The sequence below is a fragment of the Ascaphus truei genome, chromosome 1, assembly GCF_040206685.1.
Source record: "Ascaphus truei isolate aAscTru1 chromosome 1, aAscTru1.hap1, whole genome shotgun sequence".
NCBI classification, from domain to species: domain Eukaryota; kingdom Metazoa; phylum Chordata; class Amphibia; order Anura; family Ascaphidae; genus Ascaphus; species Ascaphus truei.
Genome location: NC_134483.1, coordinates 118786170 through 118930348, shown reverse-complemented (window position 1 = coordinate 118930348; position 144179 = coordinate 118786170). Strand labels below are relative to the sequence as shown.

The 144179-nt window shown below is 44.6% G+C and overlaps 1 protein-coding gene across 1 annotated transcript; it reads left to right on the top strand.

Annotated features, from left to right (window-relative positions):
• The first annotated feature begins 69564 nt into the window (after nucleotides 1-69564).
• UGCG (UDP-glucose ceramide glucosyltransferase) lies at nucleotides 69565-130393 on the top strand. The gene is made up of 9 exons (XM_075594044.1): nucleotides 69565-70237; nucleotides 85963-86104; nucleotides 108845-108947; nucleotides 113020-113121; nucleotides 118329-118441; nucleotides 122069-122247; nucleotides 123473-123559; nucleotides 124940-125129; nucleotides 126779-130393. The coding sequence occupies exons 1-9, from the start codon at nucleotides 70140-70142 to the stop codon at nucleotides 126947-126949; spliced, it is 1185 nt and encodes a 394-aa protein (XP_075450159.1). The 5' UTR covers nucleotides 69565-70139; the 3' UTR covers nucleotides 126950-130393.
• The last annotated feature ends 13786 nt before the right edge of the window (nucleotides 130394-144179 follow it).

Genomic DNA, 144179 nt, shown 5'->3' with positions numbered 1-144179 from the left:
TGTTTTACGGCTTAGTAGCACTTAGATGGATTAAGTGAACACTAAGGGACATATTTACTGTTGCCATGGTTTCACTTCCTAGTAATATTTGTTCCTAGTCATAATAGTGTATCCCCTTAATCAACGAAGCTAAATGATTTAAGAAATATTTAAATTGTTAGTTATGTAAGGATGTGTATACATATATATGAGGGTTCCGCGCTGTCACTAATAAAGGAAGCGCCATACTGTTCTTTTGCAGTAAGGTCACTGTGTGAATAGTCAGGCTGCACATGCGTGAGGGAAGCGCGCAAAAGGCAACCAATCTGGAGGGACTTTGGGGGTTGCACTCTGAACTCTGAACTGTGGGAGAGTCAGCTGAGGCTGAGGACCAATAGGGTGCGAGACTCTGGATAGAGAGAGAGAGGATGCGTGTGGGCGGGGGGAGACACGAGTGAGAGGTGAAAGAGGAAGGTGGCGGAACCTCGTGTGCGCGAGCGGAGGGTCAGTGACCCTTCCGCTTAGGTCAGATACATTCCCCAGCCCCCAGGAGTATTACCCCTGTCATCGTAGGGTGCCGCTTTTGTAGGGACGGCCGTAGCAGTTAGGGACGTATTCCATTAGTGCGGGTTCAGCTGCCGGAGTCGCGGACGCCATCTTGGTCTGGAGAACAGACCACACAGCATAGCGGAGTGTCGGCGCAAGGCTGGAGCAACACTACGGACCCTTTGTGAAGTGGTGTGGTCACCGTAGTGACCGGGAGGTATCGTTAGTCAACAAGTGCACCTACACCGGTCACCAGGCGCTGATCCCGCCTCCCACTAACTAATTGGGGGCACTAGTGTGCCATCAAACTATTCCACACAGATAATAGTTGCAGGACATACTCCTTGGGAGAGTGGCAGAGCCACCTGTGTACAGAACATTATCCCTATCAAGGTGTGGCCGAGCCACAGTGTGTTATGTTGTGATTGTAGAGTATAAGGGTCTTATGCATGTTATGTGTACTCTGCATGATTCCATTAGTTAGTATCAATAGTAAAAGGTTGCCTGTTGCACAATACGATTGTTATGTTTTCTTGCTCAGGGTAGATCCTCTACTATGGGGATCCTGGGTAAGTGGAGGCGCTGCACCATGATAAGTGAGGGTATGACCCCAGGCTCCCCAACAGCGGAGGCTTAGAGCTCCTGAAGCCGCAGGTAACACACAACACCAGTAGTTCCTTAGTGCAGGGGTTCACAAAAAGGGCTACATTTGGAGGCGCTGCTGAGATTCTTAGACCTGGGGTGCCCACACATTTTTCTCTATTGTGCAACCAACCCACATCATGTCGGTGCCCTCGGCGCTCGAGGTGCGCAAGTGGGCCCAGCGGCGCGGGATTCCCTTGAATCGTGCTTTCGCGCTGGGCCATGTCCCCGCCACGATCTCGTTAGGTACAGTGACCGAGCAGGTCCGCAAGCTCCCGCTCCTGGACAATGCCCAAGTACAAGACCATTTCTATGACCGCGACCAGGCCTGGTGCCGGGTCTTGTATGCCACTGAACAAGATATATGCCCCGAGGCCTTGCCCCGTATACTGCTGCTGCCCGAGGCCCCGGGGGTGCGCTGCCCCATAGTCCAGGTGGACACCCCTGCGCCCCTGGCCACTTCCACCCCACAGAGAGAGTATACACCCACAGTAGGTGCCGCGACTGGGGGCCCAGACCACTCCCCTGACCGTGGCCTGCAACCTCGCTGGCCGGCAGCCCTGAACCTAGGCTCCTCGTCCACCCCGCCAGGCCTGCGGTCTGGCCTCAACCGACTTAGCCTATCAAGACTGGACACTTACCCCGCAGTCGGGGATAGCTTACCGGGAGACACCTCTATTCCCGCGATAGCAGCCGCTCTCCACAACACAACCCAGTCGCTCCAGTATAGGAAGTTAAAGGCCTTCTCCGGTGAGAAACCCACGCCCCAAGGGGAAGTAGGGATAGAGGACTGGTTGGATCATACAGAACAGGTGCTGCTTGAATGGACCTGCACGGACGCGGTCCGAAGACAACGCATCGTTGAGTGCTTACGGCCCCCCGCGTCCCACATGGTGCACTACTACCGAGATGACAACCCGGAGGCTGATGCAGCAGATCTCATCTACTGCCTGACAAAGGCGTATGGGGCTCCGGTGGACACTTATGCGTTGATGGCCAAATTCCACGCGTTAGCCCAGAAGGAAGGGGAAATGGTATCCGACTTCCTCAGGCGACTACACCTGGACTTATGGAATCTGGTGAGGAAGGGCGTGTTGCCAAGGATAGAAGCCAATGGACTGCGCACCACTCAGCTGTTGAGGGGGTTCCTACCCCTACACCCCGTGTCGGTGCGGGTCAGTAGCTGCCTAACGCCCGGGCAAGCCTTATCGTTTCATGACCTAATGGATCGGGTCCAAGCGCACGAGACGGTGTTGTTAGGACGTGACCTGGCCCCTGGGAAAAAGCCCCCGCCCGGAAGTAAGGAAGTCAAGAAAGTGGAACCCAAGGCCGACGTGCCCGAACCTGGGGACCCCGACCCCGAGGATGCCAGCGCCCCCGTGACGCCCCGGCCTCGTCTCCCGACCGGGCGAAGTTCACCAACCGGGAGAAGCGAGAACTACCTCAGCCAAATTCAGTGCTACGCGTGTGGAAAGATGGGACATCTGCGTGCCCGTTGCCCCACCTTACGGAAAACGGCGTCCCGGCCCGCGCAGTCGATGCCGTGCAAGACCCTGGAGGAGGGAGAGGCGTCGCCGCCATCCCCAAGCAGCCGAATCGGCCCCGCCGCCATTATTCGGGTAGTTATCAAGGGCATCTACGCCGCCGCATTGCTGGACACGGGATCTCAGGTGACCATCCTATACCGGCCCTTCTACGACTAACACCTACATCGATTACCGTTGCTCTCTGCGGATGCCTTGCGACTGAGGGGATTGAGTCATGAGGATTACCCCATAGACGGCGTAGTAAAGGTGCAGTTAGACATTCCCCAACTGAACACTGGTAAACATCATCCCATGGAAGTGGAGGCCTTAGTGTGCCCTGAACCTCAGGATCACCCCAGCGCTCCGATCATCTTAGGTACTAACGCTGACATTGTGCGCGCGGTGTTCCGCATGTATTTGCAAGAGGCGGGAGAAGCCCCGCTGCTGGCCCTAGCCGCCTGCCCCGCCCTCCAAGAGGTCTGCGGCAAAATCGCGACTGAAGAGGAGCATGGGATGCTCTATAGCCAAGAGTGGGGACTGACTCAAATTCCCCCGGGGGAAGGAAGAATGATGGTCGCCGCATGTCACTACCCGGACCGACGCCCGGAGGATCAGCTCTTCTCCCTAGAAAGTGTGGCCCAGGATGAGCACCGGCTGGGCTACGAGGTGTTGGCCTCCGTCAAAAAGTGGCCTGGAAAAATCCCTGAGCGCACCTGGGTATACGTGCGGAACATCTCCCCATATCCCATGAGCATTGATCGGCGCCAGCCGCTGGGCAGAATATACCCCGTGACCCCCGAAGAGAAGGGCGTAACGTGGCGTCCCCGTAACTATGGTCCTACCTCCGGAACCCGGCTAGAATTCGACTTTGGAGATTCTCCGCTCCCAGAGGAATGGAGGGAAAGGCTGCGGATCGAGTTACAAAAGCGCCGACATGTGTTCTCCACCAGTGACATGGATGTGGGGTGCAGCCGCAGTGCCCGCCACACCATCCGAATGAGCGATGCTACTCCCTTCCGGGAACGTTCCCGACGGCTCGCACCACGGGACGTAGACGAAGTGAGGAGGTTACTCGCCGAAATGGAGAGGGCTGGGATCGTGCAGGGATCCCGAAGTCCTTACGCATCACCCATCGTGGTAGTCCGCAAAAAGAACGGGACCGTATGTCTATGCGTGGACTACAGAACCCTAAATACCCGCACCATTCCTGATCAATACACGCTGCCCCGAATCGAAGATCTACTGAACGCTCTGACGGGAAGTACATGGTTCAGCGTACTCGATCTCAGGTCAGGGTATTACCAGGTACCCATGGGCCAGGAGGACCAAGAAAAGACGGCCTTCATCTGCCCATTAGGGTTTTATCAGTTCACCCGCATGCCGCAAGGGATCTGTGGGGCACCCGCCACGTTCCAGCGATTAATGGAAAAGACTCTCGGAGACCTGAACCCGCAAGAATGCTTAGTGTACCTGGATGACATTATAGTGTTCGGGCGAACTCTAGAAGAACACTCCGAGAGACTAATGAAGGTACTGGATAGACTTCAGGAGGAGGGTCTCAAACTGTCTCTGGACAAATGTAAATTCTGTCGGTCCTCCGTGACGTATGTGGGCCACATCGTATCGGCCGAAGGGGTGTCCACCGATCCCGGAAAGATAGAAGCGGTGGTGAACTGGCCTAGGCCTCATAATATCCAAGAGTTGCGGTCGTTCTTGGGATTTTGTGGCTATTACCGGCGGTTCGTGGAAGGCTACTCCAGCAAAGCCAAGCTGTTGAACGATCTTCTAAAGGTATATCCAGTAGAAACCGAGAGAAAGGGGGTCACGGCGCAGACACCCTTTGGGGAGAAATGGACCCCAGAATGTGAACAGGCATTCCTGAACTTAAAGACTAGCCTCACTCAGGCCCCGGTCTTGGCCTATGCGGATCCAGAACGGGAATATGTCCTACATGTAGATGCTAGCCTTAGTGGGCTGGGAGCTGTATTGCATCAGAAGTATGAGACGGGGCTACGTCCAGTGGCCTATGCGAGCCGAAGCTTGACACTTAGTGAGCAGAACTATCCGGTCCATAAACTGGAATTCTTGGCACTAAAATGGGCAGTGGTGGACAAGCTGCACGACTACCTGTATGGGGTACAGTTCGAAGTACGCACGGACAACAACCCCATGACATATATAAATACGTCCGCCAAATTGGACGCCACGGGACACCGTTGGTTAGCTGCCCTGGCCAACTACAGATTCAACCTTAAATACAAACCCGGACCCACCAACATAGGTGCCGACGCCCTGTCTCGTCGACCTGGCCTTCAATCTACCCCTGATGAGGAAGTATGGGAAGAAATACTGGGTCCCGGGATCCGTGCTCTCTGCTCCGTGGCTGCGGTAGTCGACAATCAGGTAGCATTCTCGGAATTACGGGTTGCTGACTCTTTGGGATGCCACTCGCGAGCCATTCCTCGGGCCTATCAAGGTCGAGAAGGGATGAATATCACGGAAGATAATATCATCTCGTGGAGGGATCTAGTGCATTACCAAACTCAAGACCCCATAGTGGAGCTAGCCCGTCAAGCGGTACAACAAGATAATCCTTCTATACTTAAGCAAGCCCCCAAAAACTTGGTGAAACTCCTGTTGAATGAGTTTGGGAAGTTCGAAATGGACAATTGTTTGTTATATCGGGTGATACCATATCATAACCATCCCGATCGGCGTCAGCTGTTTCTACCGGAACGCTTGAGGACTATGGTCCTTCGGGCCCTTCACGATGACCATGGCCATCTGGGCATTGATAAGACATTTGGGCTACTACAGGATAGGTTCTACTGGCCTAGGATGAGAGAGTCCGTGGAGCAGCATTGTCGAAGGTGTAATCGCTGCTTACAAAGGAAAACACTGCCCACCAGGGCGGCTCCCATGGCACACTTGAAAATTTCGGGCCCCATGGATCTGGTGTGTATGGATTTTCTCTGTATTGAGCCCGACAGCCGGGGCATTAGCAATGTTCTCGTGATCACTGACCACTACACCAGGTACGCCCAAGCATTCCCTACGAAAGATCAGAAGGCCGTAACGGTGGCCCGAGTCCTGTGGGAAAAGTATTTCATTCATTATGGATTACCAAATCGTCTTCACTCTGATCAGGGCAGGGACTTTGAGAGTACACTGATAAAGGAATTGCTTACACTACTGAACATTGCCAAGTCACGTACCACCCCGTACCACCCCAAAGGGGATGCTTTACCCGAACGGTTCAATCGCACTTTGTTAGATATGTTAGGAACTCTGACAAGCCCACAAAAGACGGAGTGGAGTAAGCACGTGGAGACATTGGTACATGCTTATAATTGTACCCGGCATGAGTCCACCGGGTACACCCCGTACTTTTTGATGTTCGGAAGAGAAGCACGATTACCGGTGGATGTGCGACTGCGGATATCTACCGATGGGGTATCCAACAGAACGCATTTCCGATACGTACAGCGGCTAAGGGACAGTCTGCAGCAGGCCTATAAATTGGCTGAACGAACGGCAGCGCAATTGAATGCGGGAAATAAAAGACGCTACGATCACAAAGTACGTCACAAGGAAATTCACCCCGGGGACGCGGTCCTCTTACGCAACTTAGGTGTTCCTGGGAAACATAAATTGGCGGACCGGTGGTGGGAAGGTGTGTACGAGGTGGAGTCACAGATGCCTGGCCTTCCCGTGTATCGGATCAAGGACTCCGAAGGCCGCGTAAAAGTGTGGCATAGGAATCACCTGCTTCCCATACCTTAAGTAGGGAACGACGAGTTGGAATTACCCGCTACGCCAATAGATGGAGAAGTTGAAAATCCAGAGGATGGCCTAGAGACTGTAAAATTTGCCACCTCTGAGGATCCGATGGAAGGAACCTCTCAAAGGGGCCTTCCGGCCGCGGGGGCATCTCCCGAAGGAGCCACGGGTAAAGAGCCTCTTGGCCCGAACATCGACAATCTGACTCCAGTGAGTCAGTCCCTAGATCCACAAAGCCCATGTTTCACACCCCAGAGAGACTTTACTAATGCTGAAAACCCCTCAAGGGTAGAGATGGAAACACCAGTTGAGACTGGATACTCTGCAGAGGAAGCAGAGGAGAATCAACCTCGGCGAAGTCAAAGAACCAGTCAGCCTCCCATGCGAATGGCATACGATCAATTTGGGGCACCCCATTATGAGGCTCAGCAGTGGGCTCGGCATAGAATGCAATCTATGGTGGTACTGTTCAACGAAATGTGTAACCTAATCTAGGGAAGAGAGGGCTGTGTAAATAAGTTCATATATATGTTGTTTAGGTAGTCCAGCGGGGACGTTGGATTCTGGAGAGGGGAGAATGTAAGGATGTGTATACATATATATGAGGGTTCCGCGCTGTCACTAATAAAGGAAGCGCCATACTGTTCTTTTGCAGTAAGGTCACTGTGTGAATAGTCAGGCTGCGCATGCGCGAGGGAAGCGCGCGAAAGGCAACCAATCTGGAGGGACTTTGGGGGTTGCCCTCTGAACTCTGAACTGTGGGAGAGTCAGCTGAGGCTGAGGACCAATAGGGTGCGAGACTCTGGATAGAGAGAGAGAGGATGCGTGTGGGCGGGGGGAGACACGAGTGAGAGGTGAAAGAGGAAGGTGGCGGAACCTCGTGTGCGCGAGCGGAGGGTCAGTGACCCTTCCGCTTAGGTCAGATACATTCCCCAGCCCCCAGGAGTATTACCCCTGTCATCGTAGGGTGCCGCTTTTGTAGGGACGGCCGTAGCAGTTAGGGACGTATTCCATTAGTGCGGGTTCAGCTGCCGGAGTCGCGGACGCCATCTTGGTCTGGAGAACAGACCACACAGCATAGCGGAGTGTCGGCGCAAGGCTGGAGCAACACTACGGACCCTTTGTGAAGTGGTGTGGTCACCGTAGTGACCGGGAGGTATCGTTAGTCAACAAGTGCACCTACACCGGTCACCAGGCGCTGATCCCGCCTCCCACTAACTAATTGGGGGCACTAGTGTGCCATCAAACTATTCCACACAGATAATAGTTGCAGGACATACTCCTTGGGAGAGTGGCAGAGCCACCTGTGTACAGAACATTGTCCCTATCAAGGTGTGGCCGAGCCACAGTGTGTTATGTTGTGATTGTAGAGTATAAGGGTCTTATGCATGTTATGTGTACTCTGCATGATTCCATTAGTTAGTATCAATAGTAAAAGGTTGCCTGTTGCACAATACGATTGTTATGTTTTCTTGCTCAGGGTAGATCCTCTACTATGGGGATCCTGGGTAAGTGGAGGCGCTGCACCATGATAAGTGAGGGTATGACCCCAGGCTCCCCAACAGCGGAGGCTTAGAGCTCCTGAAGCCGCAGGTAACACACAACACAAGTATTTCCTTAGTGCAGGGGTTCACAAAAAGGGCTACAGTTATCATTTGGTTTTTTTTCATTACAATTGTGCTTCTTTTTTTTTATCATAGTGTTTTATTCGGCATTTTAGCCCTAAAGGATTTGAAAATCAAAACATCAGTTTAAAAAAATCTGTGGGGAATTTGGGCTTTTAATCTGCATCCGGGCATTTTTATTGCTTAATCTTCTGCCTGCCCTTAATTTTCACTCGCCCCCCTACTAGGTACACAAATAAATTGTGGTGAGTAAAAAAGTGACACACCCTCCACAACACACCGTGCAGCAATGATAAAGAACACTTGTGAGCACTAGAAAACAAGCATAAAACTTGTAAACAAATGACCAGTTTGGCTTCTTTTATTATTTTTTTCTAAGTCTGAAACCTTAATCATTGTGTTACCCTCACATTCATTCAATGTTGAAAACAGTTTTCCTTATAAGTGGAACTTCTTACCGGGGAAATAGCTAGGTTCTAACATTACTCCGCCCCTGAATGGCCTCTTCCTGGAGAACTTCCAATGTCTTGTCAAATGAATTAAAAAAAAAAAAAGAAGGGTGAAGGAACACAGTAAAGATGCATATTTTGCTCAGATTATTATATCTTTTCCAAACAATCCCTATAAATTGAAACTCCCAGTTTAAAAAATAAATAAAGTTTTATTGACAGTCACACGGCAGAATAAAAGCTTCCGTTTTAACCGAACAGAAACAAATGGGTGGTTTTCTAGTCCCTGACTTAAAACATTATTCTTTGGCAGCTCAGGTTATCAGTTAATTTGATCTGCATTCTAATGGAGAAATAAGTTTATGGGTCTGTTGGAGATGTGCGCAGAAGGTAAAAACACCGGACACGGTTTAAGAAAAATAAACGCAGGCTTTATCAGCCAGCAGCTTTAAAAAGAAAAAACAGCTTCATATCAGCAAAGTTAGAGCAGAGCAGAAAATAACCATGCCTAACCTCATTTAGGGGGCTGACTAAGGCCGAGTCCATAGAAGGACAGGCCGTGCTGAGGCGTGCGGACGCTCCGCACTGAGCCCCTGCATCCTCAATGAGGATGCCTTGAGAGGGGGCTCACGCGAGCGTCCGCAGGCGTGCTGAGGAGATGGAGGTTTCAGCCGAGCGCCAAGCTGTTTTTCAGCGCGCTGTCGGCTGAAAACCTCCAATCCCAGCACAGTAGTGTCGACGTCACGGCGCTGTGACGTCGGCGCCGTGACGTTGACGTCAGAGCGTCGCGGGCGATTGGTCCAGCGACGTCACTGCCCCGCCTCCAACCACCTCCCCCCGGCTCCGATCGCGCCCGCTGGCTCGCCTGTATGGGCATGAAATCGCCCAGATTTCAGCAGGCGAGCCTCAGCGTCAGCGCGGTTCGGATCGCCTCACCCCTCTGTGGCCCGGGCCTAACACTTCAGCAGTCCCTATCTGAGGGCTGGAAGGCTTGGCCTCTTACCAACCTTTGACACAAGTCCAAAGAGAGGTACTTGTAGGCAGGGTGCTGTCCAGGGTGTGTGCTGGTGTCTGTGGGGTGATCCCTCTGGCGGATTCCAGGGACCTATGCTGCCTAGAACAGAGTCTCCCTTCCCCTGGGATCTCTCTATCAGCACAGACTTTCTCTGTGCTAGAGATCCCCTGTAGCTAGGTGGAGACTGGTCAATTGACTCCTGCTGAAATTAACCCGCTCCCTGCTTGACTCATCAGCAAAAGGCAGGCTTTATTTTTTAAACCTTTTAGACAGGGGAAAGGCCCTGCTACAGGGTTCAAATAGAAAAAAATATTTTGAGAATTCCTAGACCTACTTTAATTAAACAATGTTATTTGTGGGACAAACTTGCATCCTACAAGAAACTTACCAAGTTGCCCCCTCACACCAATTTTAGGTCATTTACATATGGACTATCGCCAAAATAAGTTAAGATTGACCAACATTAAGAAAATTACAGGATTTAGGCCCCTATTCAATAAACTCTGATACTGTCGATCCGATAGTTCTTCTGTGAGATGGTATACCTGGGTACCACCAGAGGACTTTTCGGATGGTGCATTGCCTGAATGCAGCTAGGGGCATTGTTTTGGAAGCAGGCTAGGATTCCTTCAGGTGAGGATTAGGTGTCCAAGATATAGTGTATACCTTCTCAATGTAAGAGATCACCCATATTATACAGTAGACAAATCTTCTTATAATAAACACATTTTGATTTGTTCCAAAACTGAAGACTAAATTCTGTAGCTCTTCAGAAGGGAATGCATGAAGCACATGTTCTTTGAATATGCTGTACCCCAATCCCTCCCCTAGTTATAATGATTATTATTGTAATAAATAAAGAATTTGCAAAAAAAGAAGCCTGCTAATTATTAAGATAACGATCGTTATTTATTTTTAAATAGAGCATTGCATGAAAAAAATATGGTCAATTTAAAATATAGGGAATTACATGTAAATTAAAAACATGGGTAAGCGCACACAAGTAAACTTCAAGGAAAAGAATAAGAGCCGGCGGATGGAATGATGAGAAACATACAGAAACATTAGGGATAAACATAAGTGGATTAGACATCTCATTGTAAAAGTATAGCATGTAGAGGTAGAGGGGGGGAAAAAATCCTATTGGTAGGTGCATGCCTTTACATACAGTAATACATCACCCGAGGGCCCGGTATTACCTGGGGAGAATCATTAGCGTACCTGCAGGATGCCTTCTCCCTCTTGTATCCGGCTTTGCACCACCGCAGCTCTATCTGTGTTTCTCAACAAACCACATTCTCTAGCACTGTTTGTTTTTGACCTGAACGGGTTGGGGAGTGACATGGAGCTAAGTTGGGCTAGATTAACCCTCTCATCTCCTTTTGACAAAATATAATTTACAACGTACCCAGCAGGTAATATCCATACACCACATGTCATTCTGTGACATCCTGCCTATCTGAGGGAGTAGTTAATTCTAATTTCTAAACATCCAGTTCAGTGATTTATATACAGGTGTAACCCATCCTCCCCCCCACCCCCCCGGTCGCAGATCGGACCCCTAGATCGGACCCCTAGGGTGTAAGGAGGGCTGGCTACATGTCTGTGGGTGGTGCATACCTGCTGGTAACAGGAGGGGCCGAGTCTCGCACGATGGTATGGGGGACAACAGGGACAGGCTTCTGGGGTTAGTGCCTTCATCTTCTAGCAACGGTGCAGCGCCTCCATCTCTGGCGAGCCCTATAGGGGTAGGGTGAAATCCTCCCAGAGAAGCCCCAGCAATAGGGCGAGAGATTTCAGTCTCAGTCTCTTTGTAAAAAAGTATCTAGTCTCTTTATTGTACAACAGCTCTCAGCAGCAGCAGCAGATCATAAACAATGGTCTCTTCCTCCTTCTCCCTCTCCTCCAGACTGTTCCCCTTCAGGATGGGCTGTCTGGGGCTCTCACTCTCCCCGCCACCACCCCAAGGTGCAGACCCTCAGGGTGGGTGCTAGCTCTCCCTCACCCTATAGGCAGGGTGAGGGGCATTGGTCCACCATTGTTCTATCAACTCTACTCAGGCTGGCCTGAGCTCCTCCACATGTAGGGCCTGTCTCTCCTGGAACTCATTCCTCCTGATCCCAGGGCAGAACTCGCTCTTCTTACTCCCAAGACAGAACTCACTCTAACACCTACTGCCACTGACAGGATCAGGCAACTAACTTTAGACAGCCCCACCCCTCATGATCTCAGCAGGCCCTCCCCTGTGTCTCTTGCCTTCCACACAGAGTCAGGGGGCCTACCTCCACCAATCAAGGCAGGGCTTGAAGCGGGGGAAACCCATAATAACTACTGGCGGCCTGCCCTTTGCAGGGCTTACACCAGTAGGAGGATAGATATATAGCCCTATCTCGTACCAGGGCTACACAGGTATACTTACCTAAAGCAGGTTTTCTAAAGTTACAATTTAGTAACCCCAAACAGTCAATAAACAGGCAGGTTTATGGTTATTCAACATTCACTATATACTCAGAGGCAATGCATACGGCTATCACTGCAGTAGTAGGAGGGTTCCTATATGCTAATTGGCACCCCTCAATCTCTGACATACAGCAACAAGCCGGCAAGAGGTGTTTCCTAACACCCCGTGCCCCTACAATACACATCAAGCAGCCTAGTGTAACTACTAATTGATCAGACACCTGTAGAAGTGAACACAAAAAACAAAACTGTGCGCTACTACCTAACTACCTATAAAGTTTAAATGTATAAATATATACAGTGCACTGACTATACCATCAATTTAGTGATAATTTTTTTTTTTTTTTTTTTTTTTTTTTTAAACCACAACTCCCACAGTGAGATAATTAAACATTAAATAATAAGTGCCACATAACCGTGTTGGGGATAATGGCGTCTGCAGCTGTAAACGCAGGGGTGGCTCAGCCACACACACTAAGAGAATGGAAACAAAAGAAAACAGCGCACAACGCCAAATAGTGAAGCAAATTCAACAATATATTATAGAATTAAAAAGGGGGTAATATATCTGCGTACATGAAAAAAGTTGGTAAAAGGCATGTAGTGTGTATCACACTGTTTACCACTCGGCAGCTGTTAGCTGTAGATTCAGGTGCTTGCTTCCCTCTGCTGCTGCAGCTCAGTTGATCCTGGGGCAGGACGTCAGTCTTTTCACTCCCAAGGGGATTTCCCTTCATGCAGCCAGGTTCAGCAGCTGGTACTGGGGTTCGGTGAAATCGCTCCTGCTTCCTGGCCGATATGAAGCTGCTCCTGTACCTCGGCAGGTGTATCCTCTGCACAGAGGTTAAAACGCAGCTTGCTGGGGTGCCCTCAGCGTGCCACGATGCAGCAGTGGTGGAGAAGTGGACTTCTACAACATTCCACTATCTACATCCTAGGTGTAAAACCATACCTCTGTCCCTCATTTTACTGGTTTATAGTGTATTTTATTTTTTGAACATATCTATTAATAAACTACTTTTTAAAAATTACGAATGTCCTCATTTTTTCTAATACTATATAACTACCAAGGTATCATTTTATGTCTGGTATAGTTAATGTCGATGTGTCACTACAGAAGCCTGATGTGCCAATCTCAGCTTCCTTTACCGAGCTGTGTAAATAATTAATATGACATAAACCTTTCTTTATAGGAGTGCACCTACCAATAAGATTTTCCCCCCTCTGCCTCTACATGCTATAATTATTTGGCTTCCTTGGAAGCTCAAAGCCTAGGTAACAACACCCTTTCCTCCTACCTAAGTTGCAGCGAGTCTGTTCTGTTATGTGTTCATTGTGTCATTGTATAACAAAGATTGTGGTGCAGTTACCGATGGGTCCATGCTGAATAAAAACCTCCTTATAATAGCTAGTGGAGGTCAACCGATTAAATATATTTGGCCCCCATTGTCTACACGTTACAGTCACCTGTTATGACTACATCGCTGAGTTTTTGCGGCATCCCAAATAAGAATTGCAGATTTATCCAAGCAATGGTTTGGTGGGTTTGGGTTCTGAGCTTACAGGGGCGGTGTGTGTTTGTAAATTTCTATTGGAAAACAATTTGGAGGGTTGTGACCCTTGGTTTCAAGCTCGCCCATCCCACATTTTAAATGGCAAGTCTCGTATACAACCTATGAATGACCAATCTATTAAGACAGTTCTCCCTTCATGAGAGAGGTTAGGAGAGCTTTTTGCGGGTGCAGCAGTGTTAGGACTTGCAAAAGAGTGGATACCCTAGCGTGGCTTGCAAACGAAAAATGCTTTGGCCAAAGAATTGAACTAAATGACCCTCACTTCTGAAAATAAAAACTGAGAAGTATTTAACTATATAATTTGTCATATTTGATGTAGCACTGAGGCCTTGTGTCTTTTATCCAAGCAATACTGTGTCTTAAAAACACAAACATATTTTTAACAGCAACATTATGCTTAATCTATAGTAAAATTGCATCTCTTCTGAAATTCCCATTCTTACGTTGTGGTCTGCATCGAAGAATCCATTTAACAGTATGTTCAATCAATATTTGAATGTTTTATCAGCACAGCAAGTTTGCAGCAGGGAACAAAAGTGGCTGATTAAAATCTGCCCTCAGGCCTTGGAAGGATTCATAATTAAAGGACATGAGGAGTCTTCTTCTGAAAGAAGGGATACAAAAAGAAGCATACAAAATGTGTTGGTTATACAGAATACAATGCACTAATACAAGGACAACGTTTAGAAACAGTTGTCAGCATGCCGTGTGTGCCTGACATGTAATATCATGAGAGCTCTGGCTACACTAAAAAGGATAATAAACACACAGATACCCAACAAGCTCTGAGAAACATATATATATATATATATATATATATATTATATATCCCTGGTAGGTTTGGGCTATTATTCTGTCCTCCTTCTGTGCAATAATACCTGGTAAAGGCAAGTTTGCCAGGAGTTAAGGTGGGTTCTCCCCACTCACTGCAGATCAGTGAGGCAGGGAAAGCAGTGCAGTCAGGCCTGTGTCCAATAAGGGACGGGGGCGGGCTCTTGTTGTATCTGTCTTAATGATCTGCATTTCCTGTATTGAGTCAGTTGCTCCTACCCTGAGAGGAGCTGAGTCTTACCTAACCGAGCTGTCAGGGACCTGGCAGACTTGAGGCCCTCCCCCTGGGAGAGGCTGGTAGACTGTTCCCACTACTCTGATAGGGGGTAGTGGAAGAGCTAGGCCTGCTTCCAGGGCCCTGACTGGGAGTGAAAGGCCAGGGTCATTCTGAGAAGTACTGCTGTGTTACTGTGTTCCTGTACTGCTGTGTATGCTGTTCCAGTGAATGCTGTTGGTGCAATAAAGTGTTCCTGATTTATAAAGAAGCGGTTGTGAGACTGGAATCTCTCATCCCTGAGTGGGACGTTCTATTCCAGGGATTCCACCCCATATCCTGGGGCCTGCAATAGATGGAGGCACTGTCACCGTGAGTACGTACTGGGTATGTCCCCAGAAGCCTGTCCTGACCTTCCCCATAATACCATCAAGCGGGAGACTCAGGAGTCCTGTAAGCCAGCAGGTGTGCCACACTATTATGCCTTGTAACCAGAGCAGCATTTCCCCTAGGAGACCCTATTTGCGATTGGGTGGGGGAATACCCGTTACAATTGGAGGCACTGCTGAGATAATCAGGACAGGCTTTCAGCGACGCAAAACAGAAAGATTGAAAGTATGCTTCCAGAACAAGTGCTGCTGAAAGGGGGAAGTCTAGGGGTAGTCAGGAGAACGACAAACCTCGCAAAGAACGCCCTAGACTGCCCTAAAGGGTGAATAGGTCTGGAGACAAGGCTATTGCTGTTCTAGTCAAACCTGAGGCGGGTAGTCAGGATGCCTAGGGGGTGGCCTGGTTAACGCAGTTAAGAGGGACCCCTGGATAGGATCCACGATACTGGCAGCCAAGAGGGGGAGACACGAGTACTGCACAGGGAAGAGCCCAGAGTACTACTAGCCAGTAGCCAGACTATGAACCGCAGAGCACGTGTATGGACTGTCATCGTGTGCAGTATACAAAGAAAGAGTTTTGCCTAGCCTGGGGTATGCTGAGTTTACCACTTGCCAGAAGCTACATGTATTGCAGTATTCACAAGAGAGCGAGTTCCCTGCCAAGCAGTGAGGGTTGCACTACAGTGAAAATTGTGGGTTCACCTAAGATGGCGGCTGCTATATGCGATAGTGCACCGCGCGGTGCGAAGAAGCTAAAATGGCGGTTCCCGCCGAGTCTGGATGGCGCACGTGCTGCGTGCAAAAAGACTGTGAGCAGAGTAATTGCAGAGATTTGGCCGGGTCTGGCGCGAAAGCTAGAGCCCCGCCTATGTGCAGGAAGTGGCACGAAAGCAGGAGCCGCGGCCCCCTGCCCAGTGACTGGCTCAGCGAAGAGTCTACATCATGAGGTAACACCCAGTGACCCTCCTCTAATCTCCACCAGAGGGAGGGGTCACAGTGAAAGCCAGAGTCACGCCTTGCTACCGAGTGCCCCTCCTCTAATCTCCACCAGAGGGAGGGGGCACAATGAGAGACAATCCCAGAGCTTTACCCAAACTGAAGGAGGAGCTGGATGCGAGCTTCCGCAACCTCAGACTGATGGAACATGGCGGACCAGAGGAGTGAGTTACCCCTTTCTTTTGTGCCCGTGTATACATAAAGTAAGAGCAGGCGATATGGACTTTGCCTATTACTCGCTGCCAGAAGGTTTCCTGGATGTACTCACTGATGGGATCACAAGCTTGCGGTGTTTGGGCCCTGACTGTGTATGCCTGGGAGAAGACCTTGTTTGGGGGCTATTTTCTTTGTGAATGGGCAAGCCATCTTGTGTCTAGCCCGCTAATGTCTACCATTGGGGTGTACCAAGCCCCGATGGCTGAGACAAGGCCCGAGCCAGTTCCAGAGACCGCAACCCAAATGCTACCAGGTGAGGTGATCGAACCTGACGAGGCCAGAGACGGTCCTCTGGTGTCAGCAAAGCCTGATGACCCAGCGGTTATGCTATGCAATGTGGGCCATGTCGATGCTACCCATGTGGAGGGCCCGTGCGCCCCAACAAACGTTCCAGGGGGTCCGTGCACCCCGGTTCCAGAGGCGGAACTCACGATGGTGGAACCCACGGAAGAGACAGTGACTGCCCAGGGAGGATGGGGACCACTATCGCTGGTGGTGCAGAAGCGGGACCGCTTCGTGCCGATTGCCGCTAGTGACGGCGAGGGGCCCCAATGTTATTCCCCTGCGGAAATGTCCCTACCTGCCTCGTTGGCCGACGAGTGTGATAGCAGTTCAGCGGGGGTGATGCGCCTACCGGCGGACCCCTACAGCGGTGCTGCAAGAAGAGAGCCACTTATCTGTGATGTGGAGCAGGCTCCGATGGAGGAGGCCTTAGAAGAGGCCCCGACCAAGGCTGCGTTGGAGGAGTCCGGAGACGAGGCCCATCCTAGTGCCTACTTCCGCATGAAGGACATCGTTGACCTCCCGGTACCCCGTCCTGCGGATGGCGTACTTCCTGTGCGGGACCTGACACAAGATGAGGCGACCTCGCGAGAGGATGTTGTCACTTACAAGGCGACCTCCGGAGCGGGCTGGGACTGTGCTGCGACCGCTCCGGTGAGTAGCGCCCTCTCCAGGCGAGAAATGGACCACTACATTTACAGGGTGGTAGACCGAGGGAAACGCTGGCCTGTCGTGGCTGCGTCCAAGCAGCCAACGTCCCCTGCGGTAGGCGTGGCCTAGCTGAAGCCAAGGACTTTGCCCCGGACACTGTTGCTTCCTATGCCCCAGTCTCTGGCCCCATTACCCCTGCCATTGCCCCTGTCGCTGTCCCATCTGGTTCGGATACCAGATACAGTTACCACGGGTCACTGGGTGAACAGGGGGTCCCCAAGCCATTCACTGATTACAAGGACTGGGTGGGTTTGGTTCAGGACTCTGGGGATTTGGGTAATGATGTTGTTCATATTGTGCCTGTTGCTCGGGTAAAACCCAATGTACCTCCAGTGTCTGACAGAGTTGTCAGAAATCACCAAAAGTCATTATTTTATTTTCACCACTCAGTAGAGGGGGGGATTGAGTTTGAAATGGGTTCCACTGATGAGGACAGGGGATATAGTTCTGATGATGAGGAAAGATCAGACGAGGAAAATTGGGATACTAATAGCTCCCAATAGAATTGGTATAATGAAGAAAGGGTATAGCTAGTACAAGTAAATATATATCCTGAGGGTAGGGTAGTAAAGGAACCTGATCCCAGGCATTACTGTTAGTAGCGGATTCTCCACGTTGAGAGTAATCCTAGTTATTTTGTGTCACCACCAGAGGAGGGTGTATAACCTGCAAATGTAATAACACTGTATTTTGGTGAATAATATGTCATGTTATTTTGTTTTGTATAGGTTGTTAACCTGCAGGATGGACACGCAAATTTAGGTCCAAGTGGGGACCATTGGATTCCACCAGAGGGAGAGTATAGCCCTGGTAGGTTTGGGCTATTATTCTGTCCTCCTTCTGTGCAATAATACCTGGTAAGGGCAGGTTTGCCAGGAGTTAAGGTGGGTTCTCCCCACTCACTGCAGATCAGTGAGGCAGAGAAAGCAGTGCAGTCAGGCCTGTGTCCAATAAGGGACGGGGGCGGGCTCTTGTTGTATCTGTCTTAATGATCTGCATTTCCTGTATTGAGTCAGTTGCTCCTACCCTGAGAGGAGCTGAGTCTTACCTAACCGAGCTGTCAGGGACCTGGCAGACTTGAGGCCCTCCCCCTGGGAGAGGCTGGTAGACTGTTCCCACTACTCTGATAGGGGGTAGTGGAAGAGCTAGGCCTGCTTCCAGGGCCCTGACTGGGAGTGAAAGGCCAGGGTCATTCTGAGAAGTACTGCTGTGTTACTGTGTTCCTGTACTGCTGTGTATGCTGTTCCAGTGAATGCTGTTGGTGCAATAAAGTGTTCCTGATTTATAAAGAAGCGGTTGTGAGACTGGAATCTCTCATCCCTGAGTGGGACGTTCTATTCCAGGGATTCCACCCCATATCCTGGGGCCTGCAATAGATGGAGGCACTGTCACCGTGAGTACGTACTGGGTATGTCCCCAGAAGCCTGTCCTGACCTTCCCCATAATACCATGAAGCGGGAGACTCAGGAGTCCTGTAAGCCAGCAGGTGCGCCACACTATTATGCCTTGTAACCAGAGCAGCATTTCCCCTAGGAGACCCTATTTGCGATTGGGTGGGGGAATACCCGTTACATATATATAAATGTTTGTATATGAAACACAAGAAACAACCTGCAACAGACCAAAAGTAAGAAGTGCTATAATCAGTAAGGTAAAGTTTAAGATATAAACACTACTGGCGGTGCTAGGGATGATGAATATATGTGAACATGATAAAGAAAAAAGAATCCCAGATTAGCACTCTAGCATACAAAAGATATCAAAATGTATTAAACACATATAACAAAATATATAATAAAAAGGATCCACAGTGTACCAAGGACTGATTGCTACTGAACACTAATGAATTGAAAATACATGAAGTTACAGACATAAGTATGAACACATTCAACAGATCACAAATAAGCTGGTATAAAAGCTGTAAGCTAAGGTGTGAAAAACCAGAAGTAGTGAAGAGGTTAATGTGTCAGAAGTAACTATGTATAGGCTGCCATATGCACACACAGAGACCCAAACCCTTAAGTGTGGAGGCAACTAAGTTGCCTCCTAGCACTTGGACCAGCCGGTCAGAATCACCAATAATAAAAGCTCAAAATAGATGCATATACTGATGTGTGCACAGACAGTTGGTAATATATAGCAAACATGTATGAGTATTGCACATTGAATTGGCACACACAGATAAGCAGCAGAGCTAAAGACAGATGTCACCAATAAGTATAATGGAGTACTTAGCACTTGTCCAAGTGAGGGTTAATAGTGGCTGGGTATTTGCAACTGGAGCGCTGGTAGAGAGTCCAGATAGGTGAAATCGCCACAATGCGCATGCTCAAATGAGCAGTGAGAGCGCCAAATTGAAAATTACAGCAGGGGAGAGATGAATCAGCCTGGGTCACTGCTGGATCCTGAACAAACAAAAGAGACCCGACGCACACGTTTCGCCACCTGCTTCGTCCGGGGGCTTGATGTGCTGACTGAGTAGAGCCATATTTATAGTTACAGTTAATGTGATGTAGATGATATCAGGTAAGTGAGAAAGCTGGGGATTGCAACACTGATGAGATGACATCATAACTCCTCCCATGTGGGCAAGGCATATCATGGTTTATATACCTAGACACAGAAAATATAAGTGTAACGGTGTTTCCCAGGGCCCTTCTGATCCTGACTCCTATGTGAGAAAACTGCCCCCCGTTACATGTCATGGTATGTGGTGCACCTGCTGGCTCACAGGACTCCTGAGTCTCCCGCTCGATGGTATTGGGGATGTCACCAGGACTGGCTCGTGAGGTAGTGCTGAGTTCTACTCACAGTTGGTACAGCGCCTCCATCTCTTCCAGGTCCCCACAACAGCAGGGAGCAGTCTCTGGAAGAGAACCCCTGGGTGCAGCTTCTCCCTGATTAACTCCAGTCTCGGGCAAGAAGGTTCTTTGAATCATGGGCATCGTTATTGACATCATCCACGGCAGACTGCCCATCATAGCGGCCGGTACTTAGCCGCACATCAGCATAGTTGCACACCTCAAGGAAGTTCCCTCCTGACTCTGTAATAGAGACAGGGATATCTCTGCCACCTCTCCCCTAAGGGAGGGCCACCATCTGTGCCAGAGCCCTGACACAGTGTGGGGTCAGGTTGTTACTCTGTAACTACTGACACTTGAGCTGCACAGACTCACAGCTCTTGCACCAGACACTTGACCCAGACATAACACACTAACTTTAGGAAGTGATGCGTATTATATAGCTCTAGAAGACCCACCCCCCATGTCACTGTTAGTGGACACAGGGCAGACTGTCACTTCCTTTGCTACATATTACACCTCACAAGGGGGTGAGGCCAATCCTCATGATAACTTCTGGCAAACCTGCCCTCTTAGGCCTGGGACATGGTCAATGCTTATGTGCTGACCCGTGCTGCTGCTCGGCACTGAGCCCCTGCAGCCGCAATGAGAGCGGCTTTAGCAGGGGCTCGCGCACGCATCAGCACGCTTGGGGAAGCGTGTGTCTGACGGCGTTTTGACATTTCCCCGCTTGCCGGAGCGCAGGGCCGGTCACGTGAGTGGTTCGCCCAATGAGGGCGAACCAGCTCCGTGACGTCACTGGCCCACCCCCTGATGGCGCGCTGTGTAAGGCCAGGGAAAGCACCGCTTTCCCTGAGCCTCAGCACGTTTGAGAGGCACTGTGTCCCAGGCCTTAACAGGAATTACTGCACGAAAGGAGAGAGGCATGTAACCCCAAAATTACACAGGGCTACATAAGGATAAAAAAATATATAAATAAATAATAAAAATGCACACGGGTTAAAAGGAAGAGAAGAGTGGACCACATTATATGCAGATGTAAAACCAAACACACAGCCTGGACGTTATGACAAAAAAGATCAGCATAAATGCTGTAATAGACTCTCACAAACATGCTGATACTGTTCAGGTGCACACTATTAAGTCAGTGAAAATTGATATACATCTTTGTATATAATTGAACACTATAGCTATGCAATAAGAAGAGTATAAATTGCAAGATATCTTAATAGGAAAGCGATAAATAAATAAATATAAAAGAGGTAAATCAAACTGAAAGTGTGGCTCAAACTCAATCACCTGATATCATATACTGTATGGTGCATATGGCAGCCTATACATAGTTACTTCTGACACATTAACCTCTTCACTACTTCTAGTTTTTCACACATTAGCTTACAGCTTTTATACCAGCTTATTTGTGATCTGTTGAATGTGTTCATACTTATGTCTGTAACTTCATGTATTTTCCCTCCCACCCCCCCCCCTGCAGCAGCCCCTTTTTCCCTCCACCCCCCCACTGCAGCAGCCCCTTTTTCCCTCCCACCCCCCCCCCTGCAGCAGCCCCTTTTTCCCTCCCACCCCCCCCTGCAGCAGCCCCTTTTTCCCTCCCACCCCCCCCCCTGCAGCAGCCCCTTTTTCCCTCCCACCCCCCCCCCTGCAGCAGCCCCTTATTCCCTCCCACCCCCCCCTGCAGCAGCCCCTTTTTCCCTCCCACCCCCCCTGCAGCAGCCCCTTTTTCCCTCCCACCCCCCCCCCTGCAGCAGCCCCTTTTTCCCTCCCACCCCCCCCCCCTGCAGCAGCCCCTTTTTCCCTCCCACCCCCCCCCCTGCAGCAGCCCCTTTTTCCCTCCCACCCCCCCCCTGCAGCAGCCCGTTTTTCCCTCCCACCCCCCCCTGCAGCAGCCCGTTTTTCCCTCCCACCCCCCCCCTGCAGCAGCCTGTTTTTCCCTCCCACCCCCCCCCCTGCAGCAGCCCGTTTTTCCCTCCCACCCCCCCCTGCAGCAGACCGTTTTTCCCTCCCACCCCCCCTGCAGCAGCCCGTTTTTCCCTCCCACCCCCCCTGCAGCAGCCCGTTTTTCCCTCCCACCCCCCCCTGCAGCAGCCCGTTTTTCCCTCCCACCCCCCCCTGCAGCAGCCCGTTTTTCCCCTCCCACCCCCCCCCCTGCAGCAGCCCGTTTTTCCCCTCCCACCCCCCCCTGCAGCAGCCCGTTTTTCCCCTCCCACCCCCCCCTGCAGCAGCCCGTTTTTCCCCTCCCACCCCCCCCTGCAGCAGCCCGTTTTTCCCCTCCCACCCCCCCTGCAGCAGCCCGTTTTTCCCTCCCACCCCCCGTGCAGCAGCCCGTTTTCCCCTCCCACCCCCCCTGCAGCAGCCCGTTTTCCCCTCCCACCCCCCCTGCAGCAGCCCGTTTTCCCCTCCCACCCCCCCTGCAGCAGCCCGTTTTCCCCTCCCACCCCCCTGCAGCAGCCTGTTTTCCCTCCCACCCCCCCCTGCCGCAGCCCGTTTTTCCCTCCCACCCCCCCCCCCCTGCAGCAGCCCGTTTTTCCCTCCCACCTCCCCTGCAGCAGCCCGTTTTTCCCTCCCACCCCCCCCTGCAGCAGCCTGTTTTTCCCTCCCACCCCCCCCCCCTGCAGCAGCCCGTTTTTCCCTCCCACCCCCCCCCTGCAGCAGCCCGTTTTTCCCTCCCACCCCCCCCTGCAGCCCGTTTTTCCCTCCCACCCCCCCCTGCAGCAGCCCGTTTATCCCTCCCACCCCCCCCCCCTGCAGCAGCCCGTTTTTCCCTCCCACCCCCCCCCCCTGCAGCAGCCCGTTTTTCCCTCCCACCCCCCCCCTGCAGCAGCCCGTTTTTCCCTCCCACCTCCCCTGCAGCAGCCCGTTTTTCCCTCCCAACCCCCCCTGCAGCAGCCCCTTTTCCCTCCCACCCCCCCTGCAGCAGCCCCTTTTCCCTCCCACCCCCCCCTGCAGCAGCCCCTTTTTCCCTCCCACCCCCCCCCCTGCAGCAGCCCATTTTTCCCTCCCACCCCCCCCTGCAGCAGCCCCTTTTTCCCTCCCACCCCCCCCCTGCAGCAGCCCCTTTTTCCCTCCCACCCCCCCCTGCAGCAGCCCCTTTTTCCCTCCCACCCCCCCCCCTGCAGCAGCCCCTTTTTCCCTCCCCCCCCTGCAGCAGCCCCTTCCCCCCCCCCCTGCAGCAGCCCCTTTTTCCCTCCCACCCCCCCCCCTGCAGCAGCCCCTTTTTCCCTCCCACCCCCCCCTGCAGCAGCCCCTTTTCCCTCCCACCCCCCCCCCCCTGCAGCAGCCCCTTTTTCCCTCCCACCCCCCCCTGCAGCAGCCCCTTTTTCCCTTCCCCCCCCCTGCAGCAGCCCCTTTTTCCCTCCCACCCCCCCCTGCAGCAGCCCCTTTTCCCCCCCCCCCCTGCAGCAGCCCGTTTTTCCCTCCCACCCCCCCCTGCAGCAGCCCGTTTTTCCCTCCCACCCCCCCCTGCAGCAGCCCGTTTTTCCCTCCCACCCCCCCCTGCAGCAGCCCGTTTTTCCCTCCCACCCCCCCCTGCAGCAGCCCCTTTTTCCCTTCCCCCCCCCTGCAGCAGCCCCTTTTTCCCTCCCACCCCCCCCTGCAGCAGCCCCTTTTCCCCCCCCCCCCTGCAGCAGCCCGTTTTTCCCTCCCACCCCCCCCTGCAGCAGCCCGTTTTTCCCTCCCACCCCCCCCTGCAGCAGCCCGTTTTTCCCTCCCACCCCCCCCTGCAGCAGCCCGTTTTTCCCTCCCACCCCCCCTGCAGCAGCCCGTTTTTCCCTCCCACCCCCCCCTGCAGCAGCCCGTTTTTCCCCTCCCACCCCCCCTGCAGCAGCCCGTTTTTCCCCTCCCACCCCCCCCTGCAGCAGCCCGTTTTTCCCCTCCCACCCCCCCCTGCAGCAGCCCGTTTTTCCCCTCCCACCCCCCCCTGCAGCAGCCCGTTTTTCCCCTCCCACCCCCCCCTGCAGCAGCCCGTTTTTCCCCTCCCACCCCCCCCCTGCAGCAGCCCGTTTTTCCCTCCCACCCCCCGTGCAGCAGCCCATTTCCCCCTCCCACCCCCCCTGCAGCAGCCCGTTTTCCCCTCCCACCCCCCCTGCAGCAGCCCGTTTTCCCCTCCCACCCCCCCTGCAGCAGCCTGTTTTCCCCTCTCACCCCCCTGCAGCAGCCCGTTTTCCCTCCCACCCCCCCCAGCAGCAGCCCGTTTTCCCTCCCACCCCCCCCAGCAGCAGCCCGTTTTTCCCTCCCACCCCCCCCCCAGCAGCAGCCCGTTTTTCCCTCCCACCCCCCACCCTGCAGCAGCCCGTTTTTCCCTCCCACCCCCTCCTGCAGCAGCCCGTTGTTCCCTCCCACCCCCCCCTGCAGCAGCCCGTTTTTCCCTCCCACCCCCCCCCCTGCAGCAGCCCGTATTTCCCTCCCACCCCCCCCCCTGCAGCAGCCCGTATTTCACTCCCACCCCCCGCTGCAGCAGCCCGTATTTCACTCCCACCCCCCCCCTGCAGCAGCCCGTTTTTCACTCCCACCCCCCCTGCAGCAGCCCGTTTTTCACTCCCACCCCCCCCCTGCAGCAGCCCGTTTTTCACTCCCACCCCCCCTGCAGCAGCTCGTTTTTCACTCCCCCCCTGCAGCAGCTCGTTTTTCACTCCCACCCATGGGCGTCCGCAGAAATGTTTTCAGGGGGGGGGGGCATAATGTTAACTAGACAGAGAGAGAGAGTGGTTGTGGGGGGGGGGGGGGGTGACGGGGTGGGTGACTGACACTTTGACTGACTGACTCGTGTGTGACTGACACTTGGGTGACTGACTGACACTTGGGTGGGTGACTGACTGACTGTGGGTTGGTGTCTGTATTCATTCACAGACAGACAGACACAAACACACACCCTCCCTCTCTCAGACTCTCCCCCTCTCAGACTCTCCCCCTCTCAGACTCTCCCCCTCTCAGACTCTCCCTCTCAGACTCTCCCCCTCTCCCTCTCAGACTCTCCCTCTCCCTCTCAGACTCTCCCTCTCAGACTCTCCCTCTCAGACTCTCCCTCTCCCTCTCAGACTCTCCCTCTCCCTCTTAGACTCTCCCTCTCAGACTCTCCCTCTCAGACTCTCCCTCTCAGACTGTCCCTCTCCCTCTCAGACTGTCCCTCTCTCTCTCAGACTCTCACTCTCCCTCTCAGACTCTCACTCTCCCTCTCAGACTCTCACTCTCCCTCTCAGACTCTCACTCTCCCTCTCAGACTCTCACTCTCCCTCTCAGACTCTCCCTCTCCCTCTCAGACTCTCACTCTCCCTCTCAGACTCTCACTCTCCCTCTCAGACTCTCACTCTCCCTCTCAGACTCTCACTCTCCCTCTCAGACTCTCACTCTCCCTCTCAGACTCTCACTCTCCCTCTCAGACTCTCCCTCTCAGACTCTCCCTCTCCCTCTCAGACTCTCACTCTCCCTCTCAGACTCTCCCTCTCCCTCTCAGATTCTCACTCTCCCCCTCAGACTCTCTCTCTCCCCCTCAGACTCTCTCTCTTCCCCTCAGACTCTCTCCCCCTCAGACTCTCTCAGACTCCCCCCTCAGACTCCCTCCCATTCAGAATCCCTCGCTCACTCAGACTCTCTCTCACTCAGACTCTCTCTCTCTCACTCAGACTCAGACACACACACACCCCACACACCCCACACACCACACACCACACACACCACTCTAATGCAGATAGTCCCAAGGTGTAGCCCCATCTCTTTCTTACCCCCTCTCTTCTTCATTCACTCTCTCCCCTCACCCCTCACTTCCTCTATGACACCCCCTGTCTCCTCACTCTCTGCCCTCCATCAATTATGCCCCTCTGACTCAAACCCACTCCCTGAATCCGTCCTCCTCACATTCATTCCCTCCCCCCCTGATCTCACACACACACAGACACACACTCAGACACAAACTCAGACACTCGCAACAAGGGGGAATCGGAGCAGGGGGGGGGACCCGGAGCAGGGGGGGGAATCGGAACGGGAAGGGGGGACCCGGAGCAGGGGGGGAATCGGAACGGGAAGGGGGGACCGGAGCGGGGGGGGGTAAGGGAATCAGAGCAGGAGGACAAGGGGGAAGCGAGAGTGGCATGGAGCAGTAGTCACCTGACTTGCTCCATGCAGGAAAGGGCGGGCCTCGCTATGCAAGGTCAGATAGACTCGCAGGGGTGAGCAAACTTTTTATGTCGAGCCCCCCTTTTCATCCATTTAATTTCTCGGGCCCCCCCTGCCTGACGTAATCAAAATCACATGAACCCCCCCCCTTTATTAAACGATATACAATGTAAATACAAATATGTTTCAACAGCTCGCGCTTGCAAAATTAGGCTGCGTCCACGCTGCCGCCGAGAGTGGTGACATCACCAACTCTCCAAGCATGAGCACAGGGTGTCCTGCATAATTTTGCAAGCACGAGTGGGGGGTATGGATCAGGGCTATTTCTGTGTTTGTGTGTGGGTGTGGGGTTGTGCGCATTGACTGCTGCTGAGCATGCTTCAATGTCAATTTTGTTTGTCTCGCCAAGCACACAATCAATCACAACACAAACAACACCCCCCACACCACACACAATCACAGCACACATTCAATCACAAAACACACACATCACTATATATATATATATATATATATATATATATATATATATATATACACATACACACACACACACACACATCACTATACATATATATACACACACACACACACACACATCACTATACATATACACACACACACATCACTATACATATATATACACACACACACACACACATCATTATACATATATATACACACACACACACATCACTATACATATATATATATATACACACACACACACACATACACACACATCATTATACATATATATATACACACACACACATCACTATACACACACACATCACTATACACACACACACATCACTATACACACACACACACATCACTATACACACACACACATCACTATACACACACACACATCACTATACACACACACACATTACTATACACACACATCACTATACACACACACACACACACACACACACACACACACACACCGGCTCCCCACTCAAGTAAAGCCAGGAAGAGGAGGGCTTGTGTCTGTGTGCAGAGGGACGCCCCGCCCCCTCTGCAAGCACAGGGAAACACAGCACGGATCTTCTGCCTGGCATTGCTCTGCTCTGCACTGCCCCTGCTCTGCTCTGCCCCCAGGTTTCGCCGCACAGGCTGCCCCCCCCCTAAATAATTTGGCGCCCCCCAGTGCACCCCCCAGTTTTGCGCACCGCTGAGATAGGGCTTGCGAGGGACAAAAAAAAAAAATCCTGGCAGCGTGCCAACACGCGCCAGCCAATCAAGAGACAAGGGAGGTTTTTTTTTTTGCAGAAGAGCGCGCTAAATCCTGTCACACCAGTGCCCTCTGTTCCCGCTGTTGGCGGCCCAGGATCCAGGGGGGGGCAAGCGCCCCCCCTTGCCCCCCCCTGCGGACGCCCATGCTCCCACCCCCCCCTGCAGCAGCCCATTTTTCACTCCCACCCCCACCCCTGCAGCAGCCCGTTTTTCACTTCCACCCCCCCTGCAGCAGCCCATTTTTCACTCCCACCCCCCCTTGCAGCAGCCCATTTTTCACTCTCACCCCCCACCCCCCTGCAGCAGCACGTTTTTCACTCCCACCCCCCCCTGCAGCAGCCCGTTTTTCACTCCCACCCCCCGCTCCCCCGCAGCAGCCCGTTTTTCACTCCCCCCCTGCAGCAGCCCGTTTTTCACTCCCACCCCCCCCTGCAGCAGCCTGTTTTTCACTCCCACCCCCCCCCCTGCAGCAGCCCGTTTTTCACTCTCACCCCCCACCCCCCTGCAGCAGCACGTTTTTCACTCCCACCCCCCCCCCCCCTGCAGCAAGGAGATAGGTAAATTGTTGGCGGTCACAGCGTAGAAAGGAACTCAGCCACGTTGGAAAAATAAAAACAGCTTTATTCAGACATGGTGCTTGACATCACAGAGATTCCTGTCCTCTGACGCGTTTCGTTCCGTTAGGAACTTTATCAAAGAGTAAATGAAATCTCTTCACACAAATCTTATATAGGCAGGTTCCCCTCCACTATTGGCCAGAAATTTTGTTGACACAGCGGAAAGAAATTGATCAATCACTGATTGAAATTGAAGCCACATGTGGAGAAGAGCCTTAACTAAATACAAGATATACTGAGAATATACAAAACAAGTGATAACATAACACTACATATAAGAAAATCTATAAAAATATTAAAAACAACATCGTGTGATGTGCAGCAACCTAATTATAAAAATAATTATAATATAAACAAGTCATGAGAGCAGCAAGTGGAGAAACCTAGTATGTTTAAACTTTATAAGAGTTTGATATATGTTCAATACCATCTTCCATTTCTAATAACAAAATAATGAATGATGAATAGGTTCTTTTGAATACCTGGACAACAATGAATAAAAAAGTCCTAATGAAATTACATCAAGACAGAGGGCGGGCCGTATGTTGTGCAGGCCTGGTTTAACCCATTTGATTTATGTGCAGCTGGTCTCAGCTGTTTTTGGGAGGTTAGTGGCTCCCCCCCCCAAGGTTTAAGCTCGCCCCTCCCCACTTTCCAAGTTGGCTGGCCTGTTTCATTTTGCCAGGTTACAACAGATCCAATGCAGATCATTATTCCTGTAATTATACAGGTAAATAAGATTTTTTTTTTTTTTTTAGAACTTTCATTTTATTAGGTGAGACAATACAGACATGTTAACACAATCCATTGGCTTACAATGCGTCACCTTGTTTCCGTACTTCTCCTCCAATCAACATACAAAACGTGACATGACATACCGGACGGACAAAGGAACCAGGGATAGGAAAAAGGGGGGGGAGGAAGGGAGTGGGGGGGTGGTGAGCGACACTGGCGGTTTTTGGTCTATGCCAGTTTAGGCTTCCCTAATTAGGTCCGGGACCGCAGCTCTTTATGTGGCTGTATGCCTACTTTCCTCTACTAGTTTGGGATACCCTTTAGCTAAATCTTCCTTTTTACGTCGCTTACCCCAGGGCCTAATGTCTAGGATCCATTTCGCTACCGGAGAACGCCTTTGCTAAATATCATTGCAATATGTTGGTAAGATCAACCCCCGGGATGTCTGTCTGTGTCAGCCAAGGTGACCAAACTTTTAGAAAATTTGTGCCGGTGTCGTTGACCAGACTTGTCAACTGTTCCATCCGGCAGACGAACCAAATTCGATTTCTGATTTTGGGTATAATTGGAATCTGTGGTTGCTTCCACAATGCTGCGATCTCGCATCTGGTGGCAGTGGCAAAGTGCGCAACTAGTCTGTGTGTTGCGTTCGAGAACCCCTGAACCCGCCGGCCTAACAGGAACAGCCACGGGTCCAAGGGGACCTCGATCTCCAATAGCCGCTGTACCCACTCCTGTACTTCCTCCCAAATCGGGGCCACTTTTGCGCACGACCACAGCATGTGGAGCATGTCTGCTCTCTCCCCGCACTGTTTGGGGCAGAGCGGGGAGTAGCCTCTGACAAATTTCGAGAGTTTTGTTGGGGTATAGTACCAACGCATGAGGACCTTATAGGCGTTCTCCTTTAGCGTGGTACAGATAGAGCTCTTCGCTGCTGCCTGTAGGATCCTATCCCAGTCGTCGTCTTCTAGTGTGTCCCCTAAGTCAGCTTCCCATTGCCTCATATAATTAAGTCTAGGTGCGTCGGCTGTCTCCGGACAAATCACTTCCCTGTACATTCGAGAGGTTAGTCCCTGTGTGTCCGTTTGTCTGGCACACAACTGCTCAAAATTTGTTCTCCATGGCCGAATTGGGGTCTTGGTATAGAAGGCCCTGATCTGTAAGTATCTAAATAATTCAGTATTCGGAATGTTTTTTTCCTCTTTTACATGAGCGAAGGATTTAATTACACCCTTGCTGCCTAGATCGTAGAATCGGAGATAGCCTGCTAGGATCCACTTTGTGAACTGAGCGCTGTCTAGGCCTGGAGCGAAATCTGGGTTGCCCCATATGGGGGTCATCAATGACTGCTGTGTTGTAAGAGAACATCTAAATTTAGTGGCCCCCCATAATTTCAGGGAATTTCTCATGGCCTGCAGTGGTGTTGACATCCGTATATGGCTACTCTTGGGTAGCCATATCAGGTTCTTCAGATCCACCGGGGCGCAGCACTCCCTCTCCAGTGCCACCCATCTCCTAAGGGTCGGGTCTGTGTGCCACTGCAGAATCTGCGTTAATTGAGCTGCTTCGTAGTAAGCAAACAAGCATGGCACGCCCAGCCCCCCTCTTGAGGTCGGCCTCCTCAAGATATCTTGTTTAATTCTGGGCCTTTTTTTGTTCCAAATGAATTTTGTTATCGCGGACTGTAAAGAGAGGATCTCTTCTCTTGGCAGGGGAATCAGGAGGGTCTGAAAGAGATATAGCACTCGTGGGAGAAGATTCATTTTTACAGTTTGTATCCTGCCTATCCACGAGATGCTATATTCTGCCCATCGCCGTAGGTCCTCCTTTAGTGTCTTAAACAACTGTGGGTAATTTGCCTTATATAAGGTTTTATAATCTTTGGTGAGGTTAACCCCTAAATATTTAATCGTAGAGGGCTGCCATTTAAAATTGAAATTGAGTCCAATTAGTTTTTCGGTTGATTTAGGCAGATTGAGATTGAGAGCTTCTGATTTGGCCTGATTAATTTTGAAACCCGAAATTTGATGGAATCTCCCCAGGATTGAGAACACATTGGGCAGAGAGGTAAGAGGCTGCGATAATATCAGGATCACATCATCTGCGTACAGGGCAACCTTATGTGATTGCTCTTTAAAAGTTATGCCCTTGACATCCGGGCTGTTCCTAATATGTGCCGCCAAGGGTTCTATACATAGGGCGAACAGCAAGGGGGACAACGGGCATCCCTGTCTCGTGCCACTATGAATCTGAAAAAGCTCTGAAGGGAATCCCTGGTGCCTCACCCTAGCTGCTGGCCCCTCGTACAGTGCCAAGATGGCCTCCAATAAGCTTCCTCCGAAGCCAAACGCCCCCAGCGTCTCTTTCAGGTAAGGCCAATCAATCCGATCAAACGCTTTTTCGGCGTCCAGACTGAGCACCATCGAAGGAATATTTTGCTTTTGGGCCAGATCGATAACGTCAATTATTCATCTGGTGTTGTCTGCCGCCTGTCTGCCACTAATGAACCCCACCTGATCTGGATGTATCAGCTTGGGAAGGACGATACCCACTCTATTAGCTATGAGTTTTGAGAAAATTTTAATGTCTGTATTGTTTAAAGAGATGGGCCGGTAGCTCTTACAGTCTGCCGGGTCCTTTCCAGCTTTATAGATCAGTGAAATGGACGCTTAGAGCATCTGCGCTGGGAAGGAAGCTCCCTGCAGTACCAAATTAAAGAGTTTCAATAGGTATGGGGCTAGAAGTTTTATGTATTTTTTGTAATAGAGGTTGGAGTAACCATCTGGACCTGGCGCCTTGGCTGGCTTAAGAGACTTTACGACATCCGTCAACTCTTCCAAAGAGAAGTCTTCCTGTAGTGCCTCTCTTTCCGCTCTACCCAATTTGGGCAAATTTGCCTCTTTTAGGAATTCTCGGAGATTTTTATTTGTTTTTTGATTGTGGATAACCTTACCCCCATCGTACAGCGACTCGTAGTAGTGCTTAAATTCTTCCACGATTCGCTTAGGGTTGGAGGTAAGTTCCCCTCCCTGCGTGCGTATTGATTGTATTTGGTAATATGGTTGTTTATTTCGAAGCTTAGTCGCTAGAAGCGTGTCTGGCCTGTTCGCTTTCTCGAAGAATCAGCGTTTCGTCCAGCTCATTTCTTTTTCAGCTTGAGATATCAGTTTTAGATTTAGTTGCTTTTTGGTATCTTGGATCTGAGTCAAGATTGCCTCGTTTTTTGAGGTTTTATGTATTGCTGACAGGGAAGCCAATTTCCCCTTCAGCTCCTTGATCTGACTCTCTTGTTCTCTCTTGCGTCTAGCAGCTAGGCACATGAGAGATCCGCGGAGGGTAGCCTTATGGGCCTCCCACAGAGTGGCAGGTGAGGATACACTTCCCTCGTTCTCTTCAAAGTATTCTCTGATTTTGTCTGCAATTTCGAAGTCAAATTTAGGGATTTTTAGCAGTAGTTCATTTATTCTCCAGTTCGCTCCCGGTCTATCTCGCAACTGTAGCTCGCACCGCAGCTCTATAGGTGCATGGTCTGACTACGAAATGTCGTGTATGCCCGTGTGGGAGACCATTGGGACCAGTCTGTTGGATACAAGGAAGTAATCTATCCGGCTATATCGGTCATGGGGTGGGAGTAAAAAGTATAGTCCTTGGTCTGTGGATGTTGCTCCCTCCAGATGTCTACTAGCTGACAGTCCCGAAGTCCGTGGGAGATTGTTAGTATGTCTCGTTTATTGGACTGGTTAGGGGCCGTACATCTATCTAGCTTTGGGTTTAACGCCCTGTTCAGGTCTCCTGCTAATATGATTTGGCCCTTTGCTTCCCGCTGTAGGCGCCTGAAAAAAAGAGCAAAAAACTCTGTTGCTTGTTCGCATGGGGCGTACAGCGAGACTAATGTGATAGCTTGACCTTGGATGGAACATATTAAGATAATGTATCTGCCCTCAGAATCTATAACTTTCTTTTCTAACTCGAACAGTAGGTTCTTGTGGAATACAATGGCCACCCCTCTCTTTTTCATTGAGGCGGAGGCTAGATATATTGTGGGAAACTCTTTGTCTATATATTTGGGGTAGCTTTTTTTGGAGAAGTGGGTTTCTTGAAGGAAGAGGATGTCAGCTCTGTATCTCTTATAATCTTTAAAGGCTAACTTACGTTTAGCTGGGTTATTCAGTCCCTTTACATTATGGGAAAGGCAACATATCTCTCTACCCATATCCAAGGATCCAAAATGGCCACCAAATATCACCAAACAGAGGAAGAGACACCCGCGCCATCTTGGAGGTGGCAGAGCTGCCCGGAACGACCACAAGCCGCGAAAGCCCCCGCAGGCAGGAGAGGACACCTAAAGGACACAGACACGTATACCATACGAGAGACAGAGTTCAGACAGGTCCCGAGCTGGGACACCGAACACGGCGCGGAGACAGGGGGTCACGGGCAAATAACAAAGGCAATAACACCATACAAACACTTACACAGATAATGATACAGGAGGGAGCGGAAGGAGAGGGCTCCCATTAGGTAGCAGATAGTCACTTCAGAGATGCCGCCCACAAAAGGCCCCGCAACACTGCTAATAAGAGGGATATAGAGAGAAGGGAGCAAAGGGAGGGACAAAGAAACAGCTATGAGAAAAGTAAAAAGAACACTAAGGGGTTGCAAATTAAGCTGGAGGAGAGAAAAAGGCACAACACGAGTTACAGTTATAGGTTAAGCTCCAGAAATACATAAGACCCTATACATTAATACTGGTCTAAGAGCAGGTGAATGTTACAGTTACTTAAAGTTACACAAGAGTTAAAGTTATTGTCTAGATAGACCTTCAGAAGGTAGTTAGCAAAAGAGTGCGGGCCGGAGGGTATGAGGGAGCTCTATACCCCGAGGTAGGCATGTGCCTTGGACGAGATCTGGGATGGAGGGTCTCCCAGAATCCTGTCAAAGTCCTTTGGGGAGGGAATGAGGGTAAGGGCCCTAAGGGATTGGGGCCACACTCCCCGAAGGCGCTGGACTCTATATCAGGACTGGGGAGTCTTGATGGGGAGCCCATGCTGTTTAAATATGTTCATTTAAACGGTGTTTTTTTTGTTATGTCACGTCTGTACCTACCCTCTCGTGTCTTACCCCCCTCCCCCTCCCACCTCCCCTCCCAGCGACTGCGGTCACCAACGAAGCGGAAGACAAAGCCCTACCAGCCCGAAAAAGGAGAAGGACTACGCAGCAGCAGCCCAGCCAGATGTTAACAGCCACCGCAAAGCAGCCACCAGACGCTGATCCAAATGGGTAAATAAGAATTTTAACTCAGAGAGTGTTAGGACCTGCTAACGGTCATGCCTTGAAGTGGCAGCAGGCTTAAGGCTGCGTCCATAGAAGGTGGAGCAGCGCTGAGCCGCGCGGACGCTGATGCTCACCTGATCAAGCATGAGTGATTTCATGCACATGCAGCCGAGCCAGCGTCCACGATCGGGAGGTGGGGGGAGGCGGGGCAGTGATGTCGCTGGGCCAATAGCCTGCAATGCACCGACGTGAACGTCATGGCGCCGATGTCACAACGCCGTGACGTTGACGCTGCTTCGCGCTGATTGGATGTTTTCAGCCGACAGCGCGCTGAAAAACAGCTTTGGCTGTCGGCTGAAAAATCCAACTCCTGATCACGCCTTTGGACGCTCGCGTGAGCCCCCTCTCAAGACATCCTCATTGAGGATGCCAGGGCTCAGCGCGGAGCGTCCGCGCAGCTCAGCGCTGCTTGTCCTTCTATGGACGCAGCCTAAGACGCTTTGGCCAAAGGGTTAAACTAAATGACCCTTTTTCAAGAAAATATATATTTTTGTCACATTGGAAGAAGGTTTGGGCATATTTGTCTGTTTTTTGTTGTATGCACTAAAAAGGAGAAAGGAGGATAGTTATTTATTTTTTTCCACTCAAACTGTCAATCACACTGTCTCTTCCCAAACCCGCCTCTTCTTCAACAGAGCATTCTGGGATCTTCCTGTTCCGCTCATCACGCATGCTCATTTTCCATTCGATAACCTTATGTCTTGAAGCCTAATCCAGGGCTACATTGGAGAGTCATCACTGAAGATTCCAACATATAACGCCATAATTGCCAAAGTGCAGGCTCAAGCATAGCATATGGTCCAGAAGCTTATGTAGGTTTGTTTGGGAGATTTGGCAGTTCTGATGATAATAATAATAATAATAATATTAATAATAATATTAATACATTCACTGTCCGTGGACACTCTGTGCTTGGCCAAGTCAGGTGCAGTAGCACAATAAAGGTCTGCCTTGGTAATTCCTATCTCTAATTTACTCTCTCTGTCAGGTGGACCTCCTATTCATGATAAAAGAAATCAATAGCACATCTAAAATAAAATACATATATTTAACAAATGACCAGGTTGCCAGCAGAGGTTGATAGTTCAGACAGGGGATTCATAATCATAATCATGATGCTGCCTGGAAACTTGCCTGTGATTTTTTATTGTTTTTATTCCTAGATAACAGTGTCCTAGTTTTTTTTGTACATGACATGTAGTATTAGCCACCTGTTTTTGGTGGCTATTTATTTCACTTTGATATGTAGGAGTGATACTGTATCTACACTTCTCTAAAACATTGCAACATGATCATCATGTACAAATCAATGGAGACTTTCAGGCAGAGCGCCTAGTCAAAAAGACTCATTGTATACTTGGTACAGAACAAAAATATAAAAGTATATTTAGTCTGTAATAAATATGTATAGCATCATATTAATTTATTATTTTTTTAATAAGTGTATTGCCTGGAACCCTTTGGCTCTATACCAAAATTCCAGCTACACAGTTAAACAAGTCTGGTGATAAGAAAATGTGAATACAGTATGGTGATAATTCTTATGCACTGATACTGGAGAAATTGCCAGTAAGGTTGGTCACTATCTGCAAATGCTTTTAATCTAATGCTTGGTGCCTTAGGCACAGGGAGATAAAGTGACTTGACACACAAGCACCTATTCAGTAAGCTCAGAAATACGTCTTCCTTTTGCTAAGAAGGTTTTCAGTCACATTTAAATGAAGAGTTAACATTAGAGCTTCTCTCTTGACCTTGTGATTTGCCCCCCCAAAAAGTTCTGGTTTTGCTAAAGTCCCTTGCTTTTGATTTTATATTACCATGGAATATAAAATAAATATAAATATTACATAAAGTAATCAATCAACAAAAACTAAATAGTAAACACTATTATTAAAATACATTCTAAGAGAGCTCAAGTGTATATGTTTAATCAATGAAAAGTAACTAAAGGGTAATCTTAGGCCTCGTCCATGGTAAGCGCTTGCTCGCTGAAGCGTACTGACGCTCGCTCATGCTTGGCACTGAGCCCCTACAGCCGCAATTACAGTAGAGCGGCTTTAGTAGTTGCTCGCCTACGCTTCCGCAAGCGCGCGGAAGCATAGGTCTTAGCAGATTTTTAAATTCACGCGCTTGCTGGAGCGCAGGGCCGGTCACGTGAGAGGTTCACCCAATGAGGGCGAACCAGCTCCGTGACGTCACTGGCCCGCCCCCATCCCGCCCCCATCCCGCCCCCGTCCCACCCCCTGACGGCGCACAGGGCAAGCAACCGCAAGGCCAGGGAAAGCACCCGCTTTCCCTGAGCCTCAGCGCGCCTCAGCACGCCAGCGGGGAGCCTGGCCGAGGCCTTATCCAGTAAACGCTGGACAGATGAAAACAGAGTTGCAAAAAAGTATATTATATCATAGTCGAATTGTGACAGGGTAAATAAAAGCCACCAGTTATATGCCTGGAAAACCTATGTCTAGTCTGCAGTGCAGCACTGACTAGGTTAACTTCAGCTGGGAACCTCAGGACAATTAATTGGATCCCAGCTGCCTAATCAAGGTGTGTTAAAACCCAGGCTGTAGACACATGGAGCCTGGCTGTTGAGGAGAGAGGAGTAAGCTGCTAAAGAGATTACTGAAACAAGGTCTGAGTAGCAAAGTAGTTGAATTGTGAACTGTCTGTCCCCTGCATAGAAAAAGGGTAGCTACCTTATATATAAACTGTCTGCTAAAGAGAAACTGTTTTGTTTGGTTTGCTGAAGAAAAAGCCATTTTCTTTTGTTGCTGATGAAAAGCTATTTTTGTTTTGCGTGCTGTATATCTTTTAAGGCTAAATTAATAAGCCTTGTCAAGGAACCCACGTGTGTAGTTGCATGTACCCTGCAACATATGGTGTCAAGAATTGGGAAGGATTTTTTCAAAAGGCTCCTGCAGTTAAAGGGCCACACACACACACAAGAATGGAAGAACTTTTGAAAGACTTTCTGTGCGAGCAGACCAGACAGCAGGGACAGTTAATGCAGGAGCAGACCAAACAGCAGGGACTGTTAATGCAGGAGCAGGCCCGGCTGCAAGCGGAGAGAGATGAAAGACTACAAGCAGCACAGGATGAGCGGATTGCCAAACTGCTGACCCAAATTCAAATGGTCTGCCAGTGCAGAACTGGAAAGCAGGCCCCCGATACTCCTGAGGAAAATGGCTCCGAACGAGGATCCAGAGGCTTTTTAACTGACATTTGAAAGAGTTGCCGAAGCTCAGGGCTGGGCTACAGATCGCTGGGCAACTGCTTTGGCACCGCTCCTCATAGCAGAAGCCCAGGCCTCATATCAGGGTCTCCCAGAAGATCAGGCAATGGACTACCGCCAATAAAAAGCCGCCATACTGGATCGCTTAGGTCTGACCCCAGAACCTACCAGCAGCAGTTCCGGAACATGAAGTACACCGCTAAGATGAGACCCCGGGTCCTCGCTCAGCAATTATTGGACTTGTGTACACACTGGATACAAACCGAGGAGTGCACTAAGGAGGCAATTCTTGAGCAGGTGGTTTTGGAACAATTTCTACAAATAATACCCCCTTCCGCACGCTTGTGGGTAAAACGCCACGCTGCTGAAACCCTAGCTTTGGCGCTCCGACTCGTGGAGAACTTCCTTGGGGCTGAGCAGCAGGCGAGTGTCCTGGACCCGACTCCACCGGCACTTGCGGACGCCCAAAGAGGGAGGTCGGATCAATGGGGAACCTACGGCCCGTCCATACGCAACCGCCAAGTCCAACGGAAGGAGCAGTCGTTCCAGCAAGGACGGAGTCCAAATGCTGGTCCCCGCTGAGACCCTCATCTCCTTCCGGATGTCGGCTCATCGCAAAATGAGAGGAACTTCAGAGGACGTCGCCCACAGGACCCACCAGATGCCTGGTCTCCAGTAACCGGTCCAGCGGAGCGCTATCCACAGCCCCCTCCTGCGAGGGAACCCCATGTTCCGCCTGCGGAGAACAAGGCCACCGGTATGTGGACTGTCCACAGATGGATTGCTCATTCAGCAGAACCGTCGCCTCGGCTTTTACTGGGGAAAATTACAAGCCCTGGATACTTCCAGCCCTGATTGGGGGAAAAAACGTCCAGGCCCTTGTAGATTCGGGATCTGGGAAAACTCTGGTCCTCCAGGAACTGTTACCGCCCAACGTGTGTTCTTTTGACTCCCCATGGAGCATAGAATGTATACACGGCGATGTAAAACGCTATCCGACGGCCAAAATCCGGCTACAGGTAAAAGGTCAGGAGGCTTACCTCGAAGTAGGAGTCGCTCCTTGGCTCCCTGCCCCCGTTGTGCTAGGTCGGGACTGGCCTTTCTTTTTGGACCTAATTGCCCCAGTCTTTCACGAGGAGCCTCCTTCTAGGGCTCAGGAGAACCCTGGCAAACTGTTCCCCTTCTCGGCAGACCTTTTTCCCAGTTGACACCGGGTTCAAAAGACTCGGAAGCAAAGACGCTTGGACAAACAGGACTGGTTGCAGAAATCTGGGTCTCAAGGTGACCATTCTAGTAATCAGAGGTCACAAGTGATGGCTGGGGATGGCCAAAGGGAGGGGGATATGGGCCCTGGAGATTTACCAGACCTGTACCTCCCTAACTTTCGCCAGAAGCAAAGGGAAGACCCAGTCCTTGCTAGACAGTATGACAAGGTGGTGAAAATTGATGAACAGATTTTAGATGCACAGGGGGTGATAGTGTTCCCCCATTTTGAGCTATCAAAGTATATCCTATATAGGGTGAATAGGCAGACACAAACAGGGGAGGTCACCAGACAGATATTGGTTCCCAAGGCGTTTGTTAAATCTGTGTTCACTCTAGCCCATACTGTCCCTTGGGGTGGTCACCTGGGCAGGGATAAAACATTGGACCGTATTTCATCCCGATTCTATTGGCCAGGGATGCATAGTGATATTGCTAAGCTATGTGCAGCATGTCCGGAGTGCCAGCTAACTAGTCCAAAAGGACAAAAAACAGCCTCTTTGGTTCCTCTACCCTTGGTGTCAGTTCCCTATGAGAGGATTGGGGTAGACTTGGAAGGACCTCTAGAACCTTCTGCGAAAGGACACAGGTTTATCCTTGTAATAGTTGATTATGCGACAAGATATCCTGAGGCGTTCCCCCTGAGAACAGCAACGGCGAAGCAAGTAGCCAACAAGTTGTTGGAACTATTCTCACGGGTTGGACTTCCCCAGGTTATGTTGACAGACCAAGGTACAAATTTCATGGCTAAACTGATGCAGGATGTCTTAAAGTTACTAGAGGTCAAGTCTGTTCGGACATCGGTCTACCATCCACAGAGTGACGGATTGGCGGAAAGATTTAACCGAACTCTAAAAGGGATGCTGAGGAAATTTGTAGATTCGGAGAAGAGAGCCTGGGATGAACTTCTCCCTTTTCTGCTGTTTGCAGTGCGGGAAGTTCCCCAGGCCTCCACGGGATTCTCTCCATTTGAATTGCTCTATGGCCGCCAACCCCGGGGTATCCTAGACCTCCTAAAGGAGTCCTGGGAGGAACAGCAGTCCCCTTCTAAGAATACCCTGCAATATGTACTAGACCTTAGGAAGCGCCTAGATGTAGTCGGCCATTTTGCCAGGGAGAATCTTAGATCAGCCCAAGACAGTCAGGAGAGACATTACAATCAGAATGCTTGCATGAGAGTGTTTCACCCAGGAGACCAGGTGATGTTATTGTTACCAAGTTGCGAGAGTAAACTCCTGGCCAAATGGCAGGGCCCATTCGAAGTACTCCGCCGTACGGGTGATGTGGATTACGAGATCGCTCAACCAGGGTCTATGAAGGGTAAACAAATGTACCATGTGAACTTGCTGAAACCCTGGAAGATGCAGCGGTCTCTATTCATCCACCCGGTGGAGGAGGAAACGGACTTGGGTCCTCAGCCTCCACGGGAGAACATCGTGAGTGACGATAAAATCCCAATGAGTAAACAGTTGTCCTCTGAACAAAAAGGGGACTTGTTAGCAATGATTACACAATTCCAGGATGTTTTTTCTGACTTACCAGGACAAACTAACTTAATTTCCCATGCAATCGAGACAGCACCTGGGGTAAAAGTACGTTCCCATCCTTATAGGTTGCCTGAAAGTCGTAGGGCTCTGGTAGAGAAGGAGGTACAAGAAATGTTACACTTAGGAGTGATTGAGGAATCATGCAGTGAGTGGTGTAGTCCACTAATTATGGTCCCTAAACCCGATGGGAAGGTAAGATTTTGTGTGGACCTCCAAAAGATCAATGCGGTATCCAAGTTTGACGCATATCCGATGCCAAGGGTGGACGAATTAATTGACGCCCTTGGTAACGCAGAATATATATCCACGTTGGACTTGACAAAAGGATACTGGCAAATACCCTTAGAGGAAAAGTCCAAATGCAAAACAGCCTTTGCCACTCCCATGGGTTTATACCAGTTTGTGACAATGCCATTTGGACTGCATGGAGCCCCAGCCACATTTCAGAGACTCATGGATAAGGTACTGAGGCCCCATAGGAATTATGCCGCAGCCTACCTAGATGACATTGTCATTTATAGTAAACACTGGCGGGCCCATCTAAATAGGCTGAAAGCGGTCCTCAAATCTCTAAGAGAGGCAGGGCTCACAGCCAACCCTAAGAAATGTGCCCTGGGTAAGGCGGAAACGAAATACTTAGGGTATGCAGTGGGAGGTGGAAAAGTAAGGCCACTAGCCGACAAGGTTGTTGCCCTGAAAGAAGTTCCGACCCCCCAAAACAAAAACACAGGTACGCTCTCTGCTGGGTTTAGCAGGGTACTACCGGCGGTTCATCCCCAACTATTCGGAAGTGGCAGCCCCTTTAACGGCCCTCACAAAAAAGTGTGCCCCTACACAAGTGGCGTGGTCAAGGGATTGTCAGAGAGCCTTTGAGGACATAAAAAGGTGTCTATCAGAGGGTCCCATCCTTAGAAGCCCAGACTTCAACAGCCCTTTTATAGTGCAAACAGATGCATCAGAGATAGGGCTAGGGGCAGTGTTGTCACAACAGTTTGAGGGAGTTGAACATCTTATCCTTTTCCTGAGTAGGAAATTGTTCCCAAGGGAAAAAAACTACTCAGTGATTGAGAAAGAGTGCCTCGCAGTAAAGTGGGCAATCGAGGCTTTGAGGCATTACCTGGCAGGAGTCCATTTTACTTTGGTGATGGATCATGCTCCACTGAAGTGGTTAAATAGCATGAAGGATTCCAATGCTAGATTGACTAGGTGGTATATGGCCCTCCAACCCTTCTCATTTGAGATTCAGCATAGGCCGGGAAAAGAGAACGCAAATGCTGACTTCTTTTCTAGAGAAGGGGTGGATGGTCGGGCTTTAGCCGTGTGTAGCCCCAGCCACACACTAACAGGGGAGGAATGTGACAGGGTAAATAAAAGCCACCGGTTATATGCCTGGAAAACCTATGTCTAGTCTGCAGTGCAGCACTGACTAGGTTAACTTCAGCTGGGAACCTCAGGACAATTAATTGGATCCCAGCTGCCTAATCAAGGTGTGTTAAAACCCAGGCTGTAGACACATGGAGCCTGGCTGTTGAGGAGAGAGGAGTAAGCTGCTAAAGAGATTAATGAAAGTAGTTGAATTGTGGACTGTCTGTCCCCTGCATAGAAAAAGGGTAGCTACCTTATATATAAACTGTCTGCTAAAGAGAAACTGTTTTGTTTGGTTTGCTGAAGAAAAAGCCATTTTCTTTTGTTGCTGATGAAAAGCTATTTTTGTTTTGTGTGCTGTATATCTTTTAAGGCTAAATAAATAAGCCTTGTCAAGAAACCCACGTGTGTAGTTGCATGTACCCTGCAACACGAATACATGGGGAACTATTCCTAGGGAACCGAAACATCGGATCTGTTGCCCCATTTAATCCACTGACTATCACATACAGTAATATACTTTATTTTGCAACTCTCTGTGTGCTGTTTTCATCTGTTCAGTGCATAACACATCAAGTTCTGTACAATTGTATTTAATTATTATTTTTAAAGACTTTGCAGAAGACTTTCCCGCAGTTTTTAAGTCGGGAGACTGACAAATAATCCATTATGTAGCCTTGATCATAATGAATATTTTCTATTTCAATTAGCATACGTAGAAAAATATATATCTACCATAAGATATATACATATATAAGCACCAACTCCTGCTTTGATCACTGTGGGATAAAAGTGGTGGATCTCCAGATTGACACCGTTAAGTAGTGCCCAGAAAGAGACATGCTGTGCCCATATCTGGAATATTTTGCTGACCTAATCAGCCTGAATTGGGAAATTAATTTTGGGAAGTCTTTTTAAATTCAGCATAGTTGGTAAACCATGTTTGAAATGCATTAGGCCGGTTCTATACTGCGTGTGCGCACTACGCCGTGCATGCACTACGCCGTGCACGCGCGTGGCAGTTTTAGTTGGCTGAGGTTAGTCAGCCTTTCTATAATGGTGCCACACGTTTGCACGGCAGTGAGCGTGGAACTGTCCGACAGGGGAGAGGATGACGAAAAAAAAGAATTTGCGCCGCTACCGCCGCTGAAATATGTGTGTGTGTGTGTGTACAATGTTATTAAAAAATGTATTCAAGAATTTATTTCAAAACTTATTTAAACACATACATATACACACACACACACACACACACACGCACACATACAGTACCTCACTCGCTCACAGCATACACACAAAAAGCGTGCGTCACGTGCACGGGCGTTTACACAGGCGCGTGCACATGGCCGCACACACTATAGGCTAGGTAACATAGCCCCATGCACTCCAGGTTTAAGTGGGGGCATGTCTAAATCTGTTTCTTATGACTAGGTCATGTGATCCATGTGATGTTGCAGAAAGCTGGATAGATAGATAAAAGCTGACAAAAAAATCCAAGCTAGGGGGTGAAATTTGATTCCAGTGTAATATACTGATGTTTGCCAATTTTTGGCTAAGTTTGCCGTAGTCCTTAACTTTTCGACCTTTGCTAATGTCCAGAAGTTCCCAATTTTGCACAAATATTTTGCTCCTCTATATGGAAATGCAAAAGGGAACAGCACGATCACATGCTTGTAAATATCCTTCTCTTCCATTTCATTCTACATAAAGGTTTTCACTATCATTGTCACTTCTTACGTCTGAATCCTATTTAAAGCAGCAATACTTTCCAACTTTCCCCCGAAGCACGTGACAAATGTATAATTCTACATTCTTACCTATGGCTTGTCCTATAGTAGGTGCGGGTGCACGTGCGCGCATGCTTTTTGTGTGTATGCTGTGAGCGAAGGGTGTGTGTGTGTGTGTGTGTGTGTGTGTGTGTGTGTGTGTGTGTGTGTGTGTGTGTGTGTGTGTGTGTGTGTGTGTGTGTGTGTGTGTGTGTGTGTGTGTGTGTGTGTTAATAATGTATTAAATAATATTTTTAAAATAAAAAAAAACATTGCACAATAAAAATAATTTTTATTTATTCAACTTTGACACATACACACATACACGCACATACATTTCAGCGGTGCAAAATCTTTCTTTTCCGTCTTCCCCCTGTCGGCCGGTTCCACGCTCACTGCCATGTGTGCACGCGGCACCATTATAGAAAGGCTGACTAACCACAGCCAATTATAAGTGCCGCGCGCGCATGGCGGAGCGTGAGCGGCCATTATATAATAGCCCTAAGCTGGCAATCGTTTGCCGCTCCTGTTATAAATCTGTCAAAGTCCTGATTGTGTGCCTAACACAATGGCTCCTTCACTAAGTGTAACTTAGCAGTATGTATCCTTATACAGTATTACTAAGGTAACATTATGTATTGTTACAGTTTACAGCTCAAACTACTGGGAACATTGGCAACAAATTATCACAAACAGGAAAGTGTTGCAAAGATCTTGCACTGCTGGGGAGGTGGGTTAAAACTTGCAATAGAAATCAAAGGATGCTCTAAAACCCATTAAAAAATGTAATTAAGAGTTAAATAAAAAAATAAAAAAAATAAAATAAAGTCACTATTATCTAATACTACAGAACTGATTTATTTAAATCTTTATATAAGGGATATGTTTCAGTCACAGATAACATTCCAGGATGTACTGTTTTTAATTTAAACCTCTCTTGCTTTATCCATTGTAACACCGTCAGAAGAAGAGATCAGTGTATCTCGAAAGCTCGCACAAATAGAAGCATTTCGTTAGCCACAGAACGGTATCGTCTATTCGTTTATGATTATTATATATATAATTTCACATGTTTTGCTACTTTCACTGTTGCATAAAGCTAGCCATTTTTTCTAAAGTCTTCCTGCTGCAAAACGAGGGCAGATTTCTCAAACAAATGCATCCCATTTCAATGAGATGCCTTTTCTTTGATAAATATAGTGCTGGTTTTTTTTTGGGGGGGGGGGGGCTGCACTTGTTTGGCCCAGTTTTGCAGTTGGGCAACTTTAGTAGATAGACCTTAAAATATCAATAACATTTTCAGATGTTCTACTTAAGAAAGAACAAGGTTTAAGCCACTGTTTGACTGCTCTTGGCTATGCTTATGATGATGTCACAACTCAATTACTCACACTGCTTTCCACATCACATGTTCAGGTCTTACCCCTCTACACATTGTGGCAGTGTGTGGGAAAGTGAATGGCTGAGCTTACGTCACCGCTCTGCTGACTAATAAACCCAAGACTTTTTCACAGTTATATTAAGGCAAGGCATTCTGTGACTGTGGTATCACTTAAGAGCAGGTAATACAGACTCTTCCTACTGTATTCCTTCATCTGTCAAATATTTTACTAGGGAAGTTACATATCAGTTTTGTGCTTAAGGCCAGGTCCCCAGTAGCCGCTGCAGTGCGTGCGCGTCACACACAACAGCACAGACCTCTATGGGGCAGGCCCCAGTGGCTATGTGTGTGTGGGCACAAAAAGTGCTGTGATGCGTATGCTGGCCGGGAAGACCAGAATGTTGTCTTCCCGTGCCGCGACGTGATCACGTGGTCGGCGCGCACAAATGGAATGGCAGATATGCCCAGTCATGGCCCCGTCCCCCCCACACTCCCCACAGACTGCGGCTTTAAACTGTGCACGTGCCACCAGACACATGTGTAGCGGTGAGGATTGGGGCCGTAGCCTATGGCTGTCCTGGGATACAAAACAGAAACTGACTAAAACATACCAGTTTTTTTTAATTGTTTTCGTATTTATTTCTTCACCTCAGTGTTAGTAAATGCAATATTAGCCTCTTCAGTGGAGAGAGGGTCGTGGCTTCTCGGTGCCACTGCCCTTCCGGCAATTCGTGACTGTGTGACACTTGGTAGCGATCCTGTGGTCGTCAAGTCACTGTGATGAAAAGGAGGGTCCGCCTCTCCTGCTCAGATTGCGTTCACCGCTCCTACGGCTTATTTCTTAAAGGTGCCACTTACCATCACTACTGTACGTTTACCTTCAGTCCTAAGAGGAACTGTGTCTTTAGTTTATCCTAGAAACGTTTGCAAACCTTACAAGCGGATGTTGAGGGTCAGTTTTCTTTTGCCTTATGTTTTCTTTTAACCTGTCCCCTGTATTTCATTGGTGTGCCGCTGTGCTAAAGGCTAGATAAACAATGTTTTCACCTATGGAGTCGTGAACACGACCATCCCCTGAAAAAGAAGCAAAGAACAGATGACATTCAGCGGCATACCTGCCCTCGTGAATGAACATCATAAGGCCACTCGAGAGGTTCAAATCTCCATCATTTTATTCCCAAGTCTCCTTTATAGGAGCAGTGTGGTGCACAATAGTGTTGAAAGTTCATGTGCCTACTTCCTAGACTCATTAGATCTGTTAAAAAGTTGAGTATTAATATTTCCAATTTACATTAATTTAAAATACAGTACATCCGTACTATACTCATATTATGCAAACAAAAGACAGGGGTGCCCAATGCTACATCCAATTGACAAAACAAATAAAATAATAAGTATAAAGTTTAAATACTTCAATACTACATTAAAATACATCCTTACTATACTCATATTATACATAACACTGGCAAGTATTGACGTGTGAGACTTTCTTTAAAACACATATTCCAACCCTTCCGAAGGTTGTGTGTATAAAGGCAAGAAATTAAAATATATATATATTAGCTCCAAGCAATATTAAAACTATAATGGGAAAAAATACTAGCCTTAATTGTATTCCTACCAAACCCACAGGTTATTATAAATGGGGTAAAAAGATCTGCAAAATGTGTCCCCAGAAACTACACAATTCAAAATAAGTTATATATAACACCAATGGCACTAAACGGATTCATCAATTGTAATACCAATTTTGTAATATACAGTACATGCTTAGTCCTCGTTCCTACTGCTCGCGGCTGCGCACACTACGGTGCGTGGCGCGAACAAGATACGGCCCTCGATGGGGCTGGCTTCAGTCACTGCCTGCGCGCGTCTGCAGAAAGAAATTTGTCTTTTGGCGCGGCGGCCGAGCACAGTCTACGTCACGGCTGTGGTTCAGCCAATGAGGGCGAACCAGCCACCTGACATCATGGCCGTGCCCCCACCAAAAAATCTTGTCTTTGCTCCCCCTGCTCTTCTCTAGACGCGCGTCCCATTGCTACCCTAGGACCACAGATCACTGCTTAAACTGGTGCACACGCCGCCAGGCGCAATGATGCACGCGTGCATGCAGTGACTGGGGCTGTAGCCTAGTTGTCCATGTGGACTACAATACATAGATAGAACAACTAGACCATTAAGAACTCGATACAGTATATGGAGCACAAGAGAACAATATCAATGGTCTAACAACACATGGTGTGTCTAGACACTTTCTCACTTCCATAATAAAGATTCAACAAAAATTAAGATAGTGGCTTTGGAACTTGCCTCCTCTGACATCCTAGGTGGGAAAAAGATTTTCTACACTATGTAGCCAAGAATAAAGATGGATCTTCAATATGGGAACATTATACTCAGATGGTTTACATGAAGGTCTAGATGTTAGCACTTTTTTTTATAAATATAATATTAGATATAAACCATCAAAATAGATACTTGTTTTAACATCAGCTGATGCTGTATACCCCCAGATTCCTCCAAGATATATGTCTTTTTATGTGCAACTTATACACACTCCTAATAAATTGTGCTCTATTAACAATGAATATATAATCTGTAGAATATTGGTCCACATCTCGATATATTAATGTATGAATATGCTAGGAGATAATGGGGGAAAAGCAGGGTTGGAGACCTGTCTGAGACGTGAATGTGCTCACAAGTGATATTTTTATTCGTCATTAATAGCAAAATTGTACTGCCAAAAAGTTCTAGTGTCTCTTTTAAAAGGGTTTAAAAAGTTATAGCTTCATAAAAAAAATAAAAAAAACCTGCAGTGCTATTAACAAATATATATAGTACTTTGATAAAGGATATAGTCTTTTTTTCATCGTGGATTCCACCCACTTCCAAAACTTGAGACTCCTGTGTCTACAGACCTTTCAAGTGCCTCAGATTGTCTATGAAATCACACGGACTTGGGGACTTGGGACTGATATTTAGCAACGATTTCATAGACTTCAGTAGGATCTCACTTGTTGGCATCATTACTCTTCCATTAAAATGTCCAGTGCCACAGATGTCAGTGATGTACAGTAGGTAAATCTCTGAATACATGACCTTTACAGTTGTACTGTGCCATTTGTAGATTGTGCCCTCTTTCCATTTTGAAACCTGTGCACAGGTCTTGCTAGAGCTCTGGGTTAAAGCCATTGCAGAAAGAGGGTCGTCTATAACAGGGGTGCACAAAGTTTTTTCCATGCGCCCCCTGTCTGCTCTCCTCCTCTGCTTGCCCCCCCCCCCCCGCCTCTCGGCTCCTGCATCAAATGAGGACACGGGTCATATGACGTCACATTGCCATGGCAACATGATCACACGTGACCCAGGTGACGCGTCGCCGAAGACCAGGTTGGAGAAGTTACGGAGGCCTTGCGCGGTCCCCCGGCATTTAATTTAAATGAAGGAGAAACAGGTGCGCAAACCACATCAGGACATGGAAAGAAAGTGAAAACACAAAATAGTGCAATATTGTCAACCCCAACAGATGATTTCAGTGTTGAAAGTTCTATAAAATTTGCACTCACGTGTTTAACGTGAAATGAAAGCGTTGTGGTTATTAGAAGTTACCAACTTATGTCTCCAGATAGGTACTCCAGATCCATATAGAGGGGGGGGAATCCATATACAAAAAAGGGAAAGCAAAAATAGTATAGTAGTGTTTTTAATGTTAAAAACACAAAGTATTCCACTTACATAAGTGCCTTTGTTTGTGAGCATTCAGACCACCCTGGGTCATAGGGTCAGACAAGGTATTCACAGCAACAGCATCTGCTCCACGGCCGTCACAGCAGGTACTGGGCTGATTAAAGTTGTCCTCCACTCTGGATGTCACCAACAAGGGCTTCTTAGTAATCACTGATTCACCCAACGCGCGTTTCCACTGCAAAGTCTTCCTCAGGGGCTTATCAGGGATTACTAAGAAGGGGATGAGCCCCAGAGGAACACTGAAATCATCTGTTGGGGTTGACAATATTGCACTATTTTGTGTTTTCACTTTCTTTCCATGTCCTGATGTGATTTGCGCACCTGTTTCTCCTTCGTTTGCTGATTGAATCTGGTTTGAATTCTCCGTCGGGAGCTGTACTCATTAAGGATAGTATACCATTTGTGTTATTTGATTTATTAGTAATATTATTTGCGCTTGTTTTTCTTTTCACTATTATTTAATTTAAATGCCTTGGGGGAGAGCGCAGGACCTCTGTAACCGCCACATGCCCCCTTGAAAAACGCACCCCCCCCCCAGTTTGCACACCCCTGGTCTACAAGACCCTTTTTGCTTGTGTCACTGGAAGTGAAACAATCTGTGAGTTGCGAGACCCTGGTTTATTCAGATATCCCTGAACCAGGAGCACCGGTATCAGCAAGTATTTTGATTGTTTTTTATGGTGTGCAGCTTTTCTTGTGATATTATTGTGAAAAGGCCAGGACATTGCATTGCCACCAACCCAACCTCTTGCTTGCACATTCAGAGGGCATTTAATCTTCAACCACCACGGTACTTGGTACTGTACCTTAGCTTGACATAATGATAACAAATAGATGAATAGAAATGAGCGATTAAGACAAGGGCATTGACTATATATAAAGGTTTCTCTTTTGCTAATCAACGTGCAGAACAACTGGTGCACCCTCTTCTGTGTATGGTACAGTAAGTGCTGCATGCAAATGTAACTATGTTCTAAATATACTGTAGAATGATAATATATGGGTGGACATGTAGAACACACCCTAGTAGGGGTACTAAAAACATCCAGTCGGTTGCGGGAATACAATTTTAGTTACACATGCGATACACACCCATGTTTACCTATAACCATGTGTTGTGGAGGGAAAAAAAATGAATTAGAGCATTATTTTTAGAACTTCTTAAAGCAGAAGTGCATGTTTGCTCGAACATGTTGGTGATGCCTCCAACATTGAGAAGTAAATGCCTTACCATTAACATACCTGTAGGAGACATGTGCAAAGGCATAACCCAGGAGACATATTTGGGGGAAATTAACCGTAGCTTTAAACAATACAGTTTAAGTAAGCAACCCAATAAACAGCCTATGCCTTTGTAAGGGCTTACTCACTCTCCCAGTCCCTATGTGCATAGCTGGGATGATAGGGGTCTTGCCAACCTATGACCCCAAAGTCCAATGAGGTACCTGTGAGCAGGTTGCTCTTTATCTCAGTCTCTGGGTTGTGTCCGTTGGGGGGAGGGGGGCACCCTCTGGCGGTTTCCAGGGTACGCCCTGGATGTAGAGGGTCTTGTTTCTGGGAATCTTGCTGGCAGCACAGTCCTTGTATGCTCAAGACAACTGTTTCTTTGAGTTTTTCTGGCAACACAGTCCCTCTGTGCTCAAGAGATCCCCTGCAGTTCAAGCAGGAGGCTTTTCTACTTGTCTGATGAGCCAGGTGGAGACTGGTTAATACTCTATAGCTGCAATTGACAAGCTCCCTGCTGGATTCCTCAGACCAATACAGGCTTTCTATTGAAGCCTTTTTAGACAGGGGTTAAGGCCCTGTCACAATACCATTACAATGCATCGATATACACTTCTAGTTTCACAGATTGCTTTGTCTTTGTGAAATTAGATTTGAAAGTAGCAAGAGTAAATAGAGATTTGACACACCAGCAATGTGCTGTTTTCTTGCAATATACTTGTTATTGATTGTCAAAAGGTCATTTCTACAGTACCTTCCATTTTTTCGATTTAGCTACATTAGGTACTTCTGGGACTTAAAAAACTGCATGTCAATTATGAAACCATACGTGTTTAAAAACGAGTACTTAATTATTTAAAAAGCATTAAAGAATTAAATTAACACAACAGATAAATGAAGAGAAATAAGAGAAAATAAACGGCTATAAGGAGCGTACAGACTATTTTGCATGTTGTCAAGAGCAATACCCCCATATTTCAACTTTTCTGTCTCATATCACCTGGTGGGGGGGTGGGGGGGCACACAGCAGTTGCACAATCCCCCGACCTCTTGTGACTCCGCTGGGCTCGGGATATACAGTATATACCCTCTGTTTTCTGTGTCTGGTAAAAAAAAAAGAAATAAAGAAAAAAGCAATATGTGCAACTTCACCAATGTAAAGTCATTGAAGGTTGAGGTTGCAGCTTTCTATTGGCTGCCAGAGAAAGGCTGACCGCAGCAACACTATAGATTTGCCCTGGACAATTATTCATGTCCAGGGCATATACTGACATATCCCATGAATAAGGGGATCTCTGGAGGTCAGAGTACTGCAGCTCAACTCGTCTCACTTAATGTAAAAAGATACATTTTCCAGCAGTGCTGTTGGCTGCTTGAATGGCTTATCATGAGCGTTATATAGTTATTGTTCATATAGTTCAAAACCTCGCACGTTCTTTTCCTCCCAGTTCTGCAGTGAGTACAAAATAAAGTTGGAAAATCGAGGCTACTATACACCATGTAATTAGATTCATGGCCACAAAAAACATTAATCAATTTAAGAAAGGCTAAACTTGATACACATATGTCTTTTTTCAACTTAATCTATTATGTTATCATGTAATATTTTTCAACATATGAATAAAATGCTTGAAACCTTTTATTTGGGAATAAATGTCTTTTTTCACATATTTGTGTTCTGGACATGTAAGGTATTTGAATAATACAATAGGAAACAAATTATTTAAAAGAGGAAACTTATGAGGTCTTTAAATTGCATGTACAGTATAAACCACATCTATGAAGAGTTATCACGTTGGTCCATTAAAATGTATTTTACATGCAATATAATATTGTTTTTTTCCAGTACCAAAGCAACTACAGCAACTCTACCCTGGGGAATATACAGAAATAGAAAGAAAGGGTTTGCTAATTAGTTTTTCATCTAGAACTGGGGCTTCAAAAGCACAATCCCCGTTTGTTAATGATCTTATTCCATAAAACCTTGCATTGTCTGTACAGCGGGCCTTGCCTGATATATATTGTTTAAGATGCTGGACCCCACAAATGTGTTTGTAATTTATTTGGGTCTGCTGCTATTCCATTCTTAGGAAAGAATGATTTTGCTATTTAATGAGCCCGACAAGAAGATAGCTTCACAGAATATAGAATAAGGACCTTTTTATCAAGGCAATTTGGCTAATGAATAAGCATTACCAGAGACAATTTCACTCTGTGTCTTTTAGGCCTCGTCCAGGATAGAAGCGAGCACGCTGGCGCTCCAGCACCGTGACGTGAGGCACGCATGCTGATCGGGCCATTCCTGGACAGCTACCTGCGCGCGTAGGGGGCGTGCACGTGATGTCACGTGAGCGTTCGCCCTCATTGGCTGAATCGCGCATGTGACCAGGGCAAGCGAGACAAATACAAAAATATTTGTCTAGCCAAGTATCGCGCCTCTGCACGCTCACCTGCACATGCACGCGTGCGCGCAGCTTGGGCACAACAATTTACTTTAATTGTTTTGAGCGCGCGAGCAAGCTCTCAGCTTGGACGCGGCCTTAGGAGGTTTATTAAATTGTGAGTGTTGATCGGGAACTATCGCAAAGAATCTCCCATTTATTTCTGTAATCCTCCTTGCCCGGCTCTAAAGGAGTTTACATTGAGTTGAGCTGTATACATGGCATTGCTCAGTCTCTCATACCTGTTCAGGGTGCAGGGTCGGTGCAGGCTGGGCGTGGATCTGCAGATAGAATAATGATGGGTGCCAGGAACTTTTACACTACAACAAGAGGTTTTTATAATATGCATTTATAAGGCTCGCCATACAAAAGACAGACTTCACTTCGAAAATGGTGGCAAACAATATGGTTACTCTGTGCTTTTTCCCGTTCCTGCTCTCACTCGTACCTGGGGAGGTACTTATCTTGTTTCCCTTAGTATTGGTTAGATTTGCCATCTCCTGCATAGCCTTAATAATGCCCTATATCAGGCGGGCCCATGTTAAGGATACACACTGCTCTCTCTGTATTGTATTGTATGTCTTTATTTATATAGCGCCATTAATGTACATAGCGCTTCACAGTAGTAATACATGTGGTAATCGAATAAATAACAGACAATATATAAACAACAAGTCATGGGAATAAGTGCTTCAGACATAAAAGTAATATTAAGGAAGAGGAGTCCCTGCTCCGAGGAGCTTGCAGTCTAATTGGTAGGTAGGGAGAACGTACAGAGACAGTAGCAGGGAGTTCTGGTAAGTTCGTCTGCAGGGGGCCAAGCTTTATGTATAATGTGTTCAGAATATCCACAGTGCTATTCATATGCTTCTTTAAGCAAGTGTGTCTTAAGGTGGGTCTTAAAGGTGGATAGAGAGGGTGCTAGTCGGGTACTGAGGGGAAGGGCATTCCAGAGGTGTGGGGCAGTCAGTGAAAAAGGTTTAAGGCGGGAGAGGGCTTTAGATACAAAGGGGGTAGAAAGAAGACATCCTTGAGAAGAACGCAAGAGTCTGGATGGTGCATAACGAGAAATTAGGGTTGAGATGTAAGGAGGGGAAGAAGATTGTAAAGCTTTAAAAGTGAGGAGAAGAATGGAGTGTGAGATGCGGGATTTGATTGGAAGCCAGGAGAGGGATTTCATGAGGGGAGATGCTGAGACAGATCTAGGAAAGAGTAGAGTGATTCTGGCAACAGCGTTTAGGATACATTGTAGGGGAGACAGGTGAGAGGCAGGAAGGCCGGACAGCAGGAGGTTACAGTAATCAAGACCGGAGAGAATGAGTTCCTGAGTCAGAGTTTTAGCAGTCGAGCAAAGGAGGAAAGGGCGTATCTTTGTTATATTGCGGAGGAAAAAGCGACAGGTTTTAGAAATGTTTTGAATGTGAGGGGCGAATGTGAGAGAGGAGTCTAGTGTGACCCCTATGCAGCGTGCTTGGGCTACTGGGTGAATGATCGTAGTTCCAACAGTAATGGATCAGTATCCCCTTACTGTGTACGGCATACCTAGGAGAGAAGGGAAGCAGGCACACAGTCTTATGCAAACAAATTTATTGTGCCAGAAGATCCAACGTCACGGCAGTATACGGCTGCCTTTTTCAAGGAGAGGGCTACAGGACATGAACACTGATACAGATATTTCTACCTTTTGAGTACTCACCCCACCACGCTTGAGGCAGCCATTCTCCTAGACACCGACGCCCACGTGATGACTTCAGTGCAACCGTGTGACGTGACGACGTCGGACGTTGCAGAGGACGTCTGGGACATCTGGACCTTCCTGGACCCAGCGCACCGGCAGATAAGTACCCCCCTCAGCACCATATTATTGAGTGTGTGTACTCCTCTCCATTACCACGGCATACCTAGTCCATATATCTTGGATCAGAGTTTACTAAGGACCGGTGGTGCCAATCCGATTATGCTCTGGAGCACATGCTCAATCCTCTTGCCGCATGAGCACAAGCCATTACTTCAGCCATTACTATGGGCGCTAACTATGTAGGGTGCATTTCTTAACTGAAAAAAATAAATGGTGACAGGACATCCTTAATACACATAACTATACACTTAAACCTAAATACATGACTCATGGTGAGGCCCTCTACCTGAACTCCGAGGAACCTGCTTCTAGAGCATTGGGTGGAGCTATATATACCCTTCAATCTCCATATGGTCACACCACTGGTAACAAGACATCCTACATCACATGGTGGGGAGGAACAATACCAGAGTGATCCCACCGCGTAAACTCAGGGACAGATTACCCATTAGGCACAGTAGGCATGTGCATAGGGGCCCCCAAGATTAGGGGGAGCACCCACAGGGCCCCTAACCTTGGGGCCCTAAAAGAGTGTAGGGGAGAGAGCAGGCTGACATGTTGCTCTCACTTCCTGGCAACTCCTTATCTGGGAGGCAGCATAGAGTGGTGAGAGAGTGGGAGCAGAAATGCAGTATATCCTGTAACAATCCCTCCTCTCTAAATCTTAAACCCTTCACTCGCCCTCCCCGTGGGACGTAACCCCTCCCTGCCTGCCACTGTTAACTCCCTCTCTGCCTGTCACTGTTAACCCCCCTCTCTGTCTGCTACTTTTAAACCCACCCAGCCTGCCAATGTTAACCCCGTCTGCCACTGTTAACCCCCTGCCTGACTGTTACACCCCGCCCCCCAAGTTCCTCTCCTTTCTCCATAACTCCTCTGGCCCTACCTCAACCCCTTTCTCCTTCTACCTTTTATTAACCCTATCACTACCAAAAAGGCAGCAGGGCATTGCAGGGAGATGCAAACTCCTCCTGTACCAAAAGGATTAATCCCTTCATTCCCAAACCCTTTCCATTTCTGCACTTCTCCTTTTCTCACCTTCACTGCTTCAACCCCCATCATCCATATACCCTTTATCCCATCACTCACCCTTAGATATTTCCTTCCATTTAAAAACACATTTAATTTATAACATGTTAAAAATTCATAACACATTTGATATATTTTTAACATTTTATAAATGAAATGTGTTTTTAATTGGAGGGAGTATCTCAGGGCGAGAGTGATGGGATTAGGAGTGTATGGGTGAGGGGAAGGGGCGAGGGGAAGTCCCCAAACGGAAAGGTTTTGGGAATGAAGGGCCCTTAACTCTAGTAAATCTAAAGAAAATGTATTACCTCCGAATCATTTACAAAATTCACTTTTAAGGCTATACATTCTTCTTACTGGTTATCCACTCAAGATACAGGACTTTACCCACTCCATACTGCTGGAGAAATATTCCAGAGTTTGAATTATTACAATTATTGATTCAAGACTGTAGATATACCAATTTCATTGGAGCACTCACTTTGCTATGTATATATATATATATATATATATATATATATAATATATAATATATATATATTTATATATATATATATATATATACACATTCTTCTGCCCCTCCTTACATCTCAGTCAGATTATCTCGCTATACACCTGCCCAACTCTTGCGTTCTGCTCAAGGATATCTTCTCTCTACCCCTTTTGTATCTAAAGCCCTCTCCCACATAAAATCTTTCTCACTCACTGCCCCGCACCTCTGGAATGTCCTTTCCTCAATATCCAACTAGCACCCGCTCTCTGCACCTTTAAGGCCTATGCAAAAACACACCTCTTTAACAAAGCACATGGGTTGCTCCGCTAGCTGATATTATACATGTCGGATGCACTGACCTTGACACCTTGTAGGCGCACTTACCATAACACCCTCCTACTGTCTCTGTAAGTTCTCCCTAATTACCACTTAGATTGTAAGCTCTTTGGGGCAGGGATTTCCTTTCCTATTGTTACTGTCATGTCTGACGCGCTTATTCCCATTATGTGGTATATTATTTTGTCATGTGTATTACTGCTGTGAAGCACGATGTACTTGTAACGGTGTCCCCCCCCCCCAATCTCACATTGGCCCCTTACGTGAGGAAACTGCCCTATGTTACATATACTGTAGTGTGGTGCACCTGCTGGCTTACAGAACTCCTGAGTCTTCCGCAGTGATATAGGGAAATACATCAGGACTGGCTCATGAGGTAATGCTGAGAACTACTCACTTCTGGTACAGCGCCTCCATCTGTCCCAGGTCCCCACGACAGCAGGGAGGAGTCTCTGGAAGAGAACCTCTGGATGCAGCTTCTCCCTGAATGACTCCACTCTCAGGCAAGAAGGTTCTTTCATGTTGGACATTCTTTATTGTCATCTTTAGTGGCAGACTCTAGCCGCACATCATAAAGGTTGCCCACCTCAAGGAAGTCCCTGGACACCACTCCTAGTCAGGGCCTAGAAGCTGTCCTTGCTCTTCCCTTACTCTCTAATAGAGTAAGAGGAATAATCTGCCCACCTCTCCCCTAAGGGAGGGCCACAATCCTTGCCAGAGCCCTGGCACTGTGTTGGGTCAGACAGTCTCATTCAAGTGGGATGAGACACTCACACACCCTAAACTCAGGCAGTGTTGCATACTATATAGCTCCAGTAGGCACCACCCCTGTGTCACTGTAATTGGACACAGAGCATGATGTCACTTCCTTCACTACACAATACACATCACAGGGGATGAGGGCAACCCTCATGATTACTCCTGGCAAACCTGCCCTTTTAACAGGGATTATTGCACAGGAGGAGAGAGGCATGTAACCCCAAAATTACACAGGGCTACAATCTCCCTCTGGTGGATCCAATGGTCCCCACTTGGTCCTAAATTTGTGGGGCCTTCCTTCAAACAGGCAACTGCAAAACATACAGGAAACAACAATATCATCAATACAAAAATACATTGGCACACACCATACATAATTCAACATAATGCCTAATCACCATAACCGCATTACTATATTCAGAACCATCACTACTATAAAGGGGATGAGACCGCTCGTCCAATAATACAATCAAATTCTAAATAAAGTGAGCAGGTGCTCAGAAGGGATAAAGTAGTCAATGTGTAACAGTGTTTATCCAAGAGGGATCAAAAAAGTATCCCCATAGCACCCGGCACTCAATGCTGGATAATTTATTCTGGACGACAATATTCCAATAGGGAAGATTACCTATGTTTAACAAATGTATAGGGAATTAATGACCCTTGTACCAATAAGTCCCAAGAAAATAATAAAGTTTTATTAGTCTAAATACTTGTTAAAAGCACACATATATATCATTCAAAACTGTTAAAAAAAAACCCATTCAGAGGTGGCTGTTGAAATAAATAGCACTACAGTGAGCTATCTATCATAGATAGGAGATCAAAATGATTCTCATACATGTTTAGCAGTGAATCATGCCATTGGGTGTATCATAGAGAGTTAGTTAGTAACACCTTATATATATATAGCATAAATGCATCAAAAATCTTGTCCCTCTATGCGCTGATCCTATAGGTGTGTTGGATCTGCTCTGTGAGCATATCATATACACTCGGTGTTAGAGGTCTAGCAGTGTTATCACCTATTAATACAGCATAAATGGCTTGAATAAATTCAGGGAGCGCATGTGGGTGGTGTAACAATTAGTTGGTAGTGACACCTTATATCAATTGATTTAGGCTTGTAAACCTGACATATACAGCACAAATGCATCCGAAGTCTTGTCCCTCTACACGCTGACCCTATATGTGTGCTGGGTCTGCTCTGTGAGCATATGGTATACACTCGGTGTTTGAGGTCTAGCAGTGTTTTGACTACTAATGCAGCATATATGGTTTAAATACATTCGGGAAGCGCATGTTGGTGTCCAGATGCTAAATTCAACCCCACAAAAGCTCCGTCACCACGGCGGGTCACACACTGAGTCTGTATCAGGACTCGTTGCGGTATACAAGCCTGTCTTATAAGGGTTGAATTTAGCATCTGGACACCAACATGCGCTTCCCGAATGTATTTAAACCATATATGCTGCATTAGTAGTCATAACACTGCTAGACCTCTAACACCGAGTGTATACCATATGCTCACAGAGCAGACCCAGCACACATATAGGGTCAGCGTGTAGAGGGACAAGACTTCGGATGCATTTGTGCTGTATATGTCAGGTTTACAAGCCTAAATCAATTGATATAAGGTGTCACTACCAACTAATTGTTACACCACCCACATGCGCTCCCTGAATTTATTCAAGCCATTTATGCTGTATTAATAGGTGATAACACTGCTAGACCTCTAACACCGAGTGTATATGATATGCTCACAGAGCAGATCCAACACACCTATAGGATCAGCGCATAGAGGGACAAGATTTTGGATGCATTTATGCTATATATGTTATATTTACTAGCCTAAATCAATTGATATAAGGTGTTACTAACTAACTCTCTATGATACACCCAATGGCATGATTCACTGCTAAACATGTATGAGAATCATTTTGATCTCCTATCTATGATAGATAGCTCACTGTAGTGCTATTTATTTCAACAGCCACCTCTGAATGTTTTTTTTTAACAGTTTTGAATGATGTATATATGTGTGCTTTTAACAAGTATTTAGACTAATAAAACTTTATTCTTTTCTTGGGACTTATTGGTACAAGGGTCATTAATTCCCTATACATTTGTTAAACATAGGTAATCTTCCCTATTGGAATATTGTCGTCCAGAATAAATTATCCAGCATTGAGTGCCGGGTGCTATGGGGATACTTTTTTGATCCCCCTTGGATAAACACTGTTACATATATTCAGAACCATCATATTACTACTAAGATTACTCCCTAGGAGAATCCAAACTTCAATAGTAATGTCTGGGGTCAGGCTTCTTTACCTCTCGCCCGTTGTGATCAATAATTGTAATACTGTATGATCTAGACGGCCCATTTTCTGGTCTATACTCCATTTTATGCATGTAAATGTTGTGCCCAACACTCCAAACCCTCATCAGATAACATATCCTAGCATCTGTTCGGTGTTCAGAGTAACTAGACTTTGACTTGAGGTAGTCCTCCACTGCTTCCCTTAGCCGGGTACCCCAATTGTCCTCTATCTCCTGCATTAGAGGCTCGGGAACATAAGAATACTCCAATCCATGAGATTGCTTATATCTCGCTACTATGGCCCTCTCAGACCTGCTTATCCTCACTAGCTTCTTATTCCCCGCTTTGCCTGGCAGGACCCAAGACAGTGGTTCTTCAGGGGCAATGAGATCATATAGTATAGAGGACCCCTTTGGGATGACTATTCCTTCTGTATTTCATCCCACCTCCTCACTAACTCCTCATGGCTTTCCTCAGCCGAGTATTCACCCACATCCCACCAGTGATCAACTACATCTCCTCGCATTAAGATGAACCTGGTGCGGTCCAACCACTCAGAATACCCCTCATACAACGGAGCCCACCACTTGGTGCTATGCTCCGAAGACTGCTTCTTTACTGCTAACGCAGTCTCAGACTCCTCAGTCTCTCCACCAGAAGAGACACCAGATGTAGTATTTGAACGGGTGGCAGTCCCATAACGTTTTGGCCGTCCCCTTACAATATGGGTATAATTAGTGGGATTCATTTTCGGGGGTGTCACAGCAGGTATTACTTCCCTCCCCGACCCCTCATCAGATGTAAAACAGTCCCCCCAGTCCATGGCCGACCAGGCCGTTCCTCCGACGTGTCCTGTGACGCCCCAGACCACCCTTGGCTCGATCGGGAGCCCGAGGGAGATGTGACAGGGGCTGGGATAGGGGCAGTGGCCTTGGGCAAAGGGGAAGTGTTCTTACATTGCGGTATCATAATTAACAGCTTGGCTATGCTGCGACCCGTTGTGACGTTGGGCAGAGCAGGCTCACCATTCTTCTTTTTGCCTGATTCTTCACCGCTTGCCGATACCTGTCCATTTCTTCCTGGGACAGACTGGTACTGATCAGCTGCGATGACGGATGCTTCCGGTCGGCTCCGCTGTGGCTACCGGAAGTGACGTCATCATTCTCTCATGAGTGCGCGCCATCTTGGGTGGGGTCCCCCACCTGAACTTCCTCTTCCATCTCGACGTCCAGTGCCGGATATTCGATGTCGCCCCTCAGCTCCACTTGGGCCTTGTTCGGGCCTTTCTCTTCGGCCGCCTCCATCGGAGCCTGTGGGAGGTAAGAGGGTATCTCACCACTCCGCTGGCTTGCGATGGGATCCTCTTCTTCCAACACGCTGGGAGTCGCCACGGCCGTGGGACTCTTCCGCTGCTCCGGTCGCACCAGCGCGTGCTGTCGGGGAATTTCTATACTCAACTCCTCGAGATCACTGGTAAGTATCTTTTCCTTCTTTTCAGCACCGCTGTAGTGGCCCGCCGGTAGGCGCATCACCACCGATGCACGGCTTCCGTTCTCATCGTCCGACGAGGCGGATGCCGAGGATGGTAAGAGTACCTTTGCAGGGGACCGACAGCGAGGTTCCAGGCTCTCGCTGCGGTTGCAGGCCTCAGCGCCATCCTTCTTGGGCACCATCATTAATAGCGATCCCCATTCTCCGGGATCAACTTCCTCTTTCTTGAATTTTGGCAAGGCCCCAGCCGTCAGCATGGCTGTAACTCCTCCCGCCTCCGCATGCCCAGGCACGAACGGCTCCACGGCCCACAAGTAATGGATGCCGCATTGAGGGCATTTCGCCATGGTGCTGGCTTCTCCGCCCGGTAGCCTACACTGCATACATAGGCACCGCAGAATGTCTCTATCATCCGTCTTCACTACCAGTAAGACTCCTGGAAGTTGGTAAGGGTGTATGTCAAAGTCCGCCATGGCACAATTAGTAGTTGCACTGGTTAAGGGAGACACACGGCACAGCAGTCTCTCTTGCTTACCAGCTCTTCGCAACTGAGGGACAGGAAGAGCACATCCGGCTCCTCCCTCAGTCAGTTCAGTCTTCCATTGGCAGATGCAGGGACCCCTCCCTCTGGTGGAGATTAGAGGAGGGTCCCACAGCTTCACGTCATGACCCAGAATCGGCTCTGAGCCTGTCCCATCCCAGGAGGGCGCGGCCACGGCTTTCACGCCACTTCCCCTATCAGGGTGGGGTTCTCTTTTTCGCACCACTCCCAGCCAGGTTCCTGCAAAATCATTTTCTGCACACAGCCCACGCGGTCTCCCAGGGAAGCGGGAGCCGTCATTTTGGATCGCTCTGCAATCCCGACTAACAGCAGTTGTGACTTGAGTAGTAATCACCGCCTGGCAATCAGATACTCCATCAGCCTTCTCACACATAATTGCAATGTCCTCACAGCTATCCTCCTGGGTTGCACCCCGGGAATTCAGGCAGGACAATAAAGGTGCGGCCACAGCTTTCGCACAGCTCCACAGCCTACTTATAGGCGTCTCTGCACACGGTTCCTCCGCTTTCCAAACAGCACGTGCGCTTCCCATCTCTGGCGCGAACCTCCATTTCGGACTCTCCGCACCACACGGGACCTCATCACTTATAGTCGCCATCTTTGTAAGGATGTAAGGTACACACACACCATTGAGTCTAGATTGTTGTCAGAGTTTAATTTAATAGTGTGTGTGTACCTTACATCCTTTACATATTTCTTATATCTAGCTATTACTATACAATAACTGTTTTTTGTATTGATGTGATTTTTTTGATTTCTGTTTCAGATGTATATAGATGTATATATGTATAAGCAGTCATAGAACCATATGAACTTATGAACACCCCGTGTTAATTGCCATGTTAGGCTGCACTCATGGTGGCGGTACGTGCGCACTCCCCCAGCCCCAGCGATGTGTGCACTAGGCTGCAGGAGTTTGGGGAGGCAATCGGGGGCATGGTGAACACGTCACCTATGTGTCACGAAGCTGTTTTGCCCTCATTGGCGGGACCAACTCACGTGACGCTAACGTCACCGGACTGAAGCCTGGAATCACAAATGTAATTCTCTGGCCAAAATGTAGCAGCGTCGACGCGCTACAGCGCCGCGGTCACTTGAGAAACTACAATGGGAAATCAGGTAGGAGTCCCAGAAGTGCACACTCACGTAGTGATGCCACCATCATGAGCGCGGCCTAAGAGTGAACACCTGTAGGCAGGGCCGCCAACAGAAATCGTGGGGCCCAGGACAAACATTTTAAGCAGGAATCCCCCCCCCCCACACCCCGTGTCGCGGTACTGCGAGCCGCCCCCCCATTTCACAACTCACGAGCCCCCTCTCTTTCCCCCACCCCTCTACCCATGTATTTCTCTCCCTTCCGTCTCACCCTCTCTCACTCTCCTGCCTTGCATGTATTTCTACCCCCTATGTCTCACTCTTACTCCGGCTTTTCCTCACTCACCCCCTCTCTCCTCTCCCCTCTGTCAATTACCCGACGCTCACTCATTCCCTCCCCCTCACACAATTCCCCCCACAAGATATATACCAAAAAACTTCCCACCCCCCAAATACATACAAAAAAATCCAGACCCCCCCAAATATACACAACCTCCCCCACACACCCAAATGCATAAAAAAACACCTACCCAATACATATAATAACCCCCCCATACATACATATACATATACAGTCATGTGAAAAAGAAAGTACACCCGCTTTCAATTCCATGGTTTTACATATCAGGACATAATAACAATCATCTGTTCCTTAGCAGGTCTTAAAATTAGGTAAATACAACCTCAGATGAACAACAACACATTACATATTACACTGTGTCATGATTTATTTAACACAAACAAAGCCAAAATAGAGAAGCTATGTGTGAAAAACTAAGTACACCCTTACTGCTTCCATAGGAATTAAGATGCTAAGTAGCAGACAGGTGCTGCTAATCAAATGCCCTTGATTAATTGATCATCAGCAAGTGTGACCACCTCTATAAAAGCCACAGTTTTAGCAGTTTGCTGGTCTGGAGCATTCAGGTGTGTGTTAACACAATGCCAAGGAGGAAAGACATCAGCAATGATCTTAGAGAAGCAATTGTTGCTGCCCATCAATCTGGGAAGGGTTATAAGGCCATTTCCAAACAATTTAAAGTCCATCTGTAACAGGGGAGTAATCCCTGTTCAAGTAATGTGCCTTTAATCTAGCAGTGTGGTGGTTAACTGCTGGTAGTCAATTAATAAACACCACCTGCCTGATCTAGTTTGCTTACAAAAGCCTGTCTGTTGAGACAGGAAGTGACTCCTTAGCTCTGACTGAGAGCTGACCTTTGGAGAGACAGAGGAGTGTTCTTGAGACTCCCAGGAGAGACTGACCAAGAGAACACACATCTCTGGAGCTGAACGGTCTTGAGCTCTGCCCAGCATAGCTGATTGCAAGACACCAAATACACTGGCGACACACTTTATTCGAGCTCGGCTAGTCCCACGAATTCGGGTATACCCGGGTGTATTGAGGTTTGTGACTGTTTTCTGCCCGAGTGCATTGAGGTATTTTCCAGGCAGGGATTGAAGCATTTTATTCCCACTGGCTGCAATACTGCACAGTATATATATATATACTGCATTACAATTCATGAATTTATGCCATCTGGTAGACACGCGAAGCATTGCAGCCTATTAAATCCTAATCATTATCATTTAACAGATCAGCCGCCCGTCAGCCAGGCATGAACCCAGGCTGGGAAGGCAAACGCAACGGGGCTTGTCAGAGGTGAGGAGCGGCGCATTCCAGGTATCTGCCAGGCACATACTGGGTATTTGCTCGAATAAAGTGTGTCGGTGCAGTAAGACTTCTAAACCTGGATGCTGATATTTTCTGTGCACGCACGGGTGCGGTTCCAGGAGAGCAGAGAAGCTTACTCTACAGCAAGAAACAGATAATACTTTCATTATTAAGAGACTGCTTATATCTGCTTATTTCATGCTATATTTTTGGGGCTGCGAGACATGCTTGACTTAGGGAGTTGTGAATTAATTGCATGGTATTTTCACTAGAGATACTCCCAAGTGAATAGAAGCTTTGTTTCCCTCCCCCCCCCCTGTGTTTGGATGATTTCCTGATGAAAAAGAAAAGGCACAATAAAGCCTATGATAATTTCACCTTCTAAAAGCCTCCAATTGTGTACCTCTGTGAACGTCCGTCTACACCATCATTCTACAGTGAGAAAGATTATTTAAAAGTGGAAAACATTCAAGACAGTTGCCAATCTTCCCAGGAGTGGACATCCCAGCAAATTCACCCCAAGGTCAGACCGTGCAATGCTCAGAGAAATTGCAAAATACCCAAGAGTTACATCTCAGACTCTACAAGCCTCAGTTAGCATGTTAAATGTTAAAGTTCATGACAGTACAATAGAAAAAGACTGAACAAGTATGGTTTGTTTGGAAGGGTTGCCAGGAGAACGCCTCTTCTCTCTAAAACGAACATGGCAGCACGGCTTAGGTTTGAAAAGTTGCATCTGAACAAACCACAAGACTTCTGGAATAATGTCCTTTGGACAGACGAGCCCAAAGTGGAGATGTTTGGCCATAATGCACAGCGCCACGTTTGGCGAAAACCAAACACAGCATATCAGCACAAACACCTCATACCTACTGTCAAGCACGGTGGTGGAGGGGTGATGATTTGGGCTTGTTTTGCAGCCACAGGACCTGGGAACCTTGTAGTCATTGAGTCGACCATGAACACCTCTGTATACCAAAGTATTCTAGCGTCAAATGTGAGGCCATCTGTCCGACAGCTAAAGCTTGGCTGAAATTGGGTCATGCAACAGGACAATGATCCCAAGCACACCAGCAAATCTACAACAGAATGGCTGAAAAAGAAAAGAATCAAGGTGTTGCAATAGCCCAGTCAAAGTCCAGACCTCAACCCAACTGAAATGCTGTGGCTGGACCTTAAGAGAGCTGTGCATAAACAAATGCCAGCAAACCTCAATGAACTGAAGCCATGTTGTAAAGAAGAGTGGGCCAAAATTCCTCCACAACGATGTGAGAGACTGATAAAGTCATACAGAAAACGATTACTCCAAGTTATTGCTGCTAAAGGTGTTTCTACAAGCTATTGAATTATAAGGTATTCTTAGTTTTTCAAACATGGCTTCTCCATTTTGGCTTATTTTTATATGTTGTGTTGTTGTTCACCTGAGGTTGTATTTACCTAATTGTAAGACCTGCTAAGGAACAGATGATTGTTATTATGTCCTGATTTGTAAAACCATAGAATTCAAAGAGGGTGTACTTTTTTTTCACACCACTGTACACACACACACACACATACACACACACACAGACACACACACACACAGACACACACACACACACACACACACACACACACACACACACACACACACACACACACACACACACACACACACTACATATAAAAATACCCCAATACATATACAAACTCCCCCAAGCCCTCCAATACATATAAAAATACCCCCAAGCCCCCCAATACATATAAAAATTCACCCAAGCCCCCCAATAAATATAAAAATACCCCCAAGCCCCTCCAACCCCAAATGCATATAAAAAAGGCTGCCCCATACATATTAAAAAGACCCCAGCCCCCCCAATACATATTTAAAGAACCCCACCTCTCCAATACATCGTTTAAAAAACCCCACACCCCAATGCATATTAAAAAAACCAAAAAAAACCCACAATACATATATAAAAAAAAACGTACCTTGTGTCTGATCAAGCCGGATTCAGTGGATGTTGGGGCCAGCACTGCAAGTTGGGCTCAACCTCTGGCCAGGCCACCGGCGATCTCGCGGCCGGACACGACTCTCCCGTCAGCAGCAGCCTGCATGCCTCTATCCCTCTGTCCCATGCCGAGCTTCCGATAAGCCTCCCTCTCATGCCTTCGCGTGCCGGAAGCAGAGATCGCTGACGTCAGCGCACTTCTGGTGCGCTGACGTCAGAGAGGCCCGTCGGCGTGGGACAGAGGGATAGAGTCATGCAGGCTGCTGCTAAGGGAGAGCCGGGGCCTGGCCGCGAGAGGACTGGCAGACAGCCTGGCCAGAGGTTAGGCCCAACTTGCAGTGCCGGCCAGGCCCCCCCAACTCACCAGGCCCGGGATGACAACCCCGGAAGACCCCCCCTGTAGGTACATAAAACATGGGGAATACAGCATAGGGAATACCCCTGAGGAAGCCTATTGTCAAAACGCATTGGGATTGAACCTGCGAAGCCACCGTACTTTTTTTCTCTGAGTAGAGAGAGACTGAGAGGACCAGTAATGCGCGCTGTGAGCACATAGTAGAGGAACACCTTAGACGCTCCAGCCAACAGCTGATAGCTGAAGGAAGCCAGAGAAGACGCTGTAACTCTCCTTTCTGCACTCGACGAGAGATGCGACCAGGCAGTGCAAGAGCCAACAAAGCCCTGGTGTGCCCATCTTGGATAACGGAGACCGATTAAAGGAAGCTGACTGCCCACTACCTGATGAACGGACTCGCTGGAAGTGCAGAGGGACTCTATCCACAGATCAGCAACCTGCATATACATGCATAAAACTCAAGGGGAATATTTGAGTGTAAAATGTGTTGCTTTTAAATGTATTTATTAAAACAGTATTACTGTTAGCCTTTTATATTTTTGATAAAGTTTATTGATATCTTCTTAATCACACATATCAAGTGAGGTGAACGCTATAATACAAGAGAAAGATCATTCAACTATATCTCTCAAAGTGCCAAAAGGAAGAAACAAAATGTATGTATGTATGTCTCTATTTATATAGCACCAATAGTGTACTCAGCGCTTCACAAAAACAATACAGTACAGGGAATTATGACAATACAATAAGGGCAGCAAAGTTAGACAATAGAAAAGGAAATCCCTGCCACGGAGAGCTTACAATCTAAGTGGTATGTTTGGAGACTTGCAGAGACAGCAGGTAAGAGAATAAGTGCAGGAGATGGCAATGCTTGACCACCATGGTTGGTAGAAGTGACTGTGGGTGTGGGACATTAGCCATGAGTCCAGGCTATTGTGATGCTTCTTTTGCAATGTGAGTTTTCAGTATTAAATTAGTTGGGTTAATACCATTAGCAGGAAAAGAGGTGGCATGGAGGCGTGGGTGAGAGCAGTTGTGTATATGGCTGGGTCAAGGAGTAGGAGAGATATCCCCAGCATCAAGAAGGAGGAGTAGGAAGAGAGAAAGAAGGTGAATAGAGGATTTGTGGGGGTGTTTTTTATTTGGGGTGTAGAAGTTGTTTGGAAAGAGGTGTGTAAATAGTGGTGCAGTGTATGGGCACATGCATAGGTGGAGGGGAGGAGCAATGAACAAATGTGGACAGGAGGGGAGTGGGGAAGTTGGTGAGAAGAGGAAAATTCACGAAGACGTCAGAAAATAGATAATAGGGAAGGGGGACATAATGAGATGCAGAGAGAGAGGTAGGAGGAGTGAGTTCCCAGGTATTGGAGGATAATAGTACTTGCTGAAAGGGAAGGTGTATAAATCAGGCCTGGCAGGGCAGTGTAGCACTGAAGATTAAGCAGCAGATTATAAACAGTCTATAGGTGTATAAATTGTCAGAGCATTTAGAAAGTCAACTTTTCACAGTTGCAGGGTTGTTGTTATTGAAGTGCAGAGTCCAGTTCTTCATGTATTGTTCACCTCCAATTCTAACTCCAATATTAACACAACAGACACTTCATATGTGACACTTAAGATGTTACTAAGGCTGCATCCATAGTTTAGCAGTCAGCACTCCTCCACGCTCACGCCGAGGCTTGTCTGCGCAATCAGGTACGATTGTATGAACTAGCAGACGAGCCAGCGTGCACGATCGGGAGGCGGGGGGAGGCGGGGCACTGACGTCACTGGGGCAATAGTCCACAAAGCGCAGACGTCACGGCGTCGTGACATTGACGCTGCTTCGCTCTGATATGCGGTTTTCAGCCGACAGTGCTCTCAGAAACAGGTTCTGCTGTCGGCTGAAAATCCCTTTGCCTCAGCACGCCTGCGGACGCTCACGGGAGCCCCCTCTCAAGGGTTGTATGATACCCCTGAGGAAGTGAGTTGTCTTATGAAACGCGTAGGGTGGTGGTTAGTGACGTTTTTTGGAGTCCCATCAGCGTGCCATTAGCAGAAATACATTGGGGGTAATTGCTTTCCTACCGGTCGCAATTGGACTGTGAATTTCGGAGCACAGCAGTGAGAGAGCTGCACTCCTGTGTATGCGTGCGCACCCCTCTGGGCGTTTTGCAGTCGGTACACGGAGCGGCCCCACGCGGCTACAGGTCGCAGTAAGGGAATCCAGCGCAGGCAGTGTTGTCTTTACGGATTACTATAGGATTGGAGGTACATGCAGCAGCAGGACCTGCCACCATTTGGATTAACGTCTGATTTCCTGAGCTGGACCCTGAATCTGTGGAAGAAATATCCCCAATGCCCTTTGCTTTTGGGTTCTTGTAAGTAGGGTTTCAATTTTTTCCCCCACCTGGAGCCGAGCACCCAAGTCACTAATCCAGTGTATGTCATATAATTTTATCACAAAGTGTATTTTATTACATCAGTTTGTTTTTTTGATTTATCATCAGGTGTTGTGGTGTTTGAGTTAGTATAAGTATTTTGTCTCGTGCTTGTGGTTTGTCTGTTATTGTCTGACATTTCAGCAGTTTTTTTCTTTTGTATATATATATATATATATATATACACCACTATATATATTTATTTTTTATTCACGAATGTCTTACACTATGATTGGTCTCTGATTTTCTTTCCACATGTATGAGACAACGATCAAGACTCTCTAAAGAACGTCTAGTTTCAACAGGACTGGACTTTTCCACTTTGGTCAGGTCTTTTTTTCACTGAACTGTTTGTTATAAAGTACCGTTTTTTTTCTTCCTGTTAACAGTTATGTGATTTGTAATTAATTCACTTGGTTCAGGCAGCCTTTCCTATATTTTAGGCACCGTTTTGTTATTAGTGTATAGAATACTATTATTTTTTAAGCATTAGCGCTGTAACATATAATCTTCTTTCTTACGTCTTACGTATATTGTGATATAATGATTGTAATTTCCAGGTAATAGTAATGGAGCTCCCCTCAGTGTGAATTATCCAGTATGAGTGGCGTTCATAGCAACAGTCTTTACAACGCGCTACTACCTGCACAGAGCCCTACAGCAGGATCACGTGCACTGAAAAGGGATGACAGCACCACGGGAAGCACGCACTTTTATACCTGACACCACGGCACCGCCCCGCTACCATGACGTCAACTCACTTGACTGACAGTGTCCAAGAGAACGCTGGGCGTGGCCTCAGTGGAAAAGGGCGATGTTGTCACTAAGGAAAAGGGGCGGAGTCACACTCGGGAAGAACAGAGAAAAGGAGGGGGGGGCGTGTCTTTCGGTGACGTCGACGAGCCGCGTGCTAAGCTTGCGCGCGCTGTTGACTTTACAGTATACTCTCCCGAAAATCGGCTCCGCCCAGTCGAGCGCGCAGTGGTTGTGTGTAGAGTGGGCGTGTGCCTATTGAAATAGAACATGGGGGCGTGACCACAGGTTAGACACGGAAGGGGAGGGGGGGAGGATTAGCTGTCACTGTGCGCGGGTGGGTGTGCGTGCTTGGCGGGCGTGGCCTCGGAGGTGGGCGTGTCCCCCCTGAGTTTCGCGGAGTATAGGGATCGGTGAAGCTCGAGCGTTGAGCTCGCGCCGGTGTCAGTTTAGCCGCTCGGTTTCACGGAGGGTTCTGTGTGGTGGATATCAGCAGCGCGCGCGGGGGAGAGCGGTCATTGCCTGCTGCACGAGCAGCAGGTCAGCAGCACAGGGAGGAGCGCGCCGGCCGCCGAAGGCAGACCCGCTGTGTGGAAATTACATTAGGAGACGAGAAGCGTCGGAGGAAGATAACACCCCGCACATCACCCGGGACTACAGAGCCGGGCTCGTGACGGGATCCGCAGCAGACGCCGCCGCCACACTTCCCCCTGACACAGCTGCTGGGATTCGCCCCGTGTCTCCATGTTGTGCACCTCCTATATATAACTCCGCGGGGAGAGGAGTGAGCGGTCACTGGTATTTCATTCATCGGTGCAGAGCCTCTCCCGGCCGGACACAGTTACTCTTCATCTCGCTGCGGTGTGTGTGCGCCCCTCTCCTGGTCTCCCCCACGGTTGGAGGATTTAGTCGGTGTCCCTCACCCCCCTTACTCTCCCCCCAAGGAATGGCAGTGCTGGATCTGGCCCTGCAGGGTCTCGCCATCTTCGGCGTCGTCCTCTTCTTCGTCCTGTGGTTCATGCATTTCTTGTCCATCGTGTACACGTAAGTGACATGGGAAGGGGGATGGGAGGGGGGGACATCACACCTTCACCCCCTGTGTAATATCACAGCCGGCTTTCAGGACCTATCACCCCCCCATATCAGAGAGGTACATCATCCCCCACATACTTTATTAAAGAGGGGCACCTCATCTTCCCCCCCCCCCCAGTTATGAGGGGCACATAGTCTCCTCCCCCCCAGTGTTATAAAAGAGGGGCACATCATCTCCTTCCCCCCTTGTTAGAAAAGAGGGGCACCTCATTTTCTTCCCCCCCCCCAGTGTTATAAAAGAGGGGCACATCATCTCCTTCCCCCCTTGTTAGAAAAGAGGGGCACCTCATTTTCTTCCCCCCCCAGTGTTATAAAAGAGGGGCACATCTCTCCACCCCCAGTGTTAGAAAAGAGGGGCACATCATCTTCTCTCCCCCCCCAGTTATAAAAGAGGGGCACATCTCTCCACCCCCAGTGTTAGAAAAGAGGGGCACATCATCTTCTCTCCCCCCCCCAGTTATAAAAGAGGGGCACATCATCTCCTTCCCCCGTGTTATAAAAGAGGGGCACCTCATCTTCCCCCTCCCCCCCAGTTATGAGGGGCACATAATCTCCTCCCCCCCCCCCAGTGTTATAAAAGAGGGGCACATCATCTCCTTCCCCCCCTGTTATAAAAGAGGGGATCATCATCTCGCCGTGTTAGAAAAGAGGGACACCTCATCTTCTCCCCACCCCCCCAGTGTTATAAAAGAGGGGCACATCTCTCCACCCCCAGTGTTAGAAAAGGGGGGCACATCATCTCCTCCCCCCCCCCACACTTATAAAAGAGGGGCACATCATCTCCTTCCCCTCCCCATGTTATAAAAGAGGGGCACCTCATCTCCCTCCTGTTATAAAATATGGGGGCATGTTTGCCCTTTCACTGGGACGGATGGAGGTGTGTATATGTATCACACACTAACACCCCGTGCCCTTTCCCTGATATGATTTGTCACTACACAGATGCTGCTCTCCATACAATACTATTGAGTCTGGGGGGGAACCCTGATCCTTCCTACACGTGGTGATCTGAAAGTGTGATTGATTAAAAATGTATCGTTTATTTGTAAAGCGCCATACAGAGTAACATCAATTACATAAACAGAATGACATAAATAAAGATGTGTATCTATATCTCTCTCTAGATATATATCCAATTAATTTTGTACACAGATGCACACTAGATGAGGCATATAGATATGCACACCTCATCTAGTGTACATCTGTGTATACAATTAATTGGATACAGATATACACACAAACTGCAGAGCAGGAGGCTTCCCATCTTCTCTATCCTCCCTTCATGTTACAAATCATCATGTGTATTGCATAGCAGTCTGCCTGTTTTCATGCAGACACAGCAGAGAAGGTTGCTCACTTTCTCTCCAGCCTCTTCTCTATATCACAGACAGGATCTGGGGGCTTTTAAGTGAAGCGGGGGAGGTGGGATATCAAATCCAGCAAAGACTCGCTCTGACAGATGCGGGCACCATTGACACCAATGAATCTATCTCTATATATCTGTATGGCGCAGAGATATATAGAATCTGTTTGGTACCTGAGGCACAGGGAGAACAATGTGACAGGCCCAAGGTCACAATGTGCTGACACAGGGATTTCCACACAATATGATAACACACATGCAGTTCTCAGCTCCATGATCTGCAGTTAATCTGTGTGTTACTCTGCATGGATTTGTGGACTGGAGAATGGCAGAGAGGAAGAAGATGCTAATGGGGAGGGGAAGGGTATATTTTGTTGCTGTTGTGCTGGTGGTATTGACATTGGAAGTGTCCGCTGAAGCGGTCTAGAAGCAGGAAGGAGGCCTGTATCTGTATGTTTTTTTTTTTTCCGTTTTATTTTGTTCACAACCTACTTTAGCGCTTGAAGCAACAGAAAATAAATATTACAAAGATATAATTATATATACAAACATGTGTATATATCTATCACTCTTACATATTTGTTTTTATAGAATAAAAAAGTGCAGCTGATGAATGTCTGGTGACATACTGTAACCATAAAATAAAAGGTGAAGTGAGATCTGCATACTGTACAAGATGAAACGCTGTTCACTGTATTTTGTACCTTTTTTTTTAGTTTCTGCTTTGTTATAAGCGGTCAGTCAGAAAAGTATAGTAACCCATAAGAGTTTTTAGTAATAAGCATAGAAGCAAAATATAACGTATTTTGTGGAAAACACATTTTATTTCCGAGCCAAGCTTGTTCTGCATCTTTAAACACATTATTTCCACAACTGGCCTTCAGACCTGTGGGGGTTGTTATCCTGACAAGCCGGGGATGACATGGGATGTGGATTATTACAAAGCCTCTCGATTCACAAAATCTCACATTCTATTTGACCTACAGAAATGTGTCACCGCTTTTGTCGCAGTTTTATTATGTCTGATCAACACGCGCTTCATGGCTTTTACTATTCTCGTGTGTACCACCCCCTTCTTTGCTGCATGTCTGCAGCATGCCGCAGAGCGATTTTTGTAATTTAGTATATACATGAATAGAAACGCATGGGTCTTGGGAGCAGTATCCGCATCGAGATGGTGTGTGTGTGTATGTGTGTGTGAGTTTCACCAGCCATAAGTGTTTCTGTGGCGGTTGTCCGGCTCCCTTCCTTCTGTGCGTGCCTGCGTTTGGCTGCTCTTCTGATTATCTTGACACAGTTGAGCACTAATGTAAACGAGACACCCAGGGATAACGTTGGTGCAGTGTAAGGCTGCGCTTCTAGTGCCGGCGATGGCGACGGCTGGCTGCGGTCGCTGGAATTCCAGCGATTGCGACCGATCCGTCGCGTTTATTATAAACGCATGCGACGGCGGCAATGCATTTGTTTTGCCGGCACTTTAAGCGCAGCCTAAGCGGGAAAGCTCTAGATTTGCAACCCTTAATGTTTCGGTTGTTTTTGTTTTAAATCTGCTGACTATCCCAGTTCTTGCTTTCATTACTGTCGTTTCCCTGGGTAGCACCCCATTAACTTTCAGCCTTTTACACATTTGAATATGTAATTACGTACTAAGTAAATGAGCGTTGCAGTGCATAGCTGGTTCCTATGGTACTTAGGAAGTTAATATGGTGATGTTAAGCTGTATTTTAATGGTTTATGTTGTTGCAAACACTCCTTGTGATAGGATTGTATTAATGGTATAGCCAGTAACTGATGCACGCTCGCTGCAAGTGCCCCCCACCATGTGACTTAATAACAGGTTAATATAGACTGCAACCAAATGATATGAAGGGGTAGAGGTGTCAGTCCCCTCTTAATTTCAGTTCTTGTCCATGTAGTTCCACTCCCGGGCTGTTTGAACAAGGAAGAAAACCTTGAATTCCATTGTAATACAAATGCCCTTTACAAAGTGCACAGCTATGTATTTATTTGTAATCTAGATTGGGCTGTGGGATTCAAAGCTCAGACGGCACCTTTTCAATGCAGACAAACTCTGCAAGTGCTCTAGTGGTTTGTGAACACTGGGTGGCGGAGAACAACATAGAGAACGAACAGCTTTTGCAGCATTGTGATAGCCTTTGAAGTAGGAGTGCCCAACATCAGTTCCCTGGGATCTGACAAATCTCCCACTTAAAAATCAGATTTGAAGTTCTGCGGGCAGGCTTTCGTTGGGAATACGCGGCCTGTACAATGTCACAAGCTGGTGGGTGTGGGCAAAAGCCGATCTTCATGTTGGTTCCAAAGATGTCTGTTTTACGATTGTTGCTGCCATGCTGAACTCTGACCATTCATTTTATAGTTTGTGTCCAAGTTCAGAAACCAGGTCATATGCACCCCAAAATACCTTGTATTTTACATTTGTTTATATTTAAACACCCTTTGAGTTTCTACACTTCTGTGGTGCTGTTTATTTTTATTTTTTTACTTTAACCGTGAAATAAACTTAAAAAAAATAAATAATAATAATGGCATTAATGGAATAAGGGTGTAACTTGTGTTTTTAAAAGTAAACAACGACTGTCATCCTAAAAAAGGTGGAGAATTGCAGCAAGTACTATGTGCATTACTGGTTATGTACAGTATAGGAGGATCAACAGTGAAATGAATGTTGCTTGTATTGTTCTATCCTTCAATTCACCCTTTTGAGTCACCCAAACTCACATAAGTTTGGTATTTTAAGGTTTCCTAATCATGATCTCATGACAGCTGACCCCTCCTCAGCCCCGTGTTTGCAATTTACTCATTATTTTCACGCCAACACGCACTATTTCCTTAAGTTGTCACAGCATTGCAACATACGATCTGTGCCTCCCCATGTCCTTTTTCAAGCCTGTGTACAGCATCAGGCAGCACATCACAATATTTTACTCGCTCCTGGAAACTCAAGACACAAGCCCAAGCAATCTCCTTGGTGCCAGTTGTCTGATTAATCAGCAACTTGCACACAGTAGTAGACGTGAGATTATGAGTGTGCAAAAACTGAGTGCGTTCACTACTGCAACAGTATATGCCCAACAGAAAAGTTACATAGTTACAGAAGATGAGGTTAAAGAAAATAGACACAAGTCCATCGAGTTCAACCTATGTTAATAATAATACTGTAATAACTTTGTATAGCGCTTTTCTCACAGTGGGACTCAATGCACGTCACAAAAAGTTTCTAAAAGAGACCAAACACTTGGTTGAACACGATAGCAATGTCTCTTGCACATTTACAGTAGGTGGAAAAACAGTTTTTTAAAAAATTTTTTTTAAACCTGTTACATGGAACTAACAAATCTACGTAAGTACCAGCACTCGCTGTCTAATGGCTAAATGATGAAAACAATTGTAATGCAGAAAATATATTTAATTATAAAACAAACCAGAAATAAATCAAATGTGTTTGCAGAAACCAGTGTCACAATGGGCATGTCACAAAGTGAGGGGTAGGGGGGAAAGGAAAAGGGGGAAAAAAACATGAAACACAAGGGAATTACACAAAAAACGGAGAACGGAAAGTATGCTAGGGGGGCCAAGTTTCGAGGGACTACCTCTTCATCTGGCCCATTCCCCTTGGTCCCAAAGGGTCCCAGAAGTACTTCCCTAAGCCTTCCTTCCCCTATCACTGGTCAAATCAGACACTCCTGAAAATAGATAGCCATCATGCAGTGTAGGATAAATACAGCTTATAGCAGGGCAGCAAGAATCCACTATAGTCAATGCCAGTAGTTCAAGTACCACAGGACACTGCTGGCAATAGCACAGTAAAGGCTGAACACAGCTTGCAAAATAGCACCAGGAGTCCACAACAGTCAATGTGCTGGGGGACCCCAGCACTCCACAGAGCACGAGGAGCAGAGACACAGAGGGTTTGATTACGGTTTTCATTTACTATTCCCATTAACTATTTACATTGACTGTTGTGGACTCCTGGTGCTATTTTGCAAGCTGTGTTCAGCCTTTACTGTATTATTACCAGCAGTGTTCTGTGGTACTTGAACTACTGGCATTGACTACAGTGGATTCTTGCTGCCCTGCTATAAGCTGTATTTAGCCTACACTGCATGATGGCCATCTATTTTCAGGGGTGTCTGATTTGACCAGTGATAGGGGAAGGGAGGCTTAGGGAAGTACCTTTGGGACCAGGTGGAATGGGCCAGATGAAGAGGTAGTCCCTCGAAACGTCGCCCCCCTAGCATACTTTCCGTTTTTTGTGTAATTCCCTTGTTTCATGTTCCCCCACCCCTCACTTTGTTACATGCCCATTGTGACACTGGTTTCTGCAAACACATTTGATTTATTTCTGGTTTGTTTTATTATTAAATATATTTTCTGCATTACAATTGTTTTCATCATTTAGCCATTAGACAGCGAGTGCTGGTACTTACGTAGATTTGTTAGTACTTTACAGGGGAATAAGGGTCCCCTTTTGTTCCATGCACCCTGCAATTGCATAAATTTATCACTATCAGTGTGCTGTCTATCGCCCCCCTTTCCCCTTGTTACATGGAACTGTTTATAACACAAAATTATTCATTATATTAATATCAAACATTTCTAAAAAAAAAAAAAAAAAGTGTACATTTATATAGACTGTCTGATAGGGATAAAGCAGTAGCTGAGTTGTAATGTCCCTGCTTTGAAGGGGGTGGAATTCAGTTTAATATGCTCTTTTTGACCTGCAAAGTTCACTGTAAATCGCTATATAATCCATAATATATTGTGGACACAGTTTATTCCAAATGAAACTAAACCCCACTACAGAAACCGGCTTAGTTGCATAAAAGAAGCTTGGGGGGCTCCATATAATTAGTGGACATTTTGAAAATGTTCGCCGGTTCCAAGAAGGGTTAAAACTATTAATGTAAAATTCAGGAAATCAGAAGTTCCAGTTGTAATGTGACTCGGGTTGTGTTTCTTGGAGTGCTTTCTCGGGACATCCTTGTGCTTTTTATTTCAGAATGAGATGAGAATAACATGGCTTTGTTAAATCGGTACGATAGTCTACAGCAGGTGTTTACATCTGGCTATTCTCTGTAGACCGTATCTTTGCTAACGAAAATGTAATAGAAAAAGGACTGATCAGTTGGTTACATGTCATATCAATATTCATGGACTGTATGCTTTTTGTTTAACTTTTGCTTAAGCTTCTGTAAAGCAAGTTGATAAGATAATGTTAATGGGTTTATTGGAATAGCATGTCATGAGAACTAGTGTTTCAATGGAATTGGTTGATTCTCTCATTACAGGAACTTATGGAAAATATTTATTCCCCCGAAAAGGCAGACTGCACTATGGGAGACCAAAGTTTTTCGTTTAACTTTTTCTTTGAACGTTATTACCCTTTTCAATGAATGAATAAGGCAGTTAACCTTTCAACTTGGAGAGAGATTAGGTGTAGGATATATTTGCAAAACCTCCCTTTTAATTGAAGTGTATTTCTGTGCCTGCAATTAATGAAGGTAATACCTGTTCCATATTCTAAATCATGGGTGTAGCATTGGTGTGTCTTTAATTGGACACGTTCAAACAGATGCCCCCGTGCGCACAGACATGGAACGCTCTGGCTGGGACAGTTGTCATTAATAAACTAAGACTGTCAACCAGCTCACCTGTCAAAACATCTACTTAGAATGCACCATTCAGCAGCAGCACATGGTGAACAGCACATTCTTCAATTACAAATGTAGGGCCATATTTACTAACCTGTGTTACGCCATAAAATACCTTCTGTCACCAGAAGATATCCATTCAAGTGAATAGACTGTAAAAGTGTCCTCCCTGGCACGGAAACCTATATCGGAAAAATACGAAATCTAAAACGTGGTTATGCTGACAGACATCTGTTCGTATTTCTTTTTGGTTCTTTGCATTAGACATGCATATAACATACATATACTTTCTGATTTCTTAGACTCTGATTTGTAATTGGCAAATGGTGAAAAAACTATCATGTAGCATGAGTGGAACATGACACAAACTATCAGGATTCCTGGAAGTCGTGGAACCTTAAATACTCCCTCACTCTTAGGAATTCCACGTATGAGACAATCTCTTATCACAAGAAGCATGAGTCGCCAACCCTATAATTATCTCAACCTTCGCTACATGTCCCCTATACTGTACTTGGACAGTTGCATCCAGGTCTAGATAAAATCTCAAGTCGCTGGATTGATTTCTTTTTCAAACTGTTGAGGTTTTTTTAGGCTTGCAGAAACGGAGGAAAAACCGAATACCTCGATTTTATGTTTTGGATATGTGTATACATACATAAATTCCATATAAACAGGCACTCGTCGCTTGTGAAGGATTTCTTGTAGGATGAATGTATTGCCCACATTGGTGCTGTCATGTCCTGCAAACGCTTTTTATTTAAAAAAGTCCAGATCGACCTTTTCGGTCCCTACGTGATACTTTAACAAGATATGTATGTATATAGAATACTTTTGGGAAGGGAGACTTAGACAACCCGTAACTGCTTTCTTTCCAATATCAAGACAATGGATTTGATTCCCGGCTGCCTGCATTTTGCCAAGTTCTCACCCAGGTCGAATTGCAGTAAGCAGCCCTGAAATTCCCACATGCTCGCTGAGTAACTTTGGTTTCTTGGAAATGCGTCTGCCTATTTCTTGTGACTCGGGCTGAAAGCATTTGCAGATCAGTTTTGCTGGGCCGTATGTATGTGGTGGGTAGTGATGGTGTTAAATATTTAAAGTGCTAGTGACTGACTGCTTTTCCTTCCTTTCTTTCTCCTGGTGAAGGTTTTCTGTCAATAAAAACGTCAGGCATAAGCTTATAGGGAACAAAAAATGTGAAGTGCGCTAATATAGCAATAATAAATATAAATGTGTATGTATAGAACTTTAATATAAATAAAGTGAATATAAGTATAACTATTGCATAAATACATTTACTGTAATATGCAAAGATTATATAAAAGATGTGCAATGGCAAAGTGAACAAATGAAACATGTGAATATATTAAGTGTTAAATCACATGTGAGAATGGATTCGTTTGTATGCTGCTCTTAAAGACAGGCAGACCAGTCTGTAAATTGGAACAGAGAAAAGCAAAAAAAAAGCGCCCAGAATCCAATTGTTAAAATGCAATCAATTTACTGATGTCAGATATAATGAAACAAATAAAAAACATAATAAAACGCCAGATTAAAGCACAATGCACAACAGTACATCTGTTTTAACCATTTAGTTACCAATAGGTATTGGATTGAAACTATTGTGCAGTGTCCCCTAAAATGAAAACGCTCTTTTTTTTTTTTTTGTTACAATTTTTAAGCTGAATTGGACCTTAGGAAATTCAGCTTTTAAAGTGTTCATGTTAAAATGGATGAGAAGTAGTGACACTGTGTGCTCCTTTGTAAGTCATTACCCAGAATCCCTAGCTGCAGGGGAAGCACTGTTTGCTAAGCGATAACGGGGAAAGACCAGGTTGCAGACCTGTCTGAGACATGCAAATGCACCACAAATGGTACTTTTTATTTATTGTACACTGTCCATAAATGAGACATACACTTTTTTAAGTATATTTAATAGATTAATATATTTTCCCTAAATTTTTTTCTAAATGATTATTTTTAAAGTTAAAGATTTGGTTAAAGATTTGGCTGCACGTGGATTAGAACCCATAATGTACGTAGTCACTTGTGAGCTATAGCAGCACATTGCTCAGTATTCTGTTCTTGGGCTCTGCACGGACGCTCTGCAGGACAGCCGCCCTAGGCTTTCTCTGCTTACTGTACCTGGCTCATGGCCTTCAATTTTCCACATGTTTTAGTCTGATCATTGGTTCTCTTTCTTAGGCTGCGTTTATAGTTAGGGCGACTGTGTGATGTCAGTCGTCGCCGTTGTAATAGCGATTCCTGCTTATAGTTCGGGAGACGAGAGGGCGACCGAGGCGTGGCCGTGAGCGGTTCGCCCTCATTGGCTGAACCGCTCACATGCTGCTGACGTCACACGGCGATCGCTAAAGAAGTAAAAATCCTTTGACTACCAGCGACGTATGGGCACCCGCGATGGACTGCATGTACTTGCTACGGCGCTGCGCAATGTTGCAGTCGCTGTAGCCAGTACTATAAGCGCAGCGTTAGATGTCCGGTTTTTTTTGTGTTCTTGTATTATGTTTTTATAATTTTTCTTTAGCAGGTTGTTATTCCTGTGTGTGCGTGCGTGTGCGTGTGTGTGTGTGTGTGTGTGTGTGTGTGTGTTAAAGCCCTTGATGACAAAAATTCCAATTGAGACCGAAACGTCATTCGCCACATTAGATATTTTTTGTATGAATATCATAAGAGTGCTGGATCCATTTTTGAATTTGTGTGTGTATCTATAAGGATCACAACTTTGATTCAAAATACCAGCACGCCATAGTAGTAGAACAAAATTAAGTATTAAGTTGTGTGTGTTTAGAAACCTCTCTGGCCAGTGTACCTCCCCATTTTCTCCTGCAGCAAGAGGGGTAGACAAAGACTGCAGCACAATACCCATTGTGACATTTCCTATTCGGTTATTTTAATTGTGTTGTCTGAATTGGTGTAGATAAGACGAATGTTACATGGATGGATTTTAAGAGCATCAAACTCCTTTTCTCTGCTCTCATGAGTGCCGGGGCTCCTGATTGCAGACATACAGAGACCCTGCGTTCACTGCAGCTGTCTTCCTACCCAAGCACTCCAGGGGATGTTTCACTGCAGCCCGCAACCTGCTGACTTCAGCGTTTTTGTGCTGCCTGGCTGAGCACTTATGGTATGAGGAGAATCTGAAGTGAAATCTCAGCAGATAAGACTCCGTTTCAGGTGTGGCTGAAGAGAGGAAGTATTATGCAAGATCAAAACAAATGTATGCCCTTGCAGAACTTGCAACTTATTGCTACTGTTCCTTTTAGCAAAGTTGGCATTTTGCCAAAAGACGTCTTCCTAACATCCACCGTTCAAGTGGGCTGCCAGGTGTCTTAAGGCCCTAAATTCCTTCTTTGCTAGAGCAGTCTGGGGTTGTAAAATCCCCTTTCCAGTTTCTTTTAAACAATAGGAAAGGCCTTGGAATACTGTGAAAACCAAGAAAAGTCATATGACTCGGTTTAACCCGTCCTCACCCCCCCCCCCCAAAAAAACCCCCAAGAGTGTTCTGAGGTTAACTTGATCTGCTAGTTCTACTTGATGCTAATCAGTACATTAAAAATATATACTATTTTCTTCTCTATTTACCTGTCACATTCCCTGCTTTTCCCTTGGCAGCTTCCTCATTATTTTTGTTGAGTGAGTCATGTTTAGTTGTCATTGGCAGTGTGGAAAGTTAGTCACTTTTGACCTGAAGTCCATACTCAAGCCCCACATGGATGGTTAAGCAAATATGTTTTAGGAATATGCTTTTACTTTCCTTTTTTGTCACTAATCGGTACCTCGTTGTCCAATTCTGCAGCAGTTTTCAACCTGAGAGGAATCCGTTTGTCAATCGGTATCTGTTGCTTTTTGAAGTTGGACATCTGAACCTAAAGCTTATCCTAAATCTGTGAACCTGGTGTCGGGAATACCCAATGCACTTGCACACGGTTGAATGCAGCTAATGTGCATATGAACATAATGTTGGGCGGTTGCCTTTAACTTGGGGAAGGATGAACATATTACCTGCGCGCCTCCCTTTATGAAGTATGCGCTATTTCACAAAGTGTAGTCCGTAGGACATTAATAAATTACATTTATTCAGTGTAGGGACCTGCAATATGGAGTCTACCTTGTCGAGGTTGGCAGGCTTGAATCATGTTTTGAAAAAATATATAAATGTAACCAAATGATTCCTTTGTCACACAGATTAAGGCTGCGTCCATACAGCTGAAGACCGCGCGGAGGCATGCGACTTCACCCGCGTTAAGCGGGAGCGTTTTGTGGCCACGGTAGACGCGCGGTGGGCCGTCTGTGACATCATGAGTTGGTTCGCCCTCATTGGGCGAACCGCTCACGTGACTTGTCCGTCGTGCCGAGGAATCAGATTGAACTAATTCCTTGCGCACCGCGCGCCCCCTCCTGCTGTCACACGCGCAGTCATTGGGCGCGATCATTGCCTTAAGGCATTGTGAACGCACCGCACGCCTCCGCGCGGTCTTCGCCAGCATGGACGCAGCCTTAGGTTCTGAATGTGAACTTGTCACTAGTATATTTTAGCCCAAATTGGTAGGAGCGCAGGATCTGTTCTTTTGGCTGGCTTATTTACCTGCCAAAATAAAAAATAGAATATGCACTTTCCAAATGTCAGATTTTGGATATAATGCATAAAAAGACCTCACTCAGGTCCAGTTGGTGCTCAGATCCTGTGCCCCTACTGCTAGGCATCACAAAGTCAGTACATCAGTAATGAAAATGGACCAGCACTCAACAATACATAAAGTACAAAAATAAAGCATCATGTAACCAAAGCCAATTTTAATGTAGCCAAGTAGCTGCTACATATTTAATGAGTGTCCCTCACAGGGAATACCAACAACAAAACAAAAAACAAGCCTGAGGAAAGGGCCACAGGCCCAGAAATGTTTCACTTTGTAAGTATGTGTCCAAACTGTTAACATCCTATGGGACTCTGCTGAGTTATTGTTTTTTTGGTATACCCTGTGAGGAAAACATTAAATAGCAGCTACTTGGCTGCTTTCAAATTGGCTTTGGTTACATGATTCTTTATTGTTGTACTTTACGTATTGTTGAGTGCTGGTCCATTTTCTTTACTGATGTACTGCCTAAATACCTGGTCACCTGACCCAGGGCCCTGAGGTGAGGCTTGCCACTTTAACCTTTTCAGTGGCGGGAATCCGGGGGCACTAGACTGCCACCGGGGCCCTGGCACTTCCACGTCATGGGATCGCTCCTGAAGCAATTGCGTGACGCATCTGTTCATACAGGAAACGGAAGTGGAGGGGATTGCGCACTGTCACAGCGGACTGCCCGATCACATAGAAAAGAAGCATATGTCCATGTCTTACCCGGTACATCATAAGGGTGTGGAAAAGGTTAACATGGAGGGGATGGAAATTAATAAGGTTCTAAGTGCTTCTACTTCATGGTACAGGTTACAGTGCATTAGCAGGCTTCAGTGCGATCTTCTGTGCCAACATTGCCAGTGAATCCTATGGAAACACTGATATTTAATGTTTTACTGGGATATGTTGTGTTTTCTGGTGGAACAAAATCACTTGCAAAGTCTAATAATACATTGCACTGCTGCTTTTATAATTTTGCAATATAACATGTTATTCCATGTGATTTCTCATTACCAAAGGGTTGCTTTTCCTTATAATATTGTGTACCTAATTTTTATTACTGCACAGCAATTGGAATGTTATATTTTTATAGCTGAGGACATTTGCCTATTGCTTAATTGTCGTACTCTGCTGAAATTCGCTGAGCTCTCAAGAAGACTCAAAGCAATTTACAGCCGTGTTGTCAGGGGACCAACATCCAATGGCCTTGTGAGTTTCCTTAATAGGGTTTGTAGTGTGCCAGAGCCTATTCATTGGCTTTCTGTCTGTTTAATCTGACTTGCGTGCATGGCGTGAATCCAGCAGCCGTCTTTCTCTGCATTACATGGAGCCTGCCATGAATTGTTTGTGAATCTGATGTTAAGCAGGGTTTCTAAACCAATCCTCAGGGCCCTGAGCCTTAGGATAATTGACGAGTTTGTTGTTGGTCAAGATATAAATAGGTAAATATGTATAGGTGTGTGTGTGTTTTTTGTGTATCTTTGTGTTATACTTCAGTAGTTTAAATAGAATGTAGGCTCTCGGAGTCTATTGAAATTCTATGAAACGTACATATCTGCCTGGGAGGAGGGTTAATTGTTTCTCTACAGATAAACCGTTTAGATTTCCACTCTGGGGACCTCCTGCTTTCCAAGATAAACCTCCTGAAGTGGCTGATAGTACCAGCCACGGCTGGACATGCAACATGTCTGTTTAAAGGTCCCACTGGCCAATACGTAGCTGGGGATGTCATTCCTGGCGGCTTCCTATTGGCCCGAGGAACGTGGGACCTTTTTTAAACAGGATTCAGATACCGGCAGCACCTTTTTTAGAGGTATGTATCTCAGAGCAGAGGTCTCTGCAGATGAACGCAACCTGTTTCCTACCTAAGGTGGGTTTTTAATTAAAAAAAAAAAAAAAAACTTTTACAATCTGATAATGGATGCTGCATGGTGTAGTGCAACGTTAGAATATCTTGAGTAGTACAACAAGCATGTACTGAGTTGTTTGACAGTGTTTTTATGGTTTGTACTAGTTTATTTTTGCCTTTTTTTTTTTTTAATTTGCCTGCAGTCTTATGCCAAATACAAGTTGAAGAACCGGTATAAAACACTGTGTGCAGTGTAGCTATTGACAGCATCAAAGCAGCATAGATGTTTCTAGTTTTAAAACAGATATGTTTTGAATATTTTGAATATTTCAGTATACAATCAAATAATGCAGCATTCTGCATAATGCTGGAGTGAAAATTGACCTTGAGTGACCGACCCACTGTGACTGACCACAGTGCATTAGTTGGTTGCTGTCCTATAAAAATGTGGATAACGTGTTATAAAGTGTGTGATAAGCATTTTATCAGAGCAGCCACTTTGTATTTAGGATTGTAGGGTAGTTGAGGGGGGGGGGGCTAGCGGGGTAGAGAAAGAGAGGCACATTTCGGTGCTACACTTACAACGGTGTTGCAAAAGTATGGAACGCAGTGTTGATAGGCAAACATAATTTAGATTTGATACACTTGGACACTTACATTGTTTTTTTTAAGTACGATTATCCTTGGTCTTTATATTGTAGGCCGATCGCTTTATTTGTTCACAATGTTATAACTGGGTGGATTTTATTCTAAACAAAGAACAAATAAGAATTTCTAAGTTGAACTGTTCTACAGCAGGATGTGGTCACGTCACATTTTTTTGCAAGGGGGTACACTAACACATTTATAGGGATGCAAAAGAGGGGCGCAAAAGAGAAACAACAAAGAAAAAATGAGTTTAACATAATACAATTTATATGTAAAAAAAATGGAACACAATCACTTGCATAAAAAATGAGTGGATCATGATCCGATCATCCAAAAGCTCCACTGAGGGTCGGACTCCGTTTCCCAGAGACCCCGCTATCTTACAAAGTCCCAGATATTAAAGGGCACCGCAGCGGTGAGGTCATACGCAGCGACGTGACGCGGAAGCAGCAATCCATACTCCGTGAGGACGCCGACTGCAAATTGTATCTAGCCCCTTGTTACATCCTATGAGCTGGATTTTTGCCCTTTAATATCTGGGACTTTGTTAGATCGAGGAGGGGGGGGGGGGGACGGAGCCCGACCTTCAGTGGAGCATTTGGACAATCGGATCATCATGATCCACTCATTTTTTATGTAAGTGTATTGTGTTCCATTTTTTACATATAAATTGTATTATGTTATACTAATTTTGTCTTTGTTTTTCTCTTGCGCCCCTTTTTGTTTTTTTGCATTCATGCATGTGCCCCACTGATCACGGGAGATTGGGAGCAGCAAGGAGTACTACATTGACTTTGGAGAGATAAAGAACTAGGACAGCGCGCGCACTGTATTTTTAAATACATTTATAGGGATACAAGCCGTTTCCGTATTGCCTAATGAATTGGTGTAAGTGAGGATGTTTTAAGGTGCATTGACATCAAAGAAAAGACGTAAAATATTTTCACTTTAAAAAAAATATATATATTTTTTATTTAAAGGGGGTAACAAATTTTGAATTAGTGTTGCAGTTTCACAAATCCTCAGTGTACAGTGCATTTTCTTTCCTTCTTTGTACTTCTATCTCCTTACTTCATGATTAACTCTTGTAACATGAGTTGGGTTCTTCTCTCCATGCAGCTTCTTTAGGTTTCTCGCTTACAACCCTTTAGGGCGTCTATAGTATTTCTTCTAAATGTATGCCTTGAATAAATCAATTGCTGATTACCCCAACACATCTATAAAGCGTGTCACTCTCCTATGGTATTTGTACAGTATGTGGCGTGGACCCTGAAGAAGCTATGGCCGTTGATATACAGTAGCAGAGGGATGTTTTATTACACCAGTTTGGGACCTCGGCTGCAATTCTTGTAATGCTTGGATCTCACACTGGCATTTTAGTAAATGTAGAGATGAACAAACCTGCCACACAATGCCAAGGATACCATGTTACTGTCATGGTGTCAATTCGAATAGTTGTACCGGTGTTGTGTGTGTTTAACAATATTTTATTGTTACAGGCGGCTACACTTCAACAAGAAGGCGTCTGACAAGCAACCATACACGAAGCTACCTGGAGTTTCGCTTCTTAAACCACTGAAAGGGGTCGACCCGAACCTCATCAACAACCTGGAGACCTTTTTTGAATTGGACTATCCAAAGGTATGTAGACGCTGCAGTTTTGTGTATGGCGGAGAGATTTGAATATGATGATTACATTGTACAGCTCAACCCCATTATAACACGATCCATTACAACGCGAATCCGGTTATAACGCGGTGCAAGCGTGGCTCCCAATTTTCATATTTATGAATACTTTACAACACGATTATTGGTATCCTAAATACTTTATTGTACGATGCATACAATTGTACATTATATCTAATGCGATACGGTTATAGCGTGAAGTGATTCTTTGGACCCCCAAGCACAGCGTTATAATTGAGTTGAGCTGTATATTGCACTTTATATCCCATAGCGTAATAGCTGTATGATTAACAAATCTACTTGTATGGGACATTATGCTCTTCAGTAGGTCTGTGGTTTTCCGTAGGACCCTGGGCTTCTGTGAGACTTCACCAGGATTTCTCAGAGATCAAATTTGGTAACGGTGGCCATTTTATCTTCCCATAGCTTTTCATATAATTATAAAAACGTTGTTGTGTCAAAGATTGTATATGATACATAAAGCTGTTTATTTGGGAGATGAGTCCTAACGCAGCAATAGAATAATTGAGCTGGTACTCCACAAAGTCACTATACGTTTCTATGTACTTCCACAGTCACCATACATTTGTGAACGGTTCCATAGGTTTTAAAAGGTTAAAACAACTCCTCTTGGTGAACTGCAGGTGAAGTTTTATAGTGCCCATTTTGTCATAAATGGCTTTACAGAGATTGTAGACAGGGTGATCTAGAAATAGCTTTGTAGACCATAGCTCCATAAATGGCTTTCTAGATCAAGACCCCTTTAGAACCTGGTAGATCATTTTGGCTTTGGACAGCTCCTGTAAATGTCTTCATGCAAGACCCTTGATCATACGTTGACATGCAATCTCCATTCACCTACGTATCTTGTGAAGCATCAGAATGATGGGTAAAATGTTTGCAATCTCCAACTCTAGACAGGTTGTTTCTGAAAATTAGATTTAAGATACCCCCTCAGCAACTGTTTGTTGTTTTTTCACATGGAGTGTCTGTTGTGAAACCTACATCCAATACCTTACTAATTTAGAAACCGTAGTGACAGCCAATTGTAAAACTCTCACCAAATAATGATTTATAGCAATTCATTGTACGATATGAGTAAATACATTTGAATGAAACTGAGACAGATCCCCTTTTGTTAACCACATAGCCTGTTTAAAGCCTGTAGTAGTTTGTTGTGATCGGTAAGCAAGTGATTTGAAATGTTTAACATCCTTTGTGTAGAGATAGTAAAATAACTATTGGAGCCAGGGCATCCCTGTTCCAAAGAGCTTACAGTCTGTAGTGCTGGAGCAATGTGCTACAAGAACCATTGACCATGGATGAAACGATTTGCATATTGTCCTATAAATATAACATGGGCTTTAATTTAGCCATAGCATTGAAAATCTAGTAAAAGCAGGACTGTAAAAGTTTTTTTTTTTTGTGTGTGTGTGGAAATAACAAAAGACAAAAATATCCAATGTGACAGAAAATACACATGAGAATACCATCATTTAAGTATTTTACTAAGTAATGGTCATTTAGTTAAACCCTTCGGCTAAAGCGTTATAAGCCTGCAGCCACTTCACGGCATGGCCACTATACAGGTCCTAACACTACCTGTGACAATTCTCATTTACCTCTACAGTGGTGGGAGAAGGGTCTCAATAGACTGTCTTGCACAGGAACACCTGCTACTGAAAAAGTGGGCAGGGGTGAGTTTAAGCCCAGGGAGGAGGAGCCAGCAACCTCCAAACAACTGTTACCAGCTGACCATTAATGAATACACAAACCCTGCAAGCTCCAACCCCAGTGTGGGTGGGTGCTCGTGTGTGTGTGTGTGTGTGTGTGTCTAAAGGAGTGCTACTGGGCAGGGCCAAATGTATACAACAAAAGTAAAAAATATCCAATGTGACAGAAAATGTATAGTAAAAAACTTAAATGATTGTAGTCTCACAAGTAAGGGTCATTTTAGTTAAACTCTTTGGCCAAAGCGTCATAACCCTGCAGCACGTCATGACGTGTGTGTGTGTGTGTGTGTGTGTGTGTGTGTGTGTGTGTGTCAAGATGGGGGGAAGGTTAGATGTAAAAAGTGTATTTTGGGGTGTATTTAATAAGCACCGATCTGCACAGAAAGCCCCATTCACTTCAATGGGGCTTTCCGTGCCGATCAGAGCTTCTAGAATATGCCCCTTTGACTTGTGAAGTCTGTGTAATTATAATGCAGTAAACATTACCAGTGTCTACGGAACTGCAGTAATGTTAAACAAAAACCTTGCTTGCGGAGCAAAACTTTGAGGCGTCATCTCTGCCAAGATCAACACTAGTTTAGCCACGCCTTAGGTTAACAACACTGCTTCCATTGAATACAGCTCACAAACGCTTTTGCGTGTGCACTATTACCTGTGAAAGTTAAAATGTTCACCAGCTTCACAGCTCAAACCATGGACTTACTTTGGCAGTATGCAGCTATTAATGTCCCACTGTGCAGTGTACACAGGAGTTGTGATGAAGGAAAACCAGTCATTAAGGCCTCAATTATACCAGAAACTGCAGAGCGATCCAGATGTCATCCTAGTGACGCAGCGGCGTTACATGTGGACATGCAAAAGCCATTTGTAGCACTACTGCAGGGAGACATGGCAAGATCCTCTCTTTTTTGTGTGTGCAATGTGTGTGTAGTGTGTGTGTGTGTGTGTGTGTGTGTAATGTGTACTGTGTGTGTGTGTAATGTGTACTGTGTGTGTGTGTAATGTGTACTGTGTGTGTGTGTGTGTGTGTGTGTGTGTGTGTGTAATTTTTAATGTGTGTGTGTGTAATGTTTAATGTGTGTGTGTGTGTGTAATGTTTAATGTGTGTGTGTGTGTGTAATGTTTAGTGTGTGTGTGTGTGTGTGTGTGTGTGTGTGTGTGTGTGTGTGTGTGTGTGTGTGTGTGTGTGTGTGTGTGTGTGTGTGTGCATAATGAATGTGTGTGATTGGTTTGTTCATATGCACTGTGATTGGCCCGAGGCAATCACGTGATGCAGCCGTTGTCTGTCACGATTGGTATGTGCGCTTTCATTGGATTCTATTGCTTTGTTTTGAAGCTGCGTCGCGCCATGTGGAATCGTCGGCAATTTCTGGTATGATTACGGCCTAATGCAACACCTCATCTCCAATTGTAAACGTGTTGTATAACGCAAGAGGTCTCGCAGCTTTTTACATTTTAGGTGTGAAAAGTAATTCCCGATAGCACCATAACAATTCTGGAATACACATTACTGTCTATATAGACTAAGCTCTGACCAGCAAGGCCCTTAGTACCTCTTTGTATCGTCCTTATTATTATTTGTATGTAAATGTTTATGTAATATACAGAATTCTATACCGCACTGTAGAATATGTTGGCACTTTATAAATAAACGGTAATATTCCTTTTAGTTGAACTAATAAGGTGCTTAAAGCAGCAGATCCTCCTCGCCTGTCGCTGCCACTGCGCCACCCCCCCACCCTCACCCCACACCCCCACCCTCACCCGATTCCAAACCAGGCTGGGTCTCCGAGCTGAAACGCATTCATTTCAGCTCTCGGAAACTCCTGGTTCCTGCAATACTTGCTGGTAAAAATAGCGCTACTCAATTTACTGTCTGGTATTTAAATTCTTCCCCCTCCCACCCTTTGTCAGTTGGGCAAATGGGAAGCCGAAATGGAAGACATTGCAGCTTCCCATTGGCCCGTGTAACGCAGGCAGTTTAAACTTCCATTTATTTTTTTAATTCCTCGTGGAGGGGACAGGAACGCTTTACTTTTACTAGTCTCACTCCTAGCGTGTTTAAGCTCCCCCTTCTTCCTGCCCTGGTAATAATAGTGGGGTGTGGAGGATAAATCAGCCCCCCCTCATACCTCTAGAGGGGGAAAAAAAACAGAAGGGGAAACTGCTGCTTTAAGAAATGAATGCTGTATTGATTAAAAAAGTTCAATTATCAGAGCCATTTAAAAAATCGAATTAAAAACTAAACCGTTCTTGCAGAACTTACTCTGTAGTACGGTATACTGTAAAACGGCATCAATGCAACGGGATAAATCCTTTAATCTGTTGATTGTTATAAAAAGTAAATGGTTTCACTTCTGACAGTGTACTTACTGTATATACCTGCAGTGATGCTTTACAATAAGCCACCGAATGTTTCTTTCCTCACCCTTTAACTGTGCACTGGACAGTAGCAGTATGTTGCTGCAGTAGCATATCCACAGCGGTTCAACAAATCAAACCGTCAACTAGATCTTCTTTCAGTGTTTGTAACCTTTATAAGAGTACTTCAGCATTAGGTGATCCCTTTTACTCTTTGGACTAGCAATTAATATTATGAGACACGGGCTTCCGAGAGCTCTACTCATGTTTAATTTACAGTTTATTGAGAAATTGTGACCAAAAAGGAATTGCCGGCAACTGTACACTATTTCAACGTCTGCCTATAACAGATTTGTAATTTACACTTAATTGATGGTTTACGTTGAAGGGTAACGTCATTTTTTTTCCCCATCTTCGAATGTAGCCATTAATTCATTTTCTAGGTTGTAAAGCATCTAAATTCCTTCTCTCTCAGTATTGCAACCCTGGCGATTTTATGGCGTCAAAATATGCAATGGGTTCTCAAGCCTACAGATAATGTCTGCAATAAACTTGTGTGGCGCTGAGGCATCACAGCTTTTTTTTTTTTTTTTTTAACTGTATTTCTTCAGAAGCTTTGCTGTCGGCACCAAAAATGAAAGGTAGATGTATTAAAAAAAAAAAAAAAAAACACATTTTGGAGAGAAAAAACAATACCCCTCCCCCCTTTAGCTGCCAGTGGGTTGCAACACTTTGCAAGACAGGATACATTAATGAAATATGTCGTGCATATCTCATCTACAAATGTGTTCTAGAAGAATTTCAGGCAATGCCCCCAGGCTGTTTTTCCTTTTTGGAAGTGCATTCCTGTAGAAACAAACAGGTTAGAATAAGCAAAACGAGGGGGAAGTTCCCAGCACTAATATTGGTAATGAATTCAACAGGATAATGGATATGCCAGTTGATCATTTTAATGTATAAGTAAATGCGTATGGCAATGCACACAAATGCTGAATGTGCGTCAAGTGTATATAGTGTGTAGAAAAAATGGTCAAATGACAATAGACAATGTATTCACAGTAATGTGAAACTATCACACTATATATAATGCAACATGAGGACAGAGAGGGGGAAAAAGGTATAAAGGAATAAAGGGGGCAACGTTATGGGCGGGGGGTAGCCCCTTCAGGCCCGTTCCCAAAGACAGATTAGATCAAAGGTACTTATCTTAACCCCTATGGTAAAACCTCCCTATGACGTAGGATATAAGTATGTTCCTTAAAACGTGGCTACACAGCCTAAGATTGGCAAGGCAACCCAGCACAGCACTATAGCCAGTCTAACCTGAACAACTGAAATCAAAAACAGCCCCCAAAGGCAATGAATTAAATCAGTCAGGGCACAAGGTACCAAACAAATATGGAAGTTCCTTATGAAGAATGTAGAGTGCCTTGGCTTATTTGAGACAATACCAATTGCTACCATGTCAGTGTAATGTTATGTTTTTGTAGAGATCTGGTATCTTGCACAAAACCTTATAGGATCCCTCAACAGTGTCAATGTATCCCGGGGCAGTCAGACAAATGGTGTCTGTTTTGCAGCTGGAGATGGGGTCAGAATAAGGATTACACTGCTCACAAAGGAGCCATGTAAAGCCTTCTCAGCACATGAAGGATTTCAGGCTAGCACACAGTGTAAGGTTCTTTATATTGTTCTGAAATGTCTATTACCTGAGACATTGCAGTTTCCACAGAAATGGCCTGCAAATGTAGCCTGCGTCATTGCACCCGTTATCATGCTGTAAGACCTGAAATTGCTCAATTCAGCAACGAGCGGCTCTGTTGTATTGAATTCCAATACCCGTTATCGCGTGATCTTGACACTGAAGTGCCATGTGATGCGCTTTAACCCTTTCACTGTCCCTTGAGTACCTCTCAATCACGTGACGGCTCCTTGCATGATCCCATAATGACACAGTCACTCCTCTTCCGTTTCTCTGCCAGTCAGATCGCAACACTGCGTCCTCGAGGCCAGGGGTGCGCAAACTGGAGGGGGGTGGGGGGCACGTGAGATTTTCATGGGGGTGGTGGGGGGGGGGGGGGTTGGTGCTTACAGAGGCCCCACACTCTTCCCCAAGGCATTTAAATTAAATACAAAAAACAAAACTGTGCGCTACTACCTAACTACCTATAAAGTTTAAATGTATAAATATATACAGTACAGTGACTATACCATCAATTTAGTGATAAAAAATTTATAAAAAATTAAACCACAACTCCCACAGTGAGATAATTATACATTAAATAATAAGTGCCACATAACCGTGTTGGGGATAATGGCGTCTGCAGCTGTAAACGCAGGGGTGGCTCAGCACCCCACACACTAAGAGAATGGAAACAAAAGAAAACAGCGCACAACGCCAAATAGTGAAGCAAATTCAACAATATATTATAGAATTAAAAAGGGGGTAATATATCTGCGTACATGAAAAAAGTTGGTAAAAGGCATGTAGTGTGTATCACACTGTTTACCACTCGGCAGCTGTTATCTGTAGATTCAGGTGCTTGCTTCCCTCTGCTGCTGCAGCTCAGTTGATTCTGGGGCAGGACGTCAGTCTTTTCACTCCCAAGGGGATTTCACTTCATGCAGCCAGGTTCAGCAGCTGGTACTGGGGCTCGGTGAAATCGCTCCTGCTTCCTGGCCGATATGAAGCTGCTCCTGTACCTCGGCAGGTGTATCCTCTGCACAGAGGTTAAAACGCAGCTTGCTGGGGTGCCCTCAGCGTGCCACGATGCCGCTCCGTCGCGGGACGCTGTGTAATGACGTCACTGTCTACACAGCAGTGGTGGATTCAATAGGGAAGTTTGAACAGTCTTACAAAGTCTCTCACAAGTGTCCAAAACAGCACACAGGATGAAATAAAAACAGGACAGGCCAATACATAGACAAAGGCCAATGTAAGCAGATATAAGGCAATAGAATGTTACATCCAACTAGTTTCGTAGAATTATTCTTCCCTGAAGAAGTAGCTGCTCTGTTGTATTGAATTCCAATACCCGTTATCGCGTGATCTTGACACTGAAGTGCCATGTGATGCGCTTTAACCCTTTCACTGTCCCTTGAGTACCTCTCAATCACGTGACGGCTCCTTGCATGATCCCATAATGACACAGTCACTCCTCTTCCGTTTCTCTGCCAGTCAGATCGCAACACTGCGTCCTCGAGGCCAGGGGTGCGCAAACTGGAGGGGGTGGGGGGCACGTGAGATTTTCATGGGGGTGGGGTGGGGGGGGGGGGGGGGGGTTGGTGCTTACAGAGGCCCCACACTCTTCCCCAAGGCATTTAAATTAAATGCCGGGGGAGTCGCTCGGGGCCTCTGTAACTTCCCTTACCTTGTCTCCGGCAACGCGGCGTCATTTTATGCCGGAGACAAGGTAAGGAGGGGGGTGCGTGCAGGGGGGAGAGCAGGCAAGGGAGCGCAGACTAAAAAGTTTGTGCTCCCCTGCTCTAGGCGATGAGAAAGAACCCCACGACATAGCTATTCTATTTCTTAAACCATCATGGTATCCATTGCGTGCTATACCACATGACCTGGTAGCGTTATGTGGCCCTTTAAAAAGTAAAGCATTATTGGATTTTTTTTTGAAAGGCCCCCAAAGCTTCTCGTATTCACATGGCAACCTCTGCTGTTTTATTCTAACTTGCTCCAGCCCACACGATATCACTGAGCTGTTTTCCATACCGACTTCAAAAAAAGATGCACACCAGAATCTGAGATCTGCCATTAATGTCAATTGCCAAATGGGACGCAATACCGCGGATCGTGCTTTGTTGACTCTCAGCCGAAGTCTTGCCCTGAGCCTGTCTGAGACGTACTTTTAGGGGTCCTGTGTGGTCAGGAAGTGGAAGTGGTTTAGCGACCATGTGAAGTTTTGGGTTCATTTTGGAATGGGGGGGGGGGGGGGGAGAAATCTCAATGAGGGACCAAAGTAGAAGTGGTAACAGAACAACCTTTTGTACAGAATGAGGAAGAAATGTAAAAAATAAACAGAGTGAACTACCCCTTTTTAGATCATACAGCATTACCCTGTGATATTGGTCATTTTCGCCATATAGTGTTAATATAAAAAGTTGTTATAACGGGCTCCGGGGAAAGTAGATCGTCGTACCAGGTAAAAACATAGTAACAATTGAAATAATGCGTCTGCTGTGTCAGGATGACGTAATTTATATTCTTGGATTTTTAGTGTCTAAATGAACTGCTTGATATTGAAGTGTGAGGAAAGGAAAAAAAAAATTTGAGAAGTCCTGGCAGCTCCATCCTGCATCACGACTGGGTCAGTACACGTGGACATGAAATCCCGGGCAACGCCGGGTATATAAGCTAGTGATATATATTCCTCAAGAGGTGTGTGTGTCCTTGAAGGTCCTTCTAGGTCCTTCAAGGATCCATGTATTATCTATCTATCTATCGAGGAATAGATATTAAGAATTAAGAGCACCATCCATGCGCCAGAGTTTTTTTTCCTTTTCACAAACTCTTTAGGGGTCTGGATAACCCCATTTTTACTCCACCTACAGGATTACGCTGCCAATTGCGCTTTTTGACTATTCTTAATATTGGTAACTGTAGTGTGTGTGTGTGTGTGTGTGTGTGTGTGTGTGTGTGTGTGTGTGTGTGTGTGTGTGTGTGTGTGTGTGTGTGTGTGTGTGTGTGTGTGTGTGTGTGTGTGTGTGTGTGTGTGTGTGTGTGTGTGTGTGTGTGTGTGTGTTCAATCTACACACGCCTATATACTATCACATTTTAAGTTCTAGTGGGTGAAAAAGGTGGCAAGAATCCCCTATATTTATATTAAATGCCTTTGTGGAAGTGTCTGTAACAGCCACGCCCCCACCCCCCACCTGAAAATCTCACGCCCCCCACTTTGCGCACTGCTGTGCTAGGGGATAATGGTGAAATGCAGGGTTGCAGACCTGTCTAAGATGTAAATGTGCTCACAAGTGATCTTTTTATTTGCTATATGCAATACGGTGGAGGTTTCTTGTTGCCTTTTTCACCCACCATAACTTAAAATGTGATGGTAAATCCTACAGTCTTGAAAATTGCAAAGCCAGTACAACCAACTTCACACTGATAAACCCATAATGGTCGAAACATGTCTGTGAATGGTTTCTCTGGCTTTGCATCTGATTCCCATGCTGTGCTTAAAAGCTGTGTTAAGTGTGCATTAGCTTATAAGGGTTCAATTTGCATGCCATTTCCCAGAATCACTTGCTGCAGTGGGAGCACTGTATGCTAGGTGATAATGGTGAAAGACAAGGTTGCAGACCTGTTTAAGACATGTGAATGTGCTCACAAGTGATCCTTTTTATTTGAGATAGATATGTATATATTCACATTGCACACTAGCGCCCCATTTTCTCTGATATTGAAGTGTAATTTCAAATGCATCGATTCTTCGAGTCTGTTGAATTTTGGAGTTGACTATAAAGGAATGCATGAAAGATGATTACAAAAATGTTAACGTATTAAATTAATTAGACCTGGTTAAATGGGACAAGCGGGGGAAAAAACATAATGATAGTATAAATACACATTCAATTACCAGTATTAACGTTACAACCGCAAATGTACGTAAAGCCAAGTTTATATTATATAGAAGGAGTTCTCCACTCCATGTCCCACCAACAGGTCGGGTTTTAAGAATCTGTGCTCAATTAAGTGGCTCTGTCATTTTGATTGAACCTCCTGTTCTAAAGCAGGAATATCCTTAAAACCTGACCTGTTGATGGCACTTGAGGACTGGCGTTCAGAACCACTGTTGTAAAGAACAATCTTTATCTCCCCCACCCATAGATTAAATTTTTTTTTTTTTTTTTTAAGTTGCCTTGTTTGTTTTGATGGCTATCATGGGAATCCATGGCAAGACACATTAATCCAGGGGTGTGCAAGATTTTCTAGGGGGGGGGGGGTGCTGCGGTTGCAGATGCCCTGCGCTCGTCCCCGAGGCATTTAAATTAAATGCTGGGGAATCGCGAGAGACCCCTGCAATATCTTCTACTTCACTTACCTTGTCTTCGGCAACACGGCATCAAATGATGCCGCTGGGTCATGTGACGCGTCACATGACCCGCAGCGTCATTTGACGCCGGTTCCTGTGAAAGGGCGCGAGCGCTGGGGCTGAAACACAGGGTGCCAATGATGGATTAAAGCTGGGGTGCACAACGTTTGTGTGCTGCGCCCCCCTGCTTTAATCCATCATTGGTACCCTGTGTTTCAGAGCTTAGTATCACAGGAAAGCATTTAAATACTTAAAAAGCGGCTCAAAAGCGTTTCAAATAGGACTGCAACAAACATAAATCAAATTTAGCACAGATGACGGCTTCAGAAAGAAACACAGGATCATTTTTTTGTGTTAACCTATCTTTTTGGCAATTTTATTTAAATGTGGCCAATATTTAGCACTGCTATTTTCAAAGGGCATTTGTTTGCCCTCCTAAAACAACCTGCTCTTTCATTCGTTGAGACAAATGCAAGAAGCAAATGGGGATGATAACATAGCCTGGTATTTGTCTTCTCCTGAGGGAGATCCGTGGAACATTATAATTACATTAGAAAAAATAGACCTTTTGGCGTACTTAAGTTTACATGTGTAGGCAAAAAGGAAACGGGAGAGGAACATGAATCAATGTTTATTTCATCATTACCCTGAAGAAAAACAAAAAAAACCTCCAGAGCCAGAATAAGGACACAGCTGATGTCTTTTTCCTCACAGGAAATGGTCATTGATTGTACAATTCCTGTCTTGCCATTCTCTTTCATGCCACTGCAGAAAGTACATGGGATATTGGCCAATCTTGCAGACAGTGCCAAGGGCATTACATTTTGTATCATTTCTTGTTTGCTTGTTAACTCGCGCTCATGGTGGAAGCGGTATCGCGCTCTGTCTGATAAAGTGACCTTCACAGCGAGGAACTTGTCACAGGACCCTTTCTGTTTTTTGTTTGCCGATTATGCCTATTAAATCAACTTTTTACCTGCCTCCAGCCCTTTACCTTTCTCTGCTGTGCTCATTCTCTCTTCTACCAACATACCTTCGTATCTCTGTATCACGCTGTGATATCCTGCTCTTCATCATGTTCACTCTAAAAGGTCCAGTACTACTTAGCAACTAAATGTGAACTAAAACGGAAAAAATATAACCGGTAAATACTGTATTTGGCTTTAATTAAAGTGTTCAAATATGTGAAAAGTTCAGTCCCGTGAAAAGGTGTGACGGTTTTTATTTTCTGTGGGATCACTTTAATTCTCTGTCCTGTAACCATTTTGGCTATCGTTGACACAGAGGGAAGATGTAAGAGGGTTGATGCTTTTTCAGTGGATGAGCCACTCCACTGTCTTTTCACCAAGGAGAATCGATAAATATCTTAAACTCCTGCAAAGTTTTTCTACCAGTAGGAAATGAAAAGGGGCAAATATTTTAAAATTACGTGACATTCCTGCTATTTTGTTAAGGAATGTGAAGTGCCCAGATTTCATATATGGGATTCTACTTGATGTGCATCTGATGTCTTTTGTAGATGGTAATAGTCTCTGTCTTAAAATGCAGAAATTTGCACCTATGAAGTTAATAAATCCGTTCCCATCCTACTCCTACTGTCTCTTGCGTTCTCCCTACTATCCACTTAGATTGTAAGCTCTTCGGGGCAGGGACTCCTTTTCCGATCGTTACTTTTATGTTGCCACGTGAAACGGTTTTGGTCACTTTCTTGGCATTACAATTGTATCGAGTAACTGTTGTGGCGATATTTAGAAAGTGACTTGTAACAGTGAGACTCTTCGGTCGAGATGCATCAAGCCGAGACACTAGGCATCGCACCCCGATTTGGCGGTGACTTCCATTCAAGTCCATGGCTATTACTGGCAAATCTGGGTCAGATGCACTGCGGCGCTGCTGGATGAATCCTGGCATTAGATGCGAGATGACTACTACTTTTCAGTAATTGTGACTTTCTTTCCTCCTCCAGCCCCCCCCCCCCGAGCTTTTAGGATTCAGTCCCTTCTTGGACCAAATTTTAGCAAATAATAATTTTCTTATATAGAGCTGATTAGTGTTCGCGCTGGGATTCGAGCCGGGTTACCACCCTTCAATGACAGTGACATTACTACTGCGCTACTCCTTTAGCACAGATATATTTGACAGTTCCACACTGTTCCACTGGGTATTGGTTTAAATAAAAAAAAAAGGACGTATTTAGAAATAGTTTGTGAAAGCTACTGCTGGGAACCTTTGCAAATGTTCTAACCTAGAGGTGGGTGTAAGGTTTTGTTGGCCACTCTGCCTCTCCCTTACCATGACCTACTTGCGAGGGAATTTCCAATAATCTGATGATTTTCTTGCGGTTTTAGCGACAATGTGTTTATAGATTGAATACGTCACTGACATTTGTTAACTCTGGTCTTACATGGGAAAAGGTTCATTGCACAGGCTAAAACCACAACAACCACATTACTGACCCGTTAACAAGTCTCTGTAGATCAACATTCGTAAAGCGGCGGGAGAGCATAGAAGGGAATGCTGAAATGGCAATTGAGGTTGCCATGTGAATGCCTCTATATAATGAAAATATAACATTGTGTTCCTGCACTTTTGTTACTTGCCTCTATATATAATGCTTCCAGGCCCTTGTTTCTAAAAAAAAGTCCAATGGTATATAGTGATGGGAAAAACAAGATGTATTTGTAAATGCACCTTTTTATATTTGAAACCAATCTCTTTGGGCTGTCAAAGTGGACTTAAAGCTGCCGTTCAGTCAATATCCTGCATGTGTGTTTTTTTTAATAAATCAGTTCTGTAGTAAGAAAAAATACTTTTAGCATTTTCTGTTTTTAAAAAAACAACTTTGAAAGACCAATTTTCTTGTATTCTATTTTAACAACCATTTGCTAAGGCACTGCCCCTTCATGTCCTGTCACAAGCCCTGGCACACCCCTTTGTCAGCACTGCCCTCCCTCTTGCACATGTCAGTGCAGGAGTGCTCATGAATATTCATGAGCTTCCACTGACGGACTGAAGCAGAATATAAACAGATCCCTTCACTAATTATGTCACCAAATTTCGCCGATCAATACATGGAGAACGAATTGACCTGCAGCTATACAGTTCTTTAGGTAATTAGAGATTGCACACATAAAACTATTGAAGTAAAAAAATAAATAAAAAAAAAAAAAAAAGACTGAACTGCAGCTTTAACTGGGTGTGTGTAAAAGAGATCGGCAACTTTGCACCCAGTTCTACCAAACTATTTGTTTAGGTGTGTACATTTCCTATTGGAGGCTGTTGCATATTACAAGAGACACCCACTGCTTTAATGTGACCAGCACGTAGTGCTTTTTCTTCTTCTATATATAGTTCTTATAAAGACACACCCAATATAAATGACATTTGTTTATTTTAATTGTTATTTTGCAGCATCTGCTAAAAGCTGACGTAGCACATTACTCAGGGTACGATGGATGATTCTGTGGCCATGACACTAAAGACCCGGAGAGATGAGTGTCTCTCTAAGTGGTATAAAGCCACTGCTTTTCATGCTAACTCATGTGTTAATTTATAGATGCATGGATTTCGGTTTTCCCTCTGCTAGTCTGTATTCCTGCATTGACCTGTCAGATATGTGAGAACTTGCCATCATTTACTTTGTCACTGTTTCACTTTGATTCTATAAAGTTACTAACTTTGCAAAAAGGTTCCTCTAACTTTTTATGACCTAAATATTCTGATCATTTCCCTGAAACTTGCCTAAGTTCTAGCGACGTTTGCAAATTTAACCATTGAAACAACATCCAGTCCCTGAAATCTGGCTTTCTCTCTCACAAAAAATGTATGCCCTGCTTCCGGAATGTAGTCTCTCGCTAACCAAACTGCTTGCCAACGTTTGAAACGGCTAAATGTTCGTTGGTGGGGACAAAAGGTCAAATTTCGCAAGGTTCGAGAACCTGGGCAAAAAAAAATAACATTTCACATCTTTATGCCAGACACTTGTAAATTGCTGGCATCCCTGAATATTGCCACACTGGGCTAAGGATTCTTTTTGATTCATAATCCATTGCGCAAAATGAATGTAAGGTTACTTCAGAAAAAATATTTTCGCATGTCTCAAGCTTAATTGTATGATTCCCATCCTCATCTAGGCAGGTACTTATCATTAGTGATGTATGTATGCTTAATTTCTAACCATTCCCATCCACACCTTGAAACTGAATGCATGAAGTCACTGCCTATTGCAGACTTCTTTCGATTCTTGCAGTGATTCATATATTTTTGGACATGTATTCTTGTTCAGACATTCCTGATGTTGTAGTAATAGGACAAGGTCTTTTTTTTGTATGAAATGAATTGGCTCATTAGGCTTTTCAATTTGTTTTTATTTCAAGCAGTAACTATGAACTTGTCGTGACCCTGGCTGCTTTAAAGTAGCAAAACGTGACATCTTATGTTTTGTTTTTTTTTTTAAATTGAACTATTAATGACATTTTTAATTAATTGTAATATACTGAGAGCATCCTTTGATTTTTGTAGAAGGTTTTAGCCTACCTCTAAGCCAGTGATTCCCAACCAGGGCTCCTTGAAGCAGTCTCAGGGGTTCCTCCTATGGACCACAGACCCCCCCCCCCCAATCCCCCATGGTGGTGGTGGTTTTTGGTATGTATTTTGTACGGTGGATTGAGTGAGAGTGGGGTAATTGATGGAAGGTAGGGGCGAGTGAGAGAAGGGAGGGGGGTGGGAGGGAGTGAGTGAGGAAAAGAGGGAGTAAGAGTGAGACGCAAGGGATAAATACATGCGAGGCGGGAGGGGGAGAGTTAGTGAGATGGATGGGAGAGAAATACATGGGTAGATTGTGGGAAATAATAGAGGTGGCTCGTGAGGTGTGACATTTTGTGACTGACCCCTGTCGAACCTATTATGTGTCAGCCAGTTAGGGGTTCCCCGAGATTTTTCGAAATACTTCAAGGGTTCCTCCAAACAAAAAAGGTTGGAAATCACTGCTCTAAGCATTGCAAAATCTTTCCAATACTTCCCCGTTTGTGATAATTTGTTGCCAATGTTCCCAGCAGTTTGAGCTGTAAACTGTAACAATAGTCAATGTTATCTTCGTAATATCAGGATACATTGTAGCTGCTGAGTTACACTGACTGCAGGATTGATTGAAACTGAAAGGCGGCCATTTCGATAGGCACACAATCAGGATTTTGACAGCTTTATAACAGGAGCACCAAACGATTGCCAGTTTACGTACGAATGTACAATTATACATCTTCGCATGCTTTACATTTAAAAAATAAGTAAAAGGGGAGGGGAATATAGTATTGCACTTTAACTTGCCTTATTGACAACACACTTTTGTTTAATAAGAAACTCATTAAATAATGTAGCAGTGTGCTATTATCCCTAAACTATTACACACTGTGTAGAAGTTATATTGCTAATATTTACACAAGTTATTGGTGTTGAATCCTTTTTTTTATTTTATTTTTTTTTGCCCAAGGTGTGCGATTTATTAATTATTTTGTACATTTATTCTACACTTTTAAACCATTCACTACCCGCTCTGCAGTGCATTTCAGATCGAAGTATTGGTATAGCATCTGCAGCATTCAATAGGGAACGAGTAGAAAATGTGTCCTTGAAATCAAGGTTACCCAGCCTCCTGTATCATTCCAGCAGTGTTAGAACAGAGCCAAGTATCTGCCAATGTTCTACATTAAATAGAGCCGCAGCAACCTCCTCCTTTGCATAGTTATTTTATAACGCAAATCTGTTTTATGTCATAAAGATGAGTTATTGATATCTTCCTTTACTTCAATTCATTGAATTCTGTAGCAATATACGGTATGGCAGCTGCCCTGTTTATTTTTTTTAATTTTTTTTCCAATTTTATTTATTTCAAAGCACGTTCTATCGGGGGATGGGGAAATGGAATTAAATAGATTCCAGGTAAACTATAGATCACTGGTGGGCAACGTGATCTACTTTTAAAGGACCTCATGTGACGCCCTTGAGCCCAAAACAGGGCTGCAAATTCCTGTTGATGAATACTGGTCCTCTCCTCTTCCGTACTTCAGTGGGGTATTTCGTCCGGAAACGGCCCAATCGGCCACTGTGGCGAATATGGAATAAGCCCCTTTATCTTAAATCTTGCATTACCGCTGGACACTTGCATGATTAAATCTAGCGACTGATGCATTTGAGAAGAAAAGTCAAACACAAAGTAGCATTTTTCTGTTTTTTGTTTGTGTTGATATGTAAACCGAAATGTGTGCTGGACAAAGGTGTTCAACCAGATCTTGCACAGGAAATGCTGCCTGTCCCCCTCCCCCCTCCCCCCACCTTTATATCTGACATGGACTTGCGGAAATCCTTGCAAATTCCAGAGACATTCCAGCCAGTCAACTGTTTTACAAACCAATGCATTGAGGCTCAATTATTGCATAGTTACATTGTCAAGTAGATTGAAAGACTTGTCCCTCAAGTTCAGCCTTTTTGTTACATTTGAATTTGTACTCATCCAATATTTGTATTTCTATCGATCCAGTGGAAGCAAACAAAACATGCCAGTGAAACATTTTCCAATAAGGGGAAATAATTCCTTCTAGAGTCCAGTAATGGCAATCCGATTTCTCCCTGGATCAATCTTTGTCCTATGTTTATCTAATTCAGCATACCCAAGCATACTTTTCTAGAAACATGTATAACATGTTCTTAAATGTCTACTGTATCTGCCATCTCACCCAAGCAAATTGCACAATTAGGCTTATAAGGTATATTGTTGACAACATGATTTTCTTCTGTCTGCATGTTAAATACTTAAACAGTACGGATATGACTTGGCCCTAGACATTACAAGCTAATGAGGGGATACGTCACCAGAGCATTAACAAAACCATACAAAAAATTAGAGCAGGGCTGAAGGGGGGGTTTCCAATCGACCCGTGGCAGACTGCAGGTTGCCCCTAGCTGGTCACCAGACATAGAGCATATGTATTAAAAGTTCCTGCAAAGTGAGGAAGGAGAGGACAGCTAAGGCATGAAGGAGCTGTCACTGGGTAGGAAAAGTACCTGATCGCTTGTCCCCAGGCTTACAAGGTCATGGAAGGGTTGCATTGTTTTATTTTGGTTAGGAACAGAAATGTTACAATGTGGTGTCACATTGTGCTGAAATGAGAGAATGCTAAAAGTGTGTCCGGTCCGGTGTGGGTCTTGGCTGGTATTGCACAACTGGTTTACTAAGTCCCCTTAACTGAAAATTGTAGCTCTGCGTCTGGTGAGGAAAACCAGTTTAAGTACATGAATAGAAGCTGGTTGCACTTGGTTTTATTAGGCTATTACCTAGACATCAGCTGTCATTTTTATGTAACATCCATATAACAGAGTATTTATAGATTACAAGCAGCTAGGGGAGGGTTAAAATGAATCGTCACAAATAGATGGTAAATTACCATTCTAATGGCACATCATTTGATACATTATGTAATGGTTGCTCTATTAGACTGGATTATTTCATTTTGTCCATGAACATTCAACAGATTCTTTGATCAAATCACAATTGATTTCCCCTTTTTTATAAAAATAATATACAATAATAATTGTGTTGTGTACATACATAACGGTGAGCTGTGAATCATAAAAAGCAGAGTAGTCCTATTTATAATTTCTTTAGGCAGAAATATTGCGTGTGCGTTCTATCTATTATGCGTATGTTTACCTACTGAATTATTTTATGTATAAGATTCTGTTTTAAAACTGTTACCCACTAACGTGTATAGGTACCGCTGACCTGTGGGGAAGGGTCGTACTCTAGCATCTAGCACACTGTGTAAGATGTTGAACGGGCTGAATTGACTGTTTGGTATAATAAGTATGTTTATGGTTTAAAAAAAAATTGTAGGGGAAAGATCAGCTGATACAGAGACCAGTTTCCTTTGCTCTGTCTTGCTTATACCGTTGGCCTGTTGCATACATACGTAATCCCTTCTGAGCCAAAGAGTTGCAATGTCTCTTCTAAAATTCTCATTGACGCTGGGGGACTTAGATCTTCATTTGTCTGCAGCTAACGAATGCAACCTTCTTTTACTCTTAATTAGTAGCTGGTGGCTATCAGAGTAGATTTCCTTTTTAATTAAGGTGTCTAACTGCACCAGAGGGTCTTGTTACCAGTTCAAGAATCTCCTTCAGTTCTTTCAACTGGTTGTGTTTGCATGCAAGCTTCATCAAAATTCCTCTGGAGGGGATGTGGAGTAGGAAGGGAAGCCAACATTTACACTAGTATTGGAGATGCACTTTCCATGTGTTGCACAGTGATCATTTCAATCCAGTCAGAGTTTTTAACATGAAAGATGCTGGTAGTTCTCCAGCACTCGGTTGTTGCGAGTCCTAAATGCGGAATCGTGAAGGACTGTTTTCATTTTGGTTGGTTTTCTTTTTTTTATTCTCCAGTGACGGTCAGTTCAAAATGGGCAACAGTGCAGAGGCATCCATGTGTCTAAAGCTGCAATGTGTGTGTTGTTTTTGGGTGGGTAAATGGACTTCGTAGTCGATGGATTGATGCCAGGAGACCGGTCATTATAATACCATTTTAAATTTCCAGTATTTTATTCTGGAACACTGAGGGTTAACAGGCATTTTTCAAAGACCTTTTTCTTCCATGTAAGGTGCATAAGGAATTTATTGACGCATACAACAGAGATGTGTAGATGATGGCGACAGGTGAAAGTACCCAGAGCTTAATCTGGGGTTATCAGGCCCACTAAAATGATGAGTATATTATGGAAGTCTGGTGACAGTACCCAGACCTACCAGAGGTCCTGGCGATCAGCCTCAAAGGAAACCCTACCTTCCGGAAATCCAAAATTGTGAGATATCTGGCACACTATTCAGTTCACAAGGGTGTGAAAGATTTATTTATGACCAGGGAACTCGGCTGATTAAATTGATACCAAAGAAGTTCATACAAAAGTAGAAGTTGCGCCTCCCAAAAGTGGTGTCTACATATGTATCTTAATTATACAAATGCAACAGTGGCATCTTCAATAAAGATATGGGACCTTTTCTATATTCAAGCACTTTTAATTAAAAACAGTTGTTTTTTTTTTTTTTCCCTCAAGCCATAAAGGTGTCGCTACCGATTTTTGATTATGGGCGGGGGCGGTTAGGAACAAGCCCAGAAGGCAGCATGGGATACCTCACCGCGGCCATTTGGCTGCTGCCGTTCTGCCACCGGGGCGCAATTGTGGGGAGCAAATTTGGAAGCTTCTGCTGTAATTGATAACTGTAACACCCACGCTAAGGTGGGACCTTAACAATTGAGCAGTCACATGGACTCAGGACCCCACTGGGATTCATATATTTATTTATTACGCCTCACGAACCCCCTGTAGGAAATCACTGCCTTAGGCCTCGTTCAGGGTGCTGGCTTCGGAGGGAGGGCGTGCTGACGTGCGTGCGGCCGTCCGACACAATGTATTTAAAGGGAATTGTGGTTGTCGGGGTAGCAGCTGCCCTGTCTCCGAAGTACGGAGTTGACGCTGGCTGCAGTTTCAATAAACAACCCAAGTTGTTTTTTGAAGCTGCAGCAGCGTCACTGGTACCTCGGCAGCCAATGAAATCATTCTTGAGAATGATTTCAAGACAGCAACTTCGATCCCTAAGCTGCTGTCTGTAGCCCCCTCCCCGCCTCCAACTCTTGAAAAAGTCTGCTGGGGAAGATGAACACACATCGCCCAGCAGACTGCCGCTCGCACACGCAAACGCCCGCCCTCCAACTCCTGCCTCTGGCACCCTGAACGAGGCCTTAGACTATGACTGTCTCCCCATGTCCCTCCTGTACCAAGAATCGATAATAGGCTTTTGAATGAATTTTTCATTTGTCCACACTGGGAGAATTGTGTATTTAAATGTATTTTTTTTTTTTAAGAACGTTGATACAAGGAGGGAGTCACTGCATCTTGTTCTGTTCCTTGTAGCCAAGTACAAGAATAACATCATTTTTTGACTTGTATTATCTCAGCCACAGATATGTAATGTCACCTGTGATTTAATTAAGCGGAGGAATATTTAGCAGTTGAGGTTAATATAGATCAGAGTAGGTTATTATCCTGATCACTGACGCCCAGATTACATTATTACGTCACCCACCTTGATGTGTCTATATATAGATATTTTTATTTAATTTTTTTTAAATAACCTTTGCATCCTTGATATGGGATCATGAGAGCTGTAGATAATCTTTCAAGTTAGTATACCTTCCCTTGTGAAAGAGTAATAAGAATCTCTTGATCAGTACAATTTATTTGCCAAAGACTCACTGTAGGTTGAAAGGTCACCAATATATACAGTATGTTGCAAATGGCTCTGCAATCTGAGGGTGAAGTGTGAATCTAGGTGAACCTAGAATTTCTGGTCCAATTCCCAGCCTCCGATTTTGTTAAAAACGAGAGAGCAGTCATTCTCACCAGGCTCTTCTTACAACAAAGGGCGATGACTCATTTGGGTATGTCGCACACCTTTCTTGAAAAATAAAAAATATTAGTGAGTGGTAAAAAGGAAACCCTGATTTTAAGATGTAAAATGGTAAAATGATATAGTACCCTGATTGGCACAATCACAGTTTATTTAATTGCCCCCAAAGGGTCAAAGAGTTGTATGAGGAATATCACTGTTTTACCTAGAAGCCAGAGTCTGTCCTGTCTATTCAGTAAGACCATGCTGGAAGAAGTTAAACCATTTTGTATTGGTGCATTGAGTCCTGTATGTGTTTATGGGAATATGTGCATCTTGGAAGTGGTGTGTGTGCACACTTTGGGGCTTTAAAGGTGCAATGAACCCTACTTACTGTGGTGGTCTCCTTTATGAAAGCAATTTTACCTCAGAAGAATGTTTTATTTTGAAGTCTCTCTGATTCTTTAGGCCGGGGCTCTTCAAGTCTGACGTGACCCTTGGCCTGTCTGCAAGTTGCTCTGGCAGTTTAGAGCATTTTTTCCTGTCACTTTATACCTAAAGTGATAAAATATATATAGAGATAGAGATATGGTACGGACTGTCACATACTGTACAGCATACCTGTGAGCATGTGACCTGCATATGGGTTAATACACAGCTCGCTTGCTGGCCCACTTGCCACCTTCCGCAAAGATCCCTCAAATGAACAAGATCTCCCCTCAATCCAACCCAATATTCCGTCTGTCACGGACAGTACACTTGTGAGCCCCTGAATTCTATATCAACCAGGGTTCATATAAACGGTTACTCTAGCCAACTCGCCTTTCTCATGCGCAAGGTACTTTCAATGATTTAATATTAACCCCCTTACTCGATTGCAATTATATGTTGCTACCACCCAAGAAATATCAAATCTGAAATTGTTTGCAGCGTCTAAGGTCCCTGTTTATTAACGAAAAACTATGCACATAATGCGCACACACATCTGTTGTAGGCAAATATCTGAAAATGTAAATACTCTCTATAAAGAGGCAAACTGTTCTTTCATAGCCCAACCAAAGCATTACTTATTACAGGTTAATTGTAATATATAAAAATACAGTGCTTAGGTTACAGAACAAAATTATTATAAGAACATGGTTACAATAAATGCAAAACCGTTACTTAAAATAAAAGGATAAAATAAACAAATCCCTATACAGCACGTTACCATATGTCATAGGTCCTTTCCCAAGGAGGTCACTGGAATAGAAGAGAATTCACGTGTTCTGATTCCAAAACACACGTCTGTTGAATTGTAACGTAGAATAAAAAGCCCTACTTTTAATGCCAACTTCCCTTCATTGAGCACCATAAGCCCACCCCTGTCGTAAATCAGCTACTGGATTGACAGTTTTACGACTTAGAAGAAAATTAAAAACAACATTTCTTGACGCTTAAAGTCTGACTGCATATATGAAAGACCACATAAATTAATTTTCCGAATACTTAGACGCCGTCTTGCATCTGTGCTCGCCACATGCACCATTGCATCTAAAATTTGACAGCCTAACGCCGATTTTCGCAGGAGAAACCGTTATCGGTCTTGGGCACCCATTAGTCATAAAGTGTGGTAGGATTTGATTTCTTATCGCAACAATGCAAAATATGTACCTGTTATTCAGAATAGGTGTCATCGCATGATGTCCTCATTTTTATTAAAAGGACACACATTTCGCTTTTAGTGGGCTATCGGTGATACCGCTATGTACATTAATGGCGCTATATAAATAAAGACATACAATACAATACCATACCATACCCTCCCCAATTCTGCCCACTATGTAGATCAGCACAGACGCAATTTATTTTGTATTTTTAGCAATTTCTAACCAATGTTAGCCCCTGAAGTACAAGATAGATTAAAATACTTGATATCCCCAGCCATTTCTATAACCCAGATGGTAGAAATGACCATACTTCAACGTTTTGTAAGCATTCATGTAATTTTAGCTCAGTATCAACATTGTTGCTGTACACTTTTGACCAGTACTTGTAAATGTTTTCTAATCCTGCATTAGCTAGATGAGTTTAAGCACAGACTATCAATGTTGCAATAACAATGTTTTTCTTCTTCCTTCCAGTTTGAAATTCTTCTGTGTGTGCAGGATCTTGATGATCCAGCAGTGGATGTATGTAAAAAGCTGCTTGGCAAGTATCCAAGCGTCGATGCCAAATTATTTATAGGTAAGTCACGTTCTGAAACCATTTCAAGGATTTTAAAACCACTTTGTCTTACTTTCCCTTTTTGTTTTTAAAACCCTTACAGTGACGTCATACTTAATCAATGTGAAACCTACTTCTATGTACAGGCAGTCCTCGTTTTACAACGCTTCGCTGTACAACGAATGGCTTATCCAACGCTATGCAATGCATACCTATGTTAATTTTTACAACGCCAAAACGGCTTATCCAACGCTCTTACAACGCTTTGCAAAGTTGTTTGTGTATATAATATATATATTATATAATATTATATTATACTATCTAATATATTATATTATATTTTATGTTATATATATATATATATATATATATATATATATATATATATAATACAGTATATACACTATATAATTTGTGTGCTGCGTATCTTATTGCCTGCATAAAATATTTGGTGTATTTTAGTGTTAAAAATGGCTTCAGGAACGGAACCTTTCATTTAAACAGTGTTCCTATGGGAAAACGTGTTTCGCTTTAAGACGTTTCGCTATCCAACGCCATTTTGAGTAACGCATTGTGTCGGATAACCAAGGACTGCCTGTAGCCCAGTCATTCGAATAAAAAGAATAAATACCCAGAAGATTAAAGTAAAAAGGCTGTCAAACGTGTTTCGTCAATGTGGAATGCAGTGGTTCCAAGCCAATGTATTGTTTTTGATGCATGTTTAGAAAAATATATACAGTCTTCCGCCACTGAAGAGATGTACATTTAATACAAATGTTATACTGTATGTACTGTATTGTAGTTGTTGCAGTACTAAAAGGTAATTTGCGTGTTTTTTTATTTTTTAACGTAGGATTGAAGCAAGGGTTTCCGGAGCTGAACCCCCTTCATTTCAGCTCGGGACCCCCCTCCTTCCAGAGATGCTCATCTCCAAAGGGGTGCCCGTCACGTGGGCCAATGGGAAGCCGAACCTGACGATATCACGGCTTCCTATTGACCCGCAGGGCGCGGGAGCTTTGAAACTCTGCCATTGTGTGGAGCGGCTACTGGCACCCCCTATGGAGTTATCTCCTTAAGCAGGGGATCCCCAGAGCTGAAATTAATGGGGTTCAGACCCGGAGACTCCCTGCCTCAATGTAAAAAAATGGATTGCTGCTTGTAGTGATTTAGATTTGTCTTTCTCTTTGGTCTGGAATAATAGATCGGACCGAGCATCTTTTCAGCTTCCCACCCTAGGAGCAAATTTTGATTAAATGTGCAACCAATGGGTACATTTGCTATTCCTGTTTAACTTCAGTTCATAGCCAGCTATGAGGAAGATGGTTTCGGGGAATAAATGCGTGCTATGGGGAAATAGAAGCTATTGTATGGTATGTCACATACCTTATGCACTGCCAACAGCCTAGAGCAGAGGTACGCAAACCTTTGCCCCTGCCTCTTGTCCTCCGGCGCTCAGCCCCCCCCCCCCCCCTGCTCTGTGTGGCGGGGGTCATGTGACGTCACAGCGTCATTTGTGCTATGGCAACGCGCGTGTAACGTCACACCACATGACGCCGTGCTGCCATGGAGACGCTTCCAGACGCCGGCTGAAGCAAGATAAATTTAGGTTCCAGACGCCTCACGCGATCCCCCAGCATTTAATTTTAATGCCTTGGGGAAGAGCGTGGCACCCCCTTCCCCCTCCCCCCCCCCCAGGAAAATCCCACCCACCCACCCCCCCTGGCTTAGAGAATCTTTGACGAGATTCTGTCTTATCCTTTTTACTTTATAAGCTCAGAAAAGAACGGAGCTGACATAGCACGGATGTATAACAGACGAGTATTGTTCATAAATCGCTCCCTCCTGGGACTTGCAGTAAATGGCTTACTCATCCCTGTTTGTAATGTAATACACACCTGGCTGCCACACTATAAAAGCAATTGCTGCACTGTTACTAGTGCCCAATATTTGATATCCGAATTCCAAGATATCCTTTAATCTCCTGTTCAAGGAGTAAAGAATTCAGCTGGGTTTGTTAGTCTCTTATTTCGTGTCTTTGGACATAGAGCGGAGGTGGAAGGGTTCAGCAAATTAAAATATACATTTATGGGGGATAGGGGGAATCGCGATTTGTGATTACGAATGGCTATTACACTTGGGTGTATATAGCTATTATCTCTGGTAAAAATAAATTGCAGTACCATTTTAACTTGTCTGACAGGTGTTTTGTGGTCTCCTTTGCTGCTCAAATGATTCTCGGCAGGTTCTGCTGATCAAGGAAAACTCCTTGAAAGCATTCAAAGATAAAAAGCAGTGTTTGCATTTACAGAGAAACAGGCATGCAAGCAAAACATAAGTGGGCTGCATCGTATAGAGCTGTTGTCTAGGAGCTATTGTGTTGCCTAAAAGGTTCCTTGCAATTTTCAGGTCATTTGAAAATGGTACCAAATACAGAAGAATTTACCATGCATCTCATATCACACTCTATTAGAGAGGGTTGGGGTCACTTACAATGCATCTGATCTCAGACGCACTATTAGAGAGGGTTGGGGTTCCGCAGAATTTCACAGTATAATTATAGGGTTCCTTAATCAAAAACAAAGTTGGTAACCGCTTTTATAGAGACCCACATAAATAGCTGAGTTCTAGCTGACGGTAGCTTACTTCAGGGATGTGCCCACCGTGGGGTTGGGAGATGCTCTGTGGGGGGTGCAGCAGTTAGAGGCCCCGCGCTCTTCCCGGCAGCATTTAAAGTTAAATGCCGGGGAAGTGACGAAGGCCTCTGTAACTTCACTTACCTTGGCTCAGATGGCTTCTGGCGACGTGTCGCCATGGAACTGCGCGGTCACGTGACGCTGCGTTGCCATGGCAGCATGACGTCAGAACACCGGAGCCAAGATATAAGATGGGGGGCATGGAGGGGGTGGAGCTGGCAGGGGAAAAAGATTGTGCACCCCTGCCTTACCTGATGCCTTTAATCATCCTGCCAACAATTAATATTTTGGGGGTATTGCTACACACTTCCTTTATACTCTACAACTTTCCCTGAGAATATAGTGGTACACAATGATTGCATGTTCAGTTTTTTTCTTTTCCTTTGACCCTGCTACGAGTGGTAGGATTAAAGTAGCAATCCCTGATGAAAGGGGCAGTGCCACCCGAAACATTGTGCAATGTGCTTCCATTTGTGGTTATGTGCACAATAACAAATATGCACCTTTTTAAATACAAACTTTTGTAGCTATCGGTGTAATGCGTTAGCACAGCCTTTTTTTATTATTTTTTTTTTTTTTAAAGTTGCAATTTTTCCCATGAATAATAATTGTTACCTTAGCGGATGCAAGGGGTCCACCAATGGCAGTCTGCTGTTGCTGACCCGTGTTATTTCCAAGCTATGGTGAAAACCCCCTAGTTGCCAAGTTATTTCATGTCTTCATTTGCTGATTTGGAAAGAGACGTAGTTTTCACAGTCATAGAATGTATTTATAGTGGCCATCAGTGCGAGGTTGACCCAGCGGCCATATTGTTCTCTAGGGCTTGTATTCTTGTCTCGGAAATGAAACGCTAAGTAAGTGCAATGCTTCACTAGGGAGAAAATATCTACCGGTATAGATCTATATCAAATGGAAATATTACTGTGTGCTCATTTGCATGTCTTAGACAGGTCTGCAACCCTGCCTTTCACCATTATCACCCAGCATACAGTGCTTCCACTGCAGCAAGGGGTTCTGGGAAATGACATGCAAATGACCACACAGTGCCACCTTTGTCTTAAATCCATTATTACATGGAATCCTTAAGCCAATGCTTGCTCTTTTAAGCACAGCCTGGGATCAGATGCAAAGCCAGTTAACCCACCCACAGACAGCTGTTTCAACCTTTTGGGTCTCATCAGTGTTTGGTTGGTTGTACTGGCTTTGCAATTTTAAGACTTGGGTAGGTTTTCACCACACATTATTTATGTTATGGTGGGTGAAAAGGTGACTAAAAATCCTCCACCGTATAGTATATAGCACAAAAAAAGTGTGTGTATATACTAGATGTATTACATTTCAGAAGTCATAATGGTGAGTAATAAAAACTTTCTTTCATCCTTTTATTCCGAAATCCGTAGGTGGTAAAAAGGTTGGCATTAACCCGAAGATAAACAACTTAATGCCAGGATATGAAGTAGCCAAGTATGAACTCATTTGGATCTGCGATAGTGGGATCAAAGGTATGTTCTGAGGCAAAATAATTCCCTTATTTGCATGTAAACAAAAGGTACAATAAGAGTTGTTGTCGTTGTTGTTGTTGTTGTTGTGTGTAATGTGTAATGGTGCCAGTGTGCTCTATAGTATCACAAACCCAATCTCTGCCGCCAGTTAAACTAACCTTCCTTTTTTTAACCGGAACCGATGGATCCTCTCGAGTTGAAATGTGTTATTTTCAACTATGGGGTTATCCTCGTTTCCCAAATTACTTAGCGGTGAAGTTACTGGTATTTCTTACTGGCTTTTAAAAGGGGCTTAAATTGCGATTCGTTAAGAAGCCACAACCGATGTTGCAGCTGCCTATTGGCCTGAGATTTGGCAGCCATATTTGCCATGGAGGGAGATTTCATCTTGACAACTGTGGGGGTCCCCAGATGAGAACCCCCAAATTCCAATCCTCTGTAGAAAAATGGGGGGCATAAGAAAAGTAAGGGCAGTGGGGGAATTTAAAGCTAAAGTCAAATGTTGGTAATCCCTGTGTAAAAAAAACTAAATAACAAAATCGGCAACTACAGTTATGCACAGTGCTTCTTACAGATATAAATGAATCTTTAACCCAGTTTTATTTGTCTTGTCTGTTCTGCTGGGCATATCCACTAATCCATCTCCTGTTGCCTAAAGCTTGAGCGTATTGTTGCACTTATACTTTACATATTGTAATTGCATCAGTACACCTAACACACCTTAGAGAAGCTTTTATATCCACTCTAATGGGGTACTTTGACCTTTGTACTCTCTGGCACAACTTGTCCTTTAACAACACGGTAAAATCCAAAAGGCCTAAATGGAATTTACGTGGGCTCCATGTTACTCGTTGTTTTCTGCCTTGGGGGTGTTTACAATTTCACCCGTGTCCCTGTTAAATCATTTCTGTCTCCACTGCGCTGTTCTTGAGGCTATATGAGGTCAGTGGAACTTTTATTCATCCATATCCTCCTCATGCATAATGCGTAGGTCTGCAGAATAGGTAACACATGGAACAATGCAATGTAATGCATACTCCTAACAAGTTGGAAGTTGGTTCTTGTAAGAGAGGGGTTTTCGCTCCATATATAGTTTGTTAAATACAGTTCTATATCTTTGCATATTGCAGGGTTATGCCTTAATAATTAAAAGTACCCACTATGGCTTCCTGAATTCATGTGCACTACAGTTTTAAAGGGGCAGTCACTCCTAGGACTAGTGCACTAATTAATGCCTGTGACATCTTTAAGGTGTTATGATGATTTTGGGGTGACTGGTGATTTTTGTTTTTTAGTTTTTAAAAACAAATCTGCAACCTATAAGTATTCAAATGATTTTATGTAAGCATTGTATAAATATGGGGCGCTAAGACTTGGTAGGGGGTTGATATTTTCCTCTGGCTGCTCCTTTTTTGTCTTTAGTACGAAACACGATTTGGCTTCTCTCATAAGGGCCGGGTGGGGGTATCAGGGTGATGAGAATCATTGTTTTTGGCACGGTTCGATTAGTTGGCGGAAAAAACTAAGGCGCTCTCTATATATATTGCAATAGAAATAACGGGGTTAAATTACCGTCAAGGTGGGCCCTTACAATCACCCTATTGCCGGTGCCATATAACGGAGTCCACTTGGTGCAGCTCAACCCAACAGGATCTATCCAGGATCCTCATATATAGTAGATGAAAAAAAGGGGGAGGGAGCTAAGAAATGAGCTGGAATATTATGTGAACAATACAGACAGCAATGTACAATTAGAGATGTGTGAATACACACGTGTGACACATCAATGGGTTGGGAGAAAATAATAGCAATATTACACGGCCCTGTGTAAGCATGGAATATGTAGAAGGTTTCTTTGACAGATTTGTTTCTGACTGTCTAGTCTCCAGTTTTCCTCAATCCACGGATGATCGTAGCAGTGTGTGAAGGATATGTGAGATGCGAGTTTCCCGGACACATGGGGGGTCCCTCAGTTCTTGTCAGCAAACGCAGAGAAATAATATTTTAATTTTTTTAAACAAATATATTTATTAAACAAAATAGCAATGTGCAACTCGCATCCAATAACTTCCTCCGACGACGACAGTGGATTCCAGGATCGCTACGGCACAGAAGGGTCCCGGGAAACTCGCATCTCACATATACTTCACACACTGCTGTGATCATCCGTGGATTTGAGGGAAGTTGGAGACTGGACAGTCAGAAAAAATCTCTCAAAGAAACCTTCTACATATTCCATGCTTACACAGCCGTGTAAGTAATATTGCTATTATTTTCTCCCAAGCCGTTGATGTGTCACATTTCCGTCTGTGTGTGTATTCCCCACATCTCTAAGGCTGCGCTTATAGTGACGGCGACGCGATGTCGCCTGAAAACACAAGCATTACCGCCGTCACAAGCACTTATAGTATGCGTGACGCAACAACGCAACCAAAAATTTGGAAGCCGATAAAATTAGATTTTTCAGAGGCTGTCGCCACATGTGACAGCCTCTGAACCAATCAATGGCCTGGTCGCCAGCGACGTCGCCGAAAGTTAAATTATAACTTTCTCTGGTGATGTCACCCGTCGCATTCGTGTGCACTTTAAGCGCGGCCTAAGGCTACGGCCCCGGTGCCGGCCCTGTAAGGCTGGCGGCGCGTGCAGCCGAGATCCACACTGCAGGGGGAAAAACTGGGTGGGTGTGATGTGGGGGGTGGGGGGGCGCGGCCATGATGTCACCCAGCAGGTTTGCAATCATTGGCTGAACAGCCGGGGGGCGTGACCACCGCTCCATGGCCAGTTCTGAAGACAGTTTTTCTGTCTTCAGAAAAATCTGGCCGCGCAGCTGCCAAGGTAGGTGTCGGGCCCGGCCCCATTGAGGGTCAGTTATTGTCCCTGCAGCGCGCGCACTGCAGCGGGGACCTAGCCTAACTGTACATTCCTGTCTGTATTGTTCACACAATATTTCTGTGCTCCCATCCCCCTTTTTTCACCTACGGTTAGATTAGTGTAGGGAAAACAATTTGATTTGTTATATTTTTTTGCTTGCTACATGGGATTGCACTTTTAGAAATGGGATTAAATGCACATTATTTGTTTCAGTGGCTCATTTGTTAGATGACCCAAAACAAGGATCATTTCTACCGTTTTTTTTTTTTTTTTTGTAATTTTTCTGGCAATTTAGTTAAAGTGTAATTGTGGAACTGCAGAAAGTAACCTAATTTTTGTTCTGCGGGATCATGGCATATAAAAGATTGCCACGTCCTTCTGAAAGCGCTGCCGTGAGTTAGACTTGCGCTGCATGTGTATAAGCTCAATAAACGAGCATTGCTGATTGGAGATTATAGAATGCCCATCCAAGAGCGATCACGTGACCCAAAAGTGCCGGGGTTCTGGTAGCACTCTGGTACTGCCAGACCTCCTGGAACTGAAAAGGTTAATTTAAGTGATCATTTTTTAATGTAGACGGCCTTCCAATTTCTCTGCTTTTTCAGCCTTAATTCAGACCATACCAAACTAACAAAGCCAAAGTACTCGCAGCCGTTTTGGATTTTATTAGCTATTTTAAATTGGAATGGAACGCTAAATGTGTAATCATTACTAGATGCTAGAAATAGTCTTCCACTGCAGGGTCACGCTCAAGGCAGGTGGTCCATCTTCAAACATCCCAGTCACTTTCATTACAGGCTTTATTTCCTCTAAGCTTACTGAAGCATTTTTGGGGGTAATTTCCTTATTTCTTCATTATGAGGATGTGGAGTTTTATGCGATAAGCGGTTGATGCTGGTGGTTATTGGCCTGTTAGGACAGTTGAAAACCTGAAATCTGTAATAAAGGGGCAATCTATTGAGGGCTACATGGGATATATACGTGTGTGTGTGTGTGTATATATATATATAATTTACATATATAATAGTATATTTATATATTATTTAAAACCACTTCTTATACAAATCTCCATTGAAGTCAATAGGGATTTTCCACCAAAAATGGCCACTTCAGCGTATGTAGATTTAGCCCCTTAATGTCATTTGGCTTTCTTAGAAAGTACTCACATAACCTATTTTACTTATTTAGGTCTTGTGAAACAGGGAAAGGTTTTGCTTCTTTACATGAAAACGCCAAAGCATCTGTTTACCATGGAAATGTCAGTTTTTGAAAAAATAAATAAACATTTAACCTAATATGCATCTGTCCTTAGTTTACTTTTGATTTAAGATGGACTGCCAGAAACCGTTTATTAAAGTGAAATAGCATGTTCTTGTATAGCGCTGCTAGTTTTATGTAGCGCTTTAGAGACATTTTGCAGACACAGTCCCTGCCCCGTGGAGCTTACAATCTATGTTTTTGGTGCCAGAGGGAGATAAAGTGACATCCCCAAGGTCACAAGGAGCCGACACCGGGAATTGGATCAGGTTCTCCTGCTTCAAACTCAGTGCCAGTCAGTGTCTTTACTCACTGAGCCTTCTCCCACCAATACCCCGGTTCCCAGATACTATTTAATGGTAGCAAGGTTTGTGTTTGCTCACTGGTATAGTCGATGGGCAGGGGATAGAAGAAAAGTGCCTCTGTGCACAAATGCTTTAGTGTTCCATCATGGGTTCCGTAAATATTGCAGTAGCCATTAAAAATGCAGAACTTTGTCAAAATACCAAACGAGGGAAGTTAATGTTACACTTTTTTTGGCATTAATGGCTAAATATAAAAATAAATAAGTTCACTTTTAGAGACAGGAGAGCACTTGGAGAAAGCAGCAGGTGTGAACAATTTTTCATGTTGAAAGCACAGGTTTATAGCGGAGAAATGCATTATCTGGCTGTAAATGTTCAACCTTACTGGTTGTGTGAGACATGCTTAACCCTGTATCATTACCACTCTGTATACATTGCCTTTTTGTAATACTTTTTCTAACTAAAGCTCCTGTTCCGTATGCTTTGGTGCCCTCTTCCCCTAGTTAATGTACTAAGCGGTGCTATTTTATAAGATGCCTTCCAGCTCTGGAGGACATCTTGCAGCCTATCTACTTGAATGGGCCAGAAGGTGTCTTCATGCTCCAGAAGGTGTTTTGTGGCACAGCTGCATAGTAAATATGAGCCTTCCTTTCTAATCTTTATCTTTACATCAGGAGCGCAAACTGCATAATATGAGAATGCCACTGTTTTTTTTGCAGGTGCTCCTGTATTGCCACTAGGCAATTAATTAATTAAAGCCATTTTGTTTCACAGTGAAATCTGACACACTGACGGACATGGCCAATCAAATGACAGAGAAAGTTGGCTTGGTTCATGGACTTCCCTACGTGGCAGACAGGCAGGGTTTCGCTGCTACGTTAGAACAGGTGAGCATTCTACTCGCAATCCACTTCACAGTTTGTCCTGATAAATCTGTGATATGGAATATGCCAATGTTGAGTGGGGTGGTGTGGAAATGGTAAAAAATAAAATAAAAAAGCTTGTCGAGACTTAACCCAAATCTTTATAAATATTTAAAGGTCACTTGGATTGATCTGATGAACAATTGGTGACCATAATTCTTTGTTCTGAAGAAACAATGGTAAAGAGACGTTAGGTACATTAATTAAAATGCTGTCAATCTGTAATAATCGCTATGGTGCTTATCAATTATTTAGCCTTCTATTGTTTCTAGCTGCTGCATGAATTTTTTTTTATAAGTCTGAAACAGTGTTCCTTAATTTAAAAAAAATAACATTAAGTTACTGATATAATAAAATTAGTAAACATATTAATTTAAAGCATTATTGAATGTCATTCAGTTCAACGCTGTATAATTGTGTAAATAAAAAAAATTAAGACATTTTGAGGCATACACTAGCATTACTCTAAGTAGAGACTGATGATGGAGTAGTGATCACTGAATCGGTGTCCTGTGTCACTTTACCGACACAAGGCATATAGCCCTGTGATCATGCTAGCCCTGTAGCAAAGTAGTTTTGACAGCATACATACAAAAACTAAGTTTATGGATGCTAGATTGCCTCTCGTTCAATTCCAAAAGGAACAAATGTGAACAAATTAACATTCAGTAGGTTGTCACTGTTTCAAGAGTCCAAATAAAGGCAGTTGAATGCTTGAAGTGTATGTACTACTTAAAATGTATGTATGTCTTTATTTATATAGCGCCATTAATGTACATAGCGCTTCACAGTAGTAGTACACACGACAATCATATAAAAAACAAATAATATAAATAACACATAATGGAAGAAGTGCTTCAGGCATAAAAGTAACATTTAGGAAGGAGAGTCGCTGCTCTGAACTTACAATCTAATTGCTAGGTAGGAAGAACGTACAAAGACAGTAGGAGGGCATTCTGGTAAGTGCTCTGCAAGGGGCCAAGCTTTATGTTTCAGGTGTGTAGTATTATCCACGGAGCTACTCGTATGCTTCGTTAAGCAGGTGGGTCTTAAAGATGGATAGAGAGGGTGCTGGTCGGGTATTGAGGGGAAGGACATTCCAGAGGTGTGGGGCAGTCAGTGAGAAAGGTTTAGGGCGAGAGAGGGCTTTAGATACAAAGGGGATAGAGGGAAAACATCCTTGAGCAGACCACAAGAGTCGGGATGGTGCATAGCGAGAAATTATGGCTGAAATGTAAGCAGGGACAGAAGAGTGCAAAGCTTTAAAAGTGAGGAGGAGAATTGAGTGCGAGATTTGATAGGAAGACACGAGAGTGATTTCAGCAGGGGAGACCCTGAGACAGATTTAGGAAAGAGTCAAGTGATTCTGGCAGCAGCGTGTAGGGGAGACCGGTGCGAGTCAGGAAGGCCGGACAGCAGGAGGTTACATTTATCGAAACAGGAGTGAATGAAAACCTGCGTCAGAGTTTTTGCAGTCGAGCAACAGAGGAAAGGGCGTATCTTTGTAATATTTAGGAGGAAAAAGTGACAGTTTTTAGATACGTTTTGAATGTGAGAGAGGAGTCTAGTGTGACCCCTAGGCAGTGTGCTTGCACTACCAGGTGTATGACAGAACTTCCAACAGTAATGTAGAAGGAGGTAGTGGGGCCAGGCTTGGGATGAAATATGAGGAGCTCTGTTTTTGACATGTTAAGTTTAAGCCGGCGGAGGGCCAGGATGATATCGTAGAGAGACATTCAGAAACTTTGGTTTGTACAGCAAGTGTAAGGTCAGGGGTTGAAAAGTAAATTTGTGTGTCGTCCGCATAGATGCGATATTTGAACCCAAGAGATGTGATTAGATCACATAGAGAGAGTGTGTACAGAGAAATGAGGAGAGATCCCAGGATAGAGTCCTGGGGTTACCCCCACAGAGAGATCTATGGAGAAGGAGGAGGTGTTGGCAGAAGAGACACTGAAAGTACGATGGGAGAGGTAAGAGGAGATCTAGGATAGAGCTTTGTTAGGAATACCAAGAGTTTGGAGAATGTGAAGAAGAGGTTGGTCCACAGTATCAAATGCTGCAGACAGGTTGAGTAATATGAACAGAGTGTAATGACCTCTGTCTTTGGCAGCATGGAGGTCATTAGTTATTTTAGTGAGGGTTGTTTCAGTGGAGTGAGCAGTGTGGAAGCCAGATTGTAGAGGGTCTAGGAGAGAATAGGTGTTGAGAAATTGGAGCAAGCGAGAGAATACAAGACGTTCAAGGAGTTTTGAGGCGAAGGAGGCAGGAGGAGGGAGACAGGCCGATAGTTAGAAAGACAGGTAGGGTCAAGCTTGCTGTTTTTTTTTGTAATGTTATGACTTGCATGTTTGAAGGAGGAAACAGAGGTACCAGAGTAGAGGGATGAGTTAAAAATGTGTGTGAGTGTAGGGATTATAGCAGGAGCAAGAGGTTTTAGGAGATGGGAGGGAATGGGGTCAACAGGGCAAGCGGTAGAGGGAGAAGAAGAGATCAGCAGTGACGTATCCTCTGTGACAGCTAAAAAAGAGTCAAGGAAGCCAGGAGGAGATTTAGGAAGAGGTGTAGGATGGGAGGAGGAAATAGAGATGTCCTGACGCATGGATTCCACCTTTTCCTTGAAATAGTCAGCAAAGTCATGAGGTGAGATGGAGGTGAAAGAGGCAGCTGAGGGTGGTCTGAGTAGGGAGTCAAATACAGAAGAGTCGGGGTTGGTTAGACTTGTGGGTGCTGATTAGTACAGAAAAGTAGGTTTATTTAGCCTGAGAGAGGGCAGAGTTGAAACAGGATAGCATAAATTTTTAGTAAAGGAAGTCTGCGAGAGTGTGAGATTTCCTCTAGAGGCGTTCAGAGGAACGAGTGCTGGAACGTAGCATGCGTGTGTGGGAATTTAGCCAGGATCTGGGGTTGGAAGGGTGAGAACGGCAGAGAGAAAGCGGGGCATGTAAATCAAGAGAGGAGGATAGGGGAAATTTGTAATTCCTGACCAGGTTGTCGGGGTCTGGAGCAGGGCTGAGAGAGGAGAGGGTGGAGCGTAAAGTGGAATCAAAAGCTGGTAGGTTAATAGAGCGCAGGCCTCTTCAGAAACGAGGGGTAGTTGGAGGTGGAGAATACTTTGTCTGCAATGTAATGGTAATCAAAAGGCTATAAGAAACATTCACTGAATGCACACTGGTTATTAGCTGAAATATATTAATGTACTTTAAGTACACTCGCGAGTAAGTACATATCGCCCAGTAGGCAAACGGCAGCTCGCGCATGCGCCTGTCAGCACGTTCTGAACAGCAATACCGGCTCCCTACCTGTTCCGAAGCTGTGCGCAAGCGGGGAGACTATACAGCCTGTTACAAATGCGTTGTTTACATCAGTTATGCACGTATATGATGATTGCAGTACAGTACATGCATTGATCAGTGGGAAAAAGGTAGTGCTTCACTTTAAGTACATTTTCGCTTTACATACATGCTCCGGTCCCATTGCGTACGTTAATGCGGGGTATGCCTGTAGTTGGCTTGTACAAGCATTTGAAAGTGAGATTGTAAGAGAAGTAAACTTGAAAGGAAACCTATTTTCTGTATTTTCATAACTTAGGTTTACTTTGGGACGTCGCATCCAAGGACTTACATCTCTGCCAACGTAACAAGTTTCAAGTGTGTCACAGGAATGTCTTGTCTTATGAGAAAAGATGTGCTGGATCAAGCCGGCGGACTTATTGCTTTTGCACATTACATAGCTGAAGATTACTTTATGGCCAAGGCAATAGCTGACAGGTAAGTCCAGCGAGCATTGAAATACAAAGGAGAAACTGATACATGTGCTGTGGATCCTTGACATTTATCATTTGAAAGCGCACAAATGTTAAAGTTGATCATGTTCGAGTGGTATATATGACCACCTACAGTAGCATGTCAGTTCAACAGATACAACAAAATAAATATTAACCTGACACACCATGAGGAATTAAGATTTTTTTATTTGAGTATGTTCCCTATTTAAATGGGAAAGAGAAGACCTTAATTTAGCTTTCCCTGGAATTTTCTATAAAAACAACATAGGACACATTGGGTCCGGAGGAAATGTTCATCCAGAAACTGGACTGAGATCTGTTTACCTCAGGTCTCTTCAACTACGTTTCCCACGGGGCTAGATCAGAACAAAATGGTTCAATAGGGGGACGGGAAGGGCTTTGCCATTATAATCTAAAAAAAAAGCATATGCTTCAATCAAGAACTAACATTGTGAATGGGTTACAACATTTTTTAACTTCTGCATCAAATATTTTGTATCATCTTCGCTAAAAAAACATTGTTGAACTTCTTGAGCAACCGTCTTCTAATTAGCAGGAGTAGATAATAATATTAATAACTTTATTTATATAGCGCTTTTCTCCCAATGGGACTCAAAGTGCTTCATAGTTAGAAAAGAAGAAAACATTTAAGGTTATAAACGAGACTAAATGCAAGGAAAGACACAATACAGGATGGGAAGGTACTGTAGCTATTAAATGCCGGTCAGGTAGTGGTTAATTAATTAAATGCCAGGGTAAACAGGTCGGTCCTGATCCTGTTTTTATAGATTTACAGAGAGGGAGCCTCTCGAACTATACGAGGCAGATTGTTCCAGAGAGTGGGAGCAGAGTGGCTAAAAGCTCGGATCCCTGAGGAAGTCGGGGAGATTCTAGAAACTATTGGGAGTCCTTCACCTGCAGGTCGAAGTGAGCGAATGGGAGTGTAGGGAACTAGAAGCTCTTTGAGATAGTTGGGACCCTGGTTATGTAGTGCTTTGAATTGTCCGAGGGCCACTTGTACGCACTTCACACGCTGGATTTGGCCACGTGCTGCAAGTTGAAGAGTCCCGATTTATCAAGAAATATCCACCAGTGGGGAAGCAGGTAGTTGTGCTATATTCACTTGATAAATGAATCTGCGCACAACAGATTTTTCTTTTTCTGACAGACCGTTTCAGCCCTAACCTGTTTTCTTCCCCTTCCTTTAGAGGTTGGAAGTTTTCTATGGCTACACAAGTCGCAATGCAGAACTCTGGGTGTTACTCCATATCCCAGTTTCAGTCTAGGATGATCAGGTAAATCTACTGGCTTTACTGCATTGTTCCTGCATGGGGTTTGTGTGTGTGTGTGTGTGTGTGTGTGTGTGTTTATCTATCTATATCTCTTCTGCTAAAGATTATTTCACATGCATAGAATTCCAGAGAGGATTGCTGCTGTTATTTTGAATAGTTCTGTTATGGATAATGAATTGATTGTTTAAGTCCCCGTTAGTTTTCACGTTCTAGTTTTATATTGAGACTTGTCATCGTAGAATTTAAGGGTCTATTTATGAATGTCACTCGGCCGCATGACTGTGGCAAAACCAGTGCAAAAAGGAATCTCATTGAAAGCAATTGGAGTTTTTTTTTTCTGGTAAATCTGGTGTCGTGTTTATTGCACTAAATATATGCTCCAGTTTTCCAGCTTTAAGATTGTAGTATATAGACGTTAAAGCAGCAGTTCTGGTGACACTTTGTTTTTGGGGTGTGTTTTTGTTGTAATAAGTTAGAAGCAAGGGGTGCCCGGAGCTGAACCGTGTTGAATTCAGCTCCCGGGACCCCCTGCTTACCGAGATACTTACCTCTGTAGGTGCTGTCAGTAAGAGCCCCTGCTGGGCAATTAATATGGTGGTTTAAAAGTTCTGCATCCTGTGGACCAATAGGAAGCCCCAACATCATCCCTTGCGACTTCCTATTGGTCCACTTGACACTGGAGCTTTAAACTAGGCAGCATCTACGGAGATGAGTATCTCGGGAACCAGGGGTTCCTAGTTTCTCTTAAACTGCGCAAGCATGTACACTTGTCAAGTACACTTGTCAAGAACAGGGAGCATACAATATAGAAGTGCAGTCAGTTGTAATAGACCTAACACATGCTGTATCATGTTTGTTTTATTATTCAATTCACAATGCTCCTCTGTTTCCCTAATGTAGATCCCAAAGTCTTTTTATGAGTAAAGATGTGTGAAACTTGCGCCCACAGTTGTGTCTTTTTTTTTTTAACCGCAAAAAAATTTCCGCAGCCTACTCTGTCCACAGGCGATTCACAGAGCTTTGGCATGGCCACTGCATCGTGCCCAAATCGGCAAGATCTGCCTATAAAGTCAATGGCACACTGTTTTATTCACGGTTTCTTGATACTTCACTGAAATCTTGCAAAATGTAAATCCTGTTTCATGTACTTGGCCCTTTGAGGTTTTTTGATACGTTTCACAAGAAAGCAAAACTGCAGTGGTGGGGGGGAGAGGAGAGCTGCATTTGGCAAAGTTTCGCACATCTCTAGCTGTGAGCTGCTCAACTATAAAGGAATATACAAGGCATAATATTTTAAGGTGCTCTTTCCATGACGGAGAATGTTTTCATGCTACAGTTCTATATTTGCAACAGTCATGGTGACCATTCATATTTCTCATCCAGGTGGTCCAAGCTGCGGATTAACATGCTGCCTGCTACAATAGTGTGTGAGCCCATCTCTGAGTGTTTTGTTGCCAGTTTGATTATTGGTTGGGCAGCACATTACATCTTCCGATGGGACATCATGGTGTTTTTTATGTGTCACTGCTTGGCATGGTTCATATTTGACTACATTCAACTCCGAGGTGTTCAGGTATGGATGTAATAATGCTTTAAATTCTGATAAGATAGGAATAAAGTGTGTGTGTGTGTGTGTGTGTGTGTGTGTGTGTGTGTGTGTGTGTGTGTGTGTGTGTGTGTGTGTGTGTGTGTGTGTGTGTGTGTGTGTCATGCTGGTTGGTAGTAGACTATATACATTTGTTAAAGTTGGTTTTGTTGTGATACATTTTGAGTGGACCAGTAGACTTGTAGACACCTATGAGGTTTTGAAAGCGCAGTACAGTATAATTTTATCTATTACGAATAATTAATGTTGGCCCCCTAGGTCACCTACAACAAATCTACATTTCTCCGGGACATGGGGATATGACTTAGTGTAACTGCCTGGGCCTGTAGTTTGATATCGACTTTTTTTTATTAGTTCAATAATTTCTTCAAAAACCTACAGAGCCTAGATCAGTGCTTTTCAACCATTTTTTGGTTAAGGAACCTTAGAATTAGATTGAGAGGGTTGGGGTTCCCCAGAATTTCACAATGTGTCTTTTTAGGGGAGCTGCCGGTGCGCACGGGAAAATCCCTGCAGTGGTAACAGTAGAGAGCGCACACACCTCTTACTTGGGGACCTGCGATGCTGTGCCGAGCCGAAGCTCCCTTCTCCTGTCAGCCAGAAGTTGAACGCAACTTCCGCCAACAGGAGGAGGGAGAGGAAGGATCGCAGTGACCAGGCGGCTGCCGAGCTAGGGAGTCGCCGCTGGGCCCGGGACAGCCCCCCATCCCCATAACTATCACCGATCACATCTCCCTTCTGTAAAGAGGGGAAGATATAAACATTACAACCTGTTTTATTTTACTTCTCATATATTTAACATACATACTCAATGCAATTGTAAGCTGCACGTCATCAGTTTGTAAAGAAGCCCATATAAGTGGTATGTATTTGATTATACAGTATTTTCTTGTGTAGAACAGCAACATCTGCAGATCTGCACATAGGATTTTGCAGATTCAGAGCTGCAAATCTTGTGTTATCTGAGGCAGGGGATAGTGATTTTCCCAAGTTTTCAAGGAGCCGGGGATGGAATAATTAAGTAGTTAAAAACTAATAGTCATGACTGCATGTGTGGATCATATGTGGAATGTTATGGAGTATTATGGTATATTACTGAAGTAAATCCAATAAGAAATTGTAAAAGCAATTAGGCGCATGGGTTGTCGCCAAAGTATATTATAAGTAATATGGATGTATCTATTGTTTGATTTCGCATGTAAATATTCACTGTGGAAGGTACAGAGACACATTTTAAAGTTGGCAGTACCGAGCTTACACTGCCATTTTTTATAAGCCCCAAGAACTCCAGAAATCAGAGTAAAATGCCCATTTTAAAGAAAAATTCACATACTCATTTGGGTTTGACACTGGCCCAGAGTTTTACTTTTAAATGCTTCTAGGTTTCCTTCACAAAATGTACATGAAAATACGAAAATGCGTGTTACAGTACTCCCAAGTGATTAATGATCTACTACCATTAAATGAATTGCATGAAACTGAGGAGTTTGTAACAATGGCATGTGCTTAAGCATAGGTCCAGTATTTATCCAGAAGGATCCTCAGAACAATCCATCACTTTAGGCGTAGCATGCTGTAGAGCAATCATTCTAATATTCCTTCTGCCATTCTTGCAGGGAGGCCCTCTTTCCTTTTCGAAACTGGACTATGCGGTTGCCTGGTTCATCCGAGAATCCATGACGATATACATCTTTCTATCTGCCTTGTGGGATCCCACCATCAGCTGGAGGACAGGACGCTTTAGATTACGATGTGGAGGGACAGCAGAAGAAATCCTAGATGTATAACCACAGATCTGTGACTGTATTTAAAAGGACAAAAAAAAAAAAAACACATTAAAAAACAAAAGAAATAAAAAAAAGTATTATAAATTATGTTTATACAAATGCTTTTAAAGAAAAAAAAAAAAACCACCCCTGCATTTTCAATTGTTTTATTACATGTATGTTTTGCTATCTGATCTTTAATTTATTTTGCATGGCACTTTGCATCTGTGAAGACGAAAGACGTTTGTAATCTCTGCCATATGGGGACAGTACTGTACATTGTATTTGTGTAAAATATAAGAGAACCTGTACTCGTAGGTGCTCTGCAGTGCATACATACTACAGGAACCTGCTCTAAATGAAGGCTTCCTATGCCGTTTGAATGGAGAAGTAATATTTTAGAGGTTCACTGCAATTTACAGTAGACTGAGACCCTTCTAGCGAAGAAGCAGATCGGTCATTTTGTAAAGGACATAGCATGTGTGCTTTAACCACCCCAACAGGGCTAAAATGGCAGACAACCCGCTCCCATTTTTAGCAATCTTTTTGTATAGCGAACGAAACAGGAAAAAACGACCATTCATTGGATTTCTTACATGCCGTTTGGCTACCTCGAAAAATTGCTGCAGAGTAAATCTTATCTTCACTAGGTAACTACACCTTGTATGTGAACTTGAAGACTTAAAAAAAAAAGTAATAATCAGATGGCATTAAATGGGGATCTGTATTGTTTATAGAATGGGTTTCCTTCCTAGCTGTTATTGCAATGAACCAAAAGTAGACTCCGTTTGATGGTTCCCAATGGTTAGCCATTCTGCTAAAGATCTTTGTTGGCTGGTCCTGTGTGGGACCATTGCTAATCACTGTGCTGTAATTAGCGTCAGCTCTCACCACCAACCATCCTCCTGGCGAGGTGGTTTTGCTTCAGTGCAAGTTACATTTGTTTTTGTTTTTTTCTTCTCTTTATACATCCGATCTAATAGAATCCAGTTTAGAAACCATTTCACACACAAACTATTTTCTTACTCCACCTGAAATTGTTAATAAGAAAGTCATTTTGTGCCACGTGCATTTAGTCTTTTTAGTGCATGTATGCGATTCAAAATGAAAATCACAGTAAATATTGTAAATATATATTTAAGTATATACAAAAAGGCAAGGTGTTTTTACGGAAACTGATGGAGCTGTATACAATCTTAATTTATTAGCTGTCAAACAAAGTCTACTGTTGGGTTGTATGCTTTACACAGTTGAATCGAGTTGTATGTAAATGAGATTTTTTTACTCCCACTTGTGTAAGGACTGAACAACGGGCAAGTTGTAAATGCATGCTGTATATATTTCCTGCAATTGTAATGTTTGTAATTATTGGCTTTTGTTTTCAACCTCACTGTCTAGTTTCTCTTGAAGCAGTGGTGAACTGGACTTTATCTTGGTTATGTACATGCACACTAAAGAAGTGAACAGGAAATGCATAAGCCTTCCATATTTATATTTGTACATAATTTTGATTTTTTTTTCTCCCCCTCCAGCATTGAGACTGGCTAGTGAGCTGACATGGACATTTTTATCACACACAATCATAGCACATGCCAGAGAACGTGTATGGTATAATAGCAATAATTAACTCTAATAAAGATACCTGGGCAATTCTTTTTCCCTTTTACTGAGCCAATTTATGTGATTGCCCACATTTTCACACTCACATCTTTATTTATTTAAAACAAAAATAAGGTTTCTGGGGGGGGGGGGGGGGGAGAAACATCTGGGCCAAAACCATTGTAGCCAGCTTAATACTTTGCCTTATGACATCAAGAAATTTGTTTGATGGGCATTTATGTTCTGCACGGGTGGGGCGAGGCTTTTGTTGCATGTTCACGTTCTTCGAGAATCAGGCGGAGAAAACCTTCCCTGAGGAAATAGCACATTGCAAACCAGTCTAGTTGTGACCCACATATGATGTCCATGAGACGCAACTGTTTTGTTACCGATGTTTTGTATTTTTTTTTGTTTGTTTTTTTTTTTTTTGTTACATGTTCAAGGAAGTTTGGTTGATGCCATCCATTATGCTGCTAAGATGAAGCCTGGCATGTTTTGTGGCTGGATGCTGATCAAAGTTTACGCAGTGTAACTAAGGAACGAGACTAGGCCGGACAGACTTCAATTTTTATGTTTTCTAGATATGACAAATGACTGTTCTGTATGTGTGTATTTTTTGGACTTCTCTAACCTCTGCTCATTAAACAAGTAAAAATTTCCTTGAAGGGCACAATTGGAACTTTTGTTTTCTTGTATTGGAAACTTGGCTTCATTCTAAAACTGAAGCCTGTTTTCTAGAGGGCATCGCCAGCTGAATAATATTTTAATTCCAAATACAGCACTGTTAATTTAAGTGGTCCTGAAATGGTTACCAAAAAGGACATACAATATTCCATGTTTATTTAAAATCATTGTCTTTTTTTAGTTTTTGTTCCAAAAAATAAATTTTGATTACAATCAAAGAAAACATTGAACGGTTGTGTTGCTTGTTTTTTTTACTCTTGGTTGAAAACATTATTCTATAGATAATTGCAGTCATTAATTTTTTTTTTATTATTATTTGCTGCAACTTGAATATAAAAATGCATCTATGAACTTGTAAGGACCATGGGTCATATTTGCTAAGCTACAGTATGCTACACTCCACGACACCTTCCAGTGCTGGGAAATGCATTACCCAGACATTTGTAAGGTATATTCTGGCGCTGAAAAGTGTCTTGGGGAATAATGGCACTGGAAACTTATCAAGCACTGTAAAAAAAAAAAAAATGTTTTTTTTTTTTTTTTTAAATTGGCCAACAAAATATGATATATGTAGAATACATGATTAAAGAACATTTGAAAGCACTAGTCTGTCAAAAAATGTCAAAGATCCCTAATTTTACAAACTATACAATAAATACAAATAGAGCTGGAGTAATAGACTCTAATTTGGGAAATGCATCTTTGTGCATGCTAAAGTGTACATTAATTTCAAATTGTCATTCCAAATACAGCCTACACCTCCATTGGAGAATGGCAGCACACCTGAAATGGAGACTTGAGGTATCCATACCTTGTGCACAAAAAATACTTACCAACAACTATTACATTGGTTCAGCAATACTGCACTATGTCCAATATCGTTATTAAAAAAAAAAAAAAAAAAGTTCACCATATGTAATACACCTTCAAATTACATGCCTAGTACAGATAAGTGAAAAGTATAAATGGCAAATAAAAACATTAACGAGGGAGGAGCAGGAGGACCAGCATTTCATACTACGACTATTCCTTAAGACCAGATGAATCTGTTGTACTGTAGGTGTATTGTATTTTTAGTTGCCGAGTTTGTAACTTTGCATCAATGTGACTTCGAAAGCATTCATGGAAATTATGAATTGGCATGATGAGGCTCGATAAGTCAATAAATGTTGTTTTATATTGTGGTGGTCTAGCTCCTTTTATTTACTTTTATTTAGTTTCTGCTGAGTTTTGACTTGTTTATTTTTTCATTGGCATCAGCAGTTCTCTCTTCACTAGGGGTTATTCATTAAACAACGGCGCACTTTTACATGGAATGATAGCAGCCATTTCAGTTTCCAAGGGAGGTAAAGTTTCAACAAATTATATCTCCTGAATGTAAATATGGCTTTTAAAAAGGGTTGCATTATACAGCTGTAAAACGACATTACATAGGCACCCAATGGGTTTAAATGGAAGACATTGTGGTGTATTTATTGATCTGATTGCACCTTGAAAGAGGGCTGCTGTGTTCTTCGCTACTTCAAAATGCTTCCAGATAAAGTTGCACTACACCAGGCCTGCACAACTCCAGTTCTCGAGGGCTGCAAACAGGCCAGGTTTTCAGGATATCCCTACTTCAGCACAGCTGGCTTAATTAGAGGTCCAGTATGACTGAGCCACTAATTGAGCCAGCTGTGCTGAAGTAGGGATATCCTGAAAACCTGGCCTGTTTGCGGCCCTCGAGGACTGGAGTTGTGCAGGCCTGCACAACTCCAGTCCCCGAGGGCCGCAAACAGGCCAGGTTTTCAGGATATCCCTACTTCAGCACAGCTGGCTTAATTAGAGGTCCAGTATGACTGAGCCACTAATTGAGCCAGCTGTGCTGAAGTAGGGATATCCCGAAAACCTGGCCTGTTTGCGGCCCTCGGGGACTGGAGTTGTGCAGGCCTGCACTAAACCGTCATTGAAAGATTCAATAGTTCAGTAGTTCCAACTTTTTTTTTTTTTTGTTCAGGGAACTGTATAAGTATATTGTGAAATTCTGCGGAACCCCCAACGCTCTTTAATAGCGCGTCTGAGATCCGATGCATTGTGAGGAACCCCAACCCTCTCTAATAGCGCGTCTGAGATCCGATGCATTGTGAGGAACCCCAACCCTCTCTATCAGCGCGTCTGAGATCAGATGTATTGTAAATTTGCATTGAACCTGAAAATTGCAGAGAACCGTTTAGGGATGCCCGGGGAACACGAGGGTTCCTAGAAATCCCAGTTGAAAAACACTCCCCTCGTTGCTTTGACTCCTATGGAGGCCCTTTTTTTTGTGTGCAAAATACAGCTCTGTGGAAATCAAAAAGAGGTGAATCGGTTCAAAACAAATGCCTTCATAGTGCGCTGAGGTTTGCTGTACTTGGCCTTAAGCAATCTGTTGGCATAACCTGTTAGGCTGGTAAAGCTCGTTTGACCTGCAAGGCTGTGAGAATGCCAGGGGGACTGCACCTGCTGAAAGTCATTTCCTGCATCACAATCGCTGCCTTTTTAAAACTTTAAACTTAAATGCATTTCCTCATCAAACCGGCCTCCCTTTAATGTATCTCTGACTCTGGCCATAAGATGAACGATCTGAGGGTTGCCATACTCAAAGGTAATCTTAAAACCCCGAAAGAGAGACGGTTGCATGAATACAAATTTATGCAACTGTTCGGGACACTTAGCAGTGGCCTAAACAGATCGAAATTTTATGAGTCATTACTGACACTAGCGAACTCTTCCCATGAGCGCTAAAGGCCATGTATGTACATACTGTGCTATATGTATACACACACAGCTGTCTCTCACACATACTAATACTCCTTATTTTTCCATCCCTATACACCAATAGGGACCACATAGTATCCACACACACTTTTAGTTGTGCTACAAACTCTCACATTTCCACACCCACCCACACCATTTATATCCCCTCTCACTCCACACACACCTTGTGTAGAGCACAGTTTATACTGTGGGTTCTCCATTCATTTTTATTCACACTGATACACATACACACTCTTTCTTCACTTGCTTTTAGTTACCCTTTGACACCTCCAGCCATAAATCTCATCCACACCGGGGGAAGGACCAGCACAGATAACATTCCAAGAGACACTGTTTTTAAGTTATCCTTGCTTCATTCATTGTAACATCGCCGGAAGAAGAGATCAGTGTATCTCGAAAGCTCGCACAAATAAAAGCATTTCGTTAGCCACAGAACGGTATCATCTATTTATTTTTTGATATATATATATATATATATATATATATATATATATATATATATATATATATATATATAGTGGTCGACAAATCACCAAAAAATCTACTCGCCACCTAGTACCAAACGTGTGCTGCTTGGGCCAATAGGAGCTCGCCATGATGTTAAATCCACTCGGCCAGGGCGAGCAAATGTATAGGTTTGTCGAACACTGTATATATATACATATACTGTATATATACAGTGTTCGACAAACCTATACATTTGCTCGCCCTGGGCGAGTGGATTTAACATCGTGGCGAGCTCCTATTGGCCCAAGCAGCACACGTTTGGTACTAGGTGGCGAGTAGATATTTTGTGTGGCGAGTAGATTTTTTGGTGATTTGTCGACCACTATATATATATATATATATATATATATATATATATATATATATATATATATATAATCAAAAAATAAATAGATGATACCGTTCTGTGGCTAACGAAATGCTTTTATTTGTGCGAGCTTTCGAGATACACTGATCTCTTCTTCCGGCGATGTTACAATGAATGAAGCAAGGATAACTTAAAAACAATGTCTCTTGGAATGTTATCTGTGCTGGTCCTTCCCCCGGTGTGGATGAGATTTATGGCTGGAGGTGTCAAAGGGTAACTAAAAGCAAGTGAAGAAAGAGTGTGTATGTGTATCAGTGTGAATAAAAATGAATGGAGAACCCACAGTATAAACTGTGCTCTACACAAGGTGTGTGTGGAGTGAGAGGGGATATAAATGGTGTGGGTGGGTGTGGAAATGTGAGATTTTGTAGCACAACTAAAAGTGTGTGTGGATACTATGTGGTCCCTATTGGTGTATAGGGATGGAAAAATAAGGAGTATTAGTATGTGTGAGAGACAGCTGTGTGTGCATACATATAGCACAGTATGTACATACATGGCCTTTAGCGCTCATGGGAAGAGTTCGCTAGTGTCAGTAATGACTCATAAAATTTCGATCTGTTTAGGCCACTGCTAAGTGTCCCGAACAGTTGCATAAATTTGTATTCATGCAACCGTCTCTCTTTCGGGGTTTTAAGATTACCTTTGAGTATGGCAACCCTCAGATCGTATATATAGATCGTGTATATATATATATATAAGAAGAAAGCGCCCGATCCTAGTGCAATAAGTTCAAAATAGACATTTAATATTCCCAAAAATCTAACAAATAAAAACTCACAAACAACAGATATTAGAGTGCGTTTTATGAGATAATACTCAAGCACCAGTGGCTGGATACTCAGCTCCTCCGATCGTATGCCTCGTGATGGCGTCAGTTCCACACTCCTCTGAGCTTCTGTCCAGCAGGAACTCAGGGAGCTATGCAGCCGCTATTGTCATCCCTCATGAACAGTGCACGAGGATGAATAGTTCCGGGCAAGGCAGGAAGAGGCAATGGAGTCACATGAATGGAGCTATCAGCGAGCTAGTGTCCAGTACTGGGTAACAGGTGAATGCGCTCACACTAGCAGCACAGTGCACACCCTACGCGTTTCTTCACGTCAAGTGATATCATCCCCTGATGAAATCACTTGACGTGAAGAAACGCGTAGGGTGTGCACTGTGCTGCTAGTGTGAGCGTATTCACCTGTTACCCAGTACTGGACTCTAGCTCGCTGATGGCTCCATTCATGTGACTCCATTGCCTCTTCCTGCCTTGCCCGGGAACTATTCATCCTCGTGCACTGTTCATGAGGGATGACAATAGCGGCTGCATAGCTCCCTGAGTTCCTGCTGGACGGAAGCTCAGAGGAGTGTGGAACTGACGCCATCACGAGGCATACGATTCGGAGGAGCTGAGTATCCAGCCACTGGTGCATGAGTATTATCTTATAACACGCTCTCTAATATCTGTTGTTTGTGAGTTTTTATTTGTTAGATTTTTGGGAATATTAAATGTCTATTTTGAACTTATTGCACTAGGATCGGGCGCTTTCTTCTTTTTTTTTCTACAGATCATTGCAAAGTCGTTGGCTCCATAAAGACGGCTGTCTGGATCCAGCATTAAGAATCATCTACAAACATTTTAATTTTTGGGAACATTTTACAGTGGACTTCCACATTTACTGGTGTTTTGACTTGATATTGGTTTGATTGCATTTAATGTATTTATGCACAATGTATATACTTATATCTGTTTCACCTCCATATCAGGTTTTCCCTCTAATTTAACTATATAGTCTTTTATATAGGCTCATAGAATTTATTATTTGGTCACAAATCACATCACTAGTTAGACATTGTTTATATATTATATATTTAATAATTTTATATTAGGTTACACTTTATTTCATCTCTTTGTTGTTACATATATTTTTTATTTACAATATTATACTTATACACTTAGGGTGTTATTTTTATATATGATCTCTAATGATTATTCAACACCAGATTTTTAGGCGCAGTGTTTTATCTGTCTATATATATATAATTTTTTTTTTAAATATTCGGTGTCCACGCTCAGACCGCGTTATAGCAGATTGCGCTATAACGGGGTTGAGTGCTGTGTGTGTGTGTATATATATATATATATATATATATATATATATGTATGTATATGTATATGTATGTATATGTGTATATATATATATATATATATATATATGTATATATATATATATATATATATATATATATATATATATATATACACACATACATACACACACACACAGCACTCAACCCCGTTATAGCGCAATCTGCTATAACGCGGTCTGAGCGTTGACACCGAATATTTAAAAAAAAAAATTTTTTTAATGTGCCAAACTTTTTATATATATACACACACACCTCCCTCTCTCTCTTCTGTGGGCGGCTCCTCCTGCTTCCTGTGCTGTGTGTGCACTTGGCCCCCGTGTGGTTGTGTCTCCTTGTGCTGCTGCTGCTTGTTATTATCAGTATTGTTGTTGTTGTGTGACCCTCCTCCCTGTTATGTCCTCCCCTCCTCGCCCCTCTGCTCGGGCTGGTCGCACCGGGGGGTCTCCTCCCGCGGCCCAGAGTCTGGAGCCCCAGGACAAGTGCAGCTACCTCGGCCTGTCCCACGGGAACCTGCGTGTCCACTACAAAGGTCAGCACCACCGGCAGGGAGGGGAGACGGGGCAAGGGGCAAGACGGGGTGTAATATGGCTACCGAGGGGTGCCATAGAGGCAGATTAAGTGCTAGGAAGTCAGAAGGGTTGGGTACTGGGGTAAAAGAGAAATGAGGGGGGTTGGGAGGCAAATCATGACGTAGGGGGGTAGAGGGGCACCCACAGGCCTGGAAGGGAGAGGGTTTCTGGCTGCCTTATTATGGCTCTTACTCCGTTCTCCCCCCCCACCCCTATTTGGTATAAAACAACACTCCGCTGGGGCATCGTGGTGGGGCTGCTGGGGGATCGTAAAAATAGCAGCTCTATACAAGAACAAATTATTATTATTAAGTGCTGGGGCATGGTGGTGTGGCTGCTGGGGCTGCCGAAGCCTCACTCCTGCCTCCTCCCTCCTTCAAATCGGGCGCGAGGCGGCCATTTTTTTAAAATTAGCGCGACCCCAGTTATAACGCGGTTGGATCGGGTGGCCCTCGAGGACCGTGTTATAACTGGGGTTTAACTATATATATATGTGTTAGAACTATCTCTTCTTTTATTCTGATAGTTATTATTTTTAGAACTATCTCTTCTCTTATTTTGATATTGATGATGTTCATCATACCTTTTCTTGGGGTAATATTTGTGAGATTTTTGGTATTCTCTATCATGGTCACTTTGATTATTTTAGTTTCCTCCCTCAGTCCGGTAACTACCGGTTCTTTGTTTTTGATGTTGTTCATTTTGTTGTTTTTTAGGGGGATTTTGACCATTGTTAGAGATACCTTTTTCTCTATCAAATTTAGCCCATTCTCTCTGTCTTCCATTGTCATAATCGTGCTTATCACGATAAAATTTATTTTGTTTGTTTAACATTATTTCCTCCGTAGTTGACTCTAAAGTCATTTTGAGTTCACATTCTAGTTTGGAACAGTCCTGATGTAATACCAGGGGTTCCAAAATTAAAATTTTCCTACCAATATCTTTTTCTAGTTCAGCGATGCTTTTACTACGTTCAGAGATAATTAGTCTCATTAACTCTCTAGAATATTCTTCCTGTATTCTGTCCCATTCTTTCATAAAGTTGACGTTGTCTCTCCCAAATGTAGGATTTTTGGAGAAACGTAACCCACGTGGCACCCTGCCACAGTCCAGGTATCTTTGAAGCGTATTCCGATCTAACCATTGTTTGCCTTCAGTCATCAATAAGTTCTCCAATTGTTTGAAATGAACTTCAATGGAAATATCGGTAGAGTCCACATCAAAGACACTGGATTTATCTTGAAACATAGAGTCAAAAAGGGCTGCCCTTTTTTCCCTACAACTAGATAGTGTCCATGCCATGATACAGATCTAAATGCAATACAACAATTAACAATCAACAACAATCACAGTGCAGCAGTAGTGAGCAAAAGGTGAAGGAAACAAAATGGTGAACTGCGCTCTAATAATTGTGAATAAGTGCTTAATCAGTGAATTTTCAGTGATACAATATAAATATATAATAATAGGGAGTGAGAGGGGGAAGGGTTGTGAGCTCTAGCTACTGTCAATGATTAGGTGCCAGGGGTGAGAGAGTCATAGAACACAAAAAGAACACCTGCCTAGACAGGTGAAAGAACCCCTTTTGAACAAGCACTCATACGGTGATAGGTACAGATAGATTAAAAAAAAAATGAACCTTTATTAGTGTATATGGGTAAAATAAGTGAAGTACATAAACACTCAACACAATTAAAAACGTATTAAATGAATTGCCCCTAGGTCTATTTATAAACTAATACTTGAAGGAGAATGTTTGGGGATGTCTGGTACCATATGAAAGAAAAATTTTAAAACTAATATGGTGCCTCAGTGTGGTCTATCTATAATGTTTGAAAGAGTCTGGTGTGTGTCACTCGAGTGTAGTGACAGTCAAACTACTTTCATGCCACATCTGAATAACTTGTGGTTCTGTGACTATATACAGAGTGGTACCTGTATATCGCTAGGGTGTTGCGGGTTGAACCCACATACAAAGTTTTCAGTCAGTGTGACCTAGCTGCACTTTGCTGGTCACAGAAGCCAACAAGGGGTTAATTTGTATATCCTTCAAGGCAACACAGGGTATAATAAGATATCTGTAAGGGAGGCTACTATGTAGCTGTGGGGGAAAGAGAAGAGGCTGATCAGTGGGAGCCGCAAATATATGCACTATTTCTATCCCACTGTTAGTAGTGTATTTCTAAGTTCTTATAGCCTCAAATGAGCATAATTTGATTAACCCACCAGATAGATAGTGAGGTGAGTTAATGCTCGTGCCCCCTATGGAGGTAGCAAGTAATTTTAAAGACAGGCTAGCTGATATATCTCTGCCAGTAAAAGTGTTTGAAACAGTGTTCTACAGCTGCCTTTAATAGAGTTGCTCTATATCTGCAGATCTAGATATATGAATGTGGTTGTTGTTTAGGCTTAATAATTGCCCAGCTAGTTCAGTCGATGTACAGTAATGGCTGTAGGTAGGCAGAGTATATTTTTTATATGTTAATGCCGTTCAACATCCACCAAGTCTCTGGGGCAGGTAAGCCCCGTCTGTTTGATATAGACCGTTGATTATGATATCAGTGGTGCCTTGCAGCCGCTCAGTGATGCACCCCAGTATTATAGGGGTATCAGAGTTGCTGCACTTTCGGAGCTTTTTTATCACCGCTCCTGAGTGGCGGCATCTGTTCAGTCCCCACCCGGCATGGTGTATTCATGAACACCGCCTAGTATATAAATGCCGGGTGGAACTCAAGAGTGCAGACAGCGGCTATCTTCCGCGCTGTCTGACAGACGTCGCCGCACCAGTATGCGTGCTGACGTCACAGGGGAGCGCCCACCGACGTACGTTTCGCGTCATGCTGACGCTTTTTCAAGGTGGCCCCGCCTCTACGTTTGCCAGCGGTTTAAATAGCCGAGCGTTGCTATGGTAACGTTTGCAATCAGGTGAGTTTATCAATATAGTAAACGAAGTTGTTTGTGTTGATATTTATTTCTGTTGAAGTTGTTTGTTAATTTATTATGGCTAGCTGACAGTGAAACCATGTGTGAGGTCGAGCACTTTGTAACTCAGGTATGTAATTGATGATACTGAGGTAAAGCAGATGGTAGAGCATACTAAGGATACAGACTGCATGTCTATGCAAAGCTGTTAGTATGTATGGTCAAATGAGTGTACAAATTTTAGACATATCCTTGTAATGGTATTGGGTCAGTAGCTGCTGTATGCCACTCATGAAATAAGCAAGATGCTTGCATTGATGGGGAGGGAGACAGGGCTGATAGGAAGCTCAGTAGGATGGAGTTAAGGCTGTTATGGGTATGTTGCCAATGGACTATGTTATATATAGATATATATATATAGCATGAGATGATAGGTGTATAGATCTTATCCTATAAAGGGGGCAAACATGAAGCCTTCGTTGAGACCCTGGGGATACAGCGTTCCCAAGGTATAAATCCATTGTGCTTCTTTTTTGAGCAGCTCTCTGTCCCAGTCACCCCTTCTGATGGTTTCGGGGAGTTGACAAATGCCTTTGAAGCGCAGTTTGGAGTAATCTCCACCATGCGAGTTGTTAACATGTTTGGCCAGTGGGGTATCAGATTTGTTACGAATAGACCCTATATGCTCAAGGACCCTTCGTCTTAGTTGCCTGCTGGTTTTACCCACATATTTTCTGCCACACACACAGATGGCTTGGTAGATCACGCCAGTTGTTCTGCAATTTACAAAGTTACGCATAGTAAATGTTCGACTGCTGTCCCAATTATCAAAGGTTTTAGAGCACTGAGTGTACTGACAGGCACGGCAACCCTGGCATTTGTAGTTCCCTGGTGATCTCTTGTCTAGCCAGGTGCCAGTGGTGATAGGTTTCAAATGACTATGGACTAAGAGGTCTCGTATATTGGTCGATCTTCTACTAACCATAGTTGGCCTGGATAGTAGAACCTCCCTCAGATCCGGGTCCTCTAAAAGGACGTGCCAATGTTTCTTCACAATTTCAATTATGTTGGGCCATTGTCTATTGTGAGTGCCTATCAGACGTATGATTTTCCGTTCTCGTTGTTTTGGATTGGGATGTAGCAGTGAAGCTCTGTGTGTGCTTTTTGCTCTATTATATGCTTTCTTCAAGCTATTTTTGCTGTAGCCTCTTGCGAGGAAGCGTTGTTGCATAGAGCGTGCCTGTGCTTCAAATTCCTCATCGTTTGAGCAATTTCTTTTTACTCTTAGATATTGGCCCGTTGGAATGCCATGTATGAGGTTTTGAGGATGGTGGCTTTGAGCATGTAATAGGCTGTTGGTAGCGGTTGTCTTGTGATGAATTGTGGTCTCAATCCTCCCATTGTTAGCACGTGTGATTCTTAGATCTAAGAAAACTACGCTATCAGCCCCTATTTCATACGTGAGTCTTAGGTTGAGAGAGTTTTGGTTCAGTTTATTGATGAACTCAATGAATAGCATGCGTGGTCCTTGCCAAAAAATGATGATATCGTCAATAAATCTAGCCCATAGAATGATGTGGTTGGTATATGTTTCATTCTCTTCGGTGAACACTATCTCGGCCTCCCACCAACCCAGGTACAGGTTAGCATATGATGGGGCACATGTAGTCCCCATTGCTGTTCCCTGCACCTGGTGGTACATTTTATTGTTGAAGAGGAAATAGTTTCTTGTTAGTACAAACCGAAGTAGTTGTTCTACAAATTTATTGTGATTCATGTACAGCAGGCCTCTAGTTTTCAAGAAATACAGAGTTGCATTTATGCCATTTTCATGTATGATGCTTGTGTATAAGGCCTCCACGTCCATGCTGATGAGGAGTGTTTCTTCATCTATTATGATATCATCAATTCTAGTCAAGATGTCAGTGGTGTCTCTCAGATACGAGGGTAGTGCCACCACGAATGGTCTCAGTATTTTGTCTAGATACACACTTGCCTGTTCACTCAGGTTGTTAATTCCGGAGACGATTGGTCGTCCCGGAGGTGGACTCTTAAGCTTGTGAATTTTTGGGAGGCTATAGAATGTAGCTATCTTTGGAACCTTATTGTACATGCAGTTGAATTCTCGTTGGTTTATTACTTTGTCTTTTAGGCCTAGATTTAGAATAGTCAAGAGCTCTTGGTTGTATTGGATGGTAGGATCTTTGCCCAGAACCTCATAGCAAGATAAATCAGATAAGAGTCTAAGGTTTTCTTTGATATAGGCCTCTCTGTCCAGAATGACAATATTGCCCCCTTTATCAGAGGGTTTTATTACTATCGAGGAGTTTGAACGTAGATCATTGAGGGCTACTCTTTCCTGAGTGTTGAGGTTGCCAGTATTTTTGGCATATCTTATGTTCTCCAAGTCGGTAACAACCAATTTGGTGAATACCTCTACATTCGGACAGATCCCTGGTGGTGGGATAAAAGTGGCTCTGGGTTTCAGATCTGTGAATGGTCCCTCACCTATCGGTCTAGTTGACTCTTCTTCGAGTGAGATAAGTGCGGTCAGATTCTCACGGTCTAATTGGTCTAGATCTAATAGGCCCATGTTCTTATACATAAAGTCCTCTCTCCGCTTGAAGAACTTATGTAACATGAGATTCCGACCAAAGAGATTGACATCTTTCACCCATTCGAAGATGTTAAGGTCAGATGAGGGTGAAAAAGAGAGGCCCATGGAGAGTACTTTCAAATGAGAGTCATCTAATATCATTGATGAAAGATTGATGATTTGACTATTCTCTTCCTGAGATGTTGTTAGTACCGGCGTCTCCTTCTCGATCTCCTTCTCCCATTCTGGCCTCTGAAACCCCATATGTCTCTGTCTCGAAGTTCTACTCCTCTTGCCCCTTCTTGTCTTGTATTTGGACCTGTGAAGGGTACTTGACTGTCTGTGTCCTTGCCTAAAAAAGATGTTCTACCTCCTTCTGCCCCTGTATGTCGTGATTCTACTTCACCCTCATCATTGGAGGTATCCCAGTCTGTGCTCGAATCACTGTGTGCAGGTCTAAACGGTTTCTTTGGATTGTTATGCTTAAAGACATATCCCTCCGTGTAGTCCTTTTTGTCACGTAAATACTTTCGCTGTTTGCGTGATTTGAGATCATTTGTAAACTTAGATATGTTGTTTTTAAATTTGATCTCAAGTGCAGTGAATTCATCTGATTCTTTCCAGGTCGGGACATCGGCGAGACATTTGTTCAATTCCTCAGTTGTTGTTTGTAGTTTTTCTTTTTCATGAGTTACAATTAGTTCCATGAGGTTTATTGAACACTGGATTAAGATCTTCTCCCAGGATTTAATGAAATCACTATCCGTGGGTGGGACGGATGGGGCCAGGTTAACCCGCAATCCCCTAGGTATTATATTATTTTTGAGGTAATTTTCTATGCTAGTGATTTCCCACCACATTTTGGCCTGTTTAATTCGTAGTCGTTCAAGATTTATGAAGTAACTTTTAATGTCATCATTGGGAGAGGAATCTATAATAGTCTCAGATGAAAATACATCGCTTGCTTCCTTTTGCCATGAAGAGAAGTCTGAAATGGTTGTCAGAAAGCCTGCCATAGTAGAGGAGACGTGCCTAGAGCTGTAGGAATGCGGGGTAACCGCTGGCGTATGTAATAATAGGGAGTGAGAGGGGGAAGGGTTGTGAGCTCTAGCTACTGTCAATGATTAGGTGCCAGGGGTGAGAGAGTCATAGAACACAAAAAGAACACCTGCCTAGACAGGTGAAAGAACCCCTTTTGAACAAGCACTCATACGGTGATAGGTACAGATAGATTAAAAAAAAATGAACCTTTATTAGTGTATATGGGTAAAATAAGTGAAGTACATAAACACTCAACACAATTAAAAACGTATTAAATGAATTGCCCCTATGTCTATTTATAAACTAATACTTGAAGGAGAATGTTTGGGGATGTCTGGTACCATATGAAAGAAAAATTTTAAAACTAATATGGTGCCTCAGTGTGGTCTATCTATAATGTTTGAAAGAGTCTGGTGTGTGTCACTCGAGTGTAGTGACAGTCAAACTACTTTCATGCCACATCTGAATAACTTGTGGTTCTGTGACTATATACAGAGTGGTACCTGTATATCGCTAGGGTGTTGCGGGTTGAACCCACATACAAAGTTTTCAGTCAGTGTGACCTAGCTGCACTTTGCTGGTCACAGAAGCCAACAAGGGGTTAATTTGTATATCCTTCAAGGCAACACAGGGTATAATAAGATATCTGTAAGGGAGGCTACTATGTAGCTGTGGGGGAAAGAGAAGAGGCTGATCAGTGGGAGCCGCAAATATATGCACTATTTCTATCCCACTGTTAGTAGTGTATTTCTAAGTTCTTATAGCCTCAAATGAGCATAATTTGATTAACCCACCAGATAGATAGTGAGGTGAGTTAATGCTCGTGCCCCCTATGGAGGTAGCAAGTAATTTTAAAGACAGGCTAGCTGATATATCTCTGCCAGTAAAAGTGTTTGAAACAGTGTTCTACAGCTGCCTTTAATAGAGTTGCTCTATATCTGCAGATCTAGATATATGAATGTGGTTGTTGTTTAGGCTTAATAATTGCCCAGCTAGTTCAGTCGATGTAATGGCTGTAGGTAGGCAGAGTATATTGACTGAAAACTGCTCAAACAGTCATTTGCCTTTATTGTTTTTTTTTTTTTACCATCTCCTCATTATATGACCGGTCGGTTGTTAATCACTATGGGGACTCGATCCCCATAGTGGTTTTATAGATTGAGGTTTTGTTTATTTCTTTCTCCCTATTTTTGTGTTACAAGAGTTAGTCCCATTTATATTTCTTATTTTCTGTCCAATGATACTCTTTGAGTCCAGTAGTTAGGGTTTCAGTTAGCTGTTTTTGTTTTTCTTTATATTTTGATTCAATAAATTTGTTATTATTTTGCAATATAAGTCTGAGTGCTTTTTGTGAGGTTTCTTTTTCTTCTTCTGTGTTCATATACTTTATTCATTCCTCCAGCACCGCCAGCAGAGGTATTCTAATATTTTCAGTTATTCTCTGTTTTGGTTTAGACAGCGTGTATTTGTATTGGTTGTTCTGATGCGGTATTCATATTTGTGTGTCATATATGTAGCCCTGGTAAGAATTTGGGCTATATGTCTTTCCTCTTACTGGTGGGCAGGCTGCCAGTAGTTATCATGGGTTTCTCCCGCTTCAAGCCCTGCCCTGATTGGTGGAGGTAGGCACCCTGACTCTGTGTCTAAGGCAAGAGACATAGGGGAGGGGCCTGCCAAAGTCATAAAGGGCAGAGCACAGCCAATTTAGTCAGTCTAAGCAGAGTCCTATGTTCAGAGTGGAGTGATGTATTACATTTGGAGGAGGAGCTCAGGCAGGACCTGAGTAGAGCTTACAGAACTGTGGTGGACCAGTGCCCTTCGCCCTGCCTAGGGGGTGAGGGAAGAGCTAGCCCCACCCGGAGTGTCTGTACCTTGGGGTGGTGGCAGGGAACAGTGAGAGTCCCAGACAGCCCATCCTGAAGGGGAACAGTCTGGAGGTGGGGAGGATCTACTGTACCTGAGTACTGCTGCTACTGTATGCTGTTTGCTGCTGTGTGGACAATAAAGTGCTGCTTGTTTTACCAAAGACTG

What these genes read in the sequence shown, in the direction of transcription:
- UGCG (XM_075594044.1), top strand. Translation starts at nt 70,140, where the DNA reads ATGGCAGTGCTGGATCTGGCCCTGCAGGGTCTCGCCATCTTCGGCGTC. An exon ending in CTGCGATAGTGGGATCAAAG is followed by an intron (nt 113,122 to 118,328) that starts GTATGTTCTGAG and finishes TTTGTTTCACAG; the next exon opens with TGAAATCTGACACACTGACG. An exon ending in TCGCTGCTACGTTAGAACAG is followed by an intron (nt 118,442 to 122,068) that starts GTGAGCATTCTA and finishes TTCATAACTTAG; the next exon opens with GTTTACTTTGGGACGTCGCA.